Source organism: Prionailurus viverrinus, chromosome E2, assembly GCF_022837055.1.
Source record: "Prionailurus viverrinus isolate Anna chromosome E2, UM_Priviv_1.0, whole genome shotgun sequence".
Classification (NCBI taxonomy): Eukaryota; Metazoa; Chordata; class Mammalia; order Carnivora; family Felidae; genus Prionailurus; species Prionailurus viverrinus.
In genome coordinates this window covers 291,528-410,471 of record NC_062575.1, presented here as the reverse complement: position 1 = coordinate 410,471, position 118,944 = coordinate 291,528, and the positions used below count along the sequence as shown (strand labels likewise).

General features: G+C 51.5%; 8 protein-coding genes and 1 long non-coding RNA gene across 40 annotated transcripts; 3 read left to right on the top strand and 6 right to left on the bottom strand.

The window, feature by feature from the left end:
* Positions 1-10,975: 10,975 nt before the first annotated feature.
* LOC125152452 (zinc finger protein 324A-like) lies at positions 10,976-18,228 on the top strand. The gene is given in 4 exon segments (XM_047834400.1): positions 10,976-11,767; positions 13,246-13,375; positions 13,704-13,868; positions 14,365-18,228. Coding segments are annotated over 4 exon segments (1,728 nt in total). The 5' UTR covers positions 10,976-11,734; the 3' UTR covers positions 15,765-18,228.
* A 1,921-nt stretch (positions 18,229-20,149) lies between these two features.
* Positions 20,150-28,272, bottom strand: SLC27A5 (solute carrier family 27 member 5). Its single transcript, XM_047834271.1, has 10 exons — positions 26,490-28,272; positions 25,986-26,195; positions 25,464-25,622; positions 23,474-23,598; positions 22,466-22,660; positions 22,296-22,386; positions 21,358-21,556; positions 21,019-21,116; positions 20,691-20,821; positions 20,150-20,605 (listed from the first exon to the last, which is right to left on the bottom strand). Exons 1-10 carry the CDS (start codon positions 27,166-27,168, stop codon positions 20,429-20,431), a joined length of 2,064 nt encoding a protein of 687 aa, XP_047690227.1. The 5' UTR covers positions 27,169-28,272; the 3' UTR covers positions 20,150-20,428.
* A 123-nt stretch (positions 28,273-28,395) lies between these two features.
* Positions 28,396-34,794, bottom strand: ZBTB45 (zinc finger and BTB domain containing 45). 4 transcript variants are annotated; one of them, XM_047834314.1, is made up of 3 exons: positions 34,543-34,794; positions 31,128-32,409; positions 28,396-29,265 (listed from the first exon to the last, which is right to left on the bottom strand). In XM_047834314.1, exons 2-3 carry the CDS (start codon positions 32,407-32,409, stop codon positions 29,009-29,011), a joined length of 1,539 nt encoding a protein of 512 aa, XP_047690270.1. In that variant the 5' UTR covers positions 34,543-34,794; the 3' UTR covers positions 28,396-29,008. The 4 variants fall into 4 exon arrangements, with proteins under 4 accessions (XP_047690270.1, XP_047690269.1, XP_047690268.1 ...); XM_047834313.1 differs by lacking the exon at positions 34,543-34,794 and adding an exon at positions 34,380-34,451; XM_047834312.1 differs by lacking the exon at positions 34,543-34,794 and adding an exon at positions 34,136-34,337.
* A 9,059-nt stretch (positions 34,795-43,853) lies between these two features.
* On the bottom strand, positions 43,854-50,169 carry LOC125152458 (uncharacterized). The gene is made up of 3 exons (XR_007147204.1): positions 50,025-50,169; positions 44,516-44,668; positions 43,854-44,393 (listed from the first exon to the last, which is right to left on the bottom strand). It is a non-coding gene; the product is annotated as an uncharacterized LOC125152458 (long non-coding RNA).
* A 787-nt stretch (positions 50,170-50,956) lies between these two features.
* On the top strand, positions 50,957-57,290 carry TRIM28 (tripartite motif containing 28). Its single transcript, XM_047834205.1, has 17 exons — positions 50,957-51,305; positions 51,642-51,754; positions 51,951-52,083; positions 53,808-53,943; positions 54,021-54,137; positions 54,221-54,335; positions 54,489-54,635; positions 54,740-54,854; positions 55,173-55,279; positions 55,373-55,409; positions 55,486-55,531; positions 55,606-55,858; positions 55,938-56,257; positions 56,342-56,465; positions 56,549-56,635; positions 56,713-56,850; positions 56,943-57,290. The coding sequence occupies exons 1-17, from the start codon at positions 50,972-50,974 to the stop codon at positions 57,117-57,119; spliced, it is 2,499 nt and encodes an 832-aa protein (XP_047690161.1). The 5' UTR covers positions 50,957-50,971; the 3' UTR covers positions 57,120-57,290.
* A 701-nt stretch (positions 57,291-57,991) lies between these two features.
* Positions 57,992-61,276, bottom strand: CHMP2A (charged multivesicular body protein 2A). Of its 2 annotated transcripts, none has more exons than XM_047834389.1 (6): positions 60,952-61,276; positions 59,951-60,160; positions 58,693-58,872; positions 58,475-58,605; positions 58,323-58,384; positions 57,992-58,206 (listed from the first exon to the last, which is right to left on the bottom strand). In XM_047834389.1, exons 2-6 carry the CDS (start codon positions 60,116-60,118, stop codon positions 58,079-58,081), a joined length of 669 nt encoding a protein of 222 aa, XP_047690345.1. In that variant the 5' UTR covers positions 60,119-60,160; positions 60,952-61,276; the 3' UTR covers positions 57,992-58,078. The 2 variants fall into 2 exon arrangements, with proteins under 2 accessions (XP_047690345.1, XP_047690344.1); XM_047834388.1 differs by having other exon boundaries at positions 59,951-60,164; positions 60,952-61,272.
* Positions 61,277-61,742: 466 nt separating this feature from the next.
* Positions 61,743-64,399, bottom strand: UBE2M (ubiquitin conjugating enzyme E2 M). The gene is made up of 6 exons (XM_047834397.1): positions 64,166-64,399; positions 63,008-63,102; positions 62,839-62,877; positions 62,625-62,728; positions 62,358-62,421; positions 61,743-62,259 (listed from the first exon to the last, which is right to left on the bottom strand). The coding sequence occupies exons 1-6, from the start codon at positions 64,272-64,274 to the stop codon at positions 62,119-62,121; spliced, it is 552 nt and encodes a 183-aa protein (XP_047690353.1). The 5' UTR covers positions 64,275-64,399; the 3' UTR covers positions 61,743-62,118.
* A 522-nt stretch (positions 64,400-64,921) lies between these two features.
* LOC125152402 (tigger transposable element-derived protein 1-like) lies at positions 64,922-118,438 on the top strand. 16 transcript variants are annotated; one of them, XR_007147170.1, is made up of 8 exons: positions 78,799-78,880; positions 92,798-92,877; positions 95,256-100,495; positions 101,941-102,086; positions 107,181-107,378; positions 107,873-108,043; positions 108,203-108,349; positions 109,003-109,054. XR_007147170.1 is itself a non-coding variant. In XM_047834263.1 (3 exons), the coding sequence occupies exon 3, from the start codon at positions 82,831-82,833 to the stop codon at positions 84,691-84,693; it is 1,863 nt and encodes a 620-aa protein (XP_047690219.1). In that variant the 5' UTR covers positions 79,812-80,491; positions 82,192-82,271; positions 82,713-82,830; the 3' UTR covers positions 84,694-85,735. The 16 variants fall into 16 exon arrangements, 8 of the variants coding, with proteins under 8 accessions (XP_047690220.1, XP_047690221.1, XP_047690218.1 ...); XR_007147176.1 differs by lacking the exons at positions 108,203-108,349; positions 109,003-109,054 and adding an exon at positions 118,126-118,438; XR_007147175.1 differs by lacking the exons at positions 108,203-108,349; positions 109,003-109,054 and adding an exon at positions 109,324-109,769.
* On the bottom strand, positions 68,182-78,725 carry MZF1 (myeloid zinc finger 1). Of its 13 annotated transcripts, none has more exons than XM_047834217.1 (6): positions 78,619-78,725; positions 76,469-76,905; positions 75,841-76,024; positions 75,062-75,132; positions 74,821-74,941; positions 68,182-70,687 (listed from the first exon to the last, which is right to left on the bottom strand). In XM_047834217.1, exons 2-6 carry the CDS (start codon positions 76,862-76,864, stop codon positions 69,255-69,257), a joined length of 2,205 nt encoding a protein of 734 aa, XP_047690173.1. In that variant the 5' UTR covers positions 76,865-76,905; positions 78,619-78,725; the 3' UTR covers positions 68,182-69,254. The 13 variants fall into 13 exon arrangements, with proteins under 13 accessions (XP_047690173.1, XP_047690174.1, XP_047690169.1 ...); XM_047834218.1 differs by having other exon boundaries at positions 76,469-76,930; positions 78,619-78,706; XM_047834213.1 differs by having other exon boundaries at positions 78,553-78,676.
* Positions 118,439-118,944: the final 506 nt, after the last annotated feature.

Below are 118,944 nucleotides of genomic sequence, written 5' to 3'. Positions count from 1 at the left end.
AGCAGGCTCTGCACTGTCCACACAGAGCCTGATTTGGGACTTGAACTCAGGAACTGTGAAATCATGACCTGAGCCAAAATCAAGAGTCTGATGCCCAAGTGACTGAGTCACCTGGGCACTCCAAGGGTGTTTGATAAAGCTTCTTGTGGAGATACTGTGTATGTCATGCTTTTCTCACTCCCTCACTTCCCTGTTATTAAAAACACATGTTTTTTAATGCGTGGGTGAAAATTCCCTGTCTGTCCAGCACTATCATTTCTACCAAGCCCAGATATTTCATTTTCTGCCTCATGGTGTCCAATACTGTGATGCACACTCCTGAGCATACACTTTGGATGCAACTCTGGTTATTTTCTTTTGTTTGTTTGTTGTTGTTCTTGTTGTTGTTTTCTCTTTTTTTTTTTTTTCTTAAGTATGCCCAATGTGGAGCTTGAACTAATGACCCTGAGATTAAGAGTTGTGCACTCTAGCAACTGAGACAGCCAGGCACCCCAATTCTGGTTATTTCCTTAGAGTAAATCTCTCAAAGTGGGATTGTTGAGTTTTAGGAAACATGGGATTTTTGTTTCATTTTGTTTTTCCCTTGAAACAACACTGGATTCCTTGCCCCAATTCCAAGTCCTCTCCTCCCCCCACAATACCAAGAAGTTCTCCAACAAAAAATATTTTTAAACTCTAAATCAATAAGAAAATGACTAAAAACCTATTAGAAATGTGGATAAAAGCTGTGAATCAGTAATTCACATCAGAAAAAAACTTGATTGGACCAACAAACCAGAAAAGACATACATGCTCAGAAGTAATCAGAGAAATACCAGTGCTGAGAAGGCAGGGCCTGGCCTGCTGTGTTTACATAACCTGCTCCTGGCATTATGCTTGGTATTCGTAGCATGGCCACTGTGAATAATTAAGATACAAATCTTTAATATGATGGGTTTCTCAGTCTTCAAAATAGCAAATAAGAACCCTGACAATAACAAATATTGGTGAGGAAGCTCAGAACTGAAACCTGTAAATATGATGAGCTATCACTCTTGTCATTGGGTTAAGTTGACCTTAAAATACGGAAATGATTCCAGTAGGTGTGGCCTAATCACATGAACCCTTTTAAAGCGTGGAGTTTTCTCTGGCTGGTGGCAGAAAAGAGTCCAAAAGAGTTGAAGCATGAGAAGAATTTGATATGCATTGCTGGCTTTGAAGATAGGAGAACAACATTGTGGCCTCTAGAAGGTAAGAACAACCCCTGGCTAAACAGCCAACAAAGAAACAGAGACCTCAGTCCTACAACCATAAGGAACTGCAGTCTGCCAACAACCTGAATGAGTTTGGAAGCAGATAATTCCCAGGTCCTCCAGGTAAAAGCCTAGCCCAGGCAACATCTTGATTTCAGCTTTGTGATACTCTGAGCAGAGAACCCAGCCACTATCTCCCAGACTTCTGACTTACAGAACTGTGAGCTAATGAATGGATGTTGTTTTAAGCCACCAAGTTTGTGGCAATTTGTTAAACAGCATAGAAAACTAATACAATAATGTACAATTAGTGGGTTTAGTACTGTTCATAGCCAAGGGTAGAAAACGGGCTTGTATCCAGTGAAGAATGGAGCGTGGAGTGAAATGGTGATAGTGTTTTTCAATAAAATTTTTAAGACTAAGAAATGAAGCACATAATGATTTTGGAAAACTTTGGCAGTATTTACTACAACTAAATACATGTGTACTCTGACTCAGCAATTCCACTCCTGGGTATGCACCCAACAGAAATGAATGCTTATGAGCACCAAAACACGTGTACAAAAACATTTAGAGCAACTATTTATAAAAGTAAAAGATCAGAAAACAGCCCCAAGCCCACTGCAGTTAGCAATTTATTGCCTCTCAGCTCCATGTTCTTACCTGCTCTGCAGTAGTGGGCTGGACCCTGTAGGCATTTCTCCTTTGCAGAAAGCACATTGTTAAGCTTTGTCAGCAGAGGGCACTGGAGGAGAACCACAAGAGTGTCTGTTTCTCTTCCTGCAACTGCACAACAGCCATGGTACAAGTGGAAGACTGCCCAAAGTAGGCATTCTTTGGGCAAGCTCCAATCCTTGTCCTGAACCTAGTAACCACCTCACCACGGCCCTCCTGATGTGGAAACCATGCACCCCAAGGTGCCCTGCTAGCAGGACATTCCCAATGCCTCTCCCAACAGATAACATCATGCTGTAGGCCTCATACCTGTAGTGGCATCTTAATTCCCTCTGCATGCCTGCTTGTAGCCTTGGCCTACCGCCACACCAAGGTGGCGATTCCTGCTTGGCTTGGGCAACCCAGAGAATTTCTCTGCCACCCAGTGCGCTCCAAACACACCTTCCCCAACAAAGTCTGAACCCCAACCCCCAACCTTGAGGACAGAGCTCCCACCTTGAAAGTTTATTCTTACCTTTGGCACTCTCTCTCTCTCTCAACCCTAGAATTTTTAGAGTTATCCCTGTTAGAGTTAATAACTTTTTTAAGTTTACTGATTTATTTTGGTGGGGAAAGGGGCAGAGACAGAGGGAGAGAGAATCCCAAGTAGGCTCTGCGTTGCCAGCGCATAGCTCAACACAGGGCTTGAACCCACAAACGAGGAGATCATGACCTGAGCCGAAATCAAGAGTCAGATGCTTAACTGACTTAGCCACCCAGATGCCCCTAATTAATAACTTTTTATATCAAATTTACCCTGTTCAAATTACTGTTTGAAAATTTCCTCTGCCTCCTGAATGGACACTCACTGATATACACACCAATAGCAGTGTGGATAATTACACTGGATATCCATGCAGTGAAACACTATGCAGACAGCAATGACCAAAAACAAGTGATTGCTACATGCAACACTGTTGAATTTCATGCATGAATGGAAGGGAGGGACAGGGCTTGGCCTCACCCAGCAGTGCAGAGTTCTAAAGCCTCTCCAGCTTCACCTCCCAGTACAGGGTCCTCTGCGCAACCCCCAGGTCCCCCCACTCCTTGGTGAAGGCCATGACCATGTCCTCAAAAGTCACAGGTCCCTGGGACTGGGACACATCTGTCCAGCCAGACCTAGGTCATCTCCTCTCCATCCTTGCTTTGAGCAGATTCAGGGGAGGGGGCAGAACAGGCAGGATTCCATAGTGCCCAGAGATGAGAGGGACCCCAGCCCAAACAGAGAGGCACTGGAAGAGTGGACACACATTCCCAGGGAATTCCATCCCACCCACAAGACTGCTCTTCATCCCTTGCACCTTTGGTCTATCCCTGCCTTGGGGACATGCTCTTCCCTCCCCTCCACTTTTGCCAGCCCTTATACCACAGTCACATTATGTTCAGCTCCTGATTCCCCAGGCCAACTGCCCCTCCAGCCCCACCCAGAAGTCCCTAGACAGCCTAGACTTTATTGGCTCAATGCTACCTACCCCTCCAGCCACTTCCTATCTCAGTGGTAACTCTCTCCCTCTAGTTGCTCAGAGCTGAAACAAAGGGGGCCCCCATAATCTTCATCTGGGGTCCACGATCTGATCACCCTTCACTCTCCCACTGCTGCCATCCTTGTTTCCCATATCATGGCACTAGTCCCTTAACTGAATTGGCTTCTCTCTCACCACATCCTCTCCTCCATGTTCTTTTTGCCCCACAACAGCTAAAGGGGTCCTGCTAAAACTTTAGTCAGTACTCCAGATATATACAACAAGGAATTGAAAACAGGTACTCAAAATGAGTACATGTACAAGATTATTCATACTTGGGGCACCTGGGTGGCTTAGTTGGTTGAGCCCCACATTGGGCTCTGTACTGGGCATGGAGCCTGTTTAAGATTCTCTCTCTCCCTCTGCCCCAACTCCCTGCTCACATTCACTCTTTCTCTCAAAAAACAAAGGTAAAAAAATTTAAATGTATTAAAAGAATGTTCATCAAAAAAAAAAAAAAGTTCATACTCAAAATAGCCAAAGGTGGAAACAACCCAAATGTCCATCAACAGAGAAATGGATGAATAAATTGTGGGATAAACATACAGTGGAATAGCGAATAGCATTCAGCAAAAACAAGGAATGAAGGACTGACAGATGCTACACCAGGGCAGATGGCACTCCAGTACTATCTACATGCTAGGCCTGCTCTGAGCACTATACTCAACACCCTCCCCCACCCTTCCCTATACCAGAAGCACAACTATCCCCTTGACAGATGAGGAGACACAGCCCAAGATAGGTCAGGTCTCCTGTGTGAGGGCAGTGGGCTAGATACACACTATGCCCTATACCGGTGGACCCATCCCCTTCTCCTTGGAGCATCAGCTTTGTTTGTGACATACTTTTCTTTCAAAAGATCCATACATTAATTATAAAGCAAACTTCACATCATACAATAAACAAACACTCTTCCAGTCACTTTAAAATAGAGAACTTCTAAATTAACAGATGTTCATCCACATAATCCTGTTTTACCACCTAAACTACACCTGGGAAGTCTCACCCACCCGTGCCCATCACCAACTCCAACTCCCCTCAAGTGAGCACCATCTTTTGGAGAATCAAAGGCTTTTCTGGGGTCTGCACAGGCCATAGTCTCTTCCTACAATGGCAGATGCCTATGGGTGGACCTGTCTCCTAATGAGCCATGGGTCCTCAACGAGGCAGTTCACTTTTACAGGAGACTTGTGTTTTCCCATGGTCTCAGAAATACTAAGGGTATCTGAACAAGTGTCTGCCCACGAGTATGTGCTCCACCCCACTTCCCATTCTGTGAAGGCCCCACCCATCCTGTCCTGACTCTGCAATGGGCTGTCTGGACCATGTCTGCCTTTCCTACTCTCCAGCACTAAACACACCCTGGAGACCTCCTCTCCTACCACATATGCTGTCCCCTAAGATCTGGCCTCTCAAGCCATGAATAGTCCCCCCATTCTTCCCCAAAGATCCCCCCACCCTATACTCTTCCCAGAATGTTCTGCCTAGCCTACCCTTCCCAGAAGTCCCACCCACCTCACCATTCCCAGAAGAACTTCCCACCCTACCCTTTCCAAAGGTTTTTCCCTGCACCACACCATTCTCAGAAGTTTCTCCCTGTGGGCCTCCTGTCACCCAACCTCTCACAGCAGAGACCTGGCCACAACTCCAACCCATGTGGCTCTGCCTGGCCTTCCTTGAATGGGTGGCATGTCAGGAAACACAGGAGACCCAAATTCAGTGAGGTCTCACTCCAGGGCAGCTGGCAACCACGTCCACATCTCCTCAGAACCCCTTCCCCAGGGATAAGCAGTCTAGAGAAAAGAGCCAAAGAAGAAGGAGGGAGACAAACATGAGATGCCTCTAGTTATCAATATTGTTTATCACCACGGTTCATTTACTGAAAGAGAAAATTTCATTTAGAATCATTAAACCTGAAAGCAGAGGCCCAAAGAGGGAAGAGGGTGGAAGTGGAGCCCAAAGAGGGAAGGGAGTGGAGTGAATAGTAAGGGAAAGATGGGACAAGAAGACCCTGTGGACTTGGTAGTCTTTAAGAAACTTCACCACCCAAGTCATCACTATAGCCTCTGACTGTATTTGGAAAGCTCACATGCTTATGTGCCAGGCATGATTTATTCCCTAGGCCAGGATCTGTTGTTCCTGGGATTCATGGCCCAACTACAAGGGCGTCTACCACCCAGTACAGGGATCCCTGCCACAGCAGCCACCCTATAAGAACAGAACAAAAGCATGGTGCCTCTACTACCTTTCTCTTAAGCAGTGGGGTTTTTGTTGGGGGATGGAAGGAAGAACTGGGGAAGAGTTCTGACACGTGACCAGTGTTACTCTAGTCTGAATGTTTGTGTCTCCACCAAATTCATATTGAAGGCTAATCCCCAATGTGGTGGTATTTGGTGATGGGCCTTTGGGGGGTGATTAGGTTATGAGGGCAGAGCTCCCATGAGTGAAATTGGGCTCTCATAAAAGAGACCCGAGAAAGTTCCTTTTCCTCTTGTGCCAGTGGAAAGATGGCCCTCTGTGAGCCAGGAAGCAGGCTCTCACCAGACAATGAATATGATAGTGCCTTGATCTTGGACCTTGCAGCCTCAAGAACTGTTAGAAATAAATTTCTGTTGTTTATAAGCCATTGAGTTGGTGGCATTCTGTTACACCAGCCCAAACAGACTAAGAAAACTACCTAAGCATATTTTGAAATAAAAGTAAGGATGGGGCGCCTGGGTGTCTCAGTTGGTTATGAGTCCAACTCTGATCTTGATTCAGGTCATGATCTCACGGTTCATGAGACTGAACCCTAATCAGGCTCCTCCCTCTGAGCATGGAGCCTGCTTGGGATTCTCTCCACCCTCTCTCTCTGCCCCTCCCCGCGCACTCTGTCTTTCTCAAAATAAAAAAAATAAACTTTAAAAAAGGTAAGGAGAGGAGCACCTGGGTGGCTCATTCTGTTGAGCATCCTACTTTTGTTTTCAGCTTGGGTCATAATCCCATGGCTCATGTGATCGAGCCACACATCAGCTCCGTGTTGACAGTGTGGAGCGTGCTGGGGATTCTCTCTCTGCCACTCCCTCGCTCAGGCCCTCTCTCTCTCTGTCTCTCTCTCTCTCAAAATAAATAAATAAATTTTAATTAGAAAAAACTTTAGGGGCGACTGGGTGGCTCAGTTGGTTAACCCACTCTGGGTTTCAGCTCAGGTCATGATCTCACAGTTCATAGGATCGAACCCCGCATCAAGCTCTGTGGTGGCAGGACAGACCCTACTTAGGATTCTCTGTCTCCCTCTCTCTCTCTGCCCCTCCCCCACTCACACTTTTTATTGCTCTCCAAATAAATAAATAAACTTCAAAAAATTTAAAAAATATTTTTTTAAGTAAGGAGAAAATTCCTTATCAGATGTTAAAACTTATTACTAAGCCATGCTAATTAGAGTGGTGTGGAACAAAAAAACCCAGAAACATCAATTGAATAAAGTAAGAATAAAATATGTGTGTGATTAGGGTGGGGGAGAAAAAAATATGTGTATGATCTGGGCACCTGGCTAGTACAGTCAGTGGAGCTAGCAACTCTTGATCTCGGGGTCTTGAGTTTGAGTCCCACATTGAGTGCAGAGTTTACTTTAAAAAACAAAAGAAAAAGAAAAAAAATATGTGTGTGATCTATCTAATAAATATTAATTCATTGTGTTTCTAGTCTGGGGCGGGAATAAGAAAAGTAGATAATTATGTTTTAAACCTTGCAAATGTAATAGCAAAAAGAGTGAATGCCCCAAGCTGTCTGGGCTTGGGGGAGCAGGGATTTGTATAAGGTGGTGATGAACCTGTAAATCTGCACATCCATAGCGAGATCATGACCTGAGCCAAAATTAACAGTCAGACACTTATCAGGCTGAGCCACCCAGGTGGCCCATACATATTCTATTATACATATCCTATTACTTAGACACTTTGGTTCAATTGTGTCTATGTGTGCTGTCTTGATGGGGGCAAGTTACCCGATTAGGGCTTGTTGTGTCTTTTTATACACTGGACACTCCAGATTGTCTTCCCACTCTCCTTTTCTCTCCTGATTCCAGCCCCATGCTGTGCCCACCTTCTGAGGCTCATATCTCACCCTTTCCCCTCACTCCCTGATCTCTTTATCTCAGGTCTTCCAACACCAGTCTCCCCTTAGTGTGTCCTGACTTGGTCAAGCATCTTTGAAATGTCTTATTAACATGCTATTGGATGACAGCCACTTGTGCATTCCAAGGGATTAGGGTCCAGGTATAACTAGCACAAAGACCTACCACCCAACATGGTGCTCCCCTGTGACCAGAGGTTAAGGCTGTACCAAATCCCCCAAACATATAAGTGAGCAAGAGAATTACCATATCACTTTATAGTCGCACCTGTTGAGGGGCCCCAAGTCTGGGCTGTCCAGGCCTGCAGTGACCTAATTCCTGGCCACTTGACAGTGACCCCATGAACTCTATACTGGGTATGTCCAATATGCACTCAGTGAACTGGCATTTCCTGTTTTTAAGTTGTTAGCGTGGAGCAGAGGAAGAGGAGGTGTCACATGAACAGAGAGATAACCCTTGTTACACTTCCATACACTACAGGCATAAAGACTGTGGAGCCATTTCCATTTGGGGAAAGACAGTGCTCCCATTCCAGGTCCCACTAGCCTTCTTCTCTCACCTAAGTGAGAGAGGTCATAGTCAACAGGGGCCAGGGCTCCAAGGAAATACATTGAATATGCTGTAGCCAGGGAAGGCAGTTGAGGTCAAGAGAAAGAAAGAAAAGAAAACAAAGGAAGGAAGGAAGGAAGGAAGGAAGGAAGGAAGGAAGGAAGAAAAAGAAAGAAAGAAAAGAAAGAAAGAAAGAAAGAAAGAAAGAAAGAAAGAAAAGAAAGAGAAGAAAGAAAGAAAAGAAGAAAGAAAGAAAGAAAGAAAGAAAGAAAGAAGGGAAGAAAACTATAGGAGTGGAGATATACTCCTGAGGCCCAGTCCCACTAAAGACCGAGTATTCATTGGAAGATTTAGTATGCTCCTCTCCCCTGTCACCCATACACCACATCAGTGGAGTTCCAGTGTAACAACAGTGCACTATAACTAAAACAGATGCAAGACAGACTCTCTCCAAAGAAGAGTACTTACCAGAGCACAAAGTCTAGAGAAGAGACAACAACTAGGGCACTAGAGGAATTTGAAGCCTCCAGCACCCCCTGCTACAGCAAACATTAAACACAGCCCTCCTCCTATCCATATTACCATAAATCCTCATACAAACCTCCTGTCACCTTAGTTCCTCTTAACAAACATGTGTCTGGTGTTCAACAACAAATGACAAGGCATGTCAAAAGGCAAGAAAAAAGGCAGCTCAAAGACACACAAAGCAGTCATCAGAATGACACTCAGATGTGAACAGATGTTGGAATTATCAGACGGGTGTAAAATAGCAATGACTAAGATGTTAAGGGCTCTAGATGAAAACATTGACAAAATACAGGAATAGACGGATAATGTGAGCAAAGAGATGGAAACTCTTAAGAAAAGATCAAAAGTTAGGGCTAGAAATAAAAAACACTGTAATAGAAACAAAGAGTGCCTTCAATGAGCTCATCAGTAGGCTCGACCCAGCCAAGGAAAGAATCAGTGCTCTACACAATTCAGCCCAATGCGAGTGTTTACTACTATCTGTTTTGCTTTTACTGATAGGGGAACAGGAGCTCACAGATGTCCAACCAAGTGGTTAGGGTCCAAGCACCTGCCACAGACAACACCCCCCATAACCCCCCATCTCCCGTGCCATCTTGTTCAGGGTAGAATGGGAGCCAGGTATATGTATTGGAGCTATTTTGTGTACAGAGGAAGATTTGTTGCTGCTATTCATTTCCAATTCATTAAATTATGAATTTATCAAACAATGAGCATTTCTCTCAATATTAGGCATCAAGATCCCTGTAGTCTAACTAATTCCACATTATAGGGATGATTTTATATTATTTTATTTTATTTTTTCAAGATTTTATTTGTCAGTAACCTCTACACCCAACATGGGGCTCCAATTCACAACCCTGAGATCCAAAGTTGCAAGCTCTAGTGACTGAGTCGGCCAGGTGCCCCCATAGGGATACTTTTTAAATAAGAAATTAAATGTCTCCAAACATTCAAAGAGTGCTTGAAATGTTAATGCCTCTAAGCTTTGGATAAAATCACGAATTTAATACTTACATTTTCTTAAATTCTTTCAAAGGGAGCAACATTTACACACAAATATTCCAAAATTGTTGTGGTCTCTTGCATTGTGATTATCTGGAGAGCACATTTCTTTATCTCATGTGAATTTACATCAATTCTCACCTAAATACTTAGACACAAGTATGAAATGAAAGCACATAAACAGGTTTTGGTGGTTAAGAATCGGCCTTTGGTTTAGCTGCACCTTTACATCGGCTGCTGCCTTTCTATTCGTGGGAGTAATCAGATATGAACTGTGTGACCTCACTTGTAGTATAATGTGGCTCATTAATATTGCTAGATGTGTCCTATTTAAATCTATATGACCGTGCTCTCTTGCATTACGACGATTTACAAATAGTGTTAAATCTAAGGACGGGTGTTGCTGACATAGATGCATATATAAGGACGGAGGAAGGGAGGAAGGGAGGAAGGAAGGCGGCAAGAATGAACGAACTCTACAGATTAATTCCGTATTTCCTTATAACAGCTCTACGATGGGTAACGTCATTGTACCATTTTATGTACGAAGATGAAGGACCCTGACAACAAAACCTAAAACAAACCCTCACACTAGAGCAACAAAGAGGAAAGCTCTCTTCTCCAGCAGTCGTGGGCGTGTACTGAGACCGCCCTTCCTTTTGTTTTCACGTGTGGCAGAAACTCAGGTTGGTCCCCAGGAGACAGGACCAACGCATCAATATCCTGATGTGCCAGCCACACCTAGACGACCCAAAGACAGGCAAGTCTGGGAAAGTACATTTTGTGCGGTCCAGTTTAGCAGGGAAAACAGATGGCTTAGCAAAGTGTCAGAAAACAATTCACACTCCAGAAAAATTTAGCCTAGGGGCTTGCAAACCTGAGGTTAACCCCTTTACAAAACACGGAGAGGTCAATCCAGGGCACAGGCCTCCAGAGGTAGAGCCAGGCTCTGTGCCAAAGCACCGTCCCTCCTAACTCGCCCCTCTCATCAGGCTATGTCCTTTTATGTATTTGTTTATTTATTTATTTATTCATTAAAAACATTGTTTTAATGTTTATTTATTTTTGAGAGGGATATATATATTTTAAGAATATATATGTTTATATATTTTGAGAGGGAGAGAACAAGCAGGGGAGGGCAGAGAGAGAGGGAGATTCAGAATCTGAAGCCGACTCCAGGGTCTGAGCTGTCAGCAAGGAGCCGGACGAGGGACCAAACTCACAAACCCCGGTATCATGACTTGAGCCGAAGTCGGCTGCTCAACCAACTGAGCCACCCAGGGGCCCCTATCAGGCTTTGTCTTCCCCCCCCCCCCCCCCCTTCACGCTTTGTCTTTAAAGCCCGGTGCCGGGGTCGCCTCCTGGGACCTCAGCAATTTCCGCTTCTGCGCGTCCCGCGTTAACTCTAGTCCGCCGCGTGGGCGAGTGTCTAGAGCCCAGGACCCCGAGCGCAGGACGCCGAGCCGGGCGATCGCACACTTCACTCCCCGGGATCCACGGAAGCTGGGGAGCCCCTGCGGGACTCCATTTCCCAGCGCGCCGCGCGGGGATGCCTAGACGTTGCCGCGGATATCAAGCGGGGCTCCGCCCACGCGGGACGGGAACTGCGCTTCCCAGAAGCCGCCGCGCGTGCGTCCGCAGCGTGCACTGGGCCTATGAGGACTTTCGGGGGCTGGACTTCCGGCGTCCCGGACTGTCACTTTGCTACCGGGCGTTGGGCCACACCGGTATTGGTGAACTGGAGCGCCGCGAGCCCCCAGGCCGGTTTCTTAGAAGGTTTGGAGACCCGAGGCGAGGGCTGGGAGGAAGACCCGAGCGGTGGACCGTCTCGCGCACGCCCTGGTTGCGGGCGACGGTCGCGCCCCGAGCCTAGGCTTCTCCGTGAGGAGCCTGGGCCGCTCCGCGGGGCTGTGGGGCGGCGCCCCGAGTCACGTGCTGTCCGACCCCGGGACGGCGGGGGAGGCGGCGCCCTGAGCGACCCTGCCTTAGACGGCCCGGGAGGCTGAGACCAGGAGCCGGCGAGTCCGTGTTGTCCGTCTCTTTCTGCGAGTCCCCAAGTACAGGTTCTGATGGCGACCGCGGCGCTGACAGACCGGGCCCAGGTGAGTAGAGGAAGCGTAAGGCTCCCATCCGCCCGGATCCCTCCTCGAAGGACCCGATCCTCGACGCAGGGAGAGACTTTACCTGCACGTTTTGTGTCCCCTCTCGGTTCGTCCTAGGCCCCGGCGTTCAGGCCAGTGGAGCGTGCACGTGTGAGATCCCCACTTCTGACAGCCAAGGGAGTGAGGTGTAGAAGGAAATTCCAAGCAGAGGGTCCCGCACGTGCAAAAGCTGGGAGGGGAAACTGAGCCTAGGTGGTTCCGGAGCTGAGCTTCCTGACGTGAGCACGGGAGAGAAATGGCAGGCTTGAGTTGCATCGGGGGCCATGGGATGACTCTAACAGAGCCTGGATATGCTTTAAGTAACCCACCGTTTGCTTGGCGGAGAAATGACGCAGAGGGGGTGGCTGTGTGCAGGGAGCAGGCAGCACCACAGTCCAGGTGGCCGAAGACGGCACCCGCTGCACACGGGGCCAGTGGAGATGGGAAAGTGGCTGGATTCTGGAACGATCTGATGTCTCAGGTGCGGCGTGTGAGCGAGTGCCCCGAGTGGAGCACAGTCCCAAGTGTTTAAGCCGAGCACCCAGGAGAATGGAGTTGCTGTAGACAGAAACAGGAATTTGAAGGGAAAACAGATTTCAGAGTAAAATCAGGGAGTCTGTGATGTCCCAGAGTGGAGGTATCATGTGGACCTGGAATTGTAGGTGTCCAAGGACAGAGTCCTGGTATTCGGAACCAAGGCAGGGCCTGGGAATCAGACTTAGGAGGAGGGAATAGCGTAGATTCAGCTAGGGATGGGTAGTGCTCCAGGGAGATGCAAAGAGGCTGGTGGCCCCTGGGGCTCTCAGGGGAGGTCTGGCAAGTGGCTGAAGGGAGGGTTTTGGCCAAGGAAATGGGGGGCGAGGAGCACATGGCTATAGAGGGAGAGGGGAACTGGCTTCCTGTGTGGCGACCAGACTCTTGGGGCCAGTCCTATAGTGACTGGAGGGGATTAGCCGGTCCTTCAGGCTGAAGGAGCAGCCTTGGAATGTCAGGCAGGTTCAGCAGAGGCAGGCATCCTTACGGGGATGGGCATGTCTCTTGGGTCCACAGCTAGGACTTGTACAGTTGCTAATTACAAGAACAGGTAAGGGCGTGGCACGTCTGGAGAGGGTCATCTTGTGCAAAGACTGGAGCATGAGTGGACACCTGGGCCTGCCTTTGGAGTGGCAGCCATCTGAAGGCCATGGGCTTGCTCTGGCTGCCTTGTATAGAGTGGCTAGTAGGGAGTCTGAGAAGACCTGTCTGCCCTAGACAGGTAGGGTGGAGGGGAGGGGAGGGAAGTTTCGTCTGCAGAGTTGCAGAGCCCTGGGGTGGGGCGGGGGGGGAAGGTAAGCATCTGAGGGACACTAGTTGGGGTAGCCATTGGGACAGGGAGGCGGGTCCTGGGTCCCACAGCCGGAGCTTAGATTGTGTCTGCCTTCCCCTGCCCACTCTTGTAGGGCCTGATGGCCTTTGAGGATGTGGCCGTGTACTTCTCCCAGGAGGAGTGGGAGCTCCTGGACGCAGCCCACGTGATGTTAGAGAACTGCCACGTGGTGTTAGAGAACTTTGCGCTTGTGTCCTCACTGGGTAAGGCCCTGGGTTTTCCGTGGGAAGCTCAGTCGTTGCCAGCACTAACCCCTTCTCTCCTGTTGGCCTGTGAGCAGCCTCACACCAATTGGCTGAGTGTCCCTGTGCCACTGTGGTGCCTGTGTCTAGGCTCGGCCCCTTTCATCTGGTGCTTCCAACACGGTTCTCCTCACAGGGACCATTGAACTTTTCCTGTGAGTCCTGCCCTGCAGTGAGGCTTCAGATGACACCATCTATGTCCCACTAAGCCCCTCACCCCTGCCATCTCTTGGGCAGTAGGTTGTCCTGAGCTGGGCCTGGCCCCTCACTTGCTTGTGTTTTCTCACAGGACTCTCTGCCTCACGACCCCGGGTGGTCCTGCAGCTTGAGCGTGGCGAAGAGCCCTGGGTTCTCAGTGGGACAGTTGTGACACCAGCCAGGAATGCTCAGAGAAAGCCCAGCCCTGGTGAGTGGGGGCTCAGAGGGTGTGAGCTTGGGGCTAACCAATGGCCAGGCTTCTGTCCCCCATTTCCCTGCTTTCCTGGACACTTTCATCTCCTGCTTCCGGCCTGACTCCCTCCTGTTTTCCTACCATCAGCCTCTCCTGGTGGCTCTGGCCTTGGCTTGCCATTCAAGGGGGAGCTCCCAGGGTACCCCATTCCAGGCACTGGGGCACAGCCTCTATCTAGCAGGTCTCTCCTGCTCCTGCCCTCATAGAGTTCACCATGCTAGGGAAGAGGCAGTGGGGAAATAGGGTTTGTGAGTAAAGCCTATAGGATTAGGTAGCATCAAGCAAAAGCAGGCTTGAAGAGTGCCCTGAGATGGAAGTGAACTACATACAGGAAAGGTGTCTGGCCATGGCTTTTCTCCCTGGCTTGCATACCTCATCCTTAGAATCCCCCTTGCTTGCCCACTAGGCCCTTCCCTGATCACCTCCTCTTGGCCAGGATGACTCAGTATATATCTTTTCTATGCCTTCTTCTGCATATGACAGGTTGTTCTTGAAGAAGCAGCATTGCCAGTGACATTCTAGAATGGCTCCCCTCCAGCATCTACCTTCACAGGCACCTGTGAACGTGGGAAAAGCTCAGTGGGTTGGCAGGGCACCTCCCTCTCTCAGGAGAAAAAGTCCACAGACGTGTCGGTAATCTATTGGGAAAGGCTCCTGCTGGGTCCTGGCAGCGGGGAAGCCAATGTCAGTCTGCGGTTAACCTCTCCACTGAGGACTCCTGAGGATAGCCTGCCTAGGGAGAAAGCCCTCATGAACTGCCCCATGCCAGACAAGCAGCTGAGGCCATATGGGGGCCAGAAGCCATTTGGGCAGGATGGCCCTGGAAGAGGCTGCCCCAAAATTCCAGAATTTGAGGCTAGTCTCACCTCTGGGGAAAGAGAAAAGGGTAGAACTAGCCTCAAGCCTCATGGACTCCCTGCTAGCCAAGAACCCCCTACCTGGGATCAGCTGGGCAAGGCCCTCCACACAGGCCCCAGCTTCCTCTCCGGGGAGAAGCCCTTCGAATGCAGGGCGTGCACCAAAGTGTTTCTGAAGAGCTCTGACCTGCTCAAGCACCTGCGCACCCACACTGGAGAGCGGCCATACGAATGCTCTCAGTGTGGCAAGGCCTTCAGCCAGACATCACACCTGACGCAGCACCAGCGCATCCACAGCGGCGAGACACCCTATGCGTGCCCGGCCTGTGGCAAGGCCTTCAGGCATAGCTCCTCGCTGGTGCGGCACCAGCGCATACACACCGCTGAGAAGTCCTTCCGCTGCAGCGAGTGCGGCAAGGCCTTCAGCCACGGCTCCAACCTCAGCCAGCACCGCAAGATCCACGCAGGCGGGCGGCCCTACGCGTGTGCTCAGTGTGGCCGCCGTTTCTGCCGCAACTCGCACCTGATCCAGCACGAGCGCACGCACACGGGTGAGAAGCCTTACACCTGTGCCCTTTGTGGTGCCGCCTTCAGCCAGGGTTCCTCCCTCTTCAAGCACCAGCGCGTGCACACGGGTGAGAAGCCCTTCGCCTGCACACAGTGTGGCCGCGCCTTCAGCCACAGCTCTAACCTCACGCAGCACCAGCTGCTGCACACTGGGGAGCGGCCCTTCCGCTGCGGGGACTGTGGCAAGGCTTTCGCCAAGGGCGCAGTGTTGCTCAGCCACCGACGCATCCACACGGGTGAGAAGCCCTTTGTGTGCGCACACTGTGGTCGTGCCTTCCGCGAGCGCCCGGCCCTGTTCCACCACCAGAGGATCCACACGGGAGAGAAGCCCCTGCGGCGACCTCGGCGTGGGGCAGGCCAGTGCCCCCAGGCCAGGCCTTCTTCAGGGGCACCATCAGAGGGCACGCTGGGCAGAGTAGCTGGGCCCACTCCCACCTCAGGCCCACCGGCAGTTTCAAAGCCTGCTGACGCCTGAGCTCACAGCTCCAGCCTCCCCCAGGCTGTGGGAAAATGCCCTTGTTCCCTGCACATTCTGGAGAAGCCCTGTGCGTGCCCTGTGGTGCCATCTGCACATGGTGACGATATTTGCCATTTCAGCACCAGCTCACTCCAACTCTAAGAGATCCGACTACAGAAAGATCAGGGGGATGGACGTGGAGGCTGGGACTTTGGTGGGCAGAGACTGGGCAATCAGAGTGCCGCTTCATGCCTGTTATGACTGTGAGCACTCAGGTGAGGAGGGGAATGCTGGAATGTTGGGGAGGCAGTCCTAGGAATTTCTGACGCCCGCGCACATACTGGCCAACAGGCTGGCCCTCAGGATATTCTCTCAAGACCTCAGTTCATCAGAGGCTTCTGGGAGCAGGCCCAGTGGATAGTAAGTCAGATTGGGGTCTGGTGTTGGCCTTGGGCTCTGAGCCTCAGTTTCCACCTCTGGGGAAAAGAAAGGAAGAGAGAGGGAGAGAGATTCAGGCTACAGAGGGTATTTGCAGCACCGTGACAAGCAGGATCTCGATTAGGGCCAACATGTGCCAACTGCCAGCCCTGTGAGATGGCTACTATGGCTGGTATCCCCACTTCTCAGTTGAGGAAACTGAGGCAGAGAGTGGGAGTGTGCTGCTGCACAGAGCAGAGCCCAGGACTTAAATCCAGGTCACAGGCCCAGCTCATCTCTCTGCCCCCATGCTCTGGCACTCGTGCTCTAGTCTGCCAGTGTGAAGGCTGGGCGATGCCAAGCCTGGTTTCCTGCACATGGCAGTCCCACAGGACGTGGAGGAAGTAGAGGTGGAGGTCCCTGGGGTGGGAGGAGGGAGACAAACATCAATGTGTTCATTCAGGTTTCACCCAAGCCTCAGCCCTGGCCGTGCCCTGTTGTTACCAAAGTCACCATTACAGGGGTGTTTATATCCCCACTGCCCTGGTGAGAGGTGACCACGATAACAGGTTGGAGGAGACCAGATGGGACTACTTGTTTCTGCAGGGTCAGTGGGCAGGTGCCCACCTGTTCTCTTCCCTCAGTTGTTGGAGTGGATGTACATTGTGTAAATCCCTGCACAGCACTGTGGACATCCACAACCTCAGTCTCCTCCAAGCCTCTAGTCATGGTTCAGAAGGGTTTAACAATAACATCTTTTTTTTTTTTTTAAGTTTATTTATTTAGGTGATCTTTACACCCAACATGGAGCTTTAAGTCACCACCCCAAGAATATGAGCCAGCCAGGTGCACCTAACAACACAATTTAAGTATGATCATCACAGAACTTTGAAGCCTTGCCTTCAATTCATGTCCTTTTGAGTGTCCAAAGGGTAGAGATGAAATTTGCCTATTTCCCAGTCAGGTGCTAGGATGTATCTTCTTGGCAACCAGAGGTGTGTGTGTGTGTGGGGGGGTGTTCTAGGAGACTTGGGCAAGGTGGACATCGTGAGGCTACCCCAAGTCTCAGCTCTACCAGGAGAGAAGTCTATGGATCCAGGCTTGGGAATCTGAGGCAAGGTGGTTCTGTAGTCCCATCACCTGCAAGGTCTGGCAGCCATCTGCCACACAGAGTGAGCACAGACATGACATTTCCCTCACTCCCCACCTGCCAACAGTTTCAGACCCATCTTCCACTTCTGGAGCCTCACAAGTCCTACAAGGAGGGGAGATAGGTTGGCAGGGAGAGCTGTCTTGCAGCATCTGGCTCTCCGAGATCCTTGGAGTGCAAGTCCACTGAAGTAAGCCTCCTGGTACCCTGTAGGCTTCTGAGGAACTGCCCACCTCTGCTGTACTCATCCTCTCTTCTCTAGTGCACACTCTGGTCTTATCCCCTCCACACCTTCCCCCAGATTCACCACCACGAGGGAGCCTTGATTAGGTCACAGACTCAGTCTGCACAGCTGTGAAATGCAGACACATCCCCCACTCTAACTGATAGAGAGCTTTCTGGGGAAAGAAGCAAAGGCATGTGTCAAACACCTAGTGGGTATTCAGCAAGTCATATACAATCTTTTCTGCATCTTTTTTTTTTTTTTTTTTTTTTTAAGATTAAAAAAAAAAAGGTTTACTTTTGAAGAGAGGGAGACAGGATTGGAAGCTGGCTCTGTGCTGACAGCAGTGAACCCGATGCAGGGCTTGAAGTCACAAACCATGAGTTCATGACCTGAGCCGAAGTCAAACGCTCAACCACCTGAGCAATGTAGGTAGCCCCAAGCTTTTCTGCATCTTGAACTGAAGTTCCTGGAGCTGTTTCCAACCTAATCCCTCCTGATCCCTTGAGCTCAGCCTGTTCCTGCCCATCTCCCCACTAGTCTCCTTCCCACCTGTGTGGTTGGCTCCTGCTATCACTCATTTACTCCACCCTCCTCAAATCCACACCTCCCAATGCCCCGGTCTGGTCAGTGGCTCCCATCTGGATCCTATGGAAACAACTATGATCACCTGCCTTCCCCCATGTCTTGGCCCTTACATTGCCCTCTTCCAAACTAATGTGTTCATGTTGGGCCCTATGCTGCCAGACTGACCCCTCTGCTCTTAACCTAGAGCTGGCTGTGGCTTCCCTGGCTTTCTGGTGCAAGATGGATAAAACACATCTTACTTGGTTCAGAAACCCAATGAATCCACAGGGAGGAGTCTTCAGAACATAAACCTACAAATAGGAGGATGGAGTAAGAGGTGTCAGGAAATGGCATTCTGAAGCTAGAATCAGATGGGCATGGGTGAGCTTTCACTGATTTAGTGAAAGCCACATACAAAGTTGGCACTGGGGGAAGTGGAGGGTGGTCCCTTCAGGCTTATGCTGCAGAACTCCAGAGGACTTGAAGACAGCAGCTCAAGCCCTGAGCCCACTTGGACTATATACATCATAGAGTTCTTCATGACCACTAGACTATACCTAACAGCTCCCACAATGACCCAGGTGTCACTTGCAGTATCTGACCTCTCATGGCCTATGTCATCTCAGTCTTGACACGCCTACATGTGCCCCAGCCTACAACACCCATAATGGTCAGGTGTGATTCCTGCCATGGAGAGGGCACAGACCACTTCACTGAGGATTAATATGTGCTATTCCCCTTTTCCAGGTCTACAGGTCTTAACATCACTGGGCACCACCTAAAGCCCCTGACATGGGTGGAATGTACTAACCAGAGGTTCAGTGCCCTCAAATTCCTATCTGCATTTATCCTAATTCCAAAGAAGCCCTTCCAGTTCTTCAGACAGTGAGGACTACACTTCCCCTAGGCTTTGCCACTCATGACAACATCTTTCCCTTGGCCTACAGTTCATGGTTCCCATAATGATCAAGTAACATTAAAGCCCCCAACACAGCATGCACTACTCTTTTCTGAAACTAGCAAAAGCGTGTACCTGCCTACAGTGCCCAGAGAGCTCTTCTGGCCCCTAAGACACTGGATTTCGTTTACCAGAGGGCTCTGGACCTGTTCCACATCCTTTTTGCAGGTGCATTCTTCCATGGATGCTCTTTTTCCAGTTATTTGCCCACATTTCTTGGCTTAGCCTGATGTCCTTGTCATGCTGCCATGATAGCACATCTTACATCCTACAGATCATATACTTATCTGTTTTGCCTGAGGCTAGCCTCATCTCTCAACCCTGGAATGGCTTCAAGGCTGCTGAATCCTATCACACTTCTGGCCTTGCCCAGACAGGGCCATTCCTTGAGGCTTGTCAAGATCCTTGGTAGGGAAGCAGGGGGAACCCTGAAGCAAGGTGTCTGGAGGACAGTAGGCCCTGAATTCCTCGCTTGTATCTCCATCCACTGTTGGGGAGGAAGAATTTCCTCTGCCCTTCAAGGTCTCTCTGGCTTGTCTAAGAATCAAATTGACAAGAGATATGTTAACAGGAGAAAATCTAATTTGGTATATATACAGTGTGCACACAGCCATAAAATTCCAAAGACAGGCAAAAGGAGGCATATATCATACTAAACAGAGAAAGGTGTAGGGGTCCATGACTGCAATAGGAAGAAATGCAATTTAAAGGAAAATGAAAGGGACGCCTGGGTGGCTTAGTTGGTTGAGCGTCTGACTCTTGATTTTGGCTCAGGTCACAATTCCAGGGTTCTTGATCAAGTGCTGCATTGGGCTCTGCACTGAGAGTGGAGCCTGCTTGAGATTCTCCTGCCCCTCTCCCCTGCTCTCTCTCTCTCTCAAAAAAAATTTTTTTAAAGGAAGATGAAAAAGTAAATATTTGGGGGGTGGGCATTCAGAAACAGGACACAAGAATTCGATTAAAAAGGCCTTCCTTGGTTCCTCCCTGTCATAATGTAGTTATCTGTGGTGATAGCTCTCTTAGAGCAGATCCTCTATCAAATCCTTTTAGACAGTTGTAGGAGAGATAAAGAACTCCTGAGTCTGCCGGGTTTTTATTGCTTTTATCATAAAATCATCTTTATGCCAAAATGGCCCATCTTAAGGCTGCCTGCCCTTAGCCCTACACACGCAGACATGTGTGTACACATCCAAGTTTATTCTCACTCCACTACTGGGCCCACAGTTATCTTACTCTCTTCAACTGGGGTTATGGCCAGGCTGCGATTCATGATAACCCTCAGCAGATTTGTGGTGGAGAGGATCCTGCCAATATGAGTGGTAGTCTGCACTGGGCACTGCCACTTCAGATGTGGACAGGCCAGATGGTCAGAGTCTCCAGGTTCCATTGCACACGGCCTGGTATGTTTCCGGTGTCAGGGGCTGGAAGGTCTTAGCCTGGTTGTCCAACACGAACAAGGGGTCAGCAATGACGCCTACATTGAAGCCCTCACGCACCAACCGGGACTTCACCAGTTTGAACGTGCTTGTGATCTCCAGGGCGTCCTGCAGGGACAGTAAGCATAATCCCTATTGTGAATCCCTGGCCAAGACCTCCCCCCACCCCCCACTTCCACCACCCTGGGCTCACCTGGATACGAATGAAATGAGGTGCAGCATAGGCAGGGAGCCAAGTGCGTATATGTTGGTACATCCTCTGACCATCGAAGGTCTGGCCTGGGGCCAGCTGCACAGCAGCCATCCCCACCTTGCCCTCACAACCTGAGAAGCACAACAGTCATTCTCCACTCACCCACCTCACAGTGCTCATGGCTGACCCTCTTCCTTGGCCCATCTCTTCTCACTGGCTGTGCCCCTGCAGCTCCCCCACCTTTAAAATCTGGATAACACCCACAGACAAAATCCAGATAAAATCTGGATAAAGCTTTTGGAGGTTTAATGAGTTGAATCCTCCACACCTGGTACAGAGACGCCGTAGACGTTCACCTCCTGCAAGAAGTCCACAAGGGATAAAACGCTCTCCACCTCCCGCGTAGATACGTTCTCACCTTTCCATCTGTGGGGTTGAAGCCAATGCTTGTGACCACAACCCTGGCAAACAGGATGTCCCGCCTCTTGCCCACCAAGCCCCTCCTCCAACGAGATCTGATTGCCGGCTCTGCCCAACTCCTCAGGATCCTTCAGGATCGGGAAGCCATCCCCCTCTGGAATCCGGAAATCCCGCCTCTTCGGCCTGGCTCCCTCAAAGAATCGGGGAACCCGGGCCATCCGCCCTCCCAGTTCCCTGGGGACCCGACCGGAAGGTGTCCCCCAGGCGGTCCCGAAAGTAAAGGAAGCCTTCTCGGTCCATGGCCAGCACGTCTCCAGTGTTGAAGTAAACGTCGCCCCTGCGCCGCACATTCCGCACCAACTTCCGTTCCGACAGCTCTCGTGCCCCGCGGTAGCCCAGGAAAGGGTGGTGGCCCACTATCTGGGTTAACAGGAGCCCCGCCTCCCCTGGGGGTAGAAGCAGGAATTAGGGAATTAACAATGGTAAAGAACATCAGGAGCCCACTAGCCCCCAGCCAGGAGGTTTCCAACCATGATGGACTCCATCATCGAGATCCTGCCAGAGAAGAGACAGAAAGAGACCTGGAGTTACAGAGGGAGGGAGAGACAGAAGGAGGCATTGGGATGCCTAGACAAAGGATAACAAGCAGGGCACCTGGCTGGCTCAGTCACTAGAACATGTGATTCTTGATCTCGGTGGTTAGTTCCAGCCCCATGTTGGATACATGAAATGAGATTACATGAAATGAGATAAGATGAGATGAAATATAAAATCTTAAAAAAGAAAAAGGATAACAAGGGGTAGAGGAAGGACAGAGACAAATGGTGCTGGGAAGAAAGAGATATAGCCAGGACTGTGTAAGACCCCCAAGAGAAGACCCTAGGAGAAGATATTGACAAGAGATTGATGCCTGGGAAGACATGACTTCCACTGAGAGCTCAAGAGAACAACTCAAATAGACACCCGGAGACCCAGCAGAAAAAGAGATTGAGGCAGGGTAGCTGGGCAGAACTGAGAGGTAGAGGGTCCCAGGCAGTAGTCAGACAGGCCAAGGACAGGTTCTGGGTGAGGCAGTAGACACCACCACAGAGCACTGAACTCAAGGCTTTGGGCAACTTGTTCCAGCCAAGAAGCAGATGATCCCCATCCTTCCCACACCCAGGGAAGGCTTCCTGACCCTCGTACCTAGTCCCACAGGGATGCAGAATCCCTGACTGTCTCTGACAGGCTCCTCAGCCTCCGTGTCAAATTGTACAAGCTCAAAGGGGGACAGCATCTGAGTGGGGGATGGAGAAGGGTCAGCAGAGGTCCTGTGAGCTCAGCTTCAATCAGGGCCACTGTCCCACCCAACCCACTCGAAGCAAGCAGCTCATCTTGCCCAGGGCCCCACAGCGCCCTGGATAGTTGACGAAGCCAATGTTGCCTTCCGTGGAGCCATAGGTTTCCAAGATCCGAATGGGGCCAAAGCGCTGCTGAAAGGACTCCCACACATCTGCTCGGAGTCCATTGCCCATTGCCAAGCGGATTGTATGTGTCCGGTCCTCTGGTCGCTGCAGGAACATCCCAAGAAGAATGAAGAGGAAGTGACCTCAAGTGTGCCCAGGAACCCTTACCTACAAAGGCTATCTTTCCATCTTTCCGTCTTTACCTGGGAGGTGATTGGAGGGTCTATACCTAGGGCATCTACCAAGGGTTCTTACTTGGAGTCTGTACTTGGAGGGTTACCTGCAGAGGTTACCTGGGGGGAAGTTACCTAGAAGCCTTACCTGGAGAGATACCTAGGGGTGACTGCAGGGCTAATCCAGGTCCTTACCTAGAGGAAATATCTGGGATTTTATATAGGGGTAGTACCTGGAACTTTTACCTGGGGGAAGTTATCTGGAGGGGTTACTCAGGGGCCTTTCTTAGAGGTAAATTGGGGAGTGACTTGAAACTTCACCTTGGGGAAGGTGATACCTGGGGGCCTTATGTGGAGCATTTTACCTGGGATCCATACCTCATTGCTGTATAAGTTCACATCTGGTGAGTTTACCCTGAGCCACCCCCTGTTCTAGGCTCTTTATATATGTTTTATTCTCACAAATATTCCCTTTGAATTATTTTCCCCATTTTCCAAATGAGGACACTGAGGCTGCTGAGAGAGGTGAAGTCACCTGCCCAAGGTAGCACTGCTGATCATCAAAGGAGCCATGATTGGAAACTTTGTGTGAGATTCATCATCTGTGGCTGTTACCTGGGGAGTTTTACCTAAGGGACCTTGCTTGACTCCTGTATGTGAATCTACCTGAAACCTTTACCTGGTATGACATCTGGGATTTCATACCCTAGGTGTTCACCATGGAGCCCTAATCTTAGCACCTCACCTGTGGAGTGTTACACAGGTACCGCAGGACCTCGCCTACATACAGGATCACAGTCACACCATGCTGCCGACAGTCATCCCAGAAGCAGGAAGCAGAGAACTTGGGCGCCAGGACACAGGTTGCTCCTGAGAGGGGAGAGAAGAAAGGGTTTCAGGTCATGCTTCCATGCCACTGTGATAAGCTGCTCTGATCACATGACTGTGACCCTCTGAAGCACAGGTTTTGGAGCCGATCTGTGTGTCCCTGGTGGAGCCAGGACTACCTGCATGAGACGAGCATAGATGGGCATGGGTTCGAATCCTATCTTCAGAATGTGTACCAAGCTCAATGCTTGGTACAAAGTGAGCACTGCTAAGTAAGGGCTATGGATATTAACCATTAATGATTATTAGAAATGTTTTATGAATGTCATAAAGGTCTTCAAGAACTGGTAAAACCAGGGGGAATGTTGATAGGGAGTTTTCCAAATAAAGCTCCCCAGTATATAAATCATAAGGTTGTACACCTGAAACTAGTGTAACATTGTGCCAACTATCAATCAATCAATCTCCCCTATTTATCTTAGCCTCCCTAAGGTAGGATAATAGTTATGGGCTGCCCTCAATGTGATGTATTAGGAAGTACAATGCACCCCACCAAGGTTCTTGCCAACAATAATTGAACTGAATCTAATAATTGAACTGAATCTAATATCTCTAGAGGGAATTTCCAGGGGAGGGGCACCTAGGTGGCTCAGTTGGTTAATAGTCCAACTCTTCATTTTGAATCAGGTCATGATCCCCCATTTTGTGAGTTCAAGCCCCACGTCAGGCTCTGTGCTGGCTGTGTGGAGCCTGCTTGGGATTCTCTCTCCCTCTCTCTGCCCCTGCCCACTCCTGTTGTCTCTATAAATAAATAAATAAATAAATAATTAATTAATTAAATAAATAAATAAAACTTTAAAATCTGCAGGGTAAAGAGGAGCAAAGAACAAACAAGTACTGTGAGGGGACTTTAACTGTAAAAAGACAATTAGACAATTGGGAAGATTTGAACATGACCTGTGCATCAGATGATATTAAAGTTACTGTTAATTTTGTCAGGTGTGATATCACTATGGTGACAGGTTTTTGTTTTTTTTTTTAAGCTTTATGTATTATTTTTGAGAGACAGAAAGAGATAGAGTGCGAGCAGGGGAGGGACAGAGAGAGAGGAAGACACAGAATCTGAGGCAGGCTCCAGGCTCTGAGCTGTCAGCACTGAGTCCAATACGGGGCTTGAACCCATGAACCATGAGATCATGACCTGTGCCAAAGTCAGATGCTTAACCAACTAAGCCACCCAGCCACCTCTATGGTGACAGTTTTTGTCATTATATATTAGAGATACATACTGATATACTTATAAACAAAAAGATACAGTGGCTAAAATTTGTTCTAAAATAATCCAGAAATGAAGAGGGGAATTATATACGAAATAAAACTAGTAACATGTTAACAATTGTCAAGGGTGGATGAGGATATGTGGGATATCATCAAACTATTTTCTCTACTTTTGCTTACTGTGTATATTTGAAAGCAAAATGCTGATGGTGGCCGAAGCTGGGTGGTTGGGTACATGAGGATCATGTAGAAATATCTAAAAATTTGTATGTGTTTCAAAATTTTTATAAAAAATTGAAAAGAAAATGTTAGAGAGGTCCCAGTCTGAATTGCTAATCAGGTGTCCAGGATGATAGCCCAGTGGAATTCTTGGTGAATACCTACCCTTCACTGACTATCCCAGCATTCATACCACCTCATTACCTTCGGACCACAGCAAAGCCATTAGGGACTGTCTAAGTGACCAAGTTTCTGTCCAAGTAGCCCTGGGGCCTGCTATTGTGTGTCCCTTATCAAAGGTGAGAACCTTGGTGCTGGGTAACCTGTGGGGACTTGTCACCCTGAAAGCCCACTCTGATATTGAGTCTGGAGGTCCCATGGATTGGAGAGGTCTTCAGAAAAGGTCTTACCAAGCTCCAGGCAGCCAAGAATTCCAAGGATAAGCCCCATCACATGGTACAGAGGCAAGACTGTGTAGACCACGTCATCAGCTGTGACCCCACCCAGGGACAGCATCTTGCACATCTGTAGCAGCCGTTCCTGTGTGACAATGGCTGGCTTTGGGAGTCCTGGCGAATGGAATGGGAAGGGTGGGTGGTGAAAGGACAGTACAAGAGGGACCAGCATACAGGAGTGGGTCTCTGTGGTCAGGTCTGCAGTGAGAGGCTTGAGGCTCTTAGAAGGTGGTCAAGTATGGGGATTTGAGGGTGGGCTCAGGGAAGAAAAATTCCAAATTTAGTGGCTGTTTACTGGGCAGAAGCAGGATTCTGGCGCTGACCATTCAATTCACACTGGGGATCAGAGTTCAGGCCAGGTGTCACAATCAAAGGGCAGGATGGGTTTCAGAGGTCAAGTTTGAGGCACATGTCAGCTTGGGGTCAGAGCAGCATAAGGGTTCAGAGGTCAGGGCTAGAGTTGTTGGGCACCCTCACCAGTGGTCCCTGAGGTGTAGATAAACAGGGCAGGGCTTTTTGATGTGATCCGAGCACGTAGGTCAGCGGGCACAGGGTCGGTGGGTGCAACGTCAAGAGCAGCCCCCAGAGCCCCCACTCCTGGGGTGGGGGAGGAGTGGCTGAGGTAGAAGCATCGGATGTTCTCTGCCTGTAGCTTGGGAAGGACCTCTTCCAGATTCTCCTGGAGGTCTGCAGGGAAAAGAAATTGGGGAAAGGCCCATATCTGACATCAAGAGGGGAGACCCGAGACCGAAAGATAGGGGAGAAGAGTCTACTGCAAGCAATACAGAAAGCAGACCCCAGAGAAGAACTTTTGCATTCTTATGTAAAGAGCCCCATAATTAGTATTTGTTGGCAAAAAGGATCGAAACAGACGTGGTGAAGAAAAAAGTCAGCCCCCACCAGGACCACTGAACAGCAGTTCTCCAAGTCTGTCCCCTGCTCCATCCCCCTCTGTCCTCTACTAGCCTCTGAGGTCCTCACCTGGGTCCACCACCAGCAACCGAGCCCCAGAGCTCAGTACGGAGTGTAGTAGGGGTGCCCCCCGGGCATGCGGATTAATCCAGGCGACGGGGCAGCCCAACTTGGCCAGCCCCAGCCACAAACCTAGGGCCGGAATGGTCTGGGAGGGCAGCACTAGGAGGGCGGCAGGCTCCCCAGCAAGCAAGCCTGTGAGGCTGCCCAGCTCGGCCTTCAGGGCCCACACTGCCTGGCATGCTCTCTTGTCCAGCTCCCTGAAGGTGACCGAGCGGCCCCCCGGACCCTTCCACACCAAGGGCGCCCGGTCCGGCTGTGCTTGTGCTCGCCGCTCAAAGGTATCCACAAAGGTGTTGGGCGGCCGGCGGCTCATGCGCGCCTTGATGTTTAGCCCCAGGTGGAGGATCCTGAAGATGTAGGCCAAGTCTGCAGGCAGCCAGCGCAGCCCTGGGGGTGGCCGTGCAGGTAACACAGCCAGCATGAGTGCCGCGGCCACCAGACTCAGCCAGTGGGGCATCCAGGGGTAGAGCCAGGGCCGTGCCAGCATGGCCAGGCCGAGCAGCACACAGAAGATAGAGTCCCCCAGGAGCCAGCGCAGTGCCAGGGCCACCGCAGCAGGCCATGCGGACTGTCCCAGGCCCAGCAGCAGCAATAGTAAAAAGGCCAGTCGCAGCCAGACGCCCATCGCACCTGCTCCCTTCTCAGAGAAGCTTCCACAGAATGGTAACTTCTGCCAGGGGCTGCCTGGCTTTGATCTCTGACCCTTCAGCCCCACCCCCTAGCGGTAGCCCAGGAGCTGTTGACTGCGATGCTCCCGCCCTCCGGACTCTACCCCCAGCCATTTTGGACCCGTTTGTTTCACTGTGCCTACCTCCTACCAGGTACATGGCAGGCACCGAGTAAATACTTGAATGAACAAATCCAGTGCCTGAATGCAAACCCAGTTCTGATGTCCCCATCCCCACCCATGGGCTGGGCCCTATGACACTGTGCTTCACCCCCCTGGCATGGATGAGGACTGTCTTCGGGGTTCAGGAGGCTGAACTCCTCCTCCCCCTGGGGAACATGGGCAGGGCAGTTTATGAATGGTTGGACAGAAAAGCCTTAACCCTTCACCTTTGGGAGGCAGTCACAGAGGGGGAGCTCAGAAAGGCGTTGCCATTGACCCAGGAGCCTACAGGTCAGGGCGGAGCACCACCCTCCAGCTCAATCCCCTCTCCACCTGCTTCAAATCCTTGACAGGTGCCGCCAATGCTCTGGAGTAAGAAGAGTGACGGCTTTCTTGGCTGACAGCTGAACTGATGCGGGGTCTTGTGACACTGCTTCACTACTGGGTATCAGTATCTTCAGCTGCCCAGTGGGCAGCCCAACGGTCCTGGCTGCTGCTCCCACCTCCTGCCTGGCACTTCAGAAGTTACTGGCCGAGGCAGGTATCCTGGGGCTCAGATCCCCACATGGTAGCCTAACCCCAAAGACTCCCTGGACCCCCTCAAAAGTAAGGTGCTCAACCATCGTGCCCATCAGAATGGGGGAGGGGAAGACTCAAATCCAAAGGACCTTGAGATTCTGGAGGTGGGGGGCTGGTGAGATCTAGGGGGAAGGGCCTCAATTCTGCATCTTGGACAGCAGCAGCTGGGATTCTGAGGGTTTCCCACATGTGGCCTCTCTCTCCCAGACCCATCTCAGGCCTGGCCTACACCTCTCCCCACAGGGCAAGGGCTCTAGAAGAGTCAAGCACCAGTCATTTGTGCATCCCACACCCTCCCTGAAATGGCCAAGCCTACCGTCCTGTCTCTGCCCAGGGAGCCCAGTAGGTGGCAGCAGTGTTGCCCAGAGCCGGGGGCACTGAGTCCCGACTGCCACAGCCAGTGTGTGACGGACAGAAACGCACCCATCTGGGAGCTCAGAGCTTCCGGGTTCCGGACCCATGGCCCACAGTACTTTATTAGAGAGCAGGAGTCCCGAGGCCCGACCCCAGTCCATGATGGGTCCACTGAGCCCCCTTAGACACCAGATTGAGGGAGGGGTAGTTCAGGGTGGGGAGCCAGGGTTCTTACCCAGCTTGACACTGGGGCAGAGAGGAGCAGCTCCAGAACCCACACTCACGCAAGGAGTCAGAGCCACAAATCTTGGGCCTGGCCCAAGGGTCTGAGCGCCCAGTTTAGGCTGGAGATGATCCAGTTCTCAGGGATGGTCGGGTCTCTGACCAACCCCATCCCCAGCCTGCCACTATCAGGAGGGTCCAAGTACGAAGGAGTACAGTAGTAAGGCAGGCTTAACCCCTGGTCAGGTCTGGAAAGAAGGGTGGTAGCAGAGGGAGGGCCTGCGCTCTGGGGAAAACGTGGTTTGGTAGTGGGAACGTGGTCAAGGCGTCTAGGCAGGTGTGAAGCGGCTCGGCAGGGGTGTTACCGGTTCCGCAGTGGTCGTGGCCTAGTTCCACAGGAGGTCGCGGACCTGCAGGGGTTGGCCTACAGCGCGGGAGCGTGGTCAATCCCGCGGCAGGCGTAGCCGGGCCCAGGCCTGGATCAAGGTGCAGGGTGCGCGGCCAGGTGGCGCTCCAGCAGCGCGCGGTGTGAGAAGACCTTGCCGCAGGCGGGGCACGGCGCGCGCTCGGGCCGATGCGTGCGCATGTGCACGTTGAGTGAGCTCTTCTGCGTGAAGCGCTTGGCGCAGACAGCGCACTGGAAGGCGCGCACGCCTGTGTGCGTGACCATATGCTTCAGCAGGTAGTCGCGCAGCGAGAAAGATCGCCAGCACACGGCGCATTGGTGGGGCTTCTCCCCTGTGGGCGACAGGGCATGCCGCGCACGTATGTCATCTGGGAAGGAGCCCCGGGGAGCCTTTGACGGGCAGGGACTCCCCTCTCCTCCCAAACTGCCCATCAACCCTGAATCCCCCTGCCCTTAAGGGACACCCCTTCCACTCCCGGACCATTCCTCACTCCTGGACCTTCCGGCCCAACAGGGAACCCCTCCCCACCCCCGCCCCTCCCCACCCCACCCCACCCCCCACCCGGCCATGACCCAGTATGTCTCCCCACTCAGCGGGGATGCCGCTTTCCCGGACCCTTACCGTAATACCAGGATACCACCGTCAGGGGCCCTCAACTCTAACAGGTATCCTCCCAACAGGGAATCCTGCTGGTCTGGGACATCGTTGCCTGACAGGACTGACCGCTGAGGTCTCCCCCACCTCCAGGAACCTCCCTTCCCCTAACTCCTGCCATGCCCATGGAGCATTCTGTACTTTGATCGCTGGCCACCATTCTGGTAACAGTCTGGCAAGGCCCAGCACGCTTACACTGTGAGGGACGCGGGCATACCTGCCCGGTTCCTGCTGGAAGCCCTGTTGCCCAGAAAACCCTTGTCTGCTGGCAGCTATAATGTACCTGGGGTGCCAGAGTAGGCTGCCCCCTTTACCCTGATCAGAGAAGGGGGAGGCTGGCTGTATTGGCCCCTAGATTCATCAGGTATTAACAAAGAAAAACAAAACAAAACAAAAAACCCACCTATCTCAGCGGCAGAGGGCTGCAGGGCAGTGCCTGGGCAGGGAGTTCCCCCAGACCAGGCCTTGCACCTGGCTAAGGCCACATGAAGCTGGCAAATCTTGGCTGGTACTACCTTGGGGCCCCTGACAGCTCTCCACAGGCTACATCTATATCCTCTCTCCTTCAACCCCAAGACAGCCAGGTAGGGATTTAAAACTAAATCACATCTCACTCACTTCCCACTTCAGATCACTGATGCCTTCTCCAACATTCACAGTGAAATCCCAAGTTCCTGGCCCTGCAGAACTCCCCACTCCACTCCTACAGGTGTTCCAGCCAAACCTTTGCTTTTCCTAACAACATCCAGTTTGGCCCTGCAAGCAGTCTTTGACATTCCATACCCTTGTCCTCTACCTGAGCCTCTAGGGAGCACCCTGAACACCCTGTGACACATCCAGGACCTGCCAGCCACCACCTCAGCCCCTAGCTCCATAATCTCCAGTGCACCATCTAGCACACTCTCTACCTCTCCCTGAGCCAGTAAAGAGCCACCTCCCAGACACTCCAAGGGTTTAGGGGTACTCTCAGTGGTCTTCGAGGAGCTCCCCTTTCCTCCCTCTGCAGCTGTGGGGTCCCCACACTGCAGCCCCATCTCCCTCCAGCCGCGATCAGGCCACCTCTCTGCCAGCTCCGAAGGCTAGGCCGGCAAACCCACTCTCCCCTCACATCCAGTGCCAGTCACAGGACCCACTGACAGCCAAGGAGACCAAGGAGACTCCCCTACCTGGCCACATATTCCTGCCAAGGCTCCATCCCTCCTGCCCATCCCAAGCTTCTTCGTGGTGACGAAAAGCTCCACTGCCAGCTTTCCAAAAGCTCTGGGCAAGTTCCTGCTCCTTAACCTAGCCTGAGGATTCTCCCTGCGCCAATACACTGAAATAGGGGTTGGGCAGGAGAACCTGCTTCTCCATGTGGATGGGGTTTCCCCTCCCCCCCCCCCCCCCATCGCACTTGGGGCTCAATTTCCAGGTTCCACTGGGGTCAAGAAAAAGCAACATAACTACATGAGTGCCTCCACCCCACTTGCCTAGTGCCCAGTCACCCCTCAGGCTTGAATCTCCAGTGACCAAAGGGCTCAGAGACCCATCCTGGCTCACCCGAGTGGATGAACATGTGCTTGGTGTAGTTTTTCCGCGAGCTGAACGTCTTTCGGCAGTGACTGCACTCATAGGCAGGCGGCTCGGAACCCGGGGCTCTGGCAGGGGTGGCCGAGGGGGCCGCAGCGGGAGCGGTGGGCGGGGCTGGGGCCTCCCCCGGCGGAGCAGGAGCGCTAGGGGCCGCATCTGGCTGGAGTGTGGGATAGAAGGCGGAAGGGAGCGCAGGAGTAGGCCCCGAGGGTGCGGAAGGAGGTTGCGCAGGTGGCCCAGGAGCGCCCAGATGAAAGGGGAAAAGTGAGACAGGTGGCCCCTGGGTCTTCACGCCTGGGGCTCGGGATCCAGACAGGACACAGTCAGGCGGGGCCGGCGTCTCGGCGGGACAGGCTTCCGCCGCGGTGCCATCCTCATCTTGCCAAGCGGAGACGTAGCTCTCGGGGAACACATCCTCGGCCGCCGAAGCGCCCCGAAGAAAGTCCCTGCCGGCGCCGCCATAGTCCGAAAGGCCGGCGGGTGCGGGCGGCTCCTCGCACGCGCTGTCAGGGGCGGCGGTGAGGAAGCCGGCAGCGCAGTCTGGGAAGGAAGGGGGCGCTTGGCCCTCTCCTGGGCCGCCGCTTTCGCCGTCCTCGCCGTCGGTTTCATCATCGGTGTCCTCCTCGCCGTCACCGCCGTCGTCTGTGGCCGCGGGTAGGGAGGGGTCGACTTCCGACCCCTCCGCCTTGGTGGGCGCAGTGGGCGCCGGCAGCTGCAAGCGCGCGGGCTGGCGCTGCTTGCGGCTATGCGCGGCACCGGGGTGGCCCGGAGGGCGCGCGGCCAGCAAGTGGCGCAGGCGGTGGCGTAGCTGCGCAGGTGCAAGAGGTGGGGGCACGGGCGTGGGCAGGGGCGCGGGCGCGCCGGGGACCGGGGCTCGGGCGCGGGCGATGATCTGGGTACACTCGTCTATGACCGTCTGGATGCGCAGCACCGACGCGGCCGTGAGCACCTGCAGCGCTTCGCCTTGTGCCACTACAAGCGAGCCGCTGTAGAGGAACTCGACGAGCTGGCGCACCGTTTGCGCCGGCACCACTGGCGGCACGCGGATCTCGGAGTGGCCGAGCAGCAGCTTGTCCTGGAAGAAGGGCGAGCCGGCAGCCAACACGCAGCGGTGGGCACGCAGCGAAGCCTCACGGATCCGCACAGTCACGTCGCAGAAGTGACCACCCAGCCGCTGCCCGTTGAGGGTCTCGAGCAGCGAGCGGGAGAAGTTCTGCAGGTGTATGTGGTGCACCGCCTCTGCTGCAGCCATCTGTACCGGATTGGGGGGGGGGGGGAAGGTCAGCCAGGGCCCCCCCCTCCCGGCCTCATTGTCCCTGCCCCTTGAGCCCTTATTGCGGGGCAAGGCCCATGGGCGCACCACAGTCCCAGCCCTTCCCAAAAGGCCCCTCGAGCCCTGTTCCCATATACAGGACTACCCCCAACTCCCACCCCCAGACTCCAGGACCTCTGCAGCTCCACCTAGGAAACTCCCAGCACACCCCTGGGAGAAGGTTGGGAATACCAAATATCTGGCTCCCTCCCAGTCTTGCTTACTGCCCAGCGGAGGGTCCAGAGCTCAGCTTCCCCTATACTGGTTCACACCCTCCTCGCCCTAACTCCAGCATCCATAAACCTTCCCCATGTCCCCCTTCCAGGGAGCAGCTCTGTGGAGAAGAGGGCAGGGATGCCCATCCCGAACTGGCTGTCACACCTTATCCACTCCGCATCAGGGCTGGCTGTGATTCCTCCCACTCTCAGCTTCTTTTTGATCTCCCTTTACTACATCATCCAACCTTGGAGCATTCAAGACCCTGTGGAGACCAAAGTCTGTTGCCTCGGAATTGGGTTATGTTAACTAGTGTATACAGAGGTCTTCACAGGGGGGGGGATGGCACGACCTGCCTCCTGGGCTAAGCGTTTCAGGGTGTGCGTGGTCACAAAGGGTTGAGAGTAAGTTGGGCATTAGCCTGGCAGGCATTCCACAGAAGAAAAAAATACAAGGTCTCTGGCAGACCCCAACGCAGCAGGTAGGGGAGGTGCCCCCTGCAGCCTGGTGCATCTTGGAATCTTGATATAGCCTGGAGGGCACAAGGTGTGGGTGTGGTGTAGAGAGGGGGCTTGTGTGGACTTTGAAGAGTGTGTGATTGGGAAGGGAAAGGTGGAATAGCAGCGGCCTCCAGATCAGCATGTCTGAGCAACCCGGATGATTCTTGTCAAAACTTTAGCTTCCTAATCCCAGCACTGCCCACGCTCAGACACCAGAAAGGGGAGGGGCTACCGCTCCCCAGGGGACTCTGGGAATCTGAGAAGCTCTGATACTTCACCCGTCATCACTCATCAAGTAGGCACCATGCTCACTAGGCTAAGTTTCCCCTCTACCAAACAAAGATGGGTTTGGCTCATCCTGTACCCAAGCCACACACAACTCTAGTCTAGGGGAGGACAGTCGGGACCCAGGTCACACCCTGACACTCACTCTCACTCCACCAGCCTAGCTCAGGTGGGGTCACACAGCCCTGGAGTGTGGCTTCTCTTAACCTTCCTGGTCTAATGGGGTCTCAGACTCTGGCTCTTCTTACCCAAACCACCTTTCCTCTTCTGGGTCCAGACCCCTCCCTTTCTTGTATGTTCTATATCTTACCCTCAAATCACTTCGCACACCTCCACTGCCCCGGTACCATTGGTGGAGGCTGATGGGAGTCATTTCCTTGTGTTCCCCCCCCTCGGTCTATTCCCCCACGCGACAGCCAGAGGGAGCCTGTTCAGACCTGACAGATCGGGACCCTCCTCTGCTCAGAGCCCTCCATGGTGATGAATTAATTCTTGGCAATTCGTCAAAAAAGCCAAGTCTTTGCACATATCGTTATCTATGCCACAGCACTTTTCCCCGTCTTTATTCACCCACCGTCTAAAGACCTTCAAATCTGTGTCTAGGCGACTGGGCAGAAACCTGCGCATCAACCCATACGGCTTGAAGCCTGCCTTTTCCGACCCACCTCCACCCTGCTCCCGGTCTGTGATCTCTCAGTCCAGACGCAGCAGGGTCTTCTTGGCGCCTCAGAACAAAGGCCCACCCTCCCGGGTATGGCGCCGCATTCTCGCTGCCACGCCTTTGCCCACGCCATGCGCTTTGCTCCAAGCACTCTTTCCCATACTCTGCTCCATTGCTCGCTCCCTACCCTAACCCCAAAGCCCCCTCTCTGATCCGCTCGGGCTGCCCCCGCTCCAGACCCGGCCAACCTGTATTTCCCGCCTCCGCGTGCTAGCCAGAGCCATGCCCCCATCCTGCAGCGCCCCCTCACGTCCACAGCGTGCACTCCAAACCTAGCGCCGGCGCCCTCCCCTGGGCACGCCCCGGCCTGCCCGCCGGCCCTGCAGCAGGGGGATGCCCGCCCGACCCCACCTCCGGCTCCTTCTCAGGCACCAGGCCGGGACTTGGCCTTCTCCCGCTCACCACCGCCAAGGCCACACTTTCAGGCTGCGACGCCGGCGGAACCGAAGTCCGCAGCCGCTGTGGCGCAGGGAAGCGCTAGGTCGGAGCACGTTTCCGGTGTTTCTATGGCGATCAGCCGCCGCTTCAGGCCGGTAGGTATTGCACTTCCTGCTCTCGACCGAGTCGCAACTAAAGTCGCCGAGGCTCGGGCTGCGGGGCAGCAAGGAATGTCTCGGCCAGGACACGCTTCCGGCGTCGCCCTAGGGACTGGGATGCGCCGGGGCCTGCGCTGTCAATCTGCGGGCCACGCCCTCGTGCGCTCCCGGCTGTGTAGAGCTGCTGCAAGGCGACAAAGGCTGGGAAGGCGGTCTGAAGCACTAGATGGGTCTCGGCTGGTTTAGACTCCATTGCGACCCCAGGTGGCGGCCTTCTCCCCAGAGCAAGAGTGGAGGCAGGAGTAGGGCTCACCCCTGGTCCATCGGACTCCAGCCCTGCGTGGACTGCAAAAGAGATATTCCTGCAGCCGAACTCCACACCTGCCGGTAGCTACGAGTGGAATGAGGGAGCAGACACCACCCCAGGCCCTGGCTCCCATCTTCCACCCCTTCCGCCCCTCAAGCCTGTGTCCCAGGTAGAAGGTGGAGGCAACCTGTCTCTATGACCCTTACCTCCTCACACACCCACCAGGCCCACCCGCCCCAGGGCGAGTAATGAACGAACGAATGAATGGATATTGAACTGAATGCCTTCTGCACTCAGCGCTCTGGGACACACCTCAGAATATAAGGAAAGTGGGGGTGAGATGGATAGTACATCTGCCAAGACCGTGGTGTCCAGCCAGACTCCAAAGATCAGAAGTCACTTTAGGGGACAGAATATGTGGGAAGAGTTGTGTGGGCAGAGGAAACAGACTGGTCTGCAAAGACCCTGAGATGGGGCTAGCTACCCAGGACACCTATGAACCAGGCTGGATGGTGAGACTGGAGTGGTGGGCTGGCCTAGCCTTATGCTTTGTTCCTGGGGTCTAGAGGCAAGGCAGGAGGACGTAAAGGTCAGAAGATTTCCCTGAGACCTCAGTGGACCCCATGCCTTATGCAGCAGGTGTGGGGTCCAGCATGGGGGGAGGGGTGCTGACTTAGCCTCCAGTATGGGGACAAGATCAGAGGACCTGCCTCCCACCTTGGTCAGCTGCTGGGCAACTGTATTGGGCACATCTATAGATGTGTTGAAGTTAGAAGGATTCCAGGGGATTTGAAGCTGGAGGGGGGCATGTGACAAGAAATATAGGGGGAAATTCTAGAATCTGAGAAGAGGACCACATGACAGCTAGCAAAAAAAAAATAGGGGCCCCAGTCTACAACTGCATGGAATTGCAATCTGCTAACTACTTGAATGAACTGGGAAGCTGATTTTTCCCTAGAGCTTCTGAATAAGAGCCCAGCCCTGCCCCAAACTTGACTGCAGCCTTTGTGAGACCTGGATCAGAGGCCACTGCCTGGGTGTCTAACCTGCAGAACAGTAAGCTAATAGATGGGTGTCGTTTTAAGTTACTGAATTTGTGGTAATTGTTAAGTAACAATAGAAAATGAATACAGCTGCCAGAGACCTAGGGCCTGCACACAGTAAGTGTCTGATAATGCCACTGTTTTCCTATCTGATGAATCCTTTCCCCTTGCCTGTCTCTTGCTGAATGCTTCATTTCTGCCTCACCAGCATTTATCATCCAGCTTGGTGGTCTCATTACTCCGTCCTACAAGCAGAGGCACTTGGGGGTGAGAGAGGGAAACAAACATCCAGACACATGGCTGGAACAGCATCAGGCCAGTAGAGAAGCATGTATGAGGTCTCTGAGGAGGGAGGGTGGCTTCCCTAGGGTGAGGCAAGTGGGAGTTGCTATGGAGATTGCGGATGTTGAGAGTGGAGGGGGGGAGGACCAAAGTCCCATCTGCAGGTTTGAAGGACTGAGGGGGAGGTAGTGGATCTAGTGGGGCAGCAAAACAGGAGGCTTAAAAGACAGCAATGGCTGCTCAGACCTCAGTGGGAAGGCCAGAAGGGGACAGATACAGAGTAGGAAGGAGAGGACATGGTGGCTTCAGAGAAGGTCTTAGTGTTGAGGGTGAGATGGAGTAACTGGCCCAGTAGGAGGCAGAAGGGAGAAACACAAACCCTGACACTGCTCAGGCAGCAAGGGAGGTGGGAGCTGCAGCCTCCAGTGACACAAGCCTCAAGAAGACATCTATTTTGTTTTCCTCTCCAAAGACCTTGTCTCAGTAGTTGTGCATGCAATTGGAGGAATAAATAGTATATCAAAGGACACAGGTTTAATAAGCCAAGGAGGGGTCAATGTGACCTGCAAATATTGAAAATCCTAAGCCAGGTCCTAGAGTCTTGGAACCAGTAGATGATGAGAAGAGGCAGGTGACACTGGCTGACAGACCATCAAGGGAAGAACCTGTAAGGTTGCAATGGTCACAGACACATGAAAGGAGAAGATATTAAGCTCCTAATTGACTGGGCTTCATCAGCTGCCCGGGGGAGGCAGGACCTGCCCCTCACCCCCTACCACACCCTTACCACCACACACACAGCTTAGGTCAGAAGGCTCAGTCTCTACTCCCAGCTCAGAGTTCCCAACCTCCCTCCACCCTCCATTACTACTAGGCCAGCTTCTCACACAGGGCCTCCTTCTGTGGCAGCCACTGCCCCCAGGTAAAGCCCAGTGCTCAGTGCTAGCGGGGCTGGATAGTGCCAGATGTGGGATGCAGGCCCCAAGATTCACCTGAATTCACACACTTCTGTCAGGAGCTTCCCCTTGCCAGGGGTCAGCCATAAAGCTCGTCTCTGGAAAAATGCTTCCCAGTACAAGGCAGATAGGGTAGAGATTGAGGGACGTCCCAGGCAAGGCCAGTACCAGCAGTGGGGGATTTAGCTCTCCTGACAGGACTGAGAGGAAATGAGGAGCCTTTTGGGATGGGGGAAGGGCAGTGGCAGGATCCCATTTCTAAACAAATAAGGTCTTGGAAGTGGCAGCTTGGATGAGGGCTGGCAGGAAACCCGGACCCAGGCCTTGGTGGAGTGTATAAAGGTGATAGGAGCAATGGGTCAGATGAAGCAAGGTGCCTGTAGGACTTACCAAAAAAGAAACATCTGGACAAGATCAAGGACCGTTGAGGAGGGGGTGGAGGTGGAGATGGGGGTGAGGAATATTTGCAACATAGAAAAAGTTTAATTTGCTTTCATATGTAAAAAAACAAGAACATCCTACTAGTCTGTGGACCAAAGCCTGAGGAAATCACGTAGGAAGTAGGAGACCTAAACTAAATAATCATAATAACCCAACTACCATTGTCACTTCTTCTGGGTCCCTTAACCGGGTCCTGTAGTGGGCCTTTGAATTAATTTTGAAATTTAAAAACAAAACAAAACAACAAACAAAACAAAAAACAAGAAACGCAGAGTACAATATAGCGTTTACAGTACAATATAGCGTATACAATGTAGCGCTCCTACACTGGAGCACTCACATCCCCAAATTAGCAGTGTTCTTGTTTTGTCCCTTTTGTTTTGTTTTTTGTTTGTTTGTTTGTTTGTTTGGTCTTATTTTTAATAAACACACACACAAGAAAACAAAAGTTTGGTGGCGCAGTCGGTTAAGCGTCCGACTTCAGCCAGGTCACGATCTCGCGGCCTGTGAGTTCGAGCCCCGCATCAGGCTCTGGGCTGATGGCTCAGAGCCTGGAGCCTGTTTCCGATTCTGTGTCTCCCTCTCTCTCTGCCCCTCCCCCGTTCTTGCTCTGTCTCTCTCTGTCCCAAAAATAAATAAACGTTGAAAAAAAAATTAAAAAAAAAAAAAAAAAGAAAACAAAAGTTAAAATTTTCTTTTCTTTTTTTTTTTTAAGTAAAGCCTTTAGGCAAAGAAGAAAGCCCCTCGAGGTGGCACACCTGGGTACTTCTGTCCCTTAAAGGCCTCTTGTTTTACTCCAAGTTAAAAAATTTTTTTAAATGTTTATTTGTATTTGAGAGAGACAGACAGACAGACAGACGTTAGCATAGGAGGGGCAGAGAGAGATGGAGACAGAATCCGAAGCAGTTTCCGTGTCAGCACAGTTGATGCGAACTCACTCACTAGCCCTGAGATCATGACCTGATCATAAAGATTAACTGACTGAGCCATGAGGCACCCCTACCCCCAGTTTAAAGGATCCACTGAATCAAGATTAGTATGTTTTTTTTTACATGTAACAATTAAAAAAAAAAAATTTTAACGTTTATTTATTTTTGAGACAGAGAGAGACAGAGCATGAACAGGGGAGGGGCAGAGAGAAAGGGAGACACAGAATCCCAACCAGGCCCCAGGCTCTGAGCTGTCAGCACAGAGCCCAACGGGGGAGGGGGGAGGCTCCAACTCATAGACTGTGAGATCATGACCCAAGCTGAAGTTGGATGCTTAACCGACTGAGCCACCCAGGCACCCCAAGTTTACTTATTTTTTTAATGAGCCTTAAACTCACCACCCCTTGACCAAGAGTTGCATGCTCTTCTGATCGAGCCAGCCACGTGTCCCTAAAATTCAGTCATTTTTAGTAAATTTACCATGTGTGTAATCCTTAGCATCCTCCTGTTTTAAAACATTTCTATCATCCCCAATGAGATACCTCCACCCATTTGCTGTGATTCCCTATTCCCTGTCCCAGGCAACCACTAATCTAATGTCACCATAGATTAGCCTGTGCTGGACATTTCACATCAATGAAATCACACAATACGAGGTCTGGGTCACTTTGCTTTAGGCTTCTGTGCCACCTAGATGTTGTTAAATTTGTTTCGTTGGATTTTTTGTTGTGCCCTTGGCTTTGGTCTAAAAAGCATTTCCCTGTCACGGTAGGCAACTGAGGCAGAAAAGTCTCTAGCCCTGCTTCTTTCAGCTGCCCTCCTGCTGGACCCATGCCCTCCTTCATGACTTGGTCTATTCTCCATGCTACCCTCTTTGTGCTTGAGACACTGTATCTATCCTTCTCTTTTAACATCAGGATGCATCTTTTAAAAACAAGGGTGGTTTCCTAGTTGCCTGTCTTTGGAAGCTTCCTCATTCCTTAGCATGCTTGGTCCCCATCCCCAAGTCACCAACTATTCACAAATGAGCTTTGACAGGTGATTTGTCTCTGCCAGGAACCCATTCAGAACTGCTCAGGTTCCTTGCTCCCTGTTGGTCTAGAAGCTCCCTCACCCTTTTAAAATTAAGGTGAAATTCACATAACACAAAATTAACCATTTTAAAGTGAACAATTCAATGGATTTTAGTATAGTTACATGTTATGTAACCAGTATCTCTACCAAGTTCCAAAACATTTTGCTCAATCCAAAATAAAAACTTGTTTTGGAGCCTGGGTTGTTCAGTCAGTTAAGCATTTCGCTCTTGGTTTCAGCTCAGGTAATGATCTCATGGTTTGTGGGTCTGAGCCCCGCATCAGGCTCTGTGCTGACAGCATGGAGTCTGTTTGAGATTCTCTCTCCCCTCTCTCTCTGCCCCTGCCCTGCTCTCTGTCTCAAAATAAATAAATAAACTTAAAAAAATAAATAAAAACTTGTACCCATTGGCAGTAACTCCTCATTTTCCCCTTCCTCAGCCCTTGGCAATGACTAATTTACTTCCTGTCTCCATAAGTTTGCATATTCTGGATATTTCATATAAATGGAATCATATAATATGTGATCTTTCATGTCTGATTTATTTTATTTTATTTTATTTTATTTTATTTTATTTTATTTTATTTTATTTTAATGTTTATTTATTTTTGGGACAGACAGAGCATGAACGGGGGCGGGTCAGAGAGAGAGGGAGACACAGAATCTGAAGCAGGCTCCAGGCTCTGAGCTGTCAGCACAGAGCCCGACGCGGGGCTCGAACTCACGAACCATGAGATCATGACCTGAGCTGAGCTGAAGTCGGAGGCTCAACCGACTGAGCCACCCAGGCGCCCCATGTCTGATTTCTTTTAATTGGTGTGATCTTTTCAAGGTTCATCTATGTTGTAGTACGTATCAATTCATTTCTTTTTATGGCTGAATTAGACTCCATTGTATGGAAATACATCTATTTATCCATTTTTCCAGCCATCGTTTGATGGACATTGAGTTGTTTATACCTTTGGCTATGTAGTGCTGCTATAAATTCCTGTACAAGGATTTGTTTGAACATGTTTTCAATTTGGGGAGGTATATACCTATAAGTTAATTGCTGGATCATATGATAAATCTATGTTTAACTGTTTGAGGCATAGCCAAACTTTTTTTTTATAGGTAGTGCACCATTTTACATTCCCACCAGCAATAAAGGAGTATTCCAAGTCCTCCATATCCCTTCCATCACTTGCTATTGTCCTTTAAAAAAAATTTTTTTTTTTTTTACATTAATTTTGAGAGACAGAGAGAGAGCACAAGTTGGGGAAGGGCAGAGAGAGAAGGAGGCAGAGAATCCAAAGCAGGCTCCAGCCTCTGAGCTGTCAGCACAGAGCCCGATGCGGGGCTTGAACTCACAAACCATGAAATCTTGACCTGAGCCAAAGTCAGATGCTTACCCGACTGAGCCACCCAGGCACCCCTCTCTCTCTTTTTTTTTAAGTGGATGTGAACTGGTTCAATTTGCACTTCCCTTATGACGAATAATGTATAATTTCTTTTCATGTTATTATTGTCCATGCCATTTGTATTAAAGTTGTATTAATGTATAGTTTAAACTATTTTTTAATAATTTTTTAATGTTTATTTATTTTTGAGAGAGAGAAAGAGACAGAGCACCAGCAGGGGAGAGGCAGAGAGAGACAGAATCTGAAGCAGGCTCTAGGCTCTGAGCCGTTTGTCAGCACAGAGCCTGGACATGGGGCTCAAACTCACAAACCGTGAGATCATGACCCAAGCCAAAGTCAGATGCTTAACCGACTGACCCACCCAGGCGCACCTAGTTTAAACTATTTTTTTTATTAATTAATTAATTTTTTTTTTCAGTAATCTCTACACCCAATGTGGGGCTTGAACTCACAACCCTAAGATCAAGAGTTGGATGCTTTTCTGACTGAGCCAGCCAGATGCCCATAAAGTATAGTTTATATGCCATAAAATACACCCATTGCAGGTAGCCTTCAAAGCTTCTGAGCAAATTAATATTCATCATGGTGCAGCTATCACCACAATCCAGTTTAATTTATTTTTATTTAAAAAGTTTTTTAAAAAATATTTTATCTTTATTTATTTTGAGAGAGCGAGTGTGTGCCTGCATGCACAAGCAGGGGAGGGGCACAGAGAGAGGGAGAGACAATCTCAAGCAGGCTCTGTGCTGCCAACACAGAGCTTGATGTAAGGCTTGACCCCACGAACAGTGAGCTCATGACCTGAGCCAAAATCAAGAGTTCAACGCTTAACCAACTGAGCCACCCAGGTGCCCCACACCAAAGTTATTTATTTATTTATTTACTTACTTACTTACTTACTTATTTATTTATTTATATTTATTTGCTTATTTATTTATATAATTTATTTATTTTGAAAGAGAGAGAGCAGGAAAAGGGCAGAGAGAGAGAGGGAGAGAGAGAGAACCTCAAGCAGGCTCTGCACTGTCAGTATAGAGCCTGATGAGGGGCTCAAACTCACAAACTGTAAAATCATGAACCTACCTAAAACCAAGAGCCAGACGCCCAACGAACTGAGCCACTCAAGCACTCCAAGTTTTTTCTTTTTAAGTAATCTGTACACCCACTGTGCAGCGTGAACTCAGAACCCTGAGATCAAGAGTCACATTCTCCACCAAGTGAGCCAGCCAGGCACACCACCACAGTCAGGTTTAGAATGTTATCCTTCACCTTAAAACTTCCTTTGTACAGTCTGCATCCATTTCTGTTCCACCCTGGAAGCCATTGATCTGGTGTCTGGCTAGATATTTACAGCTCCCTCTGTGAAAACAAATAGAGGACAGTGGACCTCAGTTTCTGGTAGGACATCTCTTGCTTCTGGATGGGCCCACTGGCTACTTCTCTCCCTTCTTCCAGCATTTCATAGATGAGAAACTAGATCTAGAGATTTGGGTTTCAGGCCAAACATTACTGGCTACAACCTGTCAGAGCATGTTGGATGGGTCCCATTGCATCTCATGAAGGATCTTAGTGTTTCTGACCCTAATGTGGGGGTAGTGACAGCCTGACTGTCTACTTCCACTCATGTGTCCCCTCCCAGATGATCATATTCATACCACACCCTCTAGTCACCTCATATTGTATACAATTGATAATCTTGACCTGCTCAGGAATCTCACAATGTGTTGGAAAGCGATATTTTATGAATTCCAGAATTTAATTTTCTAAGCAAGAACTGGGGCCACGTGTTACCATCAAATACAGTTCCCCTTGGAAAGGCAGGATCAGTGTTGATTTCCCAGAGCAAGGGGCCAGTCAAAAGTGATATCATATGGTGACAGATGGGCTTACTTTCCTGGCTCTCTCCTTTTTGAGAACACTTAAGGACTCGTGTAGGGTGGATTCATTGTACATCAGCCAAAGACCATCAGTATTTTTCTGATACTTGAGTTGTGACATCAGGTTTGTTTCTGTGTCCTTTTAATATATTCCTGTTATTCTTTGGGTGTTTATTTTGTGGCATAACAAGATGTTGCAGGCTCACCTGGGACTTTCTCTGTTTAGTTTTGGAATCAATCATTTCTCCCAGGAGCCCTGGTTCCTTTCTGCAGGAAAAGGGATGAAATTCTGGGCTGTGGAAGTCTCCTGTCCTTTCCCTCCTTGCCCTGCTTGGGAGTCGCAGATTCCCTTGGGAAGGAAGCATATGGAAAGGGTGAGGGCACCCTGAGACCAAAGTGGGTTGGACTCCTGCAGCCCGTGGGGCTATAAACAACTCCTATTCTCTGAAGATTGGTTTTCCCATCTGTGAAATGTGGACTGCAGGAGGCAGAAAAATGGTCCCTAAAAATATATACATCCTAATCCCTGGCCCCTTGAAGTGTTATATATTAAGAAAAGGAATCTTTGCAATTGTTGTGCTTTTCCCCCCCAATTATTTCAAGATACTTTATTTTTATTTATTATTATTTATTATTTAAAAAATTTAATGTTTATTTTTGAGAGCGAGAGATGGTGGGGGGGGGGGGCGGGGGGGGTGCAGAGAGAGAGGGAGACAGAGAATCCAAAGCAGGCTCCAGGCTCTGAGCTGTCAGCACAGAGCCTCATGTGGGGCTCAAACCCACAAACCGTGAGATCATGACCTGAGCCATAGTTGGACGCTTAACCGACTGAGTCACTCAGGTGCCCCCAAGATACTTTATTTTTAAAACAAGTCACAGCACTAAGCTTTTGCCCATTCTGCTGACGCACAAGCTACAAATGCTTGCCCAGCAGCTGAGGGGCATTCTTTAGTGAACTAAATAAAAATCCATATAAAACAAATATTCAAATAGTTTCCATAGGAACACAGATAAGTGACCCCTCTCCTTCCGTATTGGTGCATCCGTGCCAACCCTACTCACAAAGACATTTCAAAACTAGTGGTAATTAAGTTAAACGGTCCCCCCAAATCCCATAATTCAAGCTAGACTCGAAGTTAACAGCTCCAGGAGCGGCACCTACACGTTAAATCCAGGCGGCTGGGGGCGCTTCATCTGCTCTCCCCAGCGCAGGACACCGGCAGTGCGCTGACGTCCTGCTCCTCCACTTCGGGCGGAAGTCGTGGTTCTGGATCTGCTGCATCCGTTGCCATGGAATCTTTGCAATTGTAATTAAAGATCTTGAAATGGGGAAATTATCCTGAGGTATTCGGGTGGGCTGTTAATGTAAAATCACACGCATCCTTATCAGAGTGAGGCAGAGGGAAATTTGACAATCAGTTTGCTCAAGCTACCATTACAAAGTACCATAGCTGGGTGGCTTAAACAACCCAAACTTACTTCTCACAGTTCTGGAGGCTGGGAAGTCCAAGATGAACGTGCTGGCAAAGTAGATGTCATTCTTAGGCTTCTTCTCTTGGCTGGTAGGAGGCTGCTATATCACTGTGTGCTCACATAAGCTCTTCTTTGTCACCACAGCAAGCTCTCTAGTGTCTCATTTAAAAACATTAAAAAAAAATTTTTTTTTAATAGGCTCCATTCCCAATATGGGGCTTGAACTTACAACCCTGAGATCAAGAGTTGCATGCTCTACCAACTGAGCTACCCAGTTACCCCTCATTTAAAATTGGTCCTGGGGGGGCTCAGTCGGTTAAGCATCCGACTTCAGCTCAGGTCATGATCTCATGGTTAGTGAGTTCTAGCCCCATGTCAGGTTCTGTGCTGAAAGCTCAGAGCCTGCTTCCAATTCTGTCTCCTTCTCTCTCTGCCCCTCCCCGACTTGTGCGCGCGCGGGCGCGCGCTCTCTCTCTCTCTCTCTCTCGAAAATAAATAAACATTAAAAAAAATTACTTGTGTCATTGGCATACAATATTATATTTGTTTCAGGTATACAACATAGTGATTCAACAATTATATACGTGATGAAATGCTCACCATGGGGTGCCTGGGTGGCTCAGTCCATTAAGTAAACTTCAGCTCAGGTCATGATCTCATGGTTTGTGAGTTTGAGCCCCACATTGGGCTCTGCGCTGAAGAGCTCAGATCCTCTGTCTCTCTCTCTCTGTCCCTCCCCTGCTGCACTCTCAAAAATAAATAAACCTTTTCTCTCCATATTATAAGCCTTTATCAAAAGATTAAAGAGTTCATAGAGACAGTGGATTAGTGGTTGCTAGGGTCTGATGGGAGAGGGAATGGGGAGTGAGTGCTGATGGATACAAGGTTTTCTTTTGAAGTGATGAACATATTTTAGAACTAGATAGAAGTAGTGATTGTACAACATTGTGAATGTATGAAATGCCATCGAATGTATACTTTAAAATAGCTAAAATGAGGGGCACCCGCGTGGCTCAGTCGGTTAAGCATCTGACTTGGGCTCAGGTCATGATCTCGCAGTCTGTGGGTTTGAGCCTGGCATCGGGCCCTGGGCTGTCAGCTGAGAGCCTGGAGCCTGCTTGGGATTCTGTGTCTCCCTCTCTGCCCCTCCCCCGATTACACTCTGTCTCTCTCTCTCTCTCTCAAAAGTGAATAAGCATTAAAAAAAAAAGAAGCTAAAATGATAAATTTGATGTTATGTGAATTGTAACTCAATTAAAAAAAAAAAAGATTAAAAAGTAAGATAGCCCAGGGGTGACCGACTGGCTCAGTCAGTAGAGCATGTGACTCTTGATGTTGGTGTCATGAGTTCAAGCCTCACATAGGGCATAGAGCCTACTTAAAATAAAAAACAAAAACAAAAACAAAAACAAACAGTAAACCCTAACCTCATCTTGTAGCTCACAAAACTGGCAGGGTCAAGACAGTCATCATCTTCATGCATTAATTTGTCCTTTTTTTTTTTTTTTTTTTGTTCTTTTACACATTTACTGAGTGTCTACTATGGGGCAGGCCCTGGGTTCAGCATGGTAGATGCAGCAGTTTGATTTGGTCTAGTTGAAATGTGAAGGGAGAGAAGGAATCAGTGAGAAAGAGGTATGGAGGAATATTCTAGGCGGAATAAACAGAACCTGCAAAGGCACTGAGATGGGAACAACAGGTTGGCTAGTGTGGCTGGGGTCAAGTGGTGAGGTTGGAGATCAGCAGGGACAGTCTAGGGTTCTCACCAAAAAATGATTAAAAAAATTTTTTTTTAATGTTTATTTTTGAAGGAGAGAGAGAGAGAGACAGAGCATGAGTGGAGGAGGGGCAGAGAGAGGGAGACACAGAATCTGAAGCAGGTTTCAGGCTCTGAGCTGTCAGCACAGAGCCCGATGAGGGGTTTGAACCCACGAACCGTGAGATCTTGACCTGAGCCAAAGTCGGACACTTGACTGACTGAACTACACAGGTGTGCCCAAAAATGATTTTTTTACAGGTTTGTGGTAAAATACTGTGTGGGTAGGCCCATTTACATGTGAATTTTTTTTTATAAATACAGTATAGTACTGTAACTGTATTTTTTCTTGTTAAAAAATTTTTAAAAATATTTGTCCATTTTTGAGAGAGAGAGAGAGAGCACAAGCAGGGGAGGGGCAGAGAAAGAGAGAGGGAGACACAGAATCTGAAGCAGATTCTAGGCTCTGAGCTGTCAGCACAGAGTCTGATGTGGGGTTAGAACCCACAGACTGAGATCATGTCCTGAGCCGAAGTCGGATGCCCAATAGACTGAGCCACCCAGGCTCCCCTTTAAGATTTTATTTTTAAGTAATTTCTACATCCAATGTGGGGCTTGAACTCACAATCCCAAGATAAAGAATAGCATGCTCTATGGACAGCCAGCCAGGTGTCCCAAGGTTCAATTGCATTTTATTATTCATTTATTTATTTAAAAAAAAAGTTTATTTATTTTGTGAGAGAGAGAGAGCGCGAGTGCACAAGTGAGCAGGGGGAGGGGCAGAGAGAGGAAAGAGAGAACCCTAAGCAGGCTCTGCGCTGTCAGTGTGGAGCCTGATGCGGAGCTTGATCCCATGACCATGGGCTGGTATCAAGAGTCGGACGCTCAACCAACAGAGCCACCCAGATGCTGTATTTTATGTATACAATTGTATTTTAAAGTATACAATTCAGGGGCGCCTGGGTGACTCAGTCGGTTGAGCGTTGGACTCTTGATTTCAGCTCTGGACATGATCCCAGGATCGTGGTATCGAGCCCTGCGTCAGGCTCCGTGTTGGGTGTGAAGCCTGCTTAAGATTCTCTCTCTTTCCCTCTGCCCCTGTCCCCTGCTCACACTTTCACATGTTCTGTTTCTTTCAAAAAAAGAAAAGAATTCCAGTGGCATTAAGTACATTCATGATGTTGTACAACTGTCACAACTACCTAGTTCCCAGATGAAATCTGTAAGATGGAGAAAGAGATTGGAATGATGCAGCTAGAAGACCTCCCCAGGAAGTGGCTTTGGCAGTGACACCTGAAGTTTACAGGGCAAGCCAGGTGTAGGTGTGTAATTTGGGTAAGACAGAGAGTGGCTGTCTGCAAGTAGGTGCCCCAAAGAAGCAGTGGGCAGGCCATGTCTGGCATGGGTGCAGTCTGAGTGACTGTTACGCATTGTTTTATCCCTTGAGCTCTGTCTGCAAGGCCAGAATATAGACAGTTTCCAGTGGTCCAGGACTGGGAAGTGTGAAATGCTATAAAGGGTGAACAAACACAGAGGATGAAAGTATAAGGTGCCACTGACTACTTGATCTGGCCTACTGAGGGGTACGGAGCCAAGATGTACCCATGTCATGCCATGTACTTCTGGACTTCTGAGCAAAGGTTCTGTCTTGGCCTGGGGTGTCCCCTGGTGCTTCTCTCAGTCTGTCTGAGCCTAGTTTCCCGTTGATTCCCCTTCCCCAAGTATGGTCCCAGCACTTACAGAAGACTTGGTTTATGCATTTGGACAATGGAGCTGGCAGTGGCCCAGTACCTGATATGGTGGTTATACTCTGATTGTGTGGCTGCCATGTATTGGGAAGGAAAGTACTAGGCCCAGGAGGAAGGAGGTACTGTTTAGAGAGAAAAGCAGGAATCACTGAAAGCACAGGGTCAGTTGCCATAGTCTATTGCAGGGCAATACCAGAGGACCCAATCTAAACCTATCTCGGGGCACCTGGGTGGCTCAGTCGGTTAAGCGTCCGACTTCAGCTCAGGTCACGATCTCATGGTCCGTGAGTTCGAGCCCCGCGTTGGGCTCTGTGCTGATGGCTCAGAGCCTGGAGCCTGCTTCTGATTCTGTGTCTCCCTCTCTCTCTGCCCCTACCCGTTCATGCTCTGTCTCTCTCTGTCTCAAAAATAAAACCGTTAAAATTTTTTTTTTTGCTAAACCTATCCCTAGGCAGCTGTTCAGCAACCTCTTGGATCCCCCAGAAATCTCCTACCATCCCTGACTTCACTGATCTCTCAGTGCCTGGTCAGCCTCAGGACCTCTGCACTTGTTTCTGCCCAGAATTGTCCTTCCCACAGGTGTTTGGGGTAGCGCTTAGGAAAGTCCACTTCTACACTCTTTACCATCACTTTCCTTTTTTCAATGTTTTTTATTTTTGGGAGAGAGAGCGCAATAGGGGGTTGGGGGCAGAGAGAGAGGGACACAGATCCAAAGGGGCTTTGTGCTGACAGCAGAGAGCTCGGTGCAGGGCTCGAACTCACAAACCGTGATATGATTACCTGAGCCAAAGTCAGACACACAACCAACTGAGCCACACAGGCGCTCCTACCTTCACCTTTTTATTTTGACTGTCTGGCCCTGACACCCTGTTGTCTGACCCAGAGGTTAGGGTAGGTATGAGTCACCCCCTCCCAGTGATTTTGGGGCACAGTGAGGGGTGGGGTTATGGAAAATGCTCAGCACGTATCACTATTCGCACCTCATCCAGCGTGCTAGTCAACTTTCCTTCCCTGTTATCTAAGTAAGTAAGAGTCTGAGGCAAGGGCCTTGGGTTAGCTGCATGGAGAGGGCGGGCCACTCAATCGTGGGGCGTGGCCCGCGGATACATCTAAGGGGGAGGGGCGGGGCCTGGATTTGGGGGCTGCGGCGAGGCTGGAACAAAGGCAGGCACGGAGACAAAGCCCCGCGGTCCCCCAACCCCCCCGGGAACAAAGGGTACACCCCTCCCGGTAGGGCCAGACTTGCCTGTACCGCCACCACGCGTGGGCGCCCGGTTCAGCCCGCAGCTTTTGCATTTGAACTCGGTGACGCCTAGTAGGGTCTTAGGGCCGGACTCACGGCCATCCGGCATGCTCTCTCCATCCTCTCAAAAGCTGAACCCCCCCCCCCCCCCCCCTTAGCCTCGTCCTGAAACTAGAGATCTCAGCACCAAGGAGCCCTGCAAAAGGGGTCAAGGGCCACCCCAAGGACCATCTCGGAGGCATCCATCCCTCGAGTTTTCTTCGTGCGTAATGTCCTCAGACAGGATCCCCTCCCAGACTCTGCTCCCACCTCAAACTGGATCAAACTGGAGCTCTCTGCCTCCGCCATAGGCCCAGCTTGGACAGGACTTCTTTCTCCCCAGGAGACCCTGCCTAGCTCCAGGATTCTCCACAGAATTTGCTTCCTCCTCAGGATCCACAGAAAGGCCGTGTTTCTCTCCAACAGGATTCCGCCCCCCCCCCCACCCCCGCCCCCAGGCCTTGTTCTCTCCATTTGATAGAATTCCCCCCAGACATTGTTTCCTCTCTCAGACAGGACTCCTCCACCCCTCCACCCCCACCCCCGCACAGATCCTGCTCCCATCTGAGGCTGGATTCCTTCCCCGATGAATCTTGCTTCCTCCCTTAGGTGGGATTCTCCCTAAACAGACTCTGTTTTCTTCTCAGACAGGATTCACCGTCCCCCCGCCCCGACAGTGCTTCCGTCCTTAGAATTCTCCCACTATTGAGGTTCATTCAGTTCTCCCACCTGGAAAAGCATCCAAGTCAGCGCAGCGGCTGGCTAAAAGATGCGAAGGGGACGCTTGGGGGGTCAGGCGGGATTTCACAAGACTCGTTGCTCTGTAGCCCCTTGGAATCTATTTGCTTTAGGCAGGTTTCAGTGTTTGTCACGTTAAACAATAAAACAGTTAAAACGCAAAAGTCAGCCACTTGGCTCAGAAGGGGACTTCCTCCTGGCATGGGACCCACCGCCCCGCTCCCTGGACCCAATGTCTCCCTTCGCTTTTGGCCCCGCCTCTTTCCCCAACGCTGGTGGACGCAGCGACTGGACACTTCTCCGGCCTGGCCTAAGGGGCGGGGATTGAGGTGGTGGCCTGGACTGCCAAATCTCCTGCGCAGTTTCGCGGCCAGGGGATAGAGCTAGAGGGGGAGCACCATCTAGTTAAAGGTGCGCGCGCCCCGCCCGCGTACTCTGTTGCGGCGGTGATGTCAATCGCCCCGCCCCCGCCGCGCAGGCGGCGCCGGGATAGTGTAGGCGGAGGTAGGAAGACCCGGCTCAGGCGCGTGCGTACTCGCGGCCTCGCCTCAGGCGGCCGACCCGGGCCCCGCCCCCGGGCGCAAGGCACCCAGCGCGCTTGCGCGACGGCGTCGGCGCCAGTTATTTCTGTCCCGCCCCCCGGCCGCGGCTCTTTCTGCGAGCGGGCGCGCGGGCGAGCGGTTGTTCGCGTGGCGTGTGGCTCGGTTTCTGGGCGGCCTGTGGAGAGGAAGCGCGGTCTTCGTCGGCGGAAGGCTAGCGGGCGGCGGCCGGTCGGGCTTCGGCAGCGCCCCGCGCGCAGCGGGCAGTAGCCCAGGCGGCGCGTGGCGGCGCTCGGCCTCGCGGCGGCGGCGGCCCAGCCGTTGGTGGCGAGCGCGTTTGCGCCTGCGCGGCGGGCCCCGCGCCCCTCCTCCCCCCTGGGCGCCCCCGGCGGCGTGTGAATGGCGGCCTCGGCGGCGGCGGCCTCGGCCGCGGCGGCGGCGGCGGCCTCGGCCAGCCCGGGTCCGGGCGAGGGTTCGGCGGGCGGCGAAAAGCGCGCCGCCGCCTCCTCGGCCGCGGCTGCGGCCTCGGCCTCGGCGTCGTCGCCCGCGGGGGGCGGTGGCGAGGCGCTGGAGCTCCTGGAGCATTGCGGTGTGTGCCGGGAGCGCCTGCGCCCCGAGAGGGAGCCGCGCCTGCTGCCCTGCCTGCACTCGGCCTGCAGTGCCTGCCTCGGGCCTCCGGCGCCCGCCGCCGCCAACAGCTCGGGGGATGGCGGTGCGGCGGGCGACGGCGCCGGTGAGTACGGTCCGACCGAAGTAGCCCATCCCCCACCGCATTCCCGACTCGGTGTGGGGATTGGGTTCTCAGCGTGGTGATGGCGGGGGATCATTTGGGTGAGAGGATAGGGACCTGGATAGTGCGTGTCGGAATTGGGTATGGGCATTGGAGTCTGGGCTTGGCGCTCACATGGGGTGTCTGCTTCAAGTTCGATGAAGGAAGGGTTTGGCCTCCTTCCTGAGGAGAGGATCCGGCCCTCCTTGGGATGGAGGTTGAGGCTCAGTGGGACCATGGGGTTATAGCTTGGAGGTGAATTTGCAACAGTCTCAAAAAGGAATTTTTTTTTCCCCTCAGTGGTTGACTGTCCTGTGTGCAAGCAGCAATGCTTCTCCAAAGACATTGTGGAGAATTATTTTATGCGTGACAGTGGCAGCAAGGCTGCCACAGACTCCCAGGATGCAAATCAGGTATGTCCTGCTCCAGCAAACCCTAGGAGGCCTGGGGACATGGTACTAGTTCCAGACTTTATTTTTCTCACACTGCAAGGCTCTAGGCAGACTGCATAGGCTAGGTAAAGACACTATTTCAGGTTGTATTACCTGGGGTGTATGTAAGGACCTATTTGGTGGTTCTGTCTCTGCTTACTTTGCCTTTGCCCAGCAGTGCTGCACTAGCTGTGAGGATAACGCCCCTGCCACCAGCTACTGTGTGGAGTGCTCTGAGCCGCTGTGTGAGACGTGTGTGGAGGCACACCAGCGGGTGAAGTACACCAAGGACCACACTGTGCGCTCCACTGGTATGCAAGGCAGAGGGGAAAAGCCTTGGTTACCTTACATCTGTTCTCAGCTGTTTGTGGTGCTGATTACAGATGGCGGATGGGTCCCAAGGAGCTTTTTGTTTTTTTCTTCTCTTTTCTTTCTTTTTTTTTTTTAGGGGGTATGACCTGAAGGGTTTTAGGGCACCAGTCAAAAATGGGGTGGCTGGGGCTTAGGTGTGCCAGTCTCTGCCTGCTGGTCCAGGTGGGAGGGAAAAGGCCACAGGCAGGGAGTGGGTAGAGTCCCGGACAGCAGGGGGTTTGGAGGGGGGTGCTCTGTATGCCAGGGGGCCTTTTGCACTGAGGGTTCAAGGAAGCTCATCAGGGACCCACCCCCACCCCCTCCTCAGGGGAAAAGCTCCAGTGGGAGGGGCCAGCTTATTCCAACAGGGAAGCCCAGGGAGTTTGGAGAAAGGGTATGAGGCCTTTTGAAGAATTCACTGGCAACATGGTTAAGTCTCTGTATGGGAAAGTGAGGCCTCTGAGCCACAGTGTGTTGATAAACTGCAAGAACCTTCAAGACCATTATGGACGGAGAGTGAGTTTTAGAAATCTTTCATCTTCAGATCATATGCATTTTAAAGTTCAGCTAAAGTATTTGTAGGCTTTTCTGTAAATGTTGGTAGTGGCACATAAAAGGACTTTTTGAGTCTAGCCTGGTTTTTGGTTCAGAACTCACTATGTGTGGCCTTCTGGTAGTTACACTGTGACTTCTCAGTCACAGAGGATAGCATAGCATTGGCAAGAAGATAAGGATGGAGGTGGTGGCTGTGGGGGATGAGGAATCAGGAGCAAAGGGCTCCTGGGTTTAGTCAGGCAGGGTGCAGGAGGGGGCAATATTGGAGGAACTGTGGTCTGTCTGGTTGACTTGTATCCCAGTGTTGTATGTCTTAGGCTGGAATAGTGTAGCCAAGATGTAGTTGAGATTGGGTAGATGGTCCCAAGCAGCTTGCTGGTGGTGACAGGTTGGGAGTGGGGTAGCGGTGTATTGGCCTTTTTGCAGTATTACTTTAATCACCAAGATTCTTCTCAGAGAGAGGAGACTTGATCTCTCAGTGAGGGGTTTGGTCTGACATTTTCACTTTTTCTATCCTGACAAGGCTTTGTGAGGCCAGAACCTTTCGTAGGCTTATGGGTTGTAAAAGGTTTGTGGACTTCTTAATTACTGAAGAGATCAACCAAGACATGACTTCTGAGGAAGCTGCACCTGAGCAGTGTCTCTAGTCCCTGATTGGCTTCTGTGTGTGCCAGCAAGCAAACATTCTGTGTGCTTGGATGCCACAGTAGCCATAATCTCTCCTCTGCTGGACAGAACCTGCTGTGAGAGAGGAGAAATGGAGCCCAGTGGAGGTTTTCAAGGTGGAGGGGCTCTCCTGAGTGTCTGCCCAGGGAAGGTTCTAGTAAAGGGAATAGCAGATGGGAGGTCTCTGTCAAAGTCTTTAGAGTTCGTTGTCAGTGTCAGAAGCTGGAAGGAGCAGGGGTAATTCTCTGGGTCAGGGTTGGGGCAGAGGGTTTTGAGAGGAAGGATCTAGGCTTACAGGCCTGTGCTTTTTTCCTGGCCACTGATGCAGGGCCTTTGGGTTTTCCCAGCAGACAGCCTATTGTTGCAGGACAGGCAGGAAGTGAGGCCTTAAGTTCTGTCTACCACTTGAGTTGGAGATAGCTAAAGGACGAGCTTCAGCCTCATGGTTTCTTCTGTTCCCCAGGGCCAGCCAAGTCCAGGGACGGTGAGCGCACAGTGTACTGCAACGTGCACAAGCACGAGCCCCTTGTGCTGTTCTGTGAGAGCTGTGACACCCTCACTTGTAGGGACTGCCAGCTCAACACCCACAAGGACCACCAGTGAGTACTGAAGCAGGATGGCTGGGTGCTGCCCGTTCCCATGTTCAGCACCCAGGCCCACTTCTGTTTGCCCTCAGATATCAGTTTCTGGAGGATGCAGTGAGGAACCAGCGCAAGCTCCTGGCCTCACTGGTAAAACGCCTTGGGGACAAGCATGCGACGCTGCAGAAGAACACCAAGGAGGTTCGCAGCTCGTAAGTGTGGAAGCCAGGGCCATAGTTGGGGGCAGTTCCTGCTGAGCACCTTCCTAACCTGGCTCACTCTGCTGCTCCCCCAGGATCCGCCAAGTGTCTGATGTACAGAAGCGTGTGCAGGTGGATGTTAAGATGGCCATTTTGCAGATCATGAAGGAACTGAACAAGCGGGGCCGTGTGCTGGTCAACGATGCCCAGGTATGCTCCATTTGACGGGGGAGGGTTTCTGGGTCCCATCTGCTGGCTGCCAACCCTATCTACAGTGGGAGGGTCTTGGGGACTAGCACTTTGTGCTGGCTGTTGATGCCATCCTTGGTGTTTTCTTTCCTTGGTCTTCTCCTCTACCTGCAGAAGGTGACAGAAGGGCAGCAGGAGCGCCTGGAGCGACAACACTGGACCATGACCAAGATCCAGAAGCACCAGGAACATATCCTGCGCTTTGCCTCATGGGCTCTGGAGAGTGACAACAACACAGCTCTGCTGCTCTCCAAGAAGCTGGTGTGTGCTGGTGGACACTCAGGTGATGGGATCCAGGCAGGTGCCACTCAGCACCCTGGAGCCTTGTTTATTGTCTGTGTGTTCATGCACTGCCCCTTTTTCAGATCTATTTCCAGCTGCATCGGGCCCTCAAGATGATTGTGGATCCTGTGGAGCCACATGGCGAGATGAAGTTCCAGTGGGACCTCAATGCCTGGACCAAGAGTGCAGAGGCTTTCGGTGTGTCCCTTTCTTTTCTGTGTTACATATTGCAATCATTCCAGACATTGTCTTCTTTTTTTTTTTTTTAATTTTTTTCAACGTTTATTTTTGGGACAGAGAGAGACAGAGCATGCACGGGGGAGGGGCAGAGAGAGAGGGAGACACAGAATCGGAAACAGGCTCCAGGCTCTGAGCCATCAGCCCAGAGCCTGACGCGGGGCTCGAACTCCCGGACCGCGAGATCGTGACCTGGCTGAAGTCGGACGCTTAACCGACTGCGCCACCCAGGCGCCCCCCAGACATTGTCTTCTTAATGCTAATTTTTTCTTTATGCAGGCAAGATCGTGGCAGAGCGTCCAGGCACCAACTCAACAGGCCCTACGCCCATGGCCCCTCCTCGGGCTCCAGGGCCCTTGAGCAAGCAAGGTTCTGGCAGCAGCCAGGTGAGCAGGGGAGGGGGGACCCTGGCAGCGTAGGGTAAGGGCAACGGTCCTATGGGACACCTGCTCACTGAGGTCCACCTGCTTTGCCCACAGCCCATGGAGGTGCAGGAAGGCTATGGCTTTGGCTCAGGTGAGTGCCTTGTAGGTGGGAGAGCTCCAGTGCTTTAGGTCTATCCCCAACCTTCTTTTTTCTATTTTCTGAGCAGACGATCCTTACTCGAGTGCAGAGCCCCATGTGTCAGGTGTGAAGCGGTGAGTTTGGCTATCCTTTGGTGGAGCCAGATGGGGATAGGGATGGGTGGGCTAACACCAAGCCGCACCCACAGGTCCCGCTCAGGTGAGGGCGAGGTGAGTGGCCTCATGCGCAAGGTGCCACGGGTGAGCCTTGAGCGCCTGGACCTGGATCTCACGGCTGATAGCCAGCCACCAGTTTTCAAAGTCTTCCCAGGCAGCACCACTGAAGATTACAATCTCATTGTTATTGAGCGTGGTGCTGCAGCTGCTGCTGCTGGACAGCCTGGGACTGCTCCACCTGGGGCTCCTGGTGCCCCTCCACTGCCTGGCATGGCCATTGTCAAGGTGAGTCTGCCCCAAGTGACTGGCTGGGAAATGAACGCCCACATCAGCATCCTGCTGAACACCTCTTATCTCTTTGCAGGAGGAAGAGACAGAGGCGGCCATCGGAGCCCCACCTGCTGCCACCGAAGGCCCTGAGACCAAGCCTGTGCTGATGGCCCTGGCGGAGGGCCCTGGCGCTGAGGGCCCCCGCCTGGCCTCACCCAGTGGCAGCACTAGTTCAGGTCTAGAGGTGGTGGCTCCAGAGGGCACTTCAGCCCCAGCAGGTGGCCCCGGTGCCCTGGATGACAGTGCCACCATCTGCCGCGTCTGCCAGAAGCCAGGCGATCTGGTCATGTGCAACCAGTGCGAGTTCTGCTTCCACCTGGACTGCCACCTGCCTGCCCTGCAGGATGTGCCAGGGTGCGAGGCTTGTGTAGGGTCTGTGCCGGGTGGAGGGCTGGGCTGGCTGGCTTCTGTGCAGCCCCTCATTCTCTTTCTATCCAGGGAGGAGTGGAGTTGCTCTCTCTGCCATGTGCTACCTGATCTGAAAGAGGAAGATGGCAGCCTGAGTCTGGATGGTGGTGATAGCACTGGTGTGGTGGCCAAGCTCTCGCCAGCCAACCAGCAGGTGAGGGTGAGGGCCTGCTCCTTTAAGAGTTGCTCAGCAGCCTTACTCCTCTTTGGCTCTGATGTCACTTGTCCTGTTCATAGAAGTGTGAGCGTGTCCTGCTGGCCCTGTTTTGTCACGAGCCCTGCCGTCCCCTGCACCAGCTGGCTACTGACTCCACTTTCTCCCTGGTGAGTCCTGGGACTTCAGTGGGGGAGAGGGGGGTGGGGCTGCCTGGCCTCACTTTCAGCCTGGCCTCTGTCTACAGGATCAGCCTGGCGGCACCCTGGACTTAACCCTGATCCGCGCCCGTCTCCAGGAGAAGTTGTCACCTCCCTATAGCTCCCCCCAGGAGTTTGCCCAGGATGTGGGCCGCATGTTTAAGCAGTTCAACAAGCTGACAGAGGTGAGCTTGGGGAGAATGGGGCTGGTGGCAGGGGGAGGGTAGGTGGGAGGAGGGAGAGCTAGGACCCACCTACTGCAATATGCCTGGCTCAGGACAAGGCAGATGTGCAGTCCATCATCGGCCTGCAACGCTTCTTCGAGACTCGCATGAACGAGGCCTTTGGTGACACCAAGTTCTCAGCTGTGCTGGTGGAGCCCCCACCGCTGAGCCTGCCTGGTGCTGGCCTGAGTGCCCAGGAGCTATCCAGTGGTCCTGGTGATGGCCCCTGAGGCTGTGGCCTCTCAGGCCAACCCAACGTGGCTCTGTTCTCTGTCCTGTCAAATCTCCTCTCCCCCACGCCCCCCTCTGGTGGCCTGGCTCCTACTTCTTGGTGGCCCCATCCCCCAGTCCTTCACAATATGGTTTTTACTTATGTGGATTTAATAAAAACTTCACCAGTTCTTCAGGCCTCTTTTGGTGGGGGCCGTGGTCCTGGGGCCTTGTCTCAATTCCCTCACCATGCCCTGGTGGACAGAGAGGTGTGGGGGCATTTGCCCTCAGCCACCTTGGTGTCCATGGGATAGGGAAGAGCATCCTTCTTGGGCCCTTCCCAATGGAGAGAGTGTTTCAGATTGGGGGAAGGGTCGCATGGTGAACATGTTGGAGGTTGTTGGGTGCCCTCTAGGTGGGAAGGTCCAGGCTGATGTGTGGGGCAGGCAGGGTGAAGCCCCAGATACATCCTGCATGGTGGCCATTCTTCCTGAGTGCTTCCTAGACTTGGGTATAACTATTTTTCATAATCAGATGGTACCATACTGAGCTGGGTGTTTGAGGATCCCTGGCAGATGAGCCCAGACTTCCAGGGTATGTGGGAAACCCACTGTCTTCAAGGTGATAGGCACTGGAGACCTTGGGAGGGGTGCTGAAGCAGGGCTCACAGCTGACCGTCCGCTCCCAAACTGAACATCCCCGGACACTTGACCTGTCAACCACTGCCACAAACAGGGAAGCAGTCCAGCCTTCTTTATCTCACACCCCCCCTAATGTGGCACTTGGCCTTCTGCCAGGCATGCCAACCACCCCTTTACCAAGCCTGTATGTGACCTCTGTCCCAAGGGACCCCAGCCTGGCCCACATCAGGCCAGTCACATAGGCCTAGGAATTAGTGTCCAATCCTTTATTACAGAAGAAGTACAGTAAAACTGCCGGGCATCTATTGCCTGCCTCCCACCAGGGTGGTATAGGGTTGTCAGTCCCTCCGCAGATTCTTGAGCCGTTCCTCCAGGTCTGCGTCGGCATCTACTAGGGCTGAGGCTGCGGCTTCTGCTTTCTTCCCACTGGCAGCCACACTGAGTGAGCCTCCGGTAGAGGGGAGGTCTACAGAGTGGGGGGAATAGGACAGCTCCTGTAGAAAGGAATAATGCTGGGAGGGGAGGGGTCGGGCTGTGGCTGGACTGTTGGGTGGGACAGGGCCCAAGGTTTGGTGCACTCACTTGACAGCTCATCTGTCAGGCTCAATCCTAGCTCATCCAGGACCTGGGACACAACGGCGTCACTTGGGAAGAGAGAAGAATTTTATGAGGGCCAGGCCTGTATGAGGACCCCGCATCCATTCCCACCCTCCCCACACCTGGTGTCCCCTAACCTCTCCTCTTCATCTTCCTCATCACCCATGGCATCATCAATTGCATCATTCATCATCTCCTCCTTCATGTCCATGATCTCGGCCTGCCGCTCAAATTCCATCATGATCTTCTGGATTTGAGGCAACTTCAGCTGGAAGTGGGGTGTGGGGAGGGTGAGTCTGAGTCTGGTCCCTGACATTAGTTGGGGGAGGAGGGAAGGGGAATGGGGGAGGCGCACCTGTCTGTTCATGGTGCCCATGGCTTTGGTGACCCCCTTCATAGCTTGTGCCATTGAGTTGTTAGACTTCAGTGTCTGGATCTTCAGGGACACAGCCTGGATGTTGGCCCTCATCAACACAAATTTGCGCACATAACGCCGAGTGCGCACCAAGTCTTTTGCCATGATTCGCACGGCATCCTGAGGGAGTGGACAAAGGTGGCAGGGAGAGTGGGCTGAGGGAAGAGGCTCCAATTGCACCATTCCAATTGATGTTTTCAGCAATTTACATGTGGTTAAACCCAGTGGTCACTTCCCCCTCCCTCCTCCCAACCTCATTCTCCTGTCTCTTGGGGCACCACTCCATAGGCTCCTTTGTAGCTTACTTCTCTGACCCACAAACGCTGGAAGGAAGGCTGAGCTCACTGTATTCAGTCATCCTTTTCCCTCCATATCTAGAGTCACACTCCCTTGACTTAGGATGTCTATTCCTGGCTGATGAATTTGCCTCTCCCTCCACCTCACATAGGCTCATACCTCAAGCTCTTTATCCCACATCACATGTAAATCTATCCATAGCTCCTGACTTCCTTAAATCTCTTCCTTGCCTTGCTTATTCTGGGAATTGGCACGTCCTCAACCCAACTGCTCAGGTTCAAGCTCTATCACCTGTCCTGGGCTCTGCTCCCTAGTGCTTCAGGGTGTCTTATTTTATTTTAACTTAGTTTTGAGGGGTGGGGGGCAGAGGATATGAAGCAGGCTCTGCACTGACAGCAGTGAACCCTATGCAGGGCTAGAACTCATGAACTGTGAGATCATGACCTGAGCCTAAGCTGGATGCTCAACCAACTAAGCCATCCAGGTGCCCCTCTGTCTCTTTTACTGAGCTCCAGGGCACAGTGTATTTCAGGCCACATCTCTTTGCATTAACACCTCTGACTCCACTCCCACTGTGGCCCTTGATTTCAACTGGTCTGGCCTATCCTCTCTCCTGAGCTCACCTATCACTCACTCATGGAACATTTGCTTCATCTGTTTCACGCACTGGTTGCTTGGATTTTCACAGGCTCACTCTCTATTACTCAAGGTTTGTGGCCCTGATGTCACCTTCTGGGAGGCAGTCTTTCTGGATCCCCAAAATACGGAAGCCCTGCTTGCCCTTTGTTTCACTCAAAGCACCTATCTTTTGGTGTCCTGTCATACATGGTCTGTGGTTAGAGCAATGTCTGACCAAACAGCACCTAGTCCTGTGTCCCAGCCTTTGCCCAACTGAGCTCACCATCTGGCCCTGCTTGGCCATCTTCTTGATGTCTGCAATGATTTTCTTCTCCTGGGTCTCTAGCTTCTGTCGTTCACGGTCCAACTCTCGCATGGCACGGTTCAGGGCCCGCTGGTTCTGCCTCAGCAGTTCCTCCGGTGTCTTCCGGCGCCCAAACAACAGGTCCATGGTAGCAGGAGCCCACCAGTGGGCCTGTGCCAAGTGTGAAGCCTAGCTGCAAGGTGGTGGGAGAGCCCAGAAAAAGGGCAAGAAGCAGAGCAGGGATCACAATGTGTATGGGGAGGGGTGATAGTTGGTCTTGCAAAAAGGGAAGGGGTGAGTAGGGAGAGGAAGCGATAACAGAAGGCCAAAATGTAGTCTGGAACACCACAGTAGCCCCATGGATACAAGTGGGCCAGCAATATCTGAAAGTCCTCCACGATATACCCACCCCAGCCTTTCATCATAGTGCCAAGGAGGTTCAAGGCTTCAGCCTCTCTCCAGATCATGGTGAGGACCTGGATTGGGACGCTGAGCGCCTAAGACAGGGCAATTGTGGGGAACCGACTGGGGATGGAAGGATAAGTGGAGGGCCTGAGTGCCAATAACAAAGTGGATACAAGGAGTTCTGAAGCTGACAGCGTATGAATGGCATTCGGATTTGGAGGGTCCAAATGGAGAAGGAACCTGGGTGAGGAGAATATGGTTGTGGGGCGTGGGAGAAACCGGTACGCTAAGGACGTGATGGACGCTGGAGAGCTTTGTAGACCTAGGAGAGTTAGGGGTCCTTGGGGATCCCTGTACACCCAGAGAGGGAAGACGGGCGTTAGGGCGCCCTGTTCACTTAGGACAGAATCGGGGGGGGGGGCGTGGGGAAGCCTGCACACCGAGAACAAGTTGGCCCGATGATGAAGCCAGGGTCCCGGGGAGGGGCAAGGCAGTCGACGCCCAGGTGGAGAGGCCCTCGTATGTCGTCGCCCACGCACCCACCCGGGACCCTCGGCACGGCAGGGGCCACTCACCGGAGCTGGGACGGGAATCCGCTTCCGCTTCCGGGTCACACTCTCCTCACTCGGATTCCAGGCGCGCCCACCAACGACAGCCCCTCGGTTCTTTCTGCCGTCGTCGCCGTTTCCGGAAAAGATGATCTGACGTCACACGTTCCGCCGGCACCCGGAACGATGGGAGGGGACAAGAGCGCGCATGCGTACGTCTTCTGGAGGGGCCCGGCACCTAGGCGCATGCGCACCACCTTTCGTCTTTCTACGGCCTGCCTGAGGGTGTTCCATAGGTTCCAGCCGAGCAACGTCTGGGATCCCAGTTCCCGCCGGGTTGGTGCATCATCGGGCGCCTTCCGCCTGGCCACCCCAGAGGTCCCGCACCCCACCACTTCACCCACTAGAGGGCCCAGCTCATCCGACGGACCCTGACGTCTCCCTAATATTTCTGGACCTCAGGCACCTGGTAGCACCAGGGACAAGTTCTTAATAGGCCCAACCATAGCAGGAGGGGGCAGAGCTGGAGATGGCACGGACTTTCCTCTATGCTGGCTTACCAGCCAGGAAGCAAGTGGTTACTGGATCCTGCCCCTCGCTGGTCCCAGATTGGAATTCATTCCATCTAGCCTGAAGCTTGGGGTGTGGTCTCCCTACTACCCCTCCCTCCCCTAGGGCTGGTTCCAGGCACTGGATAGCGTACTGAGGGGTACCCTAGTGCCACCTGTGACCATACATCTTCCACCACGCTTACTGCAAGAGCCCTGGTGGACATCACCTCCCCCTCCCACCCCCAGAGAAGGAAGAGACGGAGGCCATGCAGTAACATTCCCCTTTAATAGCCTGGTGGGACCTCCAGTGGTGGAGGGGTGGGGTTCCCAAGCCCCAGCCACCCGGTCCCCTTGGCCACCCACCCCAGAGCCCAGAGTGGGGGGCTGGACAGCACCCAGCTGGGGGCTAGACAAGCCAATTCATTTCCCATCGCTGAGCGGGTCGGGGGGAGGCAGCGCCGACCTTAATCACATGGTGGTTAAAAAAAAAAATAACTAGGAGCGGGTGGCAAGGAGGGGAGGCAAGGCCAGGGCATGGGATTCCCCCACCAGCCACCCCATGCCCCCCACCTGTGGCCCCCAATAAATATTTGCAGGGGACGCCGGGGCTGGTGGCCCTGGCAGGGGTGGGTGTGCGCCAGCCCTATTTCAGGCAGCGCTCAAAGTAGGTGGAGCCGATATAGCCACCTCTCATGGAGCGCTGCACATTCTGCTCAAACAGCCGCCGGTTGTTCTGCAGGACCTCGGCGGCCTCCTTGTTCAGTGGGTCTTCAGGGTTGGGCTCCTGTGGCCGGTATGGGTGGGGGTCAACAGGCCCTAAGAGCAGAGAGGGCCAACCTCCACCACCCCCCCCCCCGCCGCCTCACCCCCACCCCTACTCACCAAGAAGAGATACTGCAGGCCATAAATTATGGAGTTTATCGTAAGGACTGGTTTCCAGTCCTCTCTGTGGACAAAGAATCAGGGTCAGACACTGGTGAGTGGCCACCACAGAACCTGCTGGGACTGAACAGGTCAGGCCCAGGAGAAAACTAAGGGCAAGACTTGAAGAAAATGTGGAGATGAAGAGAAGAAGAGAAGAGAGTACCACAGAGCACAGGAGAGAGGGAAAGGGCAGACATCTGTGCAGTCCAAAGTCAGGGCCCTCACCTGAGGATGTTGAGGCAGACGTTGCCCTCGAGGTCAATGTTGGGGTGATAGACCATTGTCTCACACTTCACCTTGGGGGGGTCATGTGGGTAACCCTGGCCCACCTGGCTCCAAAAAGAGAGAGAAAATAGATAGGTGCTCCAGCAGTGCCTGGTTGGGTCCTCAGCTGTTGCCTCCTCAGCCAGGGAGCCATCCCTGCCCACCTGGGACTCACCTTAAAACTGAACACAAACTTCCCACTCTTGTAGAAACCCTGTGAAAAGAAAGAGGAAGGTGTTAGGGCACCAACCTGCAGGGCTTGGCGGGTAAGCCAGGTCTCCCAACATAAGGTGCCCCCCCCGCCCCCCGGCCATGCCTGGGAGTCCAACTTAGTGTGCCCTTACCTCATCAGGACAAATAACCAGTTTGAAGTTGAGGAGATCGTCTGGATCTGAGAAACTGATGTCACACGTCTTGGGCAGGTTCAGCTCGTTTATGTCTGGGTTTGCACAGCAGAGAAAGGGAACAAAAAGAGGGAGAGACGAGGGCACTCAGAGCAGGTGTAGGTGCTAGATCCATGGCATACTTCAAACATGCATTTTCAACTGTGCTATGCAATAGTTCCTGGCCCAGGGTAAGTTCCAATTCTTCTGAATTTATAGCCTTATGTCTCAGCACTTGAGAGCGGGGTACCCCCAACCCAGCTCCCAAATGCTCCCACTCCCATGTGGCCTCCAAGAGCCTCCAACTACCCCAAACCTCAGGATCCCCAAACGTGACCTCCATTTTCTAGCGGACACTGTTGGTCCCCACCTATCCACCCAAACTCAAGGATGCTGCCCCCCATTGTCTCCTCACCAATCCTGTCCCCATGTCTCTCCTCTCTTCTGTTTGTCATCCCAAATTCAGGTACCCATCTAACCCTCAGACATATGCGTTCCCATTGCTGTACCCCTCTAAGATTCCCACCACCTACAGCACGACAGTCTAATTGCAACCTTACTCCCATCTCCAGTTCCTAGCACACACTCTCGCCCCTCCATGTGTCATCCCAAGCCCCAAAATAGCCGTGTGACCACCAGACCCACAAATCGGTCCCCAAAACTTACTGCACCCCATCTGATTCTCAGATTCCTAATGATCCCAACATACTTCCCTAAATTTTCTCCCACTCCTATCCCCAATCCTTGGCCCCCCACTATCCAATCTCCTCTTTGTCACCCATATTCCTGCTGACCCCTATATTCTGGAGTCCCCCGCCTCCTACCCGCCCTCCATTGACGGACTCTCTGATTCTCGGTCCCTAATGCAAGATGCCTGGCTTTGGCTTTCTAAATATCCTAAATGTTCTACATTTGGACCCCTGTCTCTGACCCCTCCGGTGACTACATTACTCACCCCTAATGCCCCATCACACCAAACTAAGGCCCTAACCTCCAACCCCCCACTTCTGTGGCCACATCTCTGACCCCCACTGACTGCATAATTCCACTCCCGAAACCTATAACATCCCACCCCAGGCGCTGACCTCCGACCCCCACCCCCATCCCCCGAACCCCTACCCTTCTGGATCCGCAGCTGCGCAGCCGACGCCTTCTTGCTGCTGCCCTTGGTGCCGCCCGCCGACTCCTCCTCCTTCTTCTGCTGCTTCAGCGAGAACAGCTTGATCATCCTGCCGCCGCCGCCGCTGCCGCCGCTGCGGGGCCCGGGACCCCGGCCACCCGGCCCCCTGCCGCCACCCGCGCCGCCTCCGCCACTCGAACCCGCCGCCGCGGCCTCCTCCGCTGCTGCTGCCGCCGCCGCCCGCCCGGCCTGCCGCGCCGCTCCGCGCCCACCGCGCGGCCCGCGTCGGCTCCCGTAGTCCGGCTCCGGCCTGGCCCAGCGCCTCGGGCTCGCTCGGCGGCGCTCGGGCCGACTCGGCTGTTCTCGGGCCCGCTAGGCCCCGCCCCCACCCGGCCGCTCCCTCCTCCCCCTCGTCCGCTTAGGTCCCCTCAGGCCCAGCAGCGGCCGTGCCGCCTGTCCGTTCACTCGTCCCCACCGCGAGGGGGTGCGGCTCGAGGGGAAGGAGGAGGCGGCGGCCGCGGTGGCGGCGGCCGCGTACTGAGGGAGGCTCGGCTTCCGCGGCAGCAGCGGCTTCGGCGCGGAGGTCCGCAACGGCCTCGGGCGCCCCACCGCTTCGGATATTTCCGTCGCTCGCCGACTTCGGCTTTTCTTGCCCGGCCTGCGCTGTGCGCCTGCGCAGCCGCCGCCACCCCGCGTTGCTCAGCGATAGGTCTTGGTATTCGGACACTTTCGGCTAAGCTCGGTCATTTCCGGGGACGCTCGTGGGCCCAGGCATGGGCGGTGCCGCCGCCATCTTTAAGTGGGGCAGATTCAGGTCGCTTCGCTCGTAGTCCACCCGTGCAGACGGCTGAGTGGGTGGGTCACACGAGGTCCTTGCCCCTGGAGGTCACAGAGGCAGGGTGACCAGGGCGGGCCAGAGCCACGGCAAGGCCATAGGCGTTGCCCAAGGAGTGCGGGGTCGAGTACCCTCGATGTCCCACCGCAAACGCAACCCGCTCGCGGAGATCCTGGCTGAGGTAAACTAGCAAATAAAACGTGTATTGCGCTAGAGAGTGGTAAGCACTTTGGGCGTTCACATAGGTGGACACTTAGATGGGAATGTGGGGCAGGGGTGTTCTCAGAGCGGGTCCCGAGTTCCAGTGGGGACGCTTTGCGATCTTCAGCTCTCGGTATGGTCAGCCTCCACTCCAATCACAGCTCAGCGTTTCTCTGAGGGCGGGAGAAAGCGGCGCGGGGCGGTTCTGCGACTTCCGGTTGTCACCACGGAAACCGTCAGGCGGGTGAGCTGCGCGGCGAGGGTTGGATCGGGTTTGGGGCAGGGCAGATGGGTGCATCCGGAGCTCTGCAGCTTGGTCCTTTTGCGACCGAGTGCGGCTCCCGCTGTACGTCCCCTTGCGTCTCTAAGGCGACCTACCGTCATCACCTGGGGCTTTGTGGAAGAGGTCTTGGCGGCCCAGTTGGGCCGGCACTGGGGTTGGATAGGGGTGTTTACGGGTTCCTCTCAGCCGTCGACCCCGGAGCCAGGCCCGCAGTCCTGACTTAAGAGGAGTCGCCCTGACACCATCTCATCCCCAGCGCCTCCTCAGACCCGACCTGGCGTCCACTTCAGCCATCCTCACCTCAGGGAGTCGCCTCCACCTCTTCGGACCTTGGGCTGGCGTCCATCTTGGCCCCAGCCTCCTTAGAGGCCCTGCTCTCTGGGTTCTCTGGTACCATTGACGTCCTCGGGCTCCATGGACTGATCCCAGTCGTGTCTTTGCAACTGCTTCCTCTTAGGCCCTTCCATTCTCAATGTCACCCTCCCAAACACCCCTTTCATTCCTCTGGTTGTGCCCTTATGCCAGCCTCACCGTCTCAGCATCCTTTCTTAATTCCTTTGTGCGTTGCGTGCTGGAGAGGTGCCAGGGTGAGGATGGAGACTCAGGAGCATCAAACAGTTCAAATTGGGGGCTGACATTGCAACCATCCCAGCGTTCTCAGGCTTCAGACATGGCTGGTCTCAGGACTCACATGGCCCCTCCAGACTCACTCTTCCTCTATCCCTTTCTCTCTGTTCTTCTCAGCCATTCTGCTCTCCCGATTTATTGTACAGGCTATCTCCAGCCGAAGGTTGATGACCATTCTTTTTGCAGCCAGTCTCAGGGGTGTTGCCTATTGGTCACACTAAACCATGTGTCCATCCTCAGGCCAGTTTCTGAGGCCCATCAGCTGAAGGCCCATCTGAGGATGGGGTATGGTTCCCTGGAGAGGTGGCGTTGCACTAGCCAAAGCTAGACTCATGTGGTCTGTGACCTTATGGCTTCCTAACCATCCAGTGGGGAAGACTGAGCCATGAAACAAAATGCTGGGTAAAGGGGGTCATGGGATCTGGACCAGGAAGGAGGGGATGGCTGTGCTGAGGCTGGGGGTTGGGTTGGAAGTGGTGCAGCTGTGTTTCCCTTGTTATTCTCATGGCCACACAGTGACAGAGGGGCACAGGTGGTTTGGGTGGTGAGGGTGCCTGTATCCTCTGGGCCTGGTATTTGGAGGGATTGGGCAGCACATGGCAGGTGAAGAGTGAGAGTGGAAGTGCACTTGGGGTATTAGCACAGCTTCTGGCAGCTGTAACTGGGAAGATAGGATTGGTTTTGGAAAGGAAGCGCAGGAGCGGGCAAGGAAGGGAGGCTGAGTATTGTGGGCCTCCAGGCTGGTGGTTGGGATCAGAGGAGTGGTTCTCTCCAATGGAGAGAATTGGACAGGTTTAGGAGGCTTGGGGTTGGGAATAAGAATAAATGGATGCATGCAGCATAGGGAGACTGTGCTTGGGAGTAAACAGTATAGGCTCAGGTACAGATGATCCAGGGACAGGCTGGTTGGGCACTGTTGTAGCTTCCCCAGATGCCAGTGCCTTAGGGGTTCCCCTCCTTGTCTTCCCCCTGTGGCTCTGGCTGAGTGAGGCCAGTGGTCATCCTGTCTAAGCCCTCAGCTCTGCTGACAGTATGGCAGCCGTTGGGTTCACAATCCGCAGCCTGGCTTGCAGAGGTGACCCCAGCCAACTGTAGAAATAGCCTTTTGTGGGGTGGGGGGTGTTGGGGCTCTCACATCACTTTTCATGTTTGTTTCTTAGAGGACTGGTTCAGCAGGTTGGGTCTATGGACTTCTCATGACTTTGGGCATGGGGCCTTGGCCTGATGTCTGCATGCTTTTCGTGTGTGTTGTAATTTTTCTTGTGTGGAATTTCAAGTTGTTAAATAGTCATGTGTGCAGATTTCTCATCATGTTCTTCTTAAACCAAGATGATCAAAACATGAGAGCAGCCTTTTTCTCTTTGTTCCTGATTATAAAATTCACACAGGCTTTGAAAAAAATCCATGTCACAGGATTTATGAAGTTGTGGCAGTACCCCTCACCCTCAGAGCACTAGGTATCTCAGTGTTTGTGTGCCTTCCTTAATCTGACTCCCAGCCTCCACCTAGGGACCAGTGACTGCCCTCCTCCCCTCTGATTCATATATCCCAGATGAGAGTCCTTAGAGTTCCTTTTATAGTTGGAGAGGACAATGAGTGTTGGCATAGGGCCCAGGGGACTCCCCCCACCCCCAACTGTGTCACATGGGAGTGTACGTACATGGGGACCTGTTGACTCTGCCAGATGTAGATTCCACAGTGGCCCTAGTCCTGGTTGGGGCTGGGCCAGGGGGAGATGGGGAGAGGGGCAGAGTAGGAGAGGGAAGGGAGCAGGAAACACACCTTCTCTGGGATGGCTATTGGAAGCCTCTGGCCCAGGTGGCTTGTCTTCTTTCCCTGATTTCAGGACTCCAGTCTTGTAGCAGCAGAGGAAAGTCCAGGTGTATTTCTGGAAGAAACTTGGACATGAGCCTCAAGAAGTTGTTCCTGGGGGTGCCTGCATGGCTCATTGGGTTAGGTGTCCGACTCTTGAGTTTGGCTCAGGTCATCTCCTGGTTCATGGATTTGAAACCCTCAGAACAAGAGCAAGATGACGCCTGCCCAGAGTGGGGTTTAAGTCCCAAGCCAGATCGTGATGCATGAACATTCTTTATTTGGCACTGCTTTTCATTCTGTTTTTGGCGCCCAGTATACCCACCGTTTGGGGGGCAGGGGTGCTAGGTCAAGGGCCTACAATCAGATGGAGGGGGCAGATAACTAGGGCAAGAGGAAAAGTAGAGGGTTCCAGAGATGCCAACCCACAATCTGCAGGACATTGAACCCATAATGGCAGCAACTGTATTTTCATGTAAGCTGCTGCTGGCTGTGTTTCCTATGGCTTGCCACTGAGCACATTCCTCATAGAGACCATTCAGTGTGGGGGAGCCTTTGGGGGTTGTGCACCTGGCCAGGGTTGGTGGAGACTGTGGCCCATGGAATGTGAATGATTACGAGAGGGCTGGGGAACTGGCCTGGGGCCGGTTGACTTCAATTTCCAGACTGGCTGGGGTTCTATCCTAAAGGGAACCTAACCTGAGCACCTGCTGGTAGTTAACATGCATGAAAGAATCTAGATTTCTAGATAAAACCTTCCAGCTTTTATGCCTAAGAAATGGCTTCCTTGGTTTAAAGTTTTACAAACATATCCCTAGCTCTGGCCTGCTGGACACCAGTTTGCTACTTCTGTTGCACCTGATGATCTTGGCTGGCTGGGGAAAACTGGGCCAGTCCTCACTTGGTAGTTGACCTGACCCAAGGTTGTTCAGGTTGAAGGCATCACAGACAAATAGTACAGTAGGCATGGTACAAGGCAGCACCCACAAGATGCTGTTAGGAGTCACCCCTGCAGGGGGCCATGGCTCTCACAGAGACTGCGTGGTTGCAGAAGTAGTAGATGGGTGGGGTGGATGGAGGGACCCGCCCAACTACTGGGGAGGCATTGAGTGGGTGGATACCAGACCCAGGTTCTGTCTATTGTTTATTGAGCACCTACTGGGGATCCAGGTCCTGGGTGGACTGCCTGTACCTAAGCTTGATCACAGCCCTCACAACAACCCTGTGAGGTAAGTGTTCTGCGTGGGCGTGCGTGCACACGCACACACTCCTTCCCCCCAACAAAAGGCCAAAAGAGAGGGACATAGAGGAAGGGTACCGTGAGCGCTGGTTACTCGGCACTGTGGATGCGCTGGTGCTGGATAAGCTTAGTGCTCTGGTGGAAGCGGCGGCCACAGTCCTGGCAGGCAAAGGGCTTCTCACGCCGGTGGGTACGCAGGTGCTGTGTGAGCGTGGGCCTCTGTCGGAATGCCTTGCCGCACTCCGGGCACACGTAGGGCCGCTCGCCTGTGTGGATGCGCCGGTGTTGTGTGAGATTGGCGTGCTGCCGGAAGCTCTGGCCGCAATCAGGACAGGCAAAGGGCCGCTCACCCGTGTGGATACGCTGGTGCTCGGTGAGCCGGGAAACCTGCGTGAAGCCCAGGCCACACTCACTACAGTGGTAGGGTTTCTCCCCGGTGTGCGTCCGCTGGTGGCGCGTGAGCTTCAGACGCTGGCTGAAGCGTTGGCCACACTCGGGGCAGGCAAAGGGTTTCTCGCCTGTGTGCACGCGCAGGTGCTGTGTGAGTGTGGGCCGCTGGCGGAACGCCTTGCCACACTCGGCGCAGGCGAAAGGCCGCTCGCCGGTGTGGATACGACGGTGTTGTGTAAGGTTGGAACGTTGTCGGAAGCTCTGGCCGCACTCAGCGCAGGCGAAGGGCCGCTCACCACTGTGTACTCGCCGGTGCTGCAGCAGCACTGAGCGGCGACCGAAGCGCTCACCACACTCCACGCAGCCAAAGGATTTGTCACCTGTGTGCACTGCCTGGTGTTCTAGTAGCACAGCGCGCCGCGCGAAGCTCTCGCGGCACTCGCTGCAGGGGAAAGGCCCTGGGGGCTCAGGCGCACCGGGAGGTGCAGCGGGTGCAGCGCCAGGGCCGGGGGGGTCGCCGTGGATGCGCTGGTGCTGCAACAGGTTGGAGCGCTGTCGGAAGCTCTGGCCGCACTCAGCACAGTGGAAAGGCTGCTCGCCTGTGTGCACACGCCGGTGTTCCTCCAGGCGGGTGCTGCGCACGAAGCCCTGGCCGCAGTCGCTGCACACAAATGGCCGCTCCTCAGTGTGTGTGAGTTGATGGCGCAGAAGGTGCGAACTTCGGCTGAAGCTCCGGCCACACTCGTTGCACACGAATGGCCGCTCTCCCGTGTGTATTTTCTGGTGCCTCAGTAGGTTACTGCGTTGGCTGAACACCTTCCCACACACGTCACAGTGGCCACCTCTCCCTGCCCCGGGGTCTGTGCTGGGCCGACCCCGGCCCCGGCCCCTGGGAGCACGCCAGCGGGCTGTGCCTAGCATAGGGCTCATAAGCTGGCAGGAACCCTCATTCGTGGGGTTCTGCTCACCTCCTGGGCCACTGGGGAGCAGGAGCGCACGTGAGAAGCCACTTTCACGGGAGGGTGACCGGAGTTGGTCCGTGAGGCCAACCATGCGGAGGTCCCAGGGGATATGGAGGTGGGGGCTCACAGTGCCTGGGCCAGCAGAGACACTTTCCATCTGGAGTGCAAACCCTGCATTGCACAAGGGGATCCAGTCATGCATGCCAAGAGAACTGTTCCCGACCCACTCCGGCCGGTGGGAAAGAGTGTGAACTAGAGGTACCTGAAACTAGCCAGTGAGGCAGACAGAGGTAACAAGGGCAGGGGCAAGGACTCTATCTGTGTTTCCCAAAGGAGGTGACAAGGGCACAGAACCTTGCATGAGGAGGAGGATTCAGAAGTTGGGGACATGCTTTCTAGGCCTGGCTTAAGTTTGCAAAAATCGCCTTTCTGGAAGGGCTCTAGGGCAAAAATGGGTCAGGTGGCCCTTGCACTAGGTGGTGATGGTTTCCACAAATACACAGAAGTGGGTGGGTCTGAGGGAGGTTGGAAGTGGAGCCAACAGGAAGGTAACTTGGAGGGGAGTGGGCCAGGCTGCACGACTTTGGTCCGATGTGCCTTGCCTGAGATGTGCATGGGACATCTGAGGGGCAGAGACTACATTGCAGCTGTGGAGTTCAGGAGTTGGGGCTCAGTCTGCAGGAAGTGTGACCATGGCAGCTGTGGCATATGCATGGCACACAGAGCCCTGGCCCTGTGTGTGATCAAATAAGAGTGGGTGTCTATGGAAAGAAGTAGCAGGTCCTAGCCACGCTGTGAGCACTCTAGCATTAGATGCTGTGTGAGGAAGGAGGTGTAAGCAAATGCAACTGAGAAGCAGGGACTAGAAAAAGAGGAAGGCTGCAAGGAGACTAAGAGAATAGCAAGGACTTCAGTGGGTGACAGAAAATCCAGTAAGTTGTCAAAGAAAAGTCATAAATTACACTGTGTCAAAGGAAATCGTTCATGCACAGCACTGATAACCTTAGAGCCAAAACATGAATGACAGATTCTCCAGAAGCAAAAGGGTAATTAAGCTTCTAAGTAAAGAGCTCCAATTAATCAACAAAACCAATGACCTGACAAAACACGGGCAAAGGAGGTGAACAGGAAAGGAAATGTAACTAATACTAAATCCCATAATATATGCTCAATTCACTCCTGAGAAGAACACTGAATATTAGAGTTGCAGTCATCTCTCATTCTCACACCCTCCCTGGAGGGACCCAAGTGTTTGCATGCCTTGCTAGTAAGCGAAATGGGAAGCCAGTGTGGCAAAATACATTAAAATAGCAAATTTCTCACACTCTGATCAGCAATTTCACCTTTATGCACTTCAACAGTTGTGTTCCCCACTGTTCAAAATGACCTATATATGAGATTTTTCAGTTCACCACTGGAAATCCACACAAAGGAATGTAAGTAGGAGCTGCGATGGATAAACAAGTGTGTCCACAGTGAGCCACAGGGGGGCTTCATGCAGCTGTCCAGAGAGGAGGGCACCTGCTGCTGTGTGCTGAAGTGGGAAGATGCAGGAAAAATGTCAGGTGTGAAACATGGTGATTAGGCATTCACATGTATTTTAAAGAGAAACAAGTATGTATCTGAATCTGTGTTTGCTCTTTTATGCACAAAATCTTTTTGGAAGAACACACAAGAAGATGGTACTGCTGGCTGTTGAGGGACAAGACTGTATAACACAGGCAGGGGAGGGGCATTCCAGTGTACACTCCCTTGTGCCTTTTGAATTTTCTAACATGGGAATATATTAGCTATTTAAAATACTACGATGAAGGGGCGCCTGGGTGGCTCAGTCGGTTGAGCGTCCGTCTTCGGCTCAGGTCATGATCTCGCGGTCCGTGAGTTCGAGCCCCGCATCAGGCTCTGTGCTGACCACTCAGAGCCTGGAGCCTGTTTCAGATGCTGTGTCTCCCTCTCTCTCTGACCCTCCCCCGTTCATGCTCTGTCTCTCTCTGTCTCAAAAATAAATAAACGTTAAAAAAAAAAAAAATACTATGATGAATACACTGGCTGCACAGGAGCAGCCAGGAGTCCTGAATGGAGACCAAGGTAGCTGAAGGAATCAGTTATTTGAAGATGCGAACTGTGGTTGTCTACAGAGAGAGTGTGGATACAGAGAAGGAACCCGCCAAAGTGTCTGAGGTGGTGGTGCCAGTGTGGATGGAGAAAGCTGAAAGACTGTGGGGTTCTGAACTGAGAGAGAAGCACGTCCAAGTTAGAGGTGGTGGTCAAACAAAGTATGAGGCCCAGCCTGGCCAGCCAGTTTAAGACTAAAACAGCAGATTAGGGATGTGCCAGATCCTACTCTCTCAGCTCCAACATGCAGAATTGACAACAGAACCTGAGAAAATATTTAAAAATGTTTTGGACAGCTCCAAAGGAAAGAAAGGACAGTTGGTGGGGCTTAGGAATCCAGAGCCTGCACAGTGAGCTCTGAAGCCCCTGTGACTTTAGTCCCCAGGTCTAAAGCCAGGCTCTGTCACGAAGCTGGGGGTTGAGGACATGGGCTGGGTTAGCTCAGTCCACCCACATACCTGACCAGGAAAAAGGTGCTTGCTTTTGGCTGGGCTCCAGAAGTATCTTCACTGAATGTCCTGGGGCCCAGATGATACTTCCACTTCAAGGTTATGAGTCTTTTCACCTAGCATGATGCTTAGGGCGGGGACAAATGAGAAGCTCCTACAGCTATGAAGGGCAGACTGTCAACAGTACAACCAGCTGGAGAATTCACACTTGAAGAAACTAAACTAGCTAAACAGCCTGGAAAGGACACTAAAGTATGTCTAAATCCTCAAAGGAGGAATCACCATCCATGAAACAAGGACATTATGGAAAAAGGATGAATTAGGATCCTTATTGACAAAAAACATAGCAAATGGAGACTTACAAGTAATAAAGGTATCTATTTTAACTTTGTTCTATCCTGAAATAACAGTAAAAACCACAACAAAATTTTTTGTTTTTTAACGCGTAAGATCCACAAAGGTGAGAGGAAAGGAAACAAACAAACCCCGTAACATTTTCTATTTCAGAAAGCTAAGGGGCAAATAGTAACTGTGTAGCAGATTGGAGAAAGTGCATATTATACTAGTAGTAAAGAAAGTGGAAAAACAAACAACAACAACAACAACAACAACAAAACCAACCCCAAAAAACCCAAACCCTGTTTGACCCCAAAGAAGGCTTGAAAAGTTCAGGAGCTGGAGGTAGCAGGTAGCTCTGGCCATGGAGGTGAAGAGGCAGGGCCACCAAGCAGGATGGGGAGGCTGTTCAGCAGCAGCTGGGTTGGACTGCTGCAAGGAACAGACCTGGGATGTCTGCACAGAATTCTGAGCAAATAGTGGGCACTGCTGTAGCTCTTGATTCCTAGATCTCTTCCCCCATCCTGGCAAAAGGCTGGGTTGAGGGTAGGAGACCATACTGAGGAAGCAATATAACCAAGAACCAGGTAACAGGCATACCAGAAACAAGGGAACAAAACAATGGAGAGAAAAAAAAAACGAGAGAAACTATTCGAGGTAGTTTCCCACAATTGAGTGATACGGATTTCAAGTTGAAAGGGCTCACCAATGATGATGAAAAAGCTTTGAAACTAAATAAAAAGAATTCCTCAAGCAGCCAAACTAGTCTAATATAGAATGTTAGATCAGTGCGTTTTAGAGATGTAGCATGTCAAAACTTTTTATCTCCCATACCATAGTTCGCAGAAAGGTCCCCCAGAACAAGGGAGTAAACCAAGAAAAAGAAGAGGTCCAGGAAACAACAAGACGCAGGGAGACTGGATGATGGCAGACCAAGAGTGGTAAAGCTGAGGTGGACAGCAGAAGGCCTTTAGTCTCCTGCTCTGTCCTGCCCGGTCCTCAACCCGTGTCAAGGTCCCTCCTGCCCACTGTCTACTAACCTACTATCCTTGCCAGATCCAGACCCTCCCTCCCTGACTATCCAGACAGTGGGATGCAAACCCAGAATCCATCCAGGATGGGAGGGCTGGGAAAGGACGGGGGTGTGGGGAATACAGGCCCTGCTCTAAGGAGGTTTTACTATGGTGGGGAGCAGTAGCTGGAGGGAACATGAAGTTGGCTGAGGGCTTGACTTATGAGGACAGGAGATGCTGAAAGTTACATGCTGCAAGGGATGGTCCACGGAATGGAGAAGCTTGGAGATGCTGGAATGAGAGGGCCACCTGAGCAGGGCCAGGAGTGGGATGGGTTGATGTGCCGCTACCATGCAGAGGGCCTTGCCCCATCATGTCCCATCTCACTCACCTGGAGGAAAGATGCCCCCAGCTTCCTCCTGCCACAGGGCCCCAGGATGCTCCCTCCATGAAGGCCCCTCAAGCCCAGTTTCGCTGTGGGGAGAGGCCTGGTCCAGCACTATCTCACAATCCTGAAACCATAGTGGTCACTGTTCGTCTGTGCCCAGCTAGGTCCAGGGAGGGACCTATCTGACTCCCACCCACTGAGGCTCCCCAGACAGGGTGGGGAGCATGGTCTGTATGGGGCTCACCTGGGCCTCTTTAGGCAGGAGAGTGGAAGTGGCTTCCTGGGGATTGGCTAGAGGCCCAGAATCCAGAAGCTCTGTAGAGGAAGGTTGGGGTCAGGTGGCCCAAGGGTGTCCCCACCCCACTGCCCTCCTCAGTGGTATGCCAAATGCTGGAATCCAAGTTTGGAGCTGGACATGGCTGGGCATCTCTAAGGGCTCAGCCTGGGGGTGGCGTAAAGCAAAGCCCCCTTGAAGACCACAGGAGAAGTTACAGCAGGATGAGACAAGCTCAGGTCTGTGCTCTGTACCCCTGCATGAGTCCTGGGTAGGATGGCCAGTGAGGGTGGAGAGAAGCACTGCACTAGGGTCCACACAGGAATGATGGATGGTGTGGGAAGCCAACTTTGGCATCTGCCTGGAAGGAGTAAAATGGGGAGGGGTATGCCTTCCAGCACCCTGGGGTCCTCCCTCAGTCACACCAACCCATATTCAAGCCTGCTGCCTGCTCTCCAGAGAATTGCTATTATCTCCTAATGGATCCCCTTGGGGAGTGAATCCCACGTGCCTCACACACAGAACCCCAATAGCTTACTACTCCATGCTAGGGGAGAGCAGAGAAACATAGTTGTAACAGTCAGACTTGGCGTGTGAGGAGTAGTGATGGCCACTAGCTAGGCAGGTTGTGGGGGCTACTAGGGCATATGAACAGTTCCATCTAGCAGGGGACCTTTAGGCTGTTGAGGCCAGGCCCCTCTGGTCCACCCAATCAGGCCTTGGGCCATGCATACCTTGCGTGCCCTCACCTGGGTCCTCTGTAACCATGGGTTCCTCTTTCACCTGAAGGCCCAGCGGTGACTCGTGTGTGGCTTCAGATGGTGTCCCGGGTCCACGTTCTGGAGTCCGTGGCTTGGTTTGATGGAGGGGCTGGAAGTTGGAGGGTTCCATCTTCTCTGATAGCACCTCCTGACCCTGTACTTGGACTGTGACCTGGGGAGGTGCCCCCAAACATCAAGGGCCCAGGCAGAGAGTTGGGTTTTGCACAAGCAGGGAGGTTTATGGGCAACCACCCCATCACAGGACTCCAGGGGTCCTGACCTACTCTGTTCTCCAAGGACCCACTTCCCTCCAGGACTGAGCCAGGAGTGAAGGGACCATCTGCAGTTGCTCTCCTGCTGCAGGCACCCAGGAATGCCCAGTGGTCTCCCTCTCTCCCCACTGTGCATCCCTTCCCATGTCCCTGACTCCAGGTGATGTAGGGATAGACCAATGAGGCTGGCCCTGGAAACGCGTCTATGGTCACACAAGGTCTGCTGCAAGTGACCACTTCTAAACCACAAGGAATAGGTGTCTGGCTAAGCATGGCACTCCCCAGGGTGGGGCAGAGCTGGATACTGTTCCAGCCTGGACCCTGGCTCAGGGCCACAGACTCACCCATCTTCGGGGCCCTCCTGGCTCCTGGCGAAGCCCCTCGACCAGGGCGGCTGCTTCTTCAGGGCTGCCTGGTCGCTGTCCCTCCACGCGGGCCTGGATCTCAGGGGGCAGTGCACCCAGGAACCGCTCTAGGACCAGGAGCTCCAGCATCTGCTCTTTGGAGTGAACCTCTGGCTGCAGCCACTGGCGGCATAGCTCCCGGAGCTGGGCCAGGGCCTCTTGGGGACCCACTGCCTCTTCATAGTGGAAGTGTCGAAAACGCTGGCGTGCAGTCTCTGGGCCCGGATCCCACAGGGCAGCGTCACCCTCCTCATCTGAGTCCTCCAGCTTCACCATGACAGGTCGCTCATCTTCCAAGGATGTGTGACCTGGGGAGCCTAGTGCTGCAGGCCTCATTGGAAAGACTGGGCTGGGGGCTCCAAGGACAGTGTCTTCCCCTGGGGGAGGAATAGGATGAGGCTGCTGGGAGAAGGACAAACAGCAAATGCTTACTAAGCACCTACTGTATGCTGTGGTGTTCCATATTCAGACCTGCACCGAGTGGAAGGCAGATAAGAAAACGGGCACAGAGAGATGGTCACAAGCCAGGCACCTGAGTCTCTGGTCTCTAGCTGGGACCTAGTCTCTGGTATTCCCTGCTCCAAACACAAGGTGCTTCTTAGGAATAGAAGGCACCCCCTTTCCTCTAAATCCTGTCCTTCTATGTGCACCACCTCATCCTTGCCCTGTGGCTGTCAGGTAAATGACATTTACAACATCCACTACCCTCCCCCCCCCCCCCATTCAGCCTCCAACACCAGTCCATCACTGCACCACCCACACTCCCATCTAGTCTCTCAGACCATTCCCTTCTCAACTTGTTTCTACAGAGCAGCCTCCCTCCACCTCTACCCTCCCCCCCCCCCCCCCCCCGCCGCCCCCGGGGCAAAGTCAACTGTGTGGCCAAGCCTCCAGGCAGCATCCCCCCCCCCCTCCCAATTCAGCCCCATTCTGAACCAGCCGAACTTATTATCACACCACGTAATGCCCCATCATCTCTTCAGTTTCCTGATTTAGGCAGGGTTAGGAGGTGATGGGGGAGCTCCAGGGGGCCCACAAAGGCCCCAAGACCACTGGACCGGGTGCCTGCAAGCAAGGTTGGAGATTCTGATCTGGCCTATTTGCTACATAACCTTGGCAAGTTTTTGTGAACCTCAGTTTCCCCATCCTTACCGATCCCCTGTAAGTGGGGGCGCTCCCCCCTCCCTGCCATTGCTGCTCCTTTTGCAGCTGGTGTTAATGTGCAGGCTTTGTGAAGAAATCTGAGTTTATTACGTGAGTAAGAATCAATTTCCAGGGTCGCCTGATCCCGTGAGTCAAATTCCATTCCTGAAGGTTCCAGGTCAACCCGAAACCCTGGGAAAAGGTTGGACCATTTTTAAGCCGGCCAGCCCCTGCGAAGGTTTCTGCACTACATTTACCAGAAATCTTGGAGGGCAACTTCCACTTGGGAGAGCGCCCTCTTCCCACTCCCAGGGTTGGTTTAGTGCCGCCAGGGCAACCGGGAAGGGGGGGCGGGGCTCCGAGAGCTTGTCGCTGTGGCATTTCAGTGATAGATGAGCGTCGCCGACAGCACCGGGCTCACCGAGAGGGAGTGCTTAGGTCCCTGTTCCGCACTCCCGCAGGGTAGCCGCAATCCAAGAGTTCCCGGTCGCCGCCCGGGTCCCCGCCCAAGCCTTCCTCTTTGAGAGGTCCCCGCCCTCACCTCCACGCTCAGCGGGCCGCTCCGCGCTCCTAAGCATGCGCAATCGCCGGCTTCCCCCTCCCCGGACGGACTAGGTCTCCCAGAATGCTCCGCGCATTCAGCCCGAGTGCCACCTGGCTCTTCCCCCACCCTCGCCTCGTTTTCCACCCTCCTCCCCTGTTCCCCGGTGTAGCATTCGCAACGATCAGATCACACGCCCGGCCGCCTCTTCCGCGCTCCCCGCCTCAGATCCAGGCGTCCATGCCCCGTCGACGTGCGTAAGCTTCTCTGGGGGCTTCGAACAGCAGCACCGCCTTCCCAACCGCGCATGCCCCCCACCACGTTTTCCTCAATTCTTTACGGGTGTTCCTGGGATTAGCAGGGTTCTGCACCAATCACCGTCCTCGCTAGGGCGCCGGCAACCTACGTCTCCATGGCAACCTTCTGCCTCGAAAGGGGCACCTCCTTCATCGCCCGCCCGGACGGCAGATTCGGAGAGGCTTGGCCGCGTGTTTTCTGGGAAGTGTAGTTGGCTGAGACCTCCGTGCGCGTACGCGCAGCCAGACGACGTCCCATTGTGTACGTGGCGGGCCCGGGCGTTTCCATGGTAACCGGATGGGCTGACTAGTAGGTCTCCAGCTCAACCCAGGGGAGCCGCTGGCCGTCTGAGAGGCGATGGGGGACGTGGGGTAAGGGCTTGGGGAGCGGGCCGGAGCAGAGAAACCGAGCGAGACAGTAAGGAAAGACAGACGCGAAGACTTCCGGGCAGGGAGAGACCCAAAGCCTATGAGGGCCCACTCGGGGGCAGAGAGATTCAAGGAGAGACCGTGAAAGTAATTGAACAGATACAGAGACCGAGACACCGGTAGGAAAGAAAGTCAACGGGGAGGTATTTCTCCTTTCAGAGACCTAGAGAATGTGATAAGAAGCCAGAGGATCAGAGAGTCAGGGCCAGGTAGACAGGAGTGTCAGTAAAGTTAGCAAGAGGGAGGGAGATCAAGAAGGGGTGGATATGAAAGGTGAGACAAAGTGGGAGAGTGAGAATAGATTCACAAAGACAAGAAGTGCAGATATTGAGATTCAAGAGACAGATAAGGAATACAGACATACAGAGGCAAGAGAAGAGGAAGGGACAGAAATTAGAGATGGATTGAGAGTTTTCAAAGACCTAGAGAAGGGTGACAGACGGCAAGTAGAGACAGTTGGAGGGAGACTTGTTAGGGAAACTTATCCAAAAATTGACAATAGGACAAAAAAGGATGACTGGGGACCCTCTCTGCGTTTCCTAGCATTGTCTACCAAGCCCACTTCAGCTTATCTGATTCCCTATAAGAAGTAACTCTTCAGAGGCCAGATTGCAAATGCTTGGCGTTAAGAGTTGTATCAACCTTACAACACTGAGACACCCAGGCCTGCTGGCTTGTAGGGCACCAATTCGACTTTGGGCTTTTATTTCAGTGTTCCTTATTTCTTTCTTTTCTATTAAATAATTTTCTTTTTTAATGTTTATTTTTGAGAGACAGAGTGAGACAGTGCCAGCTGGGGAGGAGCAGAGACAGGAGACACAGAATCCAAAGCAGGCTCCAGGCTCTGAGCAAGCGTTCAGCACAGAGCCAGGTGCCGGCCTTGAACCCACAAAGTAAGATCATGACCTGAGCTGAAGTCAGACACTTAACCGACTGAGCCACCCAGTCACCCCTCAGTGTCCTTTATTTCTTTTGCCCTTTCTGTTCTTTCTCATCTTCCCGGAACCACCTATGTCATCCTGCTAGTTCCCTCCATGAGGTAAATAACTGTTTTCCATGTACTCCTTGAGTTTATTTTTAACTTAAAAAAAAAAAAAAGGATTTGACAGTCTGAGCGGAATTAATTCTCCAGGATGGGGAACAAACTGGGAGAAAGAGGTGACAAAGCTAGGAATGGAAGGAGGTAGGGAGGATAATGGAAAGAAAGCAGGCGGCGGGAAGAATTCGAGAGAAATTAAACAGAAAGCAAGTCAGCTTTGGGTAGAGACAGCCAACGGCGCCCCCGCCTGGGCTCTGCGCGCAGCATCCTCGTCGTCGAACTACATTTCCCGGCTGGCCTGCGAGCGCGGGGCGCAGGGCCTAGAGCGCCGTCGGGGGCTGGCCCCGCGCGGACTAGTCCAATCTCGATAGTCGCCGGCAATCTTCCGCCTCCGCCGACAACATGGAGGCTGAGCTCGGCCGCCCCTGGGAAGAGGCGCTGTAAGGCAGGAGATGGGGAAGAGCCACAGCCCCAGCCGCCCAGCTGAAGCAGCCGGCCCGCGTCGCGGTCCGGAGGTGAGGGCAGTCAGCCGCGCGGGGGCCCGGGCTCCGGTGGCGGGGGCTTGGGCACCGTTTCTCTCGGTCCGAAACGGCGAGAAGGAAGAGAGGCCGCTGCGCGCGCAGGCCGGGACAAGCGCGAATGGGCCAATCGAAGATTCCGGCGGTCCCGAGGCTTTGTGGGAAATGTAGTCTCAAGGGGACGAGCCCTTGGCTCCACCGAGACATTGGGCAGCGAGCCTCCACCGGCGGCGGGTTTGGAGGCTTTCTCACGAGGGTGGGAGGGAGGGAGGGAATGAATGAATGAGCATGTGGGTGAATTAATTTAAAATTGTGGGTGAGCAGAGGAAGGCATGGATGTTGAAAGAACAATGGCGCAGCGCGTGAGTGGTTCAGTAAGCAAGAGGAGCCTTTCTCATGTCCACCTACATTTCCCTGCCTCCCAGGCATGGGGGACCTGTGGCATGTGCCACCTTATTTTAAGCCATGTGTAGTCCATGGATCCTTGAAGGTATCGATACCATAGCCACGGCGGAAACAAATCTGCCAGTCATTTGTCCCTTGTATTTCGCACGCACCACACACACACACACACACACACACACATATACATATATATATACACACATATATATAGATATATCTATCTATCTATATCTATATATATGTATCTATATGTGTGTGTGTGTATACTCTTTGATCCAGTGCTACTTTCACATGATTCAAAATGCAAAACGGACAAGGTGAAAAGCATGCCTTCCACCGCTGTACTTAATTTAATAATTTCATCAGCTAGCGACTACTGGATTCACTATTCTTGGGTCTGAGGACACAAGGGAGAGCTCAGCCAACACAGCTCCTGCCTTAAGGCAGCGTGTGACAGATACATAATAAAATGTAGGTGGAGAGGGCCTCTTTGATTAGGTTACATTTGAGCAGAGATCTGTAGGAGAGGGAACAAGCTATGCAGATAAGGGAAGTGCCCAGGCCCTGCATGGGCTGAAGGAAACAGGAGCAAAGGCCCTGAGTCAGGAGCACCCTTAGTCTGCCCCAAGGATGTGGGCAGGAGTGAGCAAAATAAAAGAAGAGGCTCTAAGACACTTGAAGAATCTGGTGAGGATTGTGGCTTTTACTCAGAGCTGGGAGGGCTTGAACAGAGGGGAGATAGGATCTTAGTTCTTATTGGATCTTTGTGGCTGCCGTGTGGAGAACCACCATCCTCTTCTGTTCTCAGGTGCTCCATAGTTTGTGGCATAAATTAGGTTGGTTCTCTTCTGTGTTAGTTTCCTATGATTGCTGTAACATATTACTGAAAAATGAGTGGTTTAAAACAACACAGATGTATTATCTTAGAGTCTTGGAGGTCAGAAATCTGAAATGTTTCTCAGTGGGCTAAAATCAAGGTATCAGCAGGGCTGGTTCCTTTTTTTTTGTTGTTTAATGTTTGTTTATTTTTGAGAGAGAGAGCATGAGCGGAGGAGGAGCAGAGAGAGAGGGAGACACAGAATCTGAAACAGGCTCCAGGCTCTGAGCTGTCAGCACAGAGCCTGACACGGGGCTCCAACTCACAAACTGTGAGATCATGACCTGAGCTGAAGCTGGATGCTCAACCGACTGAGCCACTCAGGCGCCCCTGGTTCCTTCTGTATCCTCTATGCTTCAGTGGTTGCATTGCCTTTTTCTGAGTGAAATCTTTTGCCTTCTCTGATTACATTTAGGGCCCATTCGGATAACCCAGGATAATCTTCCCATCTCAAGATTATTAACTTAATTATACCCACAATGTCCCTTTTTCCAGGTAAGGTAATTTATTCATAGGGATTAGGACGTGAATGTCTTTAGGAACCATTATTCAGCAACCCACACTGATGTTTGAAGCATGAAAAGGGTGAGAAGCATGGAAGTGGGTACCTCATTCGCTCATTAGTGTCTGGGAGGTGGGCCAGGGTTTCTAGACTATCTTGTTGCAAGAGGTTTGCTAGGGGAAGAGAGCAGAGTCTCCTAGCAGACATCTCTTGATCTCATAAGCTAAAACTAAGTGACATGCTCCTTTAGATGCAAAAGATACTTGGAAGTGAGTGTGCAGTGTTTTTAGCAGTACGGAAAGAAGGGACTGGGCATGCCTCTGAGGCAGTGGTCAGCAGAGCTGGGTGCTCTGTGTCAGAGCACGGAAAGGCCAGCTGGTGGTTGGGACTTCCATATGCTTACACATTAATGCCCATGTGTCCTTGTCTTACAGGCAGAAGCAGGTGTGGCAGGAGAGGCCAAGACGCTGCCCTTGTGGGCACACTGGTAGCTACTGTGGAAACTGGCAGTGCGGAGAGGCTTCATCAAGGTGCGTGGCTCAGGGAGGCGGAATGAAGACAACTTCCCGCCTGCAGGTGTCGGGGAAGGCACCCCTTGGTGGGATTGGCCTCCGCCACAGTGCCAAGCGGGACCGAAAGTCCATCACCCTGCATATGAAGTTAGAGGTGCTTCGGAGGTTTGAGGAAGGTGAGAAGTTGACTCAGATTTCCCGGGCCTTGGGGCTGGCCACCTCTACCGTCGCCTCAATCCGTGTCAACAAGGACAAGATCCGGGCCAATTCCCAGGCAGCCACACCTGTCAGTGCCACGCAGCTGACCCGCTGCCGGGGTGTGGTGATGGGCCATATGGAACGCTTGCTGAGCCTATGGATTGAGGAGCAAAAGCGGCAGAACCTGCCCATCAGCACACTGCTCATCCAGGACAAGGCACGACGGCTCTTTGTGCAGCTGCAGCATGAGCAGGGCAGTGGCACTCAGGCTGAGACCTTCGGGGCCAGTAACGGCTGGTTTGCCCGATTCAAGGCTCGCAACAATGTGCTTTTGACAGATGAGCCAGCTGTGGCTGACACCCAGGCTGCTGCCCACTATCCCCCAGTGCTGCGCACCATTCTGCAGGAGGGCTGTTACTCACCACACCAAGTTTTCAACGTGGATGAGACAGGCCTGTTCTGGAAGCGGCTGCCAGAGCGCATGTTGCTGGCACTGGAGGGGGCAGCCGGGCCTGGCCTCAAGGCCTCTAAGGACCACTTGACCCTGCTGCTTGGTGGCAACGCAGCTGGTGACTTTAAACTGAAGCCTCTGCTAGTGTACCCCTCGGAGAATCCACGTGCCCTCAAGGGCTGCTCCAAGGCCAGCCTTCCTGTGGTCTGGCGCTCCAACCGCAATGACTGGCTGACACCCAGCATCTTCCAGGAGTGGTTTACTGGCTGCTTCTGTCCTGCTGTAGAGAGCTACTGTGCCAGCCATGGCCTCCCACACCGTGCCCTATTGCTCCTGGATGGTGCACCCTGCCACCCTGCTCACCTCGGTGGCCTCTCAGCCCACGTGAGGGTTGAGTTCCTGCCCAAGAACACATCGGCCCTGATCCAGCCCATGAACCAGGGTGTCATTGCCACATTCAAGGCCTATTACCTGCGCCGCACGCTCAGTCAGCTGGTCCAGGAGACGACTGGTGAAGACCGACCCTCTGTGCAGGAGTTCTGGCGCAGCTATACTGTCGTGACTGCTGTGGACAATATAGCTGAAGCCTGGGCAGAGCTGCAGCCTGCCACCATGAACAGCGCCTGGAGGAAGCTCTGGCCTGAGTGTGTCCCTGCTGGCACCCCTGAGCCTGACACTGTGCCTCAGCTCCGCCGCAGCATTGTGGCACTAGCTCGGCATGTGGGCCTTGGAGATGCAGCTGAGGCTGATGTTGCCAGTCTGCTGCAGGCCCATGGGGAGCCCCCACCCCACAGCATTCCCCAGGATGCAAAGGATGGGGACATGAGTGGTTCTGGGCTGCCCTGGGAGACAGGGAATGGCCTGGTCTCTAGAAAACAAGAGCCAGATTTCACAGAGGCTGTGGTGGGTGCAGGCACTGAGGAAGCTGGTGTGGGTGCTCTGAGCCCTGAGCATCTCGCCCAGGCTCTGTCTCACTTTGCTGCTGGTTTACAGGTCCTCATAGAGAATGATCCAAACCGGGAGCGCAGCCTGCGGGTCTCCCGGGGTGTCCACTGTGCCCTTGCTCGCCTCCGGGAGCTACACCGGGAAAGGAGGCGACAGTCTCGGGCAGCTGCATCCTCAGGAGGCCCTGTGGCGGTGGCAGCAAGGGAGTCGGCAGGAAGCCTGCCATTGCTCCAAGTGGGTCCCATAGAGGGTGGGCAAGTGGCTAAGGGCACAGGTCCTGAAGGTCAGACCTCTGGCTGTCCTATATGATTTGGGGCTTGGACTTGACCTCACATGAGTTCTGTCTAATGGTGTTTTGTTTCTGGAGGTCAGATACTGCTGCTTCTTCCCCATGGTTCTCATATCTCATGCTCTGTGGTCTTTGTATAGTGACCCACGACTCTAGGCTTGGGGAACAGAAGGGTGGTGTCTTCTGATTGGCAGATGAGATGCAGGGCCCAGGAGTGCTCACCCATGACAGAGATACACCCTGTAGTATGGTAGTTGCCCTGCACAGTCTGCCAGGGTGGTTTTCCTTGTGAGGGGCCAGAACTGAGACCAGCCTCTTCCATTTTCCAAACCTGACCTCTCCCTGCACCATTGTTACCCTTCCTAGCCAACTTTAGATGAAGGTTTCCTGCTCTCGGCATGTCCTTTCTCACTTTCCATGCCATCCTTACCTCTTCTGGCTTCCACGGCCTCTGTCGTCTCAGTGCCAGAGCACTTTGGCTCACTGTGACTGTTGCTACTGGGGATCACTTGCTTGGTTTGGAAATGTTTTCTTCTCTGAATTTCTGTGGCATGGTGTCTTGGTTTCCCTCCAGCCTCTGAGCTTTTTGTGATTCTGACAGTCTCCTAGTTCTGGTGCTCTTTGGAAAATACCGTCCACTCCTAAGAGCTCAGTGGTCACCTCAGAGTTAGCTCCCAGTGCATTGGTTATAGCCTAGCCTCTCAGATGTTAGACCCAAAGCTCTAATTCTGATGGACACTGCCCCACCTCCTGACAGTCTTGTTGTCTCCCTTCATTACAGTTTGTTTTCCTGTTCCCCCAAACTGTAATCACAGGCATCATGGGGTGTCCATCTGATTGCCGAAACACCGCTTGGGGCAGCAAACCACAGTCAGTCAGCAAGGGAAGGTGTTCTTGTGCTCTAGCTGGATGAGCCACAGGTGGTGGGACAGGGATGTCTGGGCTCCTGGACTCCTTTCAACACAGGTATCTGCATATGTCTGCATACATGCGCACGCACACACGCGCGCGTGCACACACACACGTGCCAAGAAATAAAGATGGGAGAAAGGATTCTTGCTACCTCTGTCTCAGCTAACATTGCATTGTTGGGCTTGCTGTGAACTCATCACATGGGTCGGGACCAGTGGCTTGAAGGATCAGCCTTACTGGAAGAAAGGTGAGATGAGGTCCCTTGCTTGCTTTCCTGGGGAGAATGGTAAGGGGGATGAGAAGGAGAAGGGAAGCTTTTCTTAGGATTCTGGTGGCAGACTGGATTGGTTGCACAATGTATGAGCACTTATAATGTGCTAGGTGTGGATTCCAGGGTGAGTGAGACTGACTTCGGGAGCTGCCAGTCCAGAGGTTGTTACATTCTATGTGACAAGGCTATGACAGGTCACTCAGGAGGGACCCCACCAAGCTGGGGACATGGACATGATAGGGTAGGCTTTCTGGGGAAGTGGTGTCTCAGTCTTCATCTTCAGGGACCTCGTTGACAATCAGGAAACCCATCATTTCAAAATGCCACGTTACAGAAGGGCTTGACAGACACAGCCCAGTGTGGTAGGGTGGTTTGTAAGGGCCTAAGGAATGGGAGGAAGGAATATCCTCAACGGAGGCTGAATGCGGTGCAGCAGCTGAAGGAGGCAGGTGACCAGGCAGGAGTCGTTGAGGCCAAAGCCCAGTGGGTGGAAGATGTAGTTGCATGAGCAGCCACTGGAGATCTTGCAGACATTGCATAGCGGAGACTAGGCATGCGTGTGCCCGTCTGGCTCCAGGGCTCGTTTGTTCAGAGCCGGGGACAGCGCCTGGCCCTCAACAAATGAGTGGAGAGCCCTGGATTCGTTCAACTAGCAACCTTTAGCAGGTCCCTGAACATTTCCGGGGGGCCCTGGTGGTGCGACAGGGAAGCCCCGTGTCTCCTGTGAAATGCACTGTCTGCAACTCTACAGGTTGGATCTCTGACGCGTTGGGGACTACGTTTCCTAGAGAACCTAGCCGACAGAGGCGGCCTCCTACGCCTTTCAACTCCGGCAGCGGGCCGTTGCCATAGACCTGCAGGAGCAACACACCCGTGTCCCTCACCTCTTGGCCTGCTTGCGTGGGTTGTCGAGTAGAGTTGGGGAGTGTTGGGGGGATACAAGGCGCCGGAAGCAGTCAGTAGAGGGCCCGGAAGCTCCCGGTTCTTGTCCCCAGGGTGGTTGGTCATTGTTCAAGCGCGGTGGGACTGGTCCGTGTGGCTGCTTGGGGCGGTGAGTCCTGGCGCAATCCGGCCAGGAGTGTCGGAAAGGCCTGAGGTAGGGTGCGCAGCCGGTGGGGGACAGCAGGGGAGGTGGTGCAGAGAAGCACCACCCGTTTCCCTGGGAGCCCAGCTAGTCCTCCGGGAGAGGCGGCTCAGGGGCCCCTTGGCCCTAGAGTCTTGTGTGTGAGGGTCCTGGCCCCGAAGTGGTTCCGGGCTGAGGTCAGCTCTCGCCACCCTTCGCGGTTCCATCAGCTGTTTGGCGCTGTTATCCTACACGAGCCAATTTTCTGGGCTTCCCTCGGGTGCTTCCTTTTTAGATTCACACCCAACCTGCACCCTCAAAACTTCTCACTTCCTCTGGGGAGTCTCTGGATTTCCTCAGTCCAGACCTGAGTTCCTTTTTGCTCCCACTACTTGTGTGTTCATCTGTGAGAGTGATGGGGAGGGGTGCTCCCCGCACATGGCGATTAAAATCCAGACCCTTATACTGCCAAACTCTCTGTAGGATCGCCCTGGCCACATGGCTCTTGCCTGTGCTGATCCTGCTGGCCAGAATGTTCTCTAGCCACCGCCTCTGGGCACCTGGTGGTTAGGTGGGTGTGCGGGGGGGGGAGTGGGGGGGGGTGGTGGTGGTGGTGGTGGTGGTGGTGGAGGATGGAGCTTCCCCAGTCTGGGAACCCTGACCAACCCATATAACAACATGTGCTGGCACTGAAATTATGTGTTAAAGTTGCAATGGTAACAAATGGTCGTTGCCAAAAAAATTGAGACCGTGTGTAGAGATTTATGAAAGAAAAAGTGGACTCCTCCTCCAGTTACTTTCCCCAGATTTGCTTGCTGGGAGTTTGTTTTTCAGGACCTGTTTCTGAACATTTATTATATAACAGTAGCTTCTGCATACATGCACACACACATACACCTCAGAATTTTGTTGCTTTAAAATATGTTAACATTAGTGCGATCACATTGTGTGAGGACCACCACAGATTAGTTTCTCGTTGAATGTTGTAGAGTGGACATCTCTACTTGACATTTGTTGATCTTGGCTAATTGGTATGAGCTGAGCCTCTTGGGCTCTGTAGGAATCTGCCATGGGGGAAAGGAAGGCCTTCCAACGTAGGTGTCAGCTGTTGTTATCCCTGCACCTGACCCATGCTGGCTGCCCTGCAATTGTTTTTAGTTTCCATCTTTCTCTTCTAGTCTGTCCTCTATGATGAAGTCTTGGGGTGATGGCGGGGGGGGGGGGGTTCGTGGGGTCAGAGCCAATGACCAAGAAAGGATTCTTGAGGATGTCTCTGGTGCAAAAAGATGATTTTATTAAAGCATGGGGACAGGACCTGTGGGCAGGAAGAGCTACACTGAGGTTGTGACAGGTAACTCACAACCTCACAGGGAGGGGGTCAGGGATAGAGTATGTCTTTAAGGAATTTTGGAAACAAGGTTTCCAGGACCTTGAGGGGCTAGCTGTTGCTAGGGAAACACCATTTATCACCGTTTAATAAAGCCTCAGTGACGAGACTCTTTAGATGCATATCGGGGAACCATAAGCTTGGAGTATGATTGCCAGCATATATCTTGAAGCAGTTGAAATAAAGGAAGTTGACTTATAGGATCCTTGAGGTTGGGATAATGTGAAGCCAAGGTTCTCTTTTGCTCCCAGCAAAGTGTCATCCTTGAGGTAGCTGAACTCCTAGAGGGAGGTCACTCTGCCGGTCTCAAGGACCTGTCAATGGGCTATAGGCAGTAAGGGAATTTAATTTTTCATTTGCCTTAGTTTCCCACATCACCATGGCAAGCACTTAAGCCCCTTTCCTTTGTTCTTGGGCAGCCAGGAGTGTCCCCAGCCCAGGAATATTACACATATTCCACCTGGGGGCAGGGGGCAGTATGCCAGCCTGTATTTTGCCCTTAGCTTGCCCTATGTGCCCCCATCACCCTACATCACTCTTCCTAGTGTCTGGAAGATTGTATCCTTCACTTTCTCTGACCCTCCCTGGGCACAGACCCTCTGCTAGTTCCCACCAGCACTTCTGCTTGGCTGTTGGTGGAGTTCTCTCAGTTCACTGAGATATGGCATATCCATGCCCTCTATCTCCAGGAACAACTCTTGTACCTTTACCTAGCCTGATATGAGCTACTGTAAACTCCCCCTGCAGGGGTGGGTTCACTCTTCTCTTGACCAGATTCCCAGTGCCAGGTGTTCTCTTGAAGGCACAGATGGGGAAGTTCAGGCTGGAGATATCCCCTACCAGGTTGCCAGCTAGCCAGACTTAGGGACAGTTTCTGCAACAGGAAGTGACCTTGAGGGTATGGGTGGCTGGAAGGGCGTGCATGGTCTGTGGCCCTGATTGGGTGGGCATTTGTCCCAGGAAGACAATGTGTGGCCTGAGTGAGTGCAGGTGAGACCAGCTTCCCAAGGTCTTGCCATGGCAGTAGACCCAGCACCCCTCAGTCAAGAAGAGCTTGTGGTCATCAAGAGGGAGGATGATGAGGCCATCTCATGGGATCCTGAACCTCTCTCTAACCCTCAGCCCTCCACCCTGCTGTCCAGGCTTTGTAGGGACCCCTGACAGTGCTTCTGCAGCTTCTGCTATGAAGAGGCAGCAGGGCCCTGAGAGGCCCTGGCCAGGCTATGAGACCTTTGCTGCTGGTGAATGAGGCCTGAGTCACACTCCAAGGAGCAGATGATGGAGCTGTTAGTGCTGGAGCAGTTCTTGGGTGTGTTGCCACCTGACACCCAGGTCTGGGTGGAGTCCCAGTGCCCTGAGAGTGCTGAGGAGGCTGCGGTGCTGGTGGAGAGCCTTGCTCAGATGATGCAGGAAACTGGTGAGCCACAGGGGCTCAGGGGCCTGGTTGGGAGGCCCAGGGGCTGGGGAATGCAGAAGGGGACACAACCTACCACCCTGACCCAGTGTTCTTATCGCTGGGAAGAAGACTCAAAAGCTGCAACATGTTTGGAGCATTTTGTAGCCTGTGAGCCTCCCAGAGATGTGAGCTTGACATTGGTATGACATTTCACCCTCTCAGGGTGCACCAGGCCTCCTTTCTCTTCCTTCTTTCCTTACCCAAAATGTCACTGGATGCATGCCATGTTCCAGGCATCTAAGTCAATCAAGGAAGGAAACAAGCAAGGTTTCTGCCCTATTGGAACTTGGTCTGTTTAGAGAGTTGGATGGTGAGACCACCAGTCATAATTAGGGTATCCTGTTTTCTCTGGAGGGGGTGGGGCACGAGGAGGTGAACAGAGATTGGCCTTGCCAGGGATGGCTTTGCAGTTCATGCCATGTGACATCTTCACTTTGGGCAACATGTGTCTGTATGCCTGTGGGGAGGGGATAATCATGAAACCGTCTGGAGAGATGGTTGGATAGGATGCCATCATTCATCCTGGCATTTGTTCACTCATTTGCTCACAGATACCTATGCAGTGTCTTTTGTCTTCTTGATCCTCCATATCAAGAGGTAGCAAACCTAGTGATGAAAAACAAAAACAGGTTTACTAAGTTATAATTTGCATACAAAAAAAGTATACAGTCCCTGGGTTTAGTATATTTGCAAGATTATATAACCATTACCATTGCCTCATACCATAATTTAAACATCTCAGAGAAACTGTGCCCATGAAGAGTCACTCCCCATTTTACTCCTAATGCCTTGGCAAACACTAATATTTGTGTCTCTATGGATTTGCTTATTCTGGACATTTCATTAAAGGGAATCATATGATATGTAGCTTTTTATGACTTGCCTCATTCATTGTAATGTTTTCAGTGTACATTTATGTTGTGGCATGTAATTATCTCATTTTTATGGTTAAATAATATCTACTATGAGTATATCACATTTTGTTTATTCATTTATCTATTAATGGACATTTGGGATGTTTGTGCCTTTTGGCTATTATGTATAATGATGCTGTGAATGTATGTCTATGTGTTTTTATGTGGACAAATGTTTTCTTGGTTATATACCTGGGGGTGGAATGACGGGTGAGGCTGTTTGACCTTTTGAGGAATGCTAACATAGCACTCGTTTTAACAGAGAGGATTTTAATGCAAATAATTTAACCTAGGTATTGAAGGAAGAGAAAAGTATAGAAAAAATAAGGTGTCATGGCTGTAGGGACTGCAGGGAATAGTACCCTCCTACAGATGTAGGAACAATGGGAAGAGATTGGAATTGAGACAATTAGAAACTGAAAAGAGGGCCAGTGCTGGGTGGTGCTGGGCTCTTTGAAGGGGACATGATGAAGCTAGTTCTGTACATGCTGGAAAGGCTGCAAACTGGATTCACTTACTGTTAAGGAAAACCTTGATAATGCAGGTTTTCACCTAGGCATGAACGTGAGGTGCAGGCGAGACATTTTGGATGAATGTGTCTGTAGTTTTTGTGGGGTGTTTGCTTGTGGTACTGTGCTCTTTTCTAAGCCTGTTGCTGGTGTTTTGAGGCGGGCTGTCTCCTGACTGTTTGCCTCCTCGTTAGAGGTCTCTTAGTTCCAGTTCCAAGCTTCTCACTGAATAGATGCTTAGGTGATTACACACTATAAAAAGAGATTTTGCAGGGCACCTGGCTGGCTCAGTCAGAAGAGCATGTGACTCTTGATTTTGGGGTCATGAGTTTGAGCCCCACATTGGGTATAGAGATTACTAAGAAAAAAAACTTAAAAAGAAGAAAGATTTTGCATCATAACATTATGGATGTTGGAATAGCAACCTAGTAGTAGGTCACTAAATGGACTCAGGCCTGGTACTCATGTGGATCTTGTGGGATGTGCATGGTTACATCCATTCATCCTTGAAATAACACAGTTTCAGGTTTGCCATAGTTCACATTTACATGAAGACTCCTGCCTTTGCTCCATGCCCTTACCTGGTCTCGGCCTATTGCTGGCCCCTCCAATGCCCCCACGTGAGAGAGGGTAGAGGGGCTGGCCCTTGCTTTCTCTGGGTGGCCTTGGAGATGATTGTTGTGATGCTGTCAGGGATTCCAGAAGCCAAATGTCTCAAACTATTTCCTTGGCTGTCAATGTCAAGGTATGTGTGTGGGTCCCCAAGACCACTTTTAGTCTTAATGATATGCTGGAAGGAGTCTCAGAATTCAACAAGGCTGTTATACTCGTGATTATGGTTTATTATAGCGAAAAGATACATATTAAACTCAGCAATGGAAAAAGGTGCATAGTCTGGGAGATAGTGGGCATAAGTTTCCACATGACCTTTCCCAGGGTAGTCATGTGGACAATGCTTAATTCTCACAGCGATGATATGTGACAGTGTAGCAGCCAGGGATGCTTACCTGAGTTGTGGCATCCAGGGTTTTTATTGAGGGTTCAGTTACATAGGTATGGAGTATACTAACCATAGTTACTCAGTCTCAACTCCTCCCAGAGGTCAGGTTGGTACAATGTGGACCAGGGTCACCACTGTAAGTCACATTGTTAGCATGAACTATCTGGTTTGGCCTAAGTCCTTAGGTAAACAGAGATACCTTTAAGAGGCAGAATGTTCCAAGGGCTTAAGAGGTTACCTTTCAGGAGCAGGTCAAGGGCCAAACGTTTGGAATGTGCAAGGTTTGGACAACCCAGGCCTGCTGAGTCAACCCTTTCCTGAACATCTGGCTGCAGCCAAAGGAAGGCTCTCATGACTGTTTCCTTGGTGTTTCAGTGATTTGGGTTTCAGGGGCCTTGGATGAACTCTTCAGGTATGTATGTGTATGTGGACCAAAGGAGGAGGTGCATGTTGGCCAGGGCAGGGTGTTCTGTGTGATTTGGATGGCAGTCCTTGTTCTCATTCAGCTCAGAGTCCCGGGCCAGCATCTGGGTACATGTTAACTGCCTGGGTGCCTGACCTCTGTGTCCTTAGGGTGGGGCTGAGGGCACTAACACTTTCCTCTCCCCTCAGTGCTGGCCCAGTCTCATCCCGAGGACCAGTGGTCTGGAGACCTGGCAGAGTCAGCCAAACTCTTCACAGATGGAGCTCAGGTGAGCTGTGAAGCTGTGAGTCTTCCAAAGTCAAAGATGCCACATCTTGGTGACCACTCCCCACCCCCACAACCTTCCCTTACCCCAGACCATGGAGGGTCACTTCAGCAGCTGTGCTCAGCCTCCCCCCACCTCCCCTCACCCCCAGGCTTGGCCCTGGAGCCTGCCCTGCAGCCTCCTTCAGCTTCTGGTTGTGAGTGTGGAGTCTCCCCAGGCTTATACTGTCTGAATAGTGGAGTAGGTGCTTGTCTTGAAGTCTCAGGTCCCCAGTGCCCAAACCCAAAGACACAGGAGTAAGTCTGGGACCAGATGGGGTTGCCTGGTCTCTGCTGCTTTTGGGTATGGCTAAACATTGCCATCAGGAAAGCCCAAATCTAGGTTTTTATTGTTGGCGCCAGTTCGTAATTTATTTTTTATTTATTTTATTTTATTTTTTTATTTTTTAAAATTTAAATCCAAATTAGTTAGCATATAGTGCAACAATGATTTCAGGAGTAGATTCCTTAGTGCCCCTTACCCATTTAGCCCATCCTCCCTCCCAGAATCCCTCCTGTAACCCTTAGTTTGTTCTCCATGAGTCTCTTCTGTTTTGTCCCCCTCCCTGTTTTTATATTATTTTTGTTTCCCTGCCCTTATGTTCATCTGTTTTGCCTCTTAAAGTCCTCATATGAGTGAAGTCATGTGATTTTTGTCTTTCTCTGACTAATTTCACTTAGCATAATACCCTCCAGTTCCATCCACGTAGTTGCAAATGGCAAGATTTCATTCTTTTTGATTGCTGAGTAATACTTCATTGTGTGTGTATATGTGTATATATATATATATATATATGTATATATATACACACACATATATACATATATATACATATGTACATATATATACATATATACCTATATAATATATATATACATATATATGTATATATGTGTGTGTGTATATATATATATACATACACCACATCTTCTTTATCCATTCATCCATCGATGGACATTTGGACTCTTTCCATACTTTGGGTATTATTGATAGTGCTGCTATAAACATGGGGGTGCATGTGTCCCTTCGAAACAGCACACCTGTATCTCGTAGATAAATGCCTAGTAGTGCAATTGCTGGGTCGTAGGGTAGTTCTATTTTTAGTTTTTTGAGGAACTTCCATACTGTTTTCCAGAGTGGCCGCACCAGCTTGCATTCCCACATAATTTATTTTTTATTAAAAATTTTTTGTTTTAATATTTTATTTTCAAGTTATCTCTACCCCCCACATGGGGCTCGAACTCACCACCCTGAGATCAAGAGTTGCATGCTCCTCCCACTGAGCCAGCTATGTGCCCCACCAGTTTCTGGTTTAAAACAGCATTTGGTAGGTCCAGAGGACATATCTTTGGGCAGGACTGACTGCATCGGCCTGTAATGGGGGTTGAGATTCTTCTCCTGTGTCTGGGGTGCCTTGGCTGTGTCTCCTAGGTTGGCTTTGATCTTGGCTTTGCTTCTCTTGGGTACCCACCCTAGCAGGCTTCTCCTCTCCATTTCACTGTCCACCACTTGTCTTTGCCTGACTTCCCCAAAGTGAGTTTTCTCTTATTAATTTAGTCATAGTTTTTGTTGCAAAGAGATAGAAGGCAATACGCTGATCGTTATCAGTTTATCCTCCCATTATGTTTTAAATCTAACAATGTAACATATATGCATTATAAAGTAATTCAGATCTTAACAAAATATATAAAGGTCAAGCCTCACACCTGATCTGCCTCTTTGGAGATGGCCACTGTTAACCTTTGTGTGTCCTTCCTCCCTTGTTTTAAATACACATATGGAGCATACACACACACACACGTGTGTGTGTGTGTGTGTGTGTGTGTGTGTGTGTGTGTAGGTATATAGACACTTCTAAAGAAAGCCCCATTAATGCTCTGCACCTGCTTTTTCACTCCATCTCCCGTTGGGGACCCTTCCAGTGTCAGAAGCAGCTTGACCCTTTCCTTTTAGTGGCTTTTTAGGAGTCATTTATCTTGCCCACCCTAGGACACCCACACCTGTCCTAGCTGCCACTCCTCTTTGCCTCCTCTGCCCTTATGGCTTTTCAGCACATAGATGTCCTTGGATCCCCTGCTTTGGTGCTGAGCACTGTGGAGGGCTGTTTCACCTTCAGTCCTCATGGTAGCCCTGCATGGTTGTCTCTTTTGGGCAGGAAAGGGAGCTGAGGTGTTTTGTGACAAATAGCTGGCCTTCCATTCCTTGGTCAGGCTTGCCTTGAAGTGGAGGGACCTTCTGGTCCTTGGGCATTGTACAGTCTCCCCAGGGATGGCTCTGCCCCATGAGATAGGGACCAAAGCTTGCTTCTGTGTCACAGGGTACTTGTGTGTTTGTGGTCCTAGCGGTAACCCAGGGGCTTCTCCAGGAGGAGAGAGGGTGTTGCTCACAGACATGGACTGAGCCCACATGGGAAGGAGAGCAGATCAGCCAAGGAGCATGCCCAGGGTCTCCTGCCAGGTGAGTGGGCCACACCCTGGCCCTCCCCACCCCTGACTGTCATTCCTGGAGCTTCCTGAGAGACTGCAAAACCTGAGAACTCCTACAGTTGCCCTGTCCACATGTACCCAAGCTGGGCTCAACAGACTTTCTGTGAGTCACTGACATGCTGGTAGCTCTTGGGAATAGCCAGGATGCTTCACTGTGAAACTCCAGTCACAAGTCAGTAGTGCAAAGCTCAACTGTGAGAGATGCTGTTCCTGAAAGAAACTGGTCGGCCTTGTTGTGGAAGGCTACTAGGGAAATGAGTTTCCCTACTGCCTCTAGGCCCCTTGCCTGATTCCACAGTAGCCTGTCTGGGTCATTTTACCATGCCCATGTATAGTTGACCCTTAAATAGAATGGGCTTGAACTGCCTGAGTCCACTTATATGTGGGTTTTATTTTATAAATAGAGCATACTACAGTAAATATTTTCTTTGTGTTTTTAATAACATTTTTTCTAGCTTTATTGTAAGAATACAGTGTCTAATACATATACAAAATATGTGTTAATTGACTGCTTGTGCTGTTGGTAAAACTTCCAGTCAACAGTAGTTAATTAGTGATCAAGTTTTTGGGGAGTCAGAAGTTATAAGTGGATTTTCAACTGCTTGGAGGGGGGTTGGTGCCCCAAACCTGTTTGTTGTTCAAAGATTAGCTATTCCCTCTAGCAAAACAAAACAACAGAACAAAAACCATGCATTTTGATATCCATAATTACGTTGTTCACGGTCTCTGCAAGCTCAGAGCCATGAAATGTGTTTATTCTAGCAGGACAGCTTTTTGTTTTCCTCCTTGGATGCCTGGAAGCTCAGAGTTCAGTTTTATGTACAGTTGTTGTAAATTTTTGTACCCTGCTACAATGTGCTGAGTGCCCCCCCACCTCTCCCCCATTACTTTCTGATTTCTGTGTTTGGTCTGACATCAGTGTGTTATGTATTGTATCACACTGGATCCTTCAGGAGGTGGGTTGAAGTGGGTGATTTGGAACAGTGTGCCTATTGGGAGGCATTGTTGTAAAGTGGTAATGGGTTTTCAGAAGCTTGCTCCATTACTGAGGGTAAGTTAATTTAGTCTATGGGACCAGAGTTCATCCATTGCTCTGTGGCCAAATGAAAGAGATTTATCAATGGTCTTTAGCAGGTTTTATCCAAACTTGTCTGCACTTCCCACTAGTAAAATTTTCTTCCCATTTTATAGAGGGTCAGGGCCAGGGTGGCAGTGGCACTGAAATCAGCAGTCACAGGGTGGGAACACACTTATTCTTTACCTGTGTCTGGAGAGAGTGATGCAGACAGAGCCTCCTCTACTATTTCTGGGCTGAAGATCTCTTTGAAGAGGCCACCCAGCACAAGCCAGTGCCCATGCACCAAGTGGGACCACAAGGCTATCAACCTGCAGGATAAGCTTGAGGTGTTGTGGCTCTTTGAAGCCAGAGAGAAGCTCAGCAGAATCAGGAATGTGCTGGGGCTCTCCATCTCCACCATGGCTACCATTCGTGACAACAAAGAGAAGATCCGAGCCAGTTCCCAGGTGGCCACACTGCAGGCGGCCACCAAATTGATGCACAGATGCAGCCTGGTGATGGAGAATATGGAGTGGAAGCTAAGCGTGTGGATCAATGACCAGAATGAGCTCAATGTGCCCATCAACATCATGCTTGTCCAGGAGAAGGCTTGCAGCCTGTTCGAGGACCTCAAGTGGGAGCAGGGCGCGGGTGCCCAATTGGAGACCTTCGGGGCAGTTGTGGGTGGTTCGCGTGTTTTAAGGCATGCCAAAGCCTGCATGCCTTGGGGTGGGTGGTGAGGCTGGGGGCTGCGAGGCCATGGGTACAACTGCTGCAGCTTTGTGCAGGTACCCTGCCCTGCTTCAGAGAGTGATCCAGGAGGGTGGCTACACACCATGGTAGGTGTTCAACGTGGATGAGACTGGGCTTTTCTGGAAGCGACTGCCTGACAGGACGTTCCTTTCCCTGGAGGAGAAATCAGCCCCTGGGTGCAAAGCTACCTGAGATATCCTGACGCTGCTACTCAGTGGCAGTGTGGCTGGCGATCTCATTGAAGTTGCTGCTGGTGTATCCCTCAGAGAACTCTCACACCCTCAAGGGCTTCTCCAAGCCCAACCTGCCTGTGGTGTGGCGTTCACACAAGAAAGCCTGGGTGACCATGAGCATCTTCCAGGAGTGGTTTGTGCACTTCTTCTGCCCAGTTGTGGAGAGGTTCTGTGCCCATCACTGCTTGTCTTGGACAGTGTCCCTGGCCACCCTGGGAACCTGGACAACCTCTCCGACCATGTGTGTGTGGAGTACTTGCCCAAGAACACGACGGCCCTCATCCAGCCCAAGAACCAGGGCATTGTTGCCACCTTCAAGGCCTGCTGCTTATGGAGGGTCTTCTGCCTGTTGGCATTGAGGGTGGGAGGCAGGGACCAGCAGTCTGTGGTCTTTGACTTCTGGCGAGTATACAGCATCCTTGATGCTGTCTACAACATCTCTGAGTCCTGGGAGGAGGTCCCACCAGCGACGCTGAGTAGGGGGTGGAGAAAGCTGTGGCCTCAGTGCGTCAAGCGGGAGGCCAGCAGGCTGCATGTGGAAACTCTACTACAGATCCGGCAGGACATCCTGGCACTGACACATGTTGCAGGTTTCAGAGAGGTTGCAGAGGCAGCTGTGGTTGAGTTGCTTTAGAGCCCTGGGGCAGACCTGTCCAACGAGGAACTGATTAGCAATTGGATGCTAATTGTCACCCTGTCCTGTTCTCTGAAATGATGCTGTGCCCCATCTGATTGGTTGGGGAGAGAGAGGAGAGACTGGTGGGTGAGCTAGAGAGGTAGAATACTCACCAGATCTCCAAGCCCCCAGCAAGGGGCATCCTCATGGCTGCAGGTGTCCCTTGGCCAGAACTGGATGCTAATTCTTCCTTTCTTCTCGTCTCCTCCCCTGGTCTCTCTGCCTTGCACTCCTCTCTTTACCGGTTTCCATTTGATACCTGCCATGCCCTTTTGACTTTCTTCTCCCTGTGGACACGGCTCATTCCAGACAGTGGTGGCATTTGGAGAAAAGGCCGTGGATCCCACAAGGGAATGCTGGGGGCCACCCATTGCTCTGCAGAAGGTGACCTTTGGGGATGTGACCTGTTTGGGTAAGGATGTGGATTTTGGGGAGTGGGTTGGCCTTATTGTTGGACATACAGGCCCTCAGGTGAGTGGTCTATCTCCAGCTATGGGTTCCTGCTGCAGAAGGTCTTTACTCCAGACTACCTTCTTTCCACAGGAGTCGGGAGATGGAGGGCTGCTCTAGAGGACTGGTTATTGTTTAAATTTGGCCTGAAGGTTTTGCTGTCGAGCCTAGATGCCCACACATCTCCCATCTGCCTTCTGTACACACCTGTGCACACCTGGCGGGCATATGTCCAGACTCCAGCTCATATTACATACATGAAATGAGTACTACCTGCTGGCTGGACCCATCACACCTGAGCAGGAAATTCTTCTATCCCAAAACTTGGGCCATCTTGGACACCCAGAGCTCTGGCTTCTCCTGGGAGTGGCTACTGTGGGTGTATCTTGAGATCCCAGGGTTGCCGGTCAGCTACTCCCATTTGGGTGTCTGCACCACTCAATGTAGAATCAGAGTCAGATGAACAACAACAACAACAACAACAACAAAAATCAGAGTCAGATGAAAGATTGATTTTAAACACCATTTTTGGATATGTTAATCAGATAAGGGAAGAGTCACTTGCTGTTAGTTTGCCATGGGGTGTGGGGCATGTGGCCCATTTCCATTTAGGAGTCCAAGCCTGCTGGTCAGTGAGTGCCCAACTGCCCCGGCAGGGAGACCTGGCTGAGCGTTTTTGGTAAACTGTGCCTGCATTACTTTCCACCTGGTATTGCTCCCCACTGTTATCACAGCTCCCAACTGCATCCAGGGAGGATCTTGGGTGTGATGCCAAACAGTGTTATCATTGTTTTGACCTTTTGCTGTCTAAAAAGAGAGAAGATAATTCCATGTATTTCACAAGTGACAAGTACAGTGAGATCATTGAACAAGTGAAACATACCAAACTACAAAAGAGGAAGTCTACCCTCTTGCTCCGCTGCCTGAAGTGATTTGTTATCTGTATTGGGAACGAGGAAATGCCAGTTATCCCCCTGTCAGAGGCAACATGAGCTTTTGCTACTGTATTAAAAATAAGAACATGTATGATGTGCTACATGAGGCCCATGTTAGCATTGGGCATGGAGGGAAGCCTAGGATGCTGGCAGAGCTAAAGAGATATAAGAATGTGACACGGGAAGCCATACTCCTATACTTGAAGCTATATGCAAATCCTGTCAGCAGGAGTTGCATCCTCTGAAGAAAGGTATGTTGAAGACTGATGTTTGTGGAGACCAGGAGCCAGTGCCAGGTGGAGCTTATTGACATGCAGCCGCAGGCCAACGGACAATTCAAATTCATCATGGTCTACCAGGGACACACAACCAAATTTGTCCAGTTGAGGCCTCTGACCAGCAGTAGTGGTGCGGACATGGCCAGATGTCTGCCAGACATCTGCATCTATGGGGCCCCTGCTGTTCTCCAGTCTGGGAATGGAAGATACTTTGCAAATGAGGTGAATGGTGTATTTAAAGGCACATGGAGTGGCTTAACAATTATGACCAGAAAGCACCATCTGAGCCAGAGCCCAGGCAGCCTAGAGAAGGGCCACTGACACATGGAGAGCATGCTTGTGCCTGGTTCACACAGAGGGGACCAGCACTTGGATCCTGGGGCTGCACTTTGTCCAAGTGATGAAGAACAGAATGTTTTTTGTTGTTTTGTTTTATTTTTCATTTTTAAAGATTTTATTTTAAGTAATGTGTATACCCAATGTGTGGCTCGAACCCACAACCCTGAGATCAAGAGTCGCATGTTCCACTGACTAAGCCACCAGGTGGCCCAAAGAACAGATTGTTTAACTGGAGCATCTGGAGCTCACCTTATGATGTCATATTTGTTTGTGACATCAAAGTAGATCTATCAGTGTCCTCACTGTCCAGTGGAGCACTCGGCAGGCTGGAGACAGAAGAGGATCTGGAGGAGCTGCTGCAGAGTGTAAGAATAGGTACTCAGAGGTCTGAGAATGAACACGGTGGCCTCACTGTCTCCTTGCTGGAGGTGCCAAGAGTGGTGTATGCCCTCTGGGCTGTGGGGAAGCCCATGTACGTGAATCCTGCATGACACATGTGTACGTGTCTGTGGCAAAGACTCTGGGTTTTGAGAATGTGGAGACTCAGGCGTCCAGGAGAGCCTTGTTGCTTCCCTCAAGACTCTGTCACTCCCATTTAAAATTTTTTTTTCAACGTTTATTTATTTTTGGGACAGAGAGAGACAGAGCATGAACAGGGGAGGGGCAGAGAGAGAGGGAGACACAGAATCGGAAACAGGCTCCAGGCTCTGAGCCATCAGCCCAGAGCCCGACGCGGGGCTCGAACTTACGGACCGCGAGATCGTGACCTGGCTGAAGTCGGACGCTTAACCGACTGCGCCACCCAGGCGCCCCTGTCACTCCCATTTAAGAAAGTGAAGTTGGACTCTGTCAAAGCACTTTCTGGTCCTGGTATTGGCGACACTGGCAGAATTTCCGTCCTGGGTTTAGACAGGGAAGGCTGAACTCAGAAACATCCTGTGTATGATCCTTTCCATCAAAGATGGGCAGTTTTATTGATTAGGCAACAAACTGGGAACGATTGGGCAGTTTTTCATGAGGAGACAGTTCACGAAGTTTTCAGAGGCTTCGGTTTCCATCAAGGAGGTCTCACCTAAGGAATGGTCCCTGAGGGAACTCTCAAGGGTCCTGTCTGTCACTGGCAGGCAGGGACACAGGCAGTGCGTATGTAAAAGTCAAGTGTGGGACCAACAAATGTCCCTGCAGAGCCTCCCAGTTTCCTCTGTTCCTCCAAGTGTCATCTCAGTTTCTGCTGTAATTAATGACCAGATGCTGATGAAGTTCTCTGCAGCCCTCCTCTCTGTGTATCAGAAACTTCTGACATGAGGAACCTGGAACCTGAGCCTCTGCCTCGCTTTCTTTGCATTGTTGTACTGATCACCAAATGGGCTTTATCTGTGGTCAGGGGTTGGTTGACTTCAGCGTAAATGTGTTCAATAAAGAACTGCTTTTATTTGACTGTGTATATTAGGTTCTGTCTAGAGTTTGTTTCATCAGGACATATCTGTGGGTTAGAGCTAGGAGGGACAGGAGGAGAGTGGCCATAGCCAGTATCTGGGAGGAGACACATGGGTAATAGGACCAGGCAAGGGATGAATATGGTGTTGGGACAGGGAGGAGAGGCTCAACTCCTAGCTTCAGTGAGGAGGAGCCTGCTGGAATGTGGCATCCAGCTAGAGATGGAGCATGGCTTTCCGGGAGGAGACTCAGATGGCTAGAGGTACAATGAATAGGGCAGGTGGCTCATGGAAAGGGTGAGCAGGTCTTGGCTCCAGGGATCCCTGGACTTGGCTTTTGCTATGAGCTCCCACTCCCCCAGTGTCCTTTCTTCTTTCCTTCAGATATCCAGCCAGAAGAGAGAACTCTGTGGAACTTGTGAGACTATAGGAAGGTAGTGTGGGCCTCGGAGGATGGCCTGAAGATAGAGGAAGTTCCCATAAAGTCCATCAAAGTGAGGATGTCCATCTTCAGCCAGATCTGGAGGCAAGTGAGTAGGTGCCTGCCCAACCCTTCTTTCAGCTGCTCATGTTGGGCTCTTGGACCATGCCATGAATCAGCAGGCATCCTTGCCTAGAGGAATGCAGGGAAACATCAATGTTTGAGGGAGCGCAGGTATTCAGGAGGCATGGAAAGGCATCTACCACAGAAGGCTTCCTGCAAGAGGGTGAGTGAGGCAGTGAGAGTTGAAAATGGGTACAGGAGAAGACATTGTGAAGAGAGAAATTTCCCACATTCATTGCATTAGAAAAACTTCCTTCTGGGGTGCCTGGGTGGCGCAGTCGGTTAAGCGTCTGACTTCAGCCAGGTCACGATCTTGCGGTCCGTGAGTTCGAGCCCCGCGTCAGGCTCTGGGCTGATGGCTTGGAGCCTGGAGCCTGTTTCCGATTCTGTGTCTCCCTCTCTCTCTGCCCCCCCCCCCCCCCCGTTCATGCTCTGTCTCTCTCTGTCCCAAAAATAAATGTTGAAAAAAAAATTAAAAAAAAAAAAAAAAGAAAAACTTCCTTCTGGTACCAACTATGTTCTTGAATAAAGAATGTTTTCTGATGAGGGACTTTCCCACATTTATTAGGATCTTTTTGAGCATGAATTATGTCATGTTTCAAAAGGAGAATGGTTCCCTGGCTAAAGGCTTTTCCATGTTTACTGCATATACATGGTTTCTTTCCATTTTGAGTTCTGCAGTGTCCAAAAAAAAAAAAAAAGGGGGTGGGTGGGGGCTGAGCAGGCACTTCATTTGTTGCCACATTTACTGTATTCCCAAAATTCCTTCCCTGAGCTGGCTGGGCATCCCATGTCAGAAATTTCTTTCCTGTAGGTATGGTAGTCTTATCTACACAGGAGTGACTCTGAATGCTGGCAGCCTTTCTGTCTGTCACTTAATATCCAAGAGGTATTTGTCACTTGACCCAGATCTCCATCCTTGTTTGCCTTCTGCACCGCCTCCCCCGCCCCCCCTCACCCTGACACTCTCAGGCCTCATTCACCTAGATATCTGGGAGATAGTTCTTGCTGAGTAAGGATGAGTTCTTACCCTAAGTGTCCTCTTTGTGAAGCCTCCAGTCTGGGAGATACAAACCATTAAAAAGTCTCTTGAGTACTGTGCTGGGAATTAATATGGCAATCATGAGATTGGGGTAATAAATCAGAACTTAATGCCTGCTGATGTTCATTATTATGTTATTAAAATCCACACTTAGAATAGTTTATATTAGTTAAATTCTTTCTATGGGCTAGACACATTTTCTAGCACATAATGTGTAATTAATTCACACCACTACCTTCAGAGGTAGGTCACACCATTATCTCCCTCCTATAGATGATGATATTGATGTAATTGCCAAAGATTATATCACTGATAAAGTACAAACAAAAGCAGACTGGCTGCACAGATGTTGCTTTAAAGTACTTCATTTCACAGAGAAAACCCAGAAATAACCCAAATGTCCAATGGTTGTAACATTCTATTTCATAGAAATGTTGAAAATAATGTGGCCTAATTAGATGTCCACTTTTATGTTAGGTTAAAGTAACAGACCACAGACCACAGGGACGCTTGGGTGGCTCAGTTGGTAAAGCATCCAACTTTGGCTCATGATCTCGTGGTCTGTGGATTCATGCCCCGCATTGGGCTCTGTGCTGACAGCTCAGAGCCTGGAGCCTGCTTTGGATTCTGTGTCTCCCTCTCGCCCTGCCCCTCCCCTGCTCATGCTCTCTCTCTCTCTCAAATAAATATTAAAAAAATTAAAGTAGCAGACCACAAATTACTTATATGTACATTTTTGTTTTTATTTTTGTTTAAAGTTTATTATTTCGAGAGAGAGTGAGAGCAGGGGGAGGGGCAGAGAAGGATGGAGAGAGAGAATCCCAAGCAGGTACCACGCTGTCAGACCAGAGCCTGAAGCAGGGCTCGATGTCACGAACTGTGAAATCATGACCGAAGCTGAAATCAAGAGTCGGATGCTTAACCAACTGAGCCACCCAGATGCTCCTGTAGGTACACTTTTAAAAGTCCTTTGTAGGGGCGCCTGGGTGGCGCAGTCGGTTAAGCGTCCGACTTCAGCCAGGTCACGATCTCGCGGTCCGTGAGTTCGAGCCCCGCGTCGGGCTCTGGGCTGATGGCTCAGAGCCTGGAGCCTGTTTCTGATTCTGTGTCTCCCTCTCTCTCTGCCCCTCCCCCGTTCATGCTCTGTCTCTCTCTGTCCCCAAAATAAATAAAAAACGTTGAAAAAAAATTATATATAAAAAAAAGTCCTTTATAAAAATGACAATAGCTCAACTTCTGGGGAAGATGGTGGAGTAGGAGGATTCTAAGCTCACCTCATCCCATGGATGCAGCAGCTAACACCCACATCAGTGTAAATAACCCAGAAAATGACCCAAATACTGGCAGAACAGGCTCTCTACAGCTAAGTGTAGAGAAGAGGCCACACTGAAGAGGGTAAGAGGGGGGAGATGTGGTTGGGAGCCAAACTGACCTGTGAGACTGTCTGCAGGAGGAAGGGACACTGTGGGCAGGCACAGAGAAGGGAGAGAAACTGACCCTCACAATAGGCACCCTAGGCTTGGGGAACCCACACAGGAGAGTCGAATTCCCATAACATTTGGCTTTGAAAACCAGAGGGTCCTAATTTCGTGAGTTCTTACAATCAGTTGGGCTTAACATCTGGGACTTTAAAAAACAGTGGTTTTGGCTCTAGGAAAGGTGGAGGGTGAGAGGAAACTGAGTACTTGCCCTTAAAGAGAGAGCGCAACAAACAGTTCCACTGAGATACAGCATAGAAACAGCAGTTTGAAAAATGCCTGGTTTATTAGGGAGGGAGGTTTGCTTACCAATCACAGAGATATGCTGGAGGGGCCAAGATCTTTGGGAGACTTCAACAACAAAAGAACTGTCAAGCACCATTTCCTTCCCCTGCCCCCCAGCCTAGATACATGGACACCTGAGGGAACCAGCATAGCATGAACCCTCTCCACCTAGCTTGTCAACAGTGTGCCCTATCCCCTATGCTCTTCTGTGGATCCACCCCCTCTATCTCAGCCCAGGCAGTTTTCCCGGATAGCTGCAGGTCCCCTCCCGCAGCAGCACTGTGTGGACTTTGCTGGCACTGTGCACCCCACCTCCATGCAGACCTGTCCCCTCCAGCCTGATGGCAGGAATTTTCAAAAGTGTCTCCAGCAGACAGGCATAGACCTTGCTAACACTGTGCACCCCACCCCCATGTTCTACTGTGGACCTGCCCTCATCAGGAGTCCATTCAAAGCAGTGCCACAAGCCTGGCAGTGTGCAAATGGCCCCGACAGGAGCCAGCACCACTCCAAAGTGACTTCTGAACTGGGGAGAGGGGAAGATAACCACACAGACTAGTCAGATTGCAGCCCCAGCAGTGGGCTGGGGGCAGACATCCGACCTGACAGCAGGCAATGTCCCCTTCTCAGGGGACAGGACAGATAGCATGCCCTGCAGTTTTGTGCTACTGCAGCTCTAGCAAGTGCCTGGTCTGACTCAAGTCTAGCCTAAGGTGGCTCCAGACTGGCTCACTAACAACACAGAGACCAAACCCTGCCCACAACAGGCAAAGGGAGCCCTTGCAGATGACCAGACTGAAGGAAAAAGTGGCTCAGCCACAACAGTAGGACACATGCAACACATAGATACCCCTGAAGCACCAGGTTCTGGTGAACAGGGATAATTGCACTGCAGGGGCCCACAGGACCTCTTCTTCATAAGGCCAATACTTTTAAGAGCAGGGCACATGCCTAACTTTCCTAACACATAGAAACAGACACAGAGAGTTAGTAAAAATGAGGGGACAGAGGAATATGTCTCAAATAAAAGAACAGGACAAAATCCCAGCAGGAGAGCTAGGTGAAATGGAGATAAGTAATATGCCCAATAGAGAAATTAAAGTAATGCTCATAAAGATGGACGCCTGGGTGGCTCAGTTGGTTGAGCGTCCAACTTTGGCTCAGGTCATGATCTTGCAGTTCGTGGGTTTGAGCCCTGCATTGGGCTCTGTGGTGATAGCTCAGAGCCAGGAGCCTACTTCGGATTCTGTGTCTCCCTCTCTCTCACTGCCCCTCCCCTGCTCATGCTGTCTCACTCTCTCTCTCAAAAATAAACATTAGGGGCGCCTGGGTGGCGCAGTCGGTTAAGCGTCCGACTTCAGCCAGGTCACGATCTCGCGGTCCGTGAGTTCGAGCCCCGCGTCGGGCTCTGGGCTGATAGCTCAGAGCCTGGAGCCTGTTTCCGATTCTGTGTCTCCCTCTCTCTCTGCCCCTCCCCCGTTCATGCTCTGTCTCTCTCTGTCCCAAAAATAAATAAACGTTGAAAAAAAAATTAAAAAAAAAATAACAAGTAATGATGAGGTTGTGAAGAAGAAGGAACCCTCCTGGTGGGAATGCAAACTGGTGTAGTCACTGTGGAGAACAGCATGAAGAGTCCTCAAAAAGTTAAAAATAGAACCACCTGATGGTCCATAAATCCCCTCCTGGGGATTTACCCGAAGGAAAGGAAATCACTGTCTGGAAGAGATCTCCTCACCCCCACATTCATGGCAGCATTGTTCACAATGGCCCGTCATGGAAACAGGTTAAGTGTCCATCCAGTGAGTGATGCATATATGAAGGAATATTGCTCAGCTGTAAAAAAGAACAGGCAGATCTGGAGGACGTTATGCTGAGTGAAATAAGCCAGGCACACAAGGAAAAGGCTGCGTGGTCTCACTTACACGTGGAATCTGAAGAACAGGCAGAAGTTGAGTCTTACATGTGTGGAGCCCCAGGCACCCCACTCAGGCCTGCCGGGGCCCAGGGAAATCAGCAGGGACCCACTTACCAAGCACAGAATCGTGTAAAACAATACATGCTGTAGCTTCCATCTGGGCATTTCTGTGTTTTGGATGCAGTGGTAGGTGACCCCAGCAAAGTCTAGTTCCGTGGTTCAACCTCAGCTGCCCTTGGCAGCATACATCCCTGTGGCTCTCTCGCCAGCCTTGCCCTCCCCAGAGAAGCTTCTAGATGTTGGGAGGGTGTCCTGAGGGTGGAGGGCCAGACAATGGATCTGCTCCCTTTGCTCCAACAGGGCCTTGGACCCCCAACAGCCCGAGATGATTCTCTTTGCAGTGGCCCCAGCAGCCCTCTGAGATGCAACGCAACATCCCTGGTCAGCAGGCAGCCACCATACTCCTCAGTGATCCAGCCCAGAGCCCATCAGTGCTTGTGGCCAAGACTTGGGCTGCAGAGGCTGGAATGTGGCGTCTGAACAACCTGCTGTGCACAGGTCAGGCCCTGTCTCTGTTTCTCTCTCTCAGTCTCTGTCTCTGTCTCTATCCCCCATGTGGTCTCTCTGCTGGGTACCCTCACAGTCCAGCTTGTCACATGGACACTACTTGAGCAGGTGTCCCAAGAGAAGCAGGTACAGCTGCACGGCCCCTTCAGTGGGAGCCTCAGGAGTCCCATGGGCCACAGAGCCCACCTGGGGAACTGTGGGAGCCCAGGGAGAGGTCGACTGTCCAAAGCCCAACCCCCGACCACCCCAGGACATAGCTGCCTGGCCAGGTCCCCTCCTGCCTGCAGGTGGCCTCCACAATCCTCAGGGTCGGTGGGCAGTTTCCCACCTCTCTTCCATCTGGATGTGACACCCTCCAGGTCCCTTGTCTTCCATGAGTGTGCTGTTAGGTGGGTGGGGTGGTTCTAGATATAGCTTCTAATTTCAAACAGCGTCTATGTTCAGATCTCCTAAATAAGTTCAAATCTCGATTCTGTTTGGATTAGAGAAGGAAGAACATGAAAACGTGAGCAATGAAGCCAACAATAACCCATCATTTAAATCCTGCTTCTCACACTTTGTCTTGGAAACAAAAGTGATCCAAGGAATTCATGCCCAGTCTCCACCCAACAGAACCCTGCTGAGGCATCGATGGCCTTGCAGATCCTCTCCAGCAGGTAAGATGAGGCCAGGTGGATGCAGGCAGGGCCGGCTGCAAGGACAGCTTCTCCGGGAGCTCCCCAAAGTGGGGATCAGCCCGCACATGGGACTTCCAGCTAATCTGGATCAGAACCCTGTGCCCATGTGTCTGGGGACTCATCTCCACCTATCTGCAGGGCCTCCCAGGCTGGTGTGGTTCCTCCACCAGAAATGTGAAATCTTCTGTCACCATATACATTTGGGAAATGCCAGGAGCATCTCCTCGGGATTCAGCCCCCAAACGGATGGGCATGCGCACTGGGCAGTGGAAGCTGAGTGCCAATGTGAGTGTAAGTGGTTGGGCCACCTGGCAAGCATCTGGCAGCTTCCCCTGGAGGGAAGCACTCACCCGGCCTATTAACCGGGACAAATGAAAATACATGCCCCCCACCCCCGCCAAGGCCACCTGCCCTTGTTTGGACAATCACCTGTCTGGACAAGGAGGCCAGCACATCCTGCATGTTGGTGCGGTGGGGGGGGGGGGGGGAACTCAAGCCCCAGGGTGTCAAGGGCACAGCGCTGGCTGCCATCTGCCTCTGCCCACTGGGAATGCTCCGGGGAGGGGCCTCTAACCAGACTTGATAGACAGAACATATAGACTGCACACTTTTGTGTGGGACTGTTGACACTCAGAACCATGTCTCAGAGATTCATCTGTTTCCTGGCGTGGACCCTTCATTTTCTGTGGGTGAGTGGTGTTCTACCATGTGAACACTCCGGGATTCCTTTGTCCGCTTGGATGGTTCTTAATTTGAGGTTACAATAAAGCTGCTCTGAGCATTCTTGCACACACCTTTTGGTGAACATCTGCCCTTAGTTTTGCTGGGTAAACACTCAGAAGAGAGACTGGCAGGTTAGAGGGCATGTGCCTATCTGCCCCGAATGGTGCTGCTGAACCGATTTCCAAAGCAGCTGTACCATTTCTTGTCCCCACCAGCTGCTTCACATCCTCGCCAGCATGGGGTATTGTCAATTCCAGAATTCTAGTGGGTGAGTGGCTTAAAAGTACGTTTATTACAGTGTTAATTACACTAGAGCATTGGGGGCAGTTCCTAATTTGGCACTCCTATTTCCCCTTCCATAATGTAGTATCCTTGTAGCTGAGCTCGTGGTCACTCAGGTAGCGACTGCACGTCCCAGCTTCCCTTGCAGCTGCAAGTGGCCCTGTGACTAAGTTCTGGTCAGTGGTATGTGACAGAGCTGATGCGTGCCACTTCCTGTCCCACTGAATCTGTGAGCATGTCCTTCCTCCCCACAGATGCCACGCTGCCCACGGTCTGCCTGTCCACCTCTGGCAATGTTATGTTAGAAGTAAAGAGACATCCACTTTCACTAAGCCACTGCATTTCAGGTCTCTTTATTATGACAGCAAATCATGGCCCCAAAGGATGCACTGTGATTGGACATTCACCTGTGGCTCTAACACAGCGACACCTCTGCTGGTTCTGCCTGCTCAGCACCATCCTTCCACCAAGGTGTTGTTCCCACCCAGCCCCGAGGTTCTGTTAGGTGATGGACACACCCTTCCCAGGCACAGGCAGGTGGCCCAGGTCTGAGTGGTCATGGCTCCCCATCCTGTTCAGGGTTATAAGTTCACGGGTTGGACATGAGACCCAACTGTAGTCCTCCCATTAGACTCTCAGTATGGTGAGAGAGAGTATTTGTAATTATTGTGCATTGTGGCGGGAGAGGGAAACCAACCCCGAGCAGAACCAGAGGCAATCAGAGAGAGGGGAGGAGGAAGCTCGACAATGGCGTCTCAGCCCCTGGGTCTAGCTGTACCTGCAGCACCTTTAGATGTAAGTGATCCATGATTGTGAGCTGAATTTCTGTCACTTGCAACCAAGAGTCCCATCTCTTTCCCCAATAATAAAATAAACATGTTTGGGAGTGATTTTATATAAGCATTGTGCTAAGAGTGTATATAAAGTCTGGAGATACCCCTTAAAATGTTAATTCATTTTTGTTAATGTTTATTATTAATTTTGAGAGAGAGCATACGTAGGGAAGAGGGGCAGAGGGAGGGAGAGAATCCCAAGCAGGCTCTATGCTCAGTGGGAGCCCGATTTGGGGCTTTTTCCCACGACTCTGGGATCATGACCTGAGCTGAGATCCTGAGTTAGACGCTTAACTGACTGAGCCACCCAGGCACCCATAAAATAGTAATTCTTAATCTGGAGAGAGTTTGGAGGCTCTATCCAGATAGAATCGATGGGGTTTTGAACTGTGCAGGTCTGCTTAGACGTTGATTTTTTAAGTTTTTTTTTGTATGGATTAAAAAAAAATCATACCATACAGTCCTGTAAATATGTTTTCTCTTCCTTATGATTTCCTCAATGACATTTTCCTTTCTCTGACTTACTTTATTGTAAGAATTCAGCATATGATGCATACAACATGCAAAATACGTACTAATCGACTGTTGATGTGACCAGTAAGGCTTCCGCTAAAAAGTAGCTATTAGCGGTTAGGTTTGGGGGAAGTCATAAGTTATTCATGGGTTTTTGACTGCCCTAACCCTCGTATTGTTTAAGAACATATTAATATTGGTACATATAACAGGTCATCATTTTTGGAAGGAATAAAATTAAAGGAGAAACAATAGTTAGCAGAAAACCCCCAAACCCCGTCAAACCAGCGAGTGAATAGGCATTAGCATGAAATGCACAGCTGACATGTAATCTCACCAGATGTTGACATGAGACAGATGGTTACTGTTCTTGTGTCTTTTGTGTAAGTTTTGACAGATGTACACACCTGTGAGACCACCTCCACAATCCAGGACATTTCCTTCACCCCCAGAGTCTCCTCATGTCCATTCAAAGTAACCCCCTCACCCCATGCCAGACAAGTTCACATCTGCTTTCCCTCCCTGTCCACCAGCTTTCCCTGTTCTTGACTTTGGGGTCGTGGGACAGGACAGTCACTTTCTGCAGGACATCTGAACTTCACTGTGATGCGAGGGGACGCCCATCAGCGATTTGCTCATGTCCGTGTGGCCTCTCATATGCACGGTCCTACCTCTTGTTTATTCATTTACTAGTGGATGGACACTGGGTGGTTTCCATGTTTGTGATGGTTGTAAATCAATGCCTTTAACTGTGAATAGTACGAGTTTAGAAAAAACAGATGCTTATTTTCTGAAAAAAGTAAATTATGCTCATACCACACATAGAAATTAGAATAAAGGATAAAGAAGCAATATTTCTTCAGAGTCCCACTTACTCAGTTGTAACCACCAGGCTATTTTGCTGTGTTTCTTCCCCAACTGTGTCATGTGCGTGTATGTATGTATATGTGTACATAAAATTGTGAAAATTGGGAAAGTACAACTGTAATTTTGGTTCTTGTCTTTTATAATGAACACGGTTGTCTTAGTGTGGGTTTTCCGGGGAAGCATAACGTATAACATTTATTACAAGGAATTGGCTCACAAAGTTATGGAGGCTGGGAGCCCCCTGACCTGCAGCCTGCCCACTGCAGACCCGGGAGCTGGTGATGTGTGTGTGTGTGTGTGTGTGTGTGTTTGTGTGTAGGGTGTGTGTGTGGTGTGAGTGTGGTGTGAAAGTGGACTTGTGTGTGTGTAGTGTGTGTACCTTTGTGTGTTTGGTGTGTGTGTGTGTGTGTATAGCTGTGTGTGTACTATAAGGAATTGGCTCACAACCTTATAGAGGCTGGGGCCCCCTAATGTGCAGCCTGCCTGCTGCAGACCTGGGAGCTGGTGGTGGGGGTCAGAGCCTGAGCCGGGAGGCCCGAGAGCGCAAGCACAGCAGGTGCACATTCTGGTCCGGGAGCAGAGAACACCGGGTCCCGCTCAGCAGCCAGGCGGAGAGGGGTTTACTACCCTTTCTGCTGTATTCAGGTCTCAGTGCACTGGACGAGGCCCACCCTCACTAGGGAGGGCAGATTCAGGTGTGAACCTCACCCAGAAGCACCTCACAGATGCACCTAGAATGCTGTTTGGCACACAGAGAGATTGATTTCAGGACAAATCATTTACACAGATAACCATGTGGAAGGTATTCCATTGCTAATCTGCCTTCTCAAAGACAGGGATTTTGTTTGCAAACTTCAGACCCAGAAAATTGACTCTTCTGCCAACATGAGACAATTATCTGTCCTTCCTGAAGCAGAGTGCTGTTTCTCTAGAGCCCTGCCTAGCTGTGTGCCTGTGCTGGATGCCATGTGCACAGTGAAGCTAGAGGCCCCCAGAGGAGACCGCCAGGAGCCTCCTGTGGACATACTGGAACAGAGACAGGGCAGTGTGGCACTGTGTCCAGAAGGGGCCGGTGGGGCCCTGACCAGAGAAGCCTCCAGGCCTTCCTCCCCTCTGCTGTGGTGCAGGGGGCAGAGCTCACAGGCTCACTGGGAAGTGTTCTTGCAGAGCATGGGATGAGGGCTTGCAGCATGAGAGAAGGAAGCTAGTTCTGAAAGCCTCAGTCTCCTCCCTGTGCCTTCACAGTGGGAGACTGCGCATTCACACAGCATTGTGCCCACTGGGAAGAAACATCACCACGTAGACCCCCTTCCACTTCTGCACAGGGCGCACACTGTCTCTTGTTTCACTGCTTCTCAAGGGTGTCTAGGCCCCTGGAAAATCTCTCAGGACTGCATTGTGGGATCACCTTGCGAAGCTCAGAGTCCTCAGGCAGTGGCACCTGCCCTTCCACGCATGCCTGTGATGCTTGAGCCCTGCATGCTGCCCACATCCAGGAAGTTTGAGGATTTTGCCCAGACCAGGTTGGAGAGGGGAGCCGCACCACCATGCCATTTGGCCTGGGCCCTGGAGACCCCCACCCCCACCTCACCATCTGCATGTTCTGTGGGATGTTGGTGTAGGGGGCATCCTGGCCCAGGGTGACACACCCCAGGACAGTAGAGAGCAGGGTCTGGCTTAGGCTGGGGCCTGACCCCGAGTGCAGGCAGTGCAGAGCCTTGCCTAAGGGGCTGCATGAACCCCTCAATCTTCTCCTCATGGGGACAGGAGATATCTATTTGTTACCCCTGTCTGCCCTTAGTGAGTAGTGAGTCCAAGATCAAGATGCCTACAAATCAGGTGTCTGTGAGAGCATGTTTCCTGGTTCACAGACAGCACCTCTTTGTCATGTCCTCACTTGGTCGAGGGGTGGGCGAGCTTTGTGGGGTCTCTTTTGTAAAGGCCCCACTCCCATCCATAGAGGCTCCATCCTTCTGACCTAAGCACCTCCCACAGGCTCCTCTCCTAACCCCATCATCTTGGGTGTTGGGATTCTAACATGAGTTTGAGGGGCATACGAACATTCAGACCATAGAGGTATGGTATCTCCAGTCTCATTTCCAGCTGTCTCACGAAGGGGTCTCCACCTTCCATAGACACTGCTTTTGGAAGTCCCAGATGAACCTGTCCTCTGTTCCCTGCAGTCATGTCTTTGAAGCCACAACCTTTCTTGTAGTCTCTCTGTTGGGGGTAAAGCTGCTGCACTGGCATATATTTCAGGTACAATGTAGGCCAGGTGTTCATCTGAGCACTCAGGGCTGTGCAGGTATGCTGTGACCAGGAACCCTTGTCCCCATGCCTGTCTGATGGAGCCAGTGTATGCCATTTGCTCCGAGCCCTTCCAGATGTGGAACTTCTGCTCATACTTGAGCTCTGGTCCCCACAAACAGGAAAGGCTAATGTGACAGAGAGAGACTGGACACGTGACAGTTTGCACCCGTGGTATCAGGTAATGTGCTCCTTCTGTCTCATCCCCTCTGTTTCTCACTGTGCCATTCAAACTTATTTAAGGAATTTTGTGATTCCAGAATACTAATTTGGTTGATGAGCCTGTGTCTCCCATGACCTCTGGGGTAGCTTGTCCGGCAATGCACCTGGAGGAGACGAAGTGGTGTCTTCACCACCTCCTTCAGCTACGGCTCCTCCCAGTGCTCCAGAGGTTGAAGGAGACTTCCTGCCTGCCTTTGAGGGACTGTGCAATTATGGAGGCAACTGGCAGCAGCAAACAAACCCTGCATTCTTCTCATTCTGTGAGTCAGACACAAGATCTGGGATGGCCCAGAAACAACTGTTCCTCAGGGTCATCAATCTCAGGAGATTAAATGTCACCTGGCATGTAGGGCTGTAGCCTCTGTAACATCAAACATTTTGGGTAACAAGAGTTAGGCACAGCCAGTTGGTCACATATGTGCATGTGACCATGTGACATGTGTGTGGATAACCCAGACATCTTGAGGCCCTAAGTAGCCACATGATGTCCAGACAGTCCCAGTGATGGCATGACTTTACATGCAGGTGCAGCCCTCAGGCACCGCTTCCTGACTGCTTTCTCTCTTCTTTGCTGTCTTCTAAAAAGTGAAGCTGCAGGATGGGTGGAACATAGACCATGGAAGGTAGGAGGTGGTTGCTCTTGCAGGAGAGGCATGCTGGCTGCAGTGACATGAGCAAGAGATGCAGAAACTGTGAGCAGCAGATCCAAGAAATAAAAAAGCCAGTAGATGGGTAAGGGGGTCTCAGGGCTGCTTCCTTGGGAACCTCATTGCTTTACTGTTCAATGAGCCATGACTTGGCCTTGCAGACATGCGTGTCAAAGCCCCAGTGGGACCTGGGATCGCCCAGGCATCTCTACCGTGTGCTCGTCAGCCATAACTCAAGCTTGTGTCCTTCTCACCTTCAGAGGATCAAGGGTATCAGTGGTCCTTGCAAAGTACATCCTATGTCTTTGCAAGTTTGCAAACATCACAGTTTGAAAAGGGATGACACTGGGGACCTGGATTTTGATGCAATACTTTCTGACCTCAAGATATCTACTCATTGGCAACCTGGTGAATTTTGTAAATAGGGCCCATGTTTGTTAATTCAGCTGCATCTAAGTTAATAGGATCGAATAAGGCCCTTTCATAATACATTAGTTGACATCAAATCCGATGAGATACTTCTGAAAATATGAGTTGACCGAGAAGGCTTTTCCAGAAAACGAGCCCTGACTCATGGAGCAGCAACTCAAAGATTCATCTTGTAGTTGAGACCCTCCTGTAAGCTCCCCTCCCATGGCTTGTGTCAGGTCTCCTGCTGCTGCCAAATGGGGATCAGCCCCAGGGTTGGCCTCCTGTCCATGACATTGTACTCAGCCTCAGCACAAGCAGATGGACAGCTGGCATGGAGGCTGGAACCGGGAAGTAACAGCATCTGATCCCAGATGTAATTTCTAAGGAGATCCAGTGTGCAGAGCAGAGCCACTAGGTACATGGGGCTGGTGTAGAGAAATGTCCATAGTTTTGGAACAACCCCTGGACACCCCTATTCCACCTCCTCCTGCCACTAACAGATACTGACAAATTCTATTACCAGATGAGTGAGGGGCATCAGCCCAGGGACGTGGAGGGCAGCAAGTTGTCCCCAGCTCTGACTGCTCCCCACTGTGGGCCCATCCATGGCAGCATCAAGGCATCTTTGGCCTCAACCACTGTTTCAGGAAAAGGCTTGAAAAAGTCAATCTCAGCATTTATTTCCAAGGTTCCAAGCCACATCTAAGGAATGAAAGATCAACAACAATGCAAAGACAGCCTCTCAGCCCAGCCCTGCTCACCAGCCCTGAGTTCCAGGGGTCCAAGTGTCCAGAGGGAAGGACTCATAGGAATGAGGAAGACAGTCTTCTCAGCATTTACTCTAAAGGGGTGTCACTTTCTTGGCTTATCCCCCTGCAGCCTGCAGATATCCAACAGAATATGTGGGTTTTCTGGAAACTTGAGGCTGTAGTGGGCTGTGGGGGCATTCTAGTTCCGTGTTTTTGAGGAAAGATGCCTCATGGTTAAGACCTCAGACCTGGGTGCTCTGGTGATGGGCCAGCTGTAGATGTGTTTAGAGGTCATGGCAATGCTCAGGGCTCTGTGGTCAGTGGGCCTGGGGTCAGTGGACCCCCTGCAATGCCCTTCCTGCACAGAGTGGGCCTTTTTTGTCTTTGCAATCCCAGTGACTGGCTGGTGCCTGTACCTAGGTAGGCACTTAGGAGATGTTAAAAATAGAATATTAGAACTAGTCCAGCCCAGTACGCTGTTCCCGCTTACCCACGCTGCTCTGGTATCTCCCTTGATGCCTGCTTGGCATGATGTATCTGGAGGACCAGTGCCTGGGCAGAAGCTGTGCCCATCGGTGGTCAGCAAGAATTCCTTGAATGCTTGATGTGTTAAGGAACTTCTCTAATCCCAACGTGAAGGGTGAGGAGACAGTTGCTGGGGTGGGGGGGTCAGAGTGAGTAGGGAAAGGGGTTGGATTCAATGGCTGGAATCCCCCAAGACTCTGATACTTGGAGGGACCCAGAGATGGTGTTCGTGGGTAAGGTGTGTGCCTTCCCTCCCAGCCCATTTTTTCCCTCTCTGACCCACCTCTCAGAAGTCTTCATGGGAGGGCCCCCTTGTAGGTAACCTCTGATGTGTCTGATGACCAAAGTGTCACCTGGATCACATACTTGGGCAAGGGGTGTCCGATCAGGATTCTGACCCTAAACCATGAGATGCATATGAAAACTTGGAACACCCCTCTTCAAGACAGCATCCTCAGTCAGGACTGAGAGAAGGAGCCCCCTGGCATGGAAGCAGGTGCTTGGTCCTCGTGCCCTCAGAACAGGGCCTTTCCCATATGTGAGGGAGGCACTTGGTGTGCTGTTGTTCATCACTTCCCTGCTGTCTGGTCCTTGCCTCTCCCCACAGGAGCCCTTTCATGAAAAGCTTCTTAGGGTTCATCCCTTTCAATTTCCCTCTTCCTTCCCTCATTGAGGAAAGTTCTGAAGCACATTCTCTTGTTCCTTTGCAAAACCATTGTTTCAGAGTTGGAAACATCACCAGGAGACAGCTGAGCCCAGCATTGTCTTTGCTGATACTTAATCAGGGGAGCTCAGGAGGAAATCAGAACCACTGAAGGTCCCGCCAGTGTCCCCACTGGGAATGAATCCCATCAGGGCACCAGGGCTCATTGACTTCAGAACAGCCCTGCCCTCCATACTGGTGCCCCTCCTTCCTCTCAGCTGTTGTGGGTTTTTAGTTAGTTGTGTGGTGTGTAAGATAGGGGTCTGGTGTTATGCTTGGGCTATCCAGTTTTCCCAGCACCATTCATGAAGAAATTGTCTTTTCACCACAGTGTATTATTGGCTCCTTTGTTGTGAATTAATTGACCACATATGTGTGGATTTGCTTCTGGGCTCTCCACTCTGCTCCATTGGTCTTTCTGTCTCTTAACCCCACAGCATACTGTTGGTTATTGTAGCTTTGTAATTTATTTTAAAATCAGGGAATGTGATGCCTCCCAGTTTGTGTTTCTTTATACAGATACTTTGGCTATTCATGGTCCTCTGTGGTTTCATACACATTTTAGGATTTTTCTAGTTCTGGGCAAAATGGTACTAGAATGTTGATCAGGAGGGATTACATTGCATATGTACATAACTTTGGGTAAAATGACAATTCTATGATACTCATTTTTATAATTCAGGAACACATAATATCTTTCCATTTCTTCATCAGTGTCTTATCATTTCCATGGTATAGGTTTTTCATGTCTGTGGTAAAGTTTTTTCTAATTGTTTTCTTAACTTCTTTTGATGGTTCATTGTGAGTTTGTCCAATGTAATGATTTTTGTATCTTGATTTTGTACCTACAGTTTCACTGAGTTTGTTTATTTATTTTAACTTTTTTTTGTTTTGTTTTGTTTTGGTGGAGTGGTGTGGTGGAAGATTGGAACTGAAAATGGCACATTTCTACCATATCCTCGGTCATCCACAACATCCACAGCATAGTGGCCACTAATATAATTCTACTACAGTGTCCTTTAGTAATATGTTGCATCTTGTGAACTGTGTCCAGGTAGGGTTTGGCCTCCATCATGAAGTTTGATGTGTTCTACACTTTTCTGGTATGTTACTAATATAGTTGTTTTGAGAAGTAATGTAGTTTCCACGATTTCCAACATATAGAAAGCCTGCAATAGCAGTAGAAATACTCTTTATCTCTACACTCAGCTTCACCAGCTGCCATTTTACACAGTTGCCACTTCTTATGACGTACTTCTTTGTTTTTTATTCAAAACAGGACACCTTCCCCAGGAACTGTCATAGAACTCCCAAACAGGGAAATCATTATGGTTTCCTCATTATAATCGAATCCAGAGGCCACTTCAAGTGTCATCACCTGCCCGAACTCTGTGACAATGACTCCTCCTGTTGTGATCCACAAGTCTGTTCTTGAGACTTTCGCTTACTTCACAACCATGATTGATTTAAAGATCACAGAGGGCTCCAATCTGTGCAGCCTTTTCTGTGTGGCTTCTGTAATTTAGTATGTTTTCAATCTTTGTTCTTGTTGTGACATGTGTTAGTACTTTAGTCATGATTTTAATTGTGGTTCAATTATAAGACATAATAGTGACCATTTAAAAGTTTTTAAAAAAGTTTTTTAAATGTTTATGTATTTTTGAGAGGGAGAGAGAGAGAGAGAGAGAGAGAGAGAGAGAGAATGAGTGGTGGAAGGATGGAGAGAGAGAGAGACAGAATCTGAAGCAGGCTCCAGGATTTGAGCTGTTGGCACAGAGCCCAAAGCAGGGCTCGAACCCACAAACTATGAGATCATGATCTGAGCCGAAGTTGGACACTTAATTTACTGAGTTACTCAGGCATTCCTAAAAGATTTTAAGTCTACAGTTGTATGCCACTAAATATATTCCCATTGTGCACAAATCACCACCTTCTACCTTGAGAATGTTTGAATTTTGACCAAGTGAAAGTCTGTGTATATTAAGCATTAACTCCCCATTCCCCTTTCCCCTCTGCCTGGCAACCATATTTTACTTTTTGTAGGTGAATTTGATTATTTTGGATACCCCAAACAAGTAGAATCTTATTCTTTTCTGTG

Bases quoted from the DNA above. Each gene is read 5' to 3' on its own strand.
- UBE2M (XM_047834397.1), bottom strand. From the start codon at position 64,274: ATGATCAAGCTGTTCTCGCTGAAGCAGCAGAAGAAGGAGGAGGAGTCG. The intron at 62,878-63,007 runs GTAAGGGCACAC...TTCTTTTCACAG, and splicing joins TGGTTATTTGTCCTGATGAG to GGTTTCTACAAGAGTGGGAA. The intron at 62,729-62,838 runs GTGAGTCCCAGG...TTTTGGAGCCAG, and splicing joins AGTTTGTGTTCAGTTTTAAG to GTGGGCCAGGGTTACCCACA.
- LOC125152402 (XM_047834258.1), top strand. From the start codon at position 80,616: ATGGGCCAATCGAAGATTCCGGCGGTCCCGAGGCTTTGTGGGAAATGT. The intron at 80,729-82,712 runs GTTTGGAGGCTT...CTTGTCTTACAG, and splicing joins CGAGCCTCCACCGGCGGCGG to GCAGAAGCAGGTGTGGCAGG.
- MZF1 (XM_047834207.1), bottom strand. From the start codon at position 77,834: ATGGAATTTGACTCACGGGATCAGGCGACCCTGGAAATTGATTCTTAC. The intron at 75,133-75,840 runs GTGAGGGCACGC...CTTCCTCTACAG, and splicing joins CATGGTTACAGAGGACCCAG to AGCTTCTGGATTCTGGGCCT. The intron at 70,688-74,820 runs GTGAGTGAGATG...TGTGCAATGCAG, and splicing joins TGGGGGCATCTTTCCTCCAG to GGTTTGCACTCCAGATGGAA.
- TRIM28 (XM_047834205.1), top strand. From the start codon at position 50,972: ATGGCGGCCTCGGCGGCGGCGGCCTCGGCCGCGGCGGCGGCGGCGGCC. The intron at 52,084-53,807 runs GTATGCAAGGCA...TCTGTTCCCCAG, and splicing joins CCACACTGTGCGCTCCACTG to GGCCAGCCAAGTCCAGGGAC. The intron at 53,944-54,020 runs GTGAGTACTGAA...GTTTGCCCTCAG, and splicing joins AACACCCACAAGGACCACCA to ATATCAGTTTCTGGAGGATG.
- SLC27A5 (XM_047834271.1), bottom strand. From the start codon at position 27,168: ATGGGCGTCTGGCTGCGACTGGCCTTTTTACTATTGCTGCTGCTGGGC. The intron at 20,822-21,018 runs GTGTGGAGGATT...TGTGCTTCTCAG, and splicing joins CTACGGCGTCTCTGTACCAG to GTTGTGAGGGCAAGGTGGGG. The intron at 20,606-20,690 runs GTGAGCCCAGGG...CTGTCCCTGCAG, and splicing joins CTCATTTCATTCGTATCCAG to GACGCCCTGGAGATCACAAG.
- ZBTB45 (XM_047834312.1), bottom strand. From the start codon at position 34,264: ATGGCGTGGGCAAAGGCGTGGCAGCGAGAATGCGGCGCCATACCCGGG. The intron at 32,410-34,135 runs GTGGGTCGGAAA...AATCCGGTACAG, and splicing joins AGACCGGGAGCAGGGTGGAG to ATGGCTGCAGCAGAGGCGGT. The intron at 29,266-31,127 runs GTGAGCCAGGAT...TGTCGCCCACAG, and splicing joins GCACATGTTCATCCACTCGG to GGGAGAAGCCCCACCAATGC.
- CHMP2A (XM_047834389.1), bottom strand. From the start codon at position 60,118: ATGGACCTGTTGTTTGGGCGCCGGAAGACACCGGAGGAACTGCTGAGG. The intron at 58,385-58,474 runs GTTAGGGGACAC...TCTCTTCCCAAG, and splicing joins GAGGAAGATGAAGAGGAGAG to TGACGCCGTTGTGTCCCAGG. The intron at 58,207-58,322 runs GTGAGTGCACCA...CCCACTCTGTAG, and splicing joins CCTGACAGATGAGCTGTCAA to ACCTCCCCTCTACCGGAGGC.